The 144,179-nt window shown below is 41.5% G+C and overlaps 2 protein-coding genes and 2 pseudogenes across 5 annotated transcripts; 3 read left to right on the top strand and 1 right to left on the bottom strand.

The window, feature by feature from the left end:
- The first annotated feature begins 23,631 nt into the window (after positions 1-23,631).
- Positions 23,632-24,913, top strand: LOC123786152 (non-histone chromosomal protein HMG-14 pseudogene; annotated as a pseudogene).
- A 9,768-nt stretch (positions 24,914-34,681) lies between these two features.
- Positions 34,682-36,526, top strand: LOC123786151 (small ribosomal subunit protein uS14 pseudogene; annotated as a pseudogene).
- Positions 36,527-79,827: 43,301 nt separating this feature from the next.
- RAB1A (RAB1A, member RAS oncogene family) lies at positions 79,828-109,803 on the top strand. The gene is made up of 6 exons (XM_045788120.2): positions 79,828-80,062; positions 96,304-96,376; positions 101,746-101,841; positions 105,823-105,918; positions 107,607-107,738; positions 107,967-109,803. Exons 1-6 carry the CDS (start codon positions 80,040-80,042, stop codon positions 108,162-108,164), a joined length of 618 nt encoding a protein of 205 aa, XP_045644076.1. The 5' UTR covers positions 79,828-80,039; the 3' UTR covers positions 108,165-109,803.
- On the bottom strand, positions 99,992-135,302 carry CEP68 (centrosomal protein 68). Of its 4 annotated transcripts, XM_045788116.2 has the most exons (7): positions 135,149-135,302; positions 124,597-124,983; positions 121,422-122,939; positions 119,927-120,049; positions 117,457-117,553; positions 114,024-114,196; positions 99,992-113,058 (listed from the first exon to the last, which is right to left on the bottom strand). In XM_045788116.2, exons 2-7 carry the CDS (start codon positions 124,939-124,941, stop codon positions 113,035-113,037), a joined length of 2,280 nt encoding a protein of 759 aa, XP_045644072.1. In that variant the 5' UTR covers positions 124,942-124,983; positions 135,149-135,302; the 3' UTR covers positions 99,992-113,034. The 4 variants fall into 4 exon arrangements, with proteins under 4 accessions (XP_045644072.1, XP_087719588.1, XP_087719587.1 ...); XM_087863462.1 differs by lacking the exon at positions 114,024-114,196; XM_087863461.1 differs by lacking the exon at positions 99,992-113,058 and having other exon boundaries at positions 114,059-114,196; positions 117,380-117,553.
- Positions 135,303-144,179: the final 8,877 nt, after the last annotated feature.

The raw sequence follows: 144,179 nt of genomic DNA, 5'->3' as shown, positions 1-144,179 counted from the left end.
AATGATATGGACGGAACTAGAGGGTATTATGCTAAGTGAACAAATCAATCAGAGAAAGATAATTATGATATCACTCATATGTGGAATTTAAGAAACAAAACAGAGGATCATAGGGGAAGAGAGGAAAAGATAAAGATGAAATCAGAGAGAGAGACAAACCATAAGACCTTTAATCATAGGAAACAAACTGAGGGTTGCTGATGGGGAGATAGGGTAACTGGGTGATGGACATTAAGGAGGATACATGATGTAATGAGCACTGGGTATTATATAAGACTGATGAATCACTGCCCTCTACCTCTGAAATGAATAATACATTATTAATTGAATTGAATTTTTAAAAAGGAAAGAAATTATTGATACACAAAACAAGAACTTGAATTGATCTCAAGGAAATTACGCTGCATGGAAAAAAATATCTTAAAAGGGCTACATACTATTTAATGCCATTTATATAACATTCTAGAAATGACAAAATTATAGAGATGGAGAACAGATGAGTGGTTGCCAGGTGTTTGGGGTGGAGTCTGGGGAGCATATTGGGTATGACTTTAAAGGGGTAGCATGAGAGATCTTTGGGTGATGGAGCAAGTCTCTAACTCGATTGTGGTGGTGGTTACATGAATTTTCATACGTGATAAAATTGCACAGACGTGTACACAAACACACACACACACACACACACACACGAGTGAGTATGTGGTGATATCTGAATAAAGTTGTGGATTGTATCAATGTCAATTTCCTGTTTTGATACAATGAGTTATCATGGGCAGAAACTGGAGCACAAGTACATGGGACCTTTCTATATTATTTTTTTACAACTCCCTGTTGAATCGATAATTATTTAAAATTTAAAAAATCAAGTTCATTGCATACATATATGTTCCTGTATAAAATTTCTAGTATTGACTTTTGCATATATGTGGTTTTTTCCCATAAATACTATCATCCTGAAGTGCCATTCTGCAAACTAGATTTCTCACTCAATATTCTAGGTTTTTTTTTTAAAGATTTTATTTATTTATTTACTTAGAGTATGCACACGAGAGAGAGTGGGGGGAGGGGCAAAGGCAGAGGGTGAACAAATCTCAAGCCAACTCCGTGCTAGAGCAAGACACATGGCTCCATCCCACGATCCTGAGATCATGACCTGAGCCAAAATCATGAGTCGGATGCTTAATGGACTGATCCACCCAGGCGCCCCTCAACATTCTGTTTTGGAGTCCATCCAAAATTAATACATAGAGACTTAGGTATTACAACTACTGGATAGGATTCTAATATATGAATGTAATATTTTATTTATCCCTCCCCAATTTATGAACATTTAGATTTTTTTTCAATTTTTGCCTATTAAAAAGCTTGGTGTAATGAATATTCTTGTATGTGACCTGTTGTGCACATGGACAAGAGTTTTTCTAGTGTAGTATTTCCTGTACTTAGAGGTAATCACTAACTGTCAATATTTATTGAGGACTGGCTATAATATTGTTATGATTGACGAGGGAATGGAGAAGTTAACTCACCAAAAGTCCCGCAGTCAGTAAGTGTGGAGCCAGAATTCAAACCCATCCTGTCCAATTCCAAAACCCATATTCTTGGGGCGCCTGGGTGACTCAGTTGTTAAGCGTCTGCCTTCGGCTCAGGGCGTGATCCTGGAGTTCTGGGATCGAGCCCCACGTTGGGCTCTTCCACTGGGAGCCTGCTTCTTCCTCTCCCACTCCCCCTGCTTGTGTTCCCTCTCCTGCTGGCTGTCTCTCTCTGTCAAATGAATAAATAAAATCTTTAAAAAAAAAGAATATGGATTTTTTAAAAGATTTTATTTATTCATTTGACAGAGAGAGAGCACAAACAGGCAGAGCAGCAGGCAGAGGGAGAAGCAGGCTCACCGCTGAGGTGAGATCACAGGACTCAAAGATCACAACCTGAGCGGAAGGCAGACACCTAACTGACTGAGCCACCCAGGCGCCCCCAGGACTCAGAGATCACAACCTGAGCGGAAGGCAGACACCTAACTGACTGAGCCACCCAGGCGCCCCCAAAACCCATATTTTTAACCACCGCGGTGTGCTGCTGCCTCCAGCAGTGTTCAGTGAAAATCTTCTGGGTGTCTTCTCTGAATGTTGATCCAGGTGTCCTCAATCTGTACTCTGCAGTTTAATCTTTCAACCTAAAATGGTGTCTTTTTATTTTTTCTGGTTAATTAAATCATCTTGATTTGAGACCATAATATTTCAGCATGTTGAGATAAATATTTACTTCAAACACAACGGTTTTTAGAGCATTGCCTGTAAAGTATTCCTGCCAAAAATGTTGAACTTGAATCTCATCAGGCTTCTAGTGTCACCTTCCATTTAGAGGAAATAAAAAGAATAGAGGAATAGTTTAGTAATACCACAGGGAAGCAACTCATATATCCATAATGTAGAATATTCTATAGGGCAATTAACATAGTTTTTGTGACAAATCAATGCCATGAAAAATATATATGTATATATTTGTGGGGGAAAAGTTCTCTAAATTAAAAGGAACTTAGGAGACTTGGTAACCAATTATAATAGAGATCTTATTTGTACTTTCATTTAAATAAAAACAGGGATTTTCTGTTACTAGATGATATAAAAGGATACCAAGAAATTATTGTTAATTTTGATACAGTCTTTAAAGGCATTGTGGTTATGTAAGAAGATGTCCACTTTATTTTTCTTATTTTTATTCTTTTTAAATATTTTATTTATTTGACAGAGAGAGAGAGAGAGAGCACAAGCAGGGGGAGCAGCAGAGGCAGAGAGAGAAGCAGGCTCCCCGCTGAGAAAGGAGACCGATGTGGGACTCCATCCCAGTACCCTGAGATCATGACCTGAGCTGAAGGCAGACGCTCAAACGACCGAGCCACCCAGGTGCCTAGATGTCCACTTTAAAGAAGAGATTCTTACCAAAGTATCTGCAGGTGAAATGATACAATGTTTGGAATTTGCTGTAAAATACTCTGGGGGAAAAAAAAGAAGGATAGATACAGCAAATGGGCAAAATCTTGACCATTCCTGAATTTGGAAGATTCTTCTATCTGTTTTTTACTATTTTACCAAATTTTACTCTTCTATCTACTTTTTACTATTTTACCAAATTTTATAATAAAATTTAAAGTGTTTTTAATTATAAAGTAAAAGAAAACATGGCAGGGTGAAGATAAAGGTTAGAAAAGGAAAAGAAAAAATAGAGCTCATAATCCACTACCCAGAGACAACCACCATTGAAACTAGGTGCATTTTCTTCTAGTACTTTTCTATGCATCTTTTGATTAGATTTTCATAATGAAGGTAAAAATCTTGATATAGGGACACCTGGGTAGCTCAGTTGGTTAAGCGACTGCCTTCAGCTCAGGTCATGGTCCTGGAGTCCCAGGATCAAGTCCCACATCAGGCTCCCTGCTCAGTGGGGAGTTTGCTGCTCCCTCTGACCCCTCCCCCCTCATGCTCTCTCTCTCTCAAATAAAATCTTTAAAAAAATAAATAAAGTGTTTTTAATTATAAAGTAAAAGAAAACATGGCAGGGTGAAGATAAAGGTTAGAAAAGGAAAAGAAAAGAAAAAATAGAGCTCATAATCCTCTACCCAGAGACAACCACCATTAAAACTTAGGCGCATTTTCTTCTAGTACCTTTCTATGCATCTTTTGATTAGATTTTCATAATGAAGGTAAAAATTTTGATATAGGGAAGACTGAGTGGCTCAGTTGGTTAAGCATCCAACTCTTGATCTCAGCTCAGAGCTTGATCTCGGGGTCATGAGTTCAAGCCCTGCATTGGGCTCTACACTGGGCATGGAGCCTACTTAAAGAATCTTGATATAATTTTGTGTCCCACTTTCCTTCTTTACATATATAAGCATTTTTAATATTGTCATGAATTCTCTTAAGCATCATATTTAATGATGGCATAATAGTTCATTGAATAGTTATATCCAGGTTGCTTTTGATACCTCTCCTCTGCACTTACATATCATCCTATTAAAATTTCTAATAAAATATTTATTCTGTATCACATTTTTTGTGTGGGGGAAGGTGCAATCTCTTCCTATATACTAACACAGTGCTTGATACATAGAAAATACTTAACAAAAGTTTATATAAATTAAATGAAAAAATGGAGACTTTTTTGGATTGTTCCATTAGCTCTGTATAATAGCCCATGTTACTTTATTTTGACAATCAAAATGTCATGAAAGTCCATGTTGGATTCATTATTTGAATAACATCTTCCTGCATATCTCTGGTCTTTCAGTCTATCAACCCAATCAAAAATTAAAAGGACTTTGGTTAATAAAGCTTCCTTTGTTCTTATTGCTCACCACCTGATCCTTAGACGAACTGATGAAGCATTCACATAGTAATCTACAAAAATTATACTGGGTGGCAACACCAAAATTTGTCTGGCGGCAAATTAGTTTTCCATGAATCTTACATAAGAATGTTGCAAAATTTCAACTGATGTAAAAAATTAATATTTTCCATAACTGAGTATATACATGACCATAGTGATGTCTGCCATGACCTGGAGCAAAGTAGGTGATGTGATATAGCACAAAGCAGCATACGATCTGCTTTGAGGTAATTGCCTTAAAATGTGACAAAAAGCAGGCACTAAAGAAAGATCGTTTGTATCCTAGAACATGAATAAATCAGCTTTGGAAGAAGAAGATTGTCAAGGAAAAATCAAAAAACAATCTAGTGAATCAATTATTAGCATGCTATTTATTTGCGTGTAAGAGGGATAACTGACAGATTGATTCTATATAATGAAAACAAGAATGAGACTTATATAACAAGGAAAATGGGAAAGAGGTGGGGAAAAATAAACACTGGGAACAATGACCTTTGTTTTCCTTTTCTTAGGTAAGTGCTGCATAGAAGTGGTTAGCAACAATTTGGCGTATTTATGGATTCCCAGAAAGATTAGCTGTGGAACATGCATGATGAGCTATCTTTGTGTGATGTTTGCCTCTGTCCTTTGTTAGCATCTTTTGTTCATCTTAAGTAGGCCAGGTATGCACATCAAAATTTCTCCAGTGCTTGCAAGTCAGAAAAGTAAACAGTTCTATTCAAATTAAATCGTAGACTATCCAACTTACAATGGTTCGACTTAGGATTTTTTGACTTTACCGTGGTACAAAAGTGATATGCATTCAGCAGAAACTGTACTTCGATTTTTGAGTTTTGATCTTTTCCCAAGCTAGCGATGCATGGTACGTTACTCTTCGGTGACTCTGGGCAGCAACAGCGAGCTGCAGCTCCTAGACAGCCACGCGATCACGAGAGTAAACAACCGACCCACTTAGAGCCACTCTATACCCACAAAACCATTCTGCTTTTCACTTTCAGTACAGTATTCAATAAGTTACATGAGATATTCAATACTTTATTATAAAACAGGCTTTGGGTTAGATGATTTTTGCCCAGCTGTAGGCTCATGTAAATGTCCTCAGCATGTTTAAGATAGGGTAGGCTAAACTATGATGTTCAGTCTGTTAGGTGTATTCCATCTATTTTCACCTTATAATGGATTTATTGGGATGTCCAGGAAGATCTGTAGTTGACTTGTAACTGAAACGTGTAGGGGGAGACTTCAGGCATAGTGTGATCCGGGACTCAAATAATGACATTGGGACTCAATTTCTCTTTCTCTATCTCTTGGTTACCTATCTATTGTGTTGGCTTTATCTTAGGCAGGCTTTTACCATGAAGTGGTAACATGATGTCAGCAGTTCTGCATCCTATATCATTCTGGGTTCAAAGTTAGTTGAAAAGAAGTCTTTCCCCATGACTCATTATGATTAGGTGAATTTGGTCAAATGCCCTCCCCTGAACCAATCCTTGTAATCAGGGGAAAGGAATTCCAATACTTGGCTGGTCCTGGTCACATGCTGAAGCCTCAATGGAGGGAAGGTTCCTACTTGCTGCACAAGGACTAAGAACAGGAAGAATCCCTAAGAAGAAACTGATTGTGGTTACCAAAGAAGGGGAAATGGTTGTGTGCTGGACAACCAAAATGCCATAAGAGGCCACCATAGTACCACATTTATTTGTATCAGTTAGGATTTTTTCAGATACAAGTAACAACAACACAAAATCTAATTCTAATTGCCTTTAACAAAATAAGAAAGAGATTCATTGACTCCTGTTCAAAAATGTATCCAAGATTTGTTTTAATCAGGTAAGGTAAGACATAAGACATAGAAATGATTGTCGTGTAGAAAGAAGTTTATACTCACAGACCCCTAGAAACAGGAGGCATAGCGTGCCACACAGGGTCAGGTGGGGAAGGATTAGGATTGGTCAGGAGAAAGAAAGGTGTGAATAGGGAGATCATGGCCCAGAGTCTTTATTGGGGTTTTTGTGAGAAGAAATGGGTAAAGCAGGGTAGGTACAATGAGTTAGTTTAAGACTGGATAGTTTGGGGGCACCTGGGTGGCTCAGTCATTAAGCGTCTGCCTTCAGCTCAGGGTACAATCCTGGCTGTTCTGGGATCAAGCCCCACATCAGGCTCTTCTGCTGGGAGCCTGCTTCTTCCTCTCCCACCCCCCCTGCTTGTGTTCCCTCTCTCGCTGGCTGTCTCTCTCTATCAAATAAATAAATAAAATCTTAAAAAAAAAAAGACTGGATAGTTTGATTGATTTCGGTAGGCTCTGGGTTATCGGGATGATCTCCAATTTTCTGATACCTGGCCTTGGGGGTGAATTAACTAGTCCCAGGAGCGGCAATCTCTCCGGATCAAAGCCTCAAATGCCAGAGTGTCAAAAATACAGAAAATCAGAAAGTATGTCAACACAGCTCCTATAACTGAAAAGTCCAGGGAAATTAATTTTCTGGCATAGCTGGATATTACACATATGATATTACCTAAGCATCATGCTCAGGCTCCACCTGGTGGTTCCTAGCAGTTCTAGACTCCACTATTCCCTTTTCCACCCATACTCCATGATGCCTAAATGACTGCAGCAGTTCTTCTCTGCATCCTTTTTGCTTCAAAACCAGAAGGAAAAAAAGAGCTTCTTTTTTCCAACAGCCAAACAAAACTCCTGGTCCTCATTATCTTGGCCAGATTTGGACCAATCAGTGAAGCCAATGGGATGGGAATTGCTTATTGACTTAGGAGGCACTGCTAGTCCTGCAACTGAGAAACAGAGTAGAGGTGGCTCTTTGGGTGTTCTGGCATGCTATTTTTCTAGAAGAATGGAAAATGGAGGCTAGGGAACCAAAAAACCCAGCTGTCCCCTACATAATGGATGTCAGACATATTTATCCTGGGGTAGCTCTTACCTTGTAATTATTGCTGACTTGTTTTATGTAACTTTGACTCTTCCAATTCAGTCACAAGTACAATGAAGAACTGTAGTATTTTGACTTCCAGAGAAGATGGAAGAGTAAGAGGCCCTTAAATTCACCTTGTCTCATGGATACAACCATGAGTAAATAACCCAGTGCAAATAACCCAGAAAACAACTCAGAGACTGGTAGAACAGACTCTCCATAGCTAAATGTAGAGAAAAGGCCACATTGAAGAGGGTAGGAAGGCCAGAGATGCAGTTGGGTGCTAAAAGAACCCACAGGACTATTTGCAGGAGGGAAGGGATGCTGTGGGAATGGAGAGGTGAGAGAAACAGACCCTCATACCAGGCATCCCAGGCACAGGGAACCTGAATGGGAAGATGAATCCCCATAACATTTGGCTTGGAAAACCAGAGGGACCGAATTCAGTGAGTTCTTATAATCAGCAGGGCTCAACACTTGGAACTTAAAAAATCTGCAGGCTTGGCTCTGGCTCCCTCCTATCAGGAGGGTGATAGGAAACTGGGTCTCTGCTATTAAAGAGATATGCAGAGACAGAGCACAGAAAGAGTAGTTTGAAAATTTCCTGGGGTATATGGGAGGGAGATTTGTTCACTAACTTCAGAGCATGGCTGGAAAACTTCTCCAGGAACAAAGGAGTGGGCAGGTGCAATTGCCAGCCTCCCCGCCAAGCCTGGATACATGGACATCTGCAGGAATTAGCACAGTGCTAATATTTGCTACCTAATTTGCTAAAAACACTCCCTGCCCAATGTTCTCCTGCAGACATGCCCCTTCCAGTCAGGCCTTAGCTCCAGGTCCCCGACCACAGCAGACCTGGACAAACCTTGCTAATACTGAGCATCCTGCCCCAGCACATTTCTGCACAAGATACTCACTGTTCTTGAGAAATGGGTGGAGGACCTCAGTGAGACCCTTAACAAAGCGATAGAAAACATAAAAATGAACGAATCAGAGATGAAGAATTCAATAACTGAAATTAGAAATGTACTAGAGGGAATAAATAGTAGATTAGAGGAAGCAGAAGAACGGATCAGTGACATGGAGGACAGAGTAATGGAAAGCAATCAAGCTGAACAGTAGAGAGAAAAAAATAACAAAAAATAGACTTAAGCAAATAAGTGACACCATCAAGCATAATAACATTCACATTACAGAGATCCCAGAAGGAAGAGAGAAGAGGGGGTAGTAAATTTATTTGAAGAAATAATAGCTTAGAACTCCCCAAATCTGGGGAAAGAAACAGACTTCCAGATCCAGGAGGCACAGAGAGCCCCCAGCAAAATCAACCCAAGGAGATCCACACCAAGATATGTAGTAATTAAAATGGCAAAAATTAGAGATAGAGAATTTTAAAAACAGCAAAAGAAAAAAGTTACATATAAGGGAGACCCCATAAAGCTATCAGCTAATTTTTAGTAGAAACTTTGCAGGTCAGAGGGGAGTGGATGATATATTCAAAGTGCTGAAAGAAAAAAAAAAGCTGCAGGGAAGAATACTCTATCCAGCAAGGCTATCCTTCAGAATAAAAGGAGAGATAAAAAGTTTCTCAAACAAAAGTTAAAGGAATTCATGACCACTAAACCAACCCCACAAGAAATGTTAAAGAGGACTATTTGAGTGGAAAGGAAAGACCATAAGCAGGAGTAAGAAAATTAGGAAGCACAAAAGCAGTAAAATTAAGTATATCTACAAAAATCAGTCAAGGTACTCATAAAATAAAAGGATGTGAAGTATGACGCTATATACCTAAAACATGGGGTGGGGGGAATAAAGAACGGGTTCAAACTTAAGGGACCATCAACTTCACATAGAGTGCTATACACATAAGATATTAGATACAAATCTAATGGTAACCACAAACCAAAAACTGGTAATAAATAGGCAAAAAATAAAGAGAAAGGAATCCAAGTATATCACTTTGTAAAGCCAGCAAACTGTGAGAGAATAGAGCAAAAGAAAGGAACAGAGGAAAAATTACAAAAACAACCATAAAATAAGCAACAAAATGGTAATAAGTACATACCGATCAATAATTGCTTTGAATGTAAAAGGACTAAATGCTCCAATCTATACATGGGGCGATGGAATGAATAAAAAAGCAAGATACATTTATACACTGCCTATAACAGACTCATTTCAGACCTAAAGACACATGCATATTGAAGGTGAGGGGATGGAAAAGCATTTATCATGCAAATGGAAATGAAAAGAAAGCTGGGGTAGCAATACTTACATCAGACAAAATAGAGTTTAAAAACAAAGACTGTAACAAGAGACAAAGAAGGACACTATATAATCATAAAGGGAATAATTCAACAAGAAGATATAACAGTTGTAAATATTTTTTTATTAAAGATTTTTATTTATTTATTCGACAGAGATAGAGATAGCCAGTGAGAGAGGGAACACAAGCAGGGGGAGTGGGAGAGGAAGAAGCAGGCTCATAGCGGAGGAGCCTGATGTGGGGCTCGATCGCATAATGCCGGGATCACGCCCTGAGCCGAAGGCAGACGCTTAACCGCTGTGCCACCCAGGTGCCCCAACAGTTGTAAATATTTATGCACCCAACATGGGAACACCCAAGTACATAAACAGCTAGTATCAAACATAGAGGAAGTAATTGATAGTAATACAATAATAGTAGGGGACTTTAACACACCACTACATCAATGGATAGATCATCCAGACAGAAATCAACAAGGAAACAGTGGCTTAAATGACATATTGGACCAGATAGATCTAACAGATATATTCAGAGCATTCCATCCTAAAACAGCAGAATACACATTCTTTCCAAGTACACATGGAACATTCTCCAGAATAGATCACATATTAGGCCACAAAATAAATCTCAACAAATTCAAAAAGACCAAAGTCATATCATGCGCCTTTTCCAACCACAATGCTATAATACTAGAAATCAACCACAAGAAAAAATCTGGAAAGAACACAAATACATGGAGGTTAAATAACATGCTACTAAACAATGAATGGGTCAACCAAGAATTCAAAGAGGATATAAAAAAAAATACATGAAGACAAACAAAAATGAAAACACAATGGTCCCAAATCTTTGGGATTCAGCAAAAGCTGCACTAAGAGGAAAGTTTGTAATAATACAGGCCAAACCCAAGAAGCAAGAAAAATCTCAAATAAACAACCTAACTTTATACCTAAAGGAGCAAGAAAAGGAAGAAAAAACAAAATCCAAAACCAGAAAAAGGAAGGAAATAATAAAGATTAGAGTAGAAATCAGCACAATAGGCACTAAAAATACAATAGAACAGATCAATGAAAACAGGAGCTGGTTCTTTGAAAAGATCAGCAAAATTGATAAACATTTAGCCAGATTCATAACAACAACAACAACAACAACAACAACAACAAAAGGCTCAAATAAACAAAATCAGAAATGAAAGAGGAGAAATAACACCTAATACCGCAGAAATACAAAGGATGATAAGATTATGAAAAATTACATGCCAACAAATTGGATAACCCAGAAGAAATGGATAAATCCCTAGAAACATATAACCTCCCAAAACTGAATCAGGAAGAAACAGAACATTTGAACAGACTGATTACCAGCAATGAAATTGTATCAGTAATCAAAAAACTCCCAACAAACCAAAGTCCAGGACCAGAAGGCCTCACACGTGAATTCTACCAAATATTTAAAGAAGAAGTAATACCTATTCTTCTCAAACTATTTCAAAAAATAGAAGAAGAAGGAAAGCTTCCAAATTCATTTTATGAGGCCAGCATTACTCTGATACTGACACCAAAGACACTACAAAAAAAGAGACCTACACAATAGCCCTGGTGAAAACAGAGGTAAAAATCCTCCACAAATATTGGCAAACTGAATCCAATGACACATTAAAAAAATAATTTACCACCATCACGTGGAATTTATCCCCAGGATGCAAGGGTGGTTCAATATTCATAAATCAATTATCGTGATAGATCACATCAATGAGAGAAAAGATAAAAACCACATGATCATTTCAATAGATAAAGAAAAGGCATTTGACAAAGTATAACATCTATTCATGATAAAAGCCCTCAACAAAGTATATTTAGGGGGGAACACACTCAACATAATAAAGGGCATACATGAAAAACCCAAATACTCAATGGTGAAAAACTGGGAGCATTTCCCCTAAGATCAGGAACAAGACAAGGATGTCCACTTTCACCAACTTTATTCAACATAGTACTGGAAGTCTTAGACACAGCAATCAGATAAGAAAAAGAAATAAAAGGCATGCTAATTGGAGGAAAAAGTAAAACATCACTATTTGCAGATGACATGATACTACCTATATATAGAAAACCATAGAGACTCCACCAAAAAACTACTGGAACTGATAAATGAATTTAATAAAGCTGGAGGATACAAAACAATATACAGAAACCCGTTGCATTTCTATACACTAATAATGAAGTAGCAGGAAGAGAAATTAAGAAAACAATCCTACTTACACCAAAAATAATAAAACTCCTAGGAGGTGAAAGACCTGTACTCTGAAAACTATAAAACACTGATGAAAGAAACTGAAGATACATAAACAAATGGAAAATTATTACATGCTCATGGAATAAGGACAACAAATATTGTTAAAATGTCTATATTATTTAAAACAATCTATAGATTTAATGCAATCCCTGTCCAAATACCAAAAGCATTCTCCACATAACTAGAACAAATAATCCTAAAATTTGTATGGAACCAAAAAAGACCCTGAATAGCCATGCAATCTTGAAAAAGAACAAAATTGGAAGTACCACAATCTCAGATTTCAAGACACACTACAAAGCTGCAGTATATCACAACACTATGGTACTGACACAAAAATAGACACATAGGTCAATAGAACAGAATAGAGATCCCCAAAATAAACTCACAATTATATGGTCAATTAATCTTTGACAAAGGAGCCAAGAATATGCAATGGGAAAAAGAGAGTCTCTTCAACAAATGGTGTTAGGAAAACTGGACAGCTATATGCAGAAGAATGAAACTGGACCACTTTCTTACATCAGACACAAAAATAAACTCAAAATGTGTTAAGGGCCTAAATGTGAGAACTGAAACTATTAAATCCTAGAAGAGAGCAAAGGCAGTAATTTCTCTGACATTGGCTATAAGCAATATTTTCCTAGATATGTCTCCTGAGGCAAAGGAAACAGAAGCAAAATTAAACTATCAGGATTACATCAAAATAAAAAGCTTCTGCATGGCAAGGGAAACAATCAATAAAACTACAAGGCAACCTATTGAATGGGGGAGAAGATATCTGCAAATGACATATCCAATAAAGGGTTAGTATTTAAAATATGGAACTTACATAGCTCAACACACAAAAAACAAATAATCAAATTTAAAAATGGACAGAAGACATGAATAGACATTTCTCTAGGGAAGACATTCAGATGCCCGTCAGATACATGAAAAGATGCTCAACATCACTCATCATCAAGGAAATGCGAATCAAAAGCACAATGAGAGATCACCTCATATCTGTCAGAATGGCTAAAATCAAAGCAAGAAACAGCAAGTGTTGATGAGGATTTGAAGAAAAAGGAACCCTTGTGCACAACTGGTGGGAATGTAAACTGGTGCAGCCATTGTGGAAGACAGAATGGCAGTTCCTCAAAAAATTAAAAAATAGAATTATCATATAATCCAGTAATTCCACTACTGGGTATTTACCCAAAGAATACGAAAACACTAATTTGAAAAGATATATACACTCCTATGTTTATTGCAGCATTATTTATAAAAGCCAAATTATGAAAGCAAACCAAATGTCCATCAATAGATGAATGGATAAACAAGGTGTGGTATGTATATATAGAATGGATTACTCAGCCATAAAAAAAGAATGAAATCTTGCCATTTGCAATAACATGGGTGGATCTAGAGAGTATAATACTAAGTGAAATAAGTCAAAGAAAGCCAAATACCATATAATTTCACTCATATGTGATATTTAAGAAACAAAACAAATGAACAAAGATTAAAAAAAAAGGGGGGGTGCTTGGTTGGTTCAGTCAACAGAGCATGTGACCCTTGGCCTTGGGCATGGGTCATTACAAACTGGCAGCTAGGGATAAGGATAAAATCATTTGAACCACAGTATTACTAAACACACATAATAAAAAGATATTTCATATGAGAAAAGAACTGTAGAATTTTAAAATGTCTCACAAATACCAAAAAAATTAGTCATATAGTTAAAGTTGACAGAGTTGGTTTCCTCAGCATCCCTCCCTCACACCTTTAATACTATTGACACATGTCCAGTCTTTGGATATTTCATCTGTTCAAGATTCTCAAATCACGGTTAGCAGTGCTGTGATCATGTCTGCAAAGTCTTTTATTCCAATGCAGTGCAATTTCCCTTAACTTTTGAATTCAGCTATCAGAGGCTTCAATTTCATTTTTAACATAGTCATTTAACCAACATCCACCCACCCCTTGCTGATAATGTACCAGCTGTGAGACTCAAAGGATATATGGATGGATTGTCACAGAGAGGGCTCTGATGGGTTTAATTCAATCAGGCTAATTCTACCTCCCTTGCAGCAGTCATTGGTTTAGGCAATCTAAATAGAAGCCAGTTGCATGGGATCAGCTGAACACTGGAATTGGGTCTGGTTTGGCCCAATAAGGGAAAAAAAATTTGTTTGAAGATTTAAAAAGTCTATTTCTTTTTTTTTATTTGGATTGTGTTAGGTCTCAACTTTCATTGAATTTACAGTGTAGTTTAGAGATGAGATATAAATATGAAAATTTAAGTAATTTCCCCTAATATCCCCCTCTGAAGGATTCTTGTCCTCCTCTGATTAAGCTGCCTGCCCTGCTTCCATGTAAACTTAAATGGGGTCATGGAGGAAGCCTCCAATATCTACAGGACATTATAATTTCTTCTCAATTCCAATACTAATATATACGAGCAATACACTGATGATCCCATCTTCAGGAGTTTATACAGCACTGTGTGTGTGTGTATCTATATAGACACAAGTTTTAGTCATTTTAGTACCGTGGATCTAAGAAAGACCGTAATGACTTATTTTCATTAGCAAGGCTGGAGATTTTTACTCTGTGGATAGCACTTTTGCAAATAATAAATATGTGCAAAGATTTAGCTGCTAAAGATGCTCTTTAAAGTGTTTTCAGAAACATTTTATAAAAGGGGCACGTGGGTGGCTCAGTTCGTAAAGCGTCTGACTCTTGGCTTTGGCTCAGGTCATGATCTCAGGGTCGTGGGATCAAGCCCCTGGTGGGTTCCATGAGTGTAGAGGCTGCTCCAGATTCTCTCTCTGCCCCTCCTCCCCCTCTGTCCCATCCCTTGCTCGCTCGCTCTCTTCTCTCTCTCTCTCCCCCCCCACGCACGCACGCACACATAAATAAATAAATAAATAAATAAATAAATAAATAAATAAATAAATAAATAAAATCTTTAGAAACATTTTATAAATGTTTTATAACAATGTTGCAATAAGCATCTTTGGCATTTAATCTTTGTATACATAAGTATTTCGTTAGGATGTAAATTTCCAAAAGCAGAATTACTTGGTAGATACCTCTTGCAAGCCTTTGCTTGGGACTACCCACACCTTGGCTTTATAACTCATTTTCCTGCCTCTGCTTTCTCACTCCCTACATTCCATCTTTCGTTGGTGCGTTTATCTTCCTAAAACACTGGGCTCAGCATGTTACTTCCCTGCTGAAAATCCTTCCTTTCCCCTTGCTGGGGCTCAGTTCCTTACTCTGATATCTGAGGACTTTTACAACCTGACTCTGCCCCAGATTTCCAGTCTTTTCTGCCACCACTCCCCTGTATGAATCTTTCATTTAACTAAATTCATCCACTCCCTGGGCAACTGGGTGGCTCAGTCAGATAAGCTTCTGCCTTCAGCTCAGGTCATGATCCCAGGGTCCTGGGACCGAGCCACGCATTGGGCTCCCTGTTCAGCGTGGAGCCTGCTTCTCCCTCTCCTGCTCCCCCTGCTTGTGCTGTCTCTCTCTGTCAAAATAAATAAATAAAATCTTAAAAAAAGAAATAAATTCATCTACTCCCCATCTCCCACTATTCTTTGTAATTTCCTGTCTTTGCACTTTTGTTCGTGCTGTTCCTACCCCCATAACAAAGACGAAAATTGAATAATAAAGGAAATATTAGAATTAGGAATGAGTACTTCAGTTTGTCACAGCCTTCTATAAAGTTTTTCTCCACCTGTTTTTCTCCACTTCACCCAAACTGTTGAATTGTCTTGCCTTCAGTGCTAAAAGTATCCAAATGTATACGCCACTCCTCACTCCCTTCCCATTCACCACCCCTCACCTTCCCCAAAGCTGAAGGCTGTTCCACCTGCTGCTTGTGTTCCGATCCCTTTTCTCTCTCCCATCAGTGGCCAGGCTCAGCCTCCTCTGGGCTGCCCTCTCTTGTGGACTGCCATGTCCACCAGATTCATTGCTCCTCGGTTCTCCATCTGTAGCCCCCTGGGTTCTACTCTTTGCTGGCCATCTCTGATCCTCTCTGTGTCTGCTCTCTACCACTCTCTCCTTTGCTGGTCTGCTTTTCTTCTTTTATTATGATTCTTATCTCTTAGTTCCTAAAAGAAGAGACAGGACTTCACAGTGCTCAGAGCATGCCTTTCTGTCATTTTCGATAAATGTATTCTCCGATCCCATCAAGCAGAACATGCTTTTCCATCCTTCTAGACTCTTATCATCATGCTTTCCTTCTTCTCTATCCCTTCCTTACCAATTCTACAGCTGTTCTCGATGCTCAGGTGCTCCAGCCTCAAAATAACAGAGAAATAAACCTCAGTGAAAGAGTCCTCATCCAAGGGAATAAGGAAGATGAAATATAAAAACTACAACAGTTTTATAGAGAGAAAAAACGTTATTTGGCTCATAAGGTTTTCTCAGTCTCAGTTTTGCTTTCTAGAGCACAATATAAAAGAAAGGCTGCATACATTCTCGAGTGTTATTAGACCCAGGGGGAATGATCTAAATAAGCTTAAAATAAAAAAAAAAAAAAAACAAAGCACATCCAAATTGTTAACAACTCTGGAATTGTGACAATTGCTAATGATACAGAAAAAGCCATAATTTGGTTAGAGAATTTAGATCTAGTCAATGGAGACAAATACATACTTCTCAGACAGAACAAATAGGTTGTTAGAAACAAAATTTTGGGGCACCTTGCTGGCTCAGTCAGTTAAGCGTCCAACTCTTGATTTTGGTTCAAGGTCATGAGATCAATCCCCATGGGCTCTGCCCTCAGCAGGGGGTCCCTGTCCCTCTGCCCCTCCCCTGCCTCTCAAAACTAAATAAATACATCTTAAAAAAAGCCAAATTTCCTTAACTTCATTTGACTGGCTGGGATTCTTATTTCCATGAAGAAACCAATCTAAAGATGAAACAAGTGAGAAAAATTAGACTTTTTTATACATAATAGATTTTTGAGGGTAGATTCAAATGATAGAGACCTATTATAGTTCTGTTGCTTAGAATCATTTTTCATAGTATATCAATGTGTAATAATTTAAACTTACATATGTAGAATAAAATAATTCTCTTCAGTGGTTTCTCTATCCTCTGTTCATGGAGTTCTATTTGAAGTGAAATAGACTTTGAAATCAATACAGTATAAGACAAAGACTTAACAATGTGATTTGGTGAGTGAAAGAAAAAGGGAGGAGAGAAAATCATCAAGTGAAAAAATATCATAATCAATATTTTTAATATCCTCATTGTTCAAACATCTTACAGGATTAAATAATAATTTTTCAAATCCTCCCATAATCTTTTAAGGTTATCTGAAAGCACTATTTTCTTTATTATTTTGAATTATCATTTCATCAACATCCTTTTGGAAATGTGTTACTCATTTGCTTTTTAAAAAATAACTTTATTGAGATATAATTTGCATACTATACAATTCATCCATTTAAAGTGTACGATTCAGAGGTGCTGGGGTGGCTCAGTTAGTTAAGGGTCAGACTCCTGACTTCGGCTCAGGTCATCATCTGAGTCGTGGGATCAAACCCTGCATCGGGCTCCACACTCAGCTGGGAGTCTGCCTGACATTCTCTCTCTCCCTCTCCCTCTGACCCTCCCCCTGCTTGTGCATTCTCTCTTTAAAATAATAAATAATCTTAAAAAAATAGAGTGTACAATTCAATGGCTTTTAGTATATTCACAGAGTTGTGCAACCATCATCACAGATTTAGAATATTTTATTACTCCCAAAAGAAACCCTGTACCCCTTAGCTGCCATCCCCAATTTCCCCACTTACCCTCAGACCCAGGCAACCACTAATATATTTTCTATCTCTATGGATTTACCTCTTTGGAGCATTGTATATAAATAGAATCATACATTGTATGACCCTTTGTGACTGGCTTCATTATCGTAGCATAATATTCTCAAGGTTCATCCATGTCATAGTATGTATCAGTCCTTCGTTTATTGCTGAATAATATTCTATTGTATGGGTCAACCACATTTTGTTTATCCATTCTTCAGCTGAGGGACATTTGTGTCATTTTTTTTTAAGATTTTATTTATTTATTTATTTGACAGAGAGAGACAGCGAGAGAGGGAACACAAGCAAGGGGAGTGTGAGAGGGAGAAGCATGCTTCCTGCCGAGCAGGGAACCCAATGTGGGGCTCCATCCCAGGGCCCTGGGATCATGACCTGAGCCGAAGGCAGATGCTTAAAAAATTGAGCCACCCAGGTGCCCCTGGGTCATTTTGACTTTTTGACTCTCAGGGACAATGTTGCTATGAACATTCATGTGCAAATTATGCAAACATATGTTTCTATTTATCATTTCTCTTAGGTAAATATTTAGGAGTAGAATGGCCCATCACATAGTAACTCTACATCTAACACTTTGAGGAACTGCCAGGCTGTTGTTCAAAGGAGTTGTGTCCTTTCACATTTCCACCAGCAACATATGAGTGCTCCAATTTCTCTACTTCCTTGTCAACAGTTACTATTATCTGCCATTTTGATTACAGCCATCCTAGTGAGCGTGAGGTGGTCTCTCACTGTGTCTTCCATTTGCCTTTACCTGTTAGCTAATGATGTTGAACATCTTTTCATGTGTTCATTGGCCATTTGTGTATTTTCTTTGGAGAACTGTCTATTTAGGTCTTTTGCTCATTCTTAATTGGGTTGTCTTTTGGTTAGTAGGTTGTAATCGTTCTTTTTTTGTTGTTATTGAAGATTTTATCTGTTTGACAGAGAGAGACACAGTGAGAGAGGGAACACAAGCAGGGGGAGTAGGAGAGGGAGAAGCAGGCTTCCCACCAAGCAGGGAGCCCGATGCGGGACTCGATCCCAGAACCCTGGGATCATGATCCGAGCCGAATGCAGACACTTAACAACTGAGCCACTCAGGTGCCCAGTTGTAATCATTCTTGATGTATACTGTTGGCTGTGAGTTCAAAGTTAACGAATCAACAATATATATTAAATCAGGTGTCTCTAAATAGAAACACATATAAAAACAAGGGTATGCATTGGTCAGTTGATGAAATGTGACTGGAGACTTGTAGGAACCTAACCTTATACTTTCCCTAGAAATGGTTCAGTATACACTAATTCAGTGTTTATGGTGACTTATAGAATATAGTAAGAATTAACTATATTTTATTTGTTTGATGCTATTGCAGATGTTTCTTCATTTCATTTTTGGTTTGCTCATTGCTAAAGTACAGAAATAGAATTGATTTTGTATATTGATTTTGTATCATGCAACCTTGCTGAATTTCTTTATTGTTCTAAAGGTTTTTTAGTGGATTTCTTAGGATTTTTTAAAAAAGATTTATGTATTTATTTTTGAGAGAGAGAGAGCGAGAGAGTGCAAGTGCACGTGATGGGGGGGGCAGAGGGAGAGGGAGAGAAATCCAAGCAGACTCTGCACTGAAAGAGGAACCCACCGTGGGGAATCAATCTCATGACTCCAAGATCAGACCTGAGCTGAAACCAAGAGTTCGATGCTTAACCAATTGCACCACCCAGGCACCCCTCCTTAGGATTTTCTATACAGAAGATTATATTATCTACAAATAGAGATAGTTTTGCTTTTTCCTTTCCAATTTAGATGCTTTTATTTTATTTAATTTTAATTTTATTTTATTGTCTAATTTCCTTGACTATAACCTCCAGTAAAATGTTGAATAGAAGTGGTGAGAACAGACATCATTGTCTTGTCCCCGATCTTAGAGGAAAGCATTCAGTTTTCACCATTAAGTATGATGTTACCTGTGGGTTTTTCATAGATGTCAGGCTGAAAAGATTCCATTCCATTCCTAGTTTGTTGAGTGTTTTAAAATGAATAGGTTTTTAGTTTTGTGAAATGCTTTTTCTGTATCTGTTGAGATGTTCATATGGTTTTTGTCCTTTATTCTATTGATAGGTTATATTATATTAATGGATTTTCAGATGTCAAATTGACCTTGTATTCTTAGGATAAATCCCCTTTAGTCCTAGTATATGATGCTTTGCATGTATCACTGATTTTGGTTTGCTAGTATTTTAAGATTTTTGCATATATATTCCGAAGAGATATAGGTCTGTACTTTTCTTTCTTGAGATGTCTTTCATTTTTATACCAAGGTAAGATTGGTTTCAGAAGATAAACTGGTAAGTATTTCCTCTTCTTGCACTTTTTTGAAGAATTTTTGAAGAATTCGTATTAATTATTTTAGAAAATTTTGGCAGAAATAGCCAGTGAAGCCATCAAGGCCTTGGATTGTTGTCTCTGTGGGTAGTTTTTGGTTACTTATTTAATCTCTTTACTTTTAAGTCTATTTTCCATTTTTTCTTCAATTCCAGTTATTTGTGTTTTTCTAGAAATCTGTTGATTTCATTTATCTAATTTATTGGCATACAGTTCACAGTATTCCCTTGTAAATTCTTTTTATTTCTTTAAGATGGGTAGTAATGTCCCTTCTTTCATCTCTAATTTTAGCAATTTAAATCTTCTCTCTTTTTTCTTGGTCAGTCTAGCTAATGGGTTGTGAATTTTGTTGACTTGGGGGAAGAACCAACCTTTGGTTTTGTTGATTTTTTTCTATTGTTTTTATAGTCTCTATTTCATGAATGTCCACTCTAATTTTTAGTATTTCCTTCTTTCATTTTGCTCTTGGTTTCGTTTTCTCTTCTTTTTCCAGTGCCTTAAGGTGGAGGTTTAGATGATTTGAAGCCTCTCTTCTTTTTTAATAAAGGGTGTTTATAACTATAAATTCCTTCTAAGCACTGCTTTAGCTGAATTTCATGCATTTTGGTATATTCTATGTTCCCTTTCATTTTTCCTAAATATTTTCTAATTTCCTTTGTGATTTCTTCTTTGACTACTTGGTTATTCAGGAATGTGCGGCTTAATTTCTGGATATTTGTGAGTTTCCCCAATTTTTTTCTATTGTTCATTTCTAATTTCATTTCCTTGTGATCAGAGAATGTACTTCATATTATTTTTTTTAAAGATTTATTTATTTTAGAGAGAGAGAGAGCACAAGTGGGAGGGGGAGAGGGAGAGACAATCTCAAGCAGACTCCACACTGAGCATGGAGTCCAATGCAGGGCTTGATCCCAGGACCCTGAGATCACGACCTGAGCCAAAACTAAGACGCTTAACCGATTGCACCACCCACGCGCCTCTGTATTATTTTTATCCTTTTAAATGTACTGAGATTTATTTTATAGCCTAGTACATGGTCTATACTAGAGAATTTTCTATGTGAACTTGAGAAGAATTATATTCTGCTGTTTTGGGATGGAGTGTTCATAAATGACTCTTACATCTTTGGCTTATAAAAACAACTTCTCGGGGCCCCTGGGTGGCTCAGTCAGTTAAGCATCTGCCTTTGGCTCGGGTCATGATCTCAGGGTCCTGGGATTGAGCCCTGTATCAGGCTCTCTGCTCAGCAGGGAGCCTCCTTCTCCTTCTCCCTCCACTGCTACCCCTGCTTGTTTTCTCTCTCTCTCTCCCGCTCTGTCAAATAAATAAATAAATAAATAAATAAATAAATAAATAAATACATAAATAAAATCTTTTTTAAAATTAAAAAAAAAATAAAAACAAGTTCTCTATTTCCTCGTTGATCTGCCTCATTACTCTTCCCATTATTGAAAGCGAGGTTTTGAAGTGTCTAATCATTATTGTTGGATGAACTATTTCTTCTTTCACTTCTGTCAGTTTTGCTTCATGTTTTTTTGAGTTCTGTTATTAGGTGCATATGTTTATAATTATTATATTTTTCCTGATGGATTGATACTTTTTTCATTATAAGTATTCCTACTTATCTCACTTTTTCTAACTTCTTTTTGTTTTAAAGTCTATTTTGTCTAGTAGTAGTATAGCCACTCCAGGTTCTTATTCTTATCTTTGAATCTAAAAGTTGGATAGCGTTAGATCCAATTGGAGAGTTACTGATTCATTTAAAATTTAAATTATCGATACAGTTAAATATACACCTGCCATTTTGCTTTTTGTTTTCTACATGTCTCGTGTCTTTTCATTCTTCTACTGTTCCTGTATTGCTTTCTTTTGCATTAAGTGGATATTTTCTAGTGTAATATTTAAATTCCTTTATTTCTTTAATATATTTTTGAGTTATTTTCTTAATGATAGCTCTAGGGCTTACTGTATACATCTTAACTTACCAAAATTGACTTCAGATTTATATCAACTCAATTTCAGTGAGATATAGAAACATTATTCCTATACATATCTCCATCATCTCTTCCTCCTTTTTGTACTTTTATTGTTATGCATATTATGTCTAGTTATGATACAACTCAAAATTCATTATTATAGCTATTACTTTATATAATTTCATGTCTACTAAGGAAGCCAAAAGAAGGAATAAAGCAAGTATATATTTATGGAGCTTGTTATATTAACCTTTTTTTTTTTAGAGAGAGAAATGTAGTTTTTTTTATTATATTAACCTTCTTATTTACCATTCCCAATCTCTTTATTTATTCCTGTGGATCCGAATTACCATGTAGTGTACTTTCCTTACTCCATTAAGTTTTGCTCCCAACATCTTTGTGTTGCTATTGCCAAATATAATACATTTCTACATATTACAGGATGAACAATACAATTATACACACATTGCTTTGTACAATTGCTTTAAAATAACTTGAGAAGGGGAAAATATTCTTTTATTGTTTTCTTATATTACATAATTGGATAATTACCTTCATCAGTATTTTTTTTTTAATGTGGATTTCAATTACTGGCTGAAGTCACTTGCTTTCAGACTAAAGAATTTAATATTTCTTGCAAGGCAAGTCTGCTAACAATGAATCTGCTCAGTTTTTGTTGATCTGGGAATGTTTTTATTTTGCCTTCATTTTTGAAATACAGTTTTTCTGGGTATAAAATTCTTGGTTGACGCTTAAAACACTTTGAATATGCCATTCCAATAACTTCTGGCCTCCATTGTTTCAGGTAAGAAGTCAGCTATTAATCAATCTGGCTTTTTTTGCTCATGACTAGTTGTTTTTCTTTTGCTTTCAAATTTTTCTCTTTGTCTTTGTTCTTAGCATTTTTACTATGATGTATCTATACATGGATCTCTTTGAGTTTATCCTCCTTGGAGTTTATTGAGTTTCCTGGATGTATAGATTAATTTTTAGATTATAGATTATTTTTCATCAAATTTAGGATGTTTTCAGCCATTATTTCTTTGACTATATTTTCTGGTTCTTTCCTCTTTTTCGGCTACTCTCATTACACATTATGTCAATGTGCTTACTGGTATCCCACTTCTCTGCGGCTTTGTTAATTTTTCTTCATCATTTCTTTTCTCTTTTCTTTGGATTATATAATCTTATTTGATCTACCTTCAAGTTTGTTGATTCTTTCTTATGCCAGTTGAAATAAAGTCAGTTCCTTTAGAAAGCATTTTGAACTCTCTGCTCTAATGGCAAGATCTCTGAGCCACTCCTCTGGAGCTGAGGGTAGAAGTGACCTTTAAGTGCTTTACAAACAGGTGGCTAGATAGGGATGGTAGCCCCTGGCATTCTTGTCTTGCCTCTCCTTGTGTGGAACCTCTACCCTCCAAGTGCGCTGGCAAGGCCGTTGGGGCCCCAGTATTCTCCGTTTGCAGTGCGTGGGGGGAGAGCCTCCATCATATGAGTAAAAGCTGCATGGAGGAAAGGAGTCTTTAATTTTTTGGCTATGCTCATCAGGAATATAGCTTCTGTGAATCAGAGATGGAGGAGATAAGGGATGCTAGTGGCACCTCCTGCTAAGATACCTTATCCCTTGATTGGAAACTCAAGAGAAAGAGAGCCCTTCCTTCTTGGTCAAATCAGCCTGAAGCAGGACTTCCCTAAAGCTGAGCTGGAGAAGGGGAAGGAAGGAGAGCTTGTGGCTCCAGCACTACAGACCTTTGCTGCTAGCACTGACACTTGGTAGATTTCCTTGAATAAATGTTTCTTCATTTGCTGTATAACCTAAGGATAATTTTCAGAGACTTTAAGTGGGTGGGTTTTTTTATAATTTTCTTCAGTTACGGTTACTTTAGTGGGGAGAAGATTTGTGTAGTACCTCAAGCTGCTATTCTGGAAGTAGAATCCCTTGCATTTTAGTTTTCACAAGTAATCTTAGAATATTTAAAGTAACAAGTTATTTGGGGAAAGCAGTTCTTATTTTTAAATGAATAACTCTATTACATATTCATTTCTTCTGCAATTTCTTTTAATATTTCTTGCAAGGCAGGTCTGCTAACAATGAATTTGCTCCTCTTGGTGAGATTAACAAGCATTATCATGAAAACAATATGTTCCTCTTAAAGCCATAGTTCTGGGGCACCTGGGTGGCTCAGTTGGTTAAGCCTCTGCCTTCCACTCGGGTCATGATCCTGGGTTCCTGGGATGGAGCCCTGCATTGGGCTCCCTGCTCAGTGGGGAGCCTACTTCTCCCTCTCACACTCCCCCTGCTTGTGCTCTGTCTCTGTCTCTCTCTCTCTGTGTCAAATAAAAAATAAATAAAAAACCATAGCTCTTTGTGTTTATATTTATAAATTCCATAGGCAAACACATATTTCTCCTTTATTAGGTGGACTTCAACAGATATGTAAACATTAGGGTAGGGTTGCAGCAGATTGGGCAGCGGGAGCAGTGGCAGCGGCCAGGCAGCCCAGCTTTGAGAAGGCTCTGGGTGGCCTGTAGACACACATCACACACCTGCCCCACCACCAAGGTACCCAAGAAGAAGGTCAGCCCCACCAAAGGGGGCCGGGAAGGAGGAGCCCAAGACGAGGTTGGAGAGGTTGTCAGCCAAACCTGCTTCTGCAAAAGTGGAAACAAAGTCAAACGAGGCAATAGGAAAGGATAAATCTTCAGACAAAAAAGTGCAGACAAAGAGGAAAAAGGGAGCAAAGGGAAACCAGGCTGAAATGGCTAACCAGGAGACAAAATAAGACTTACCAGTAGATATCAGAGAAAATGAAAATGAGGAGAGTCTAGCCTCTGATGAATCAGGAGAGAAAGAAGCCAAATCTGATTAATATCATATATCGGGTCTTATCATGGTCCCCGTCTCCCTGCTTATACAATCTAGAGAAACATTTTTATCAACTATTTGGTAAATGCAAATTTTTTAGTAGCTCTAGAAAATTTTAAAGAGGGGTCCGACCTCATCCCATTTTTTAAGTGTAATGCTTTTTTTTAAGAGGTGAAATCATTTGCTGGTTTTTTTTTTTTTTTTTTTTTTGGTACAACCAGAAAATCGTGGGATATTGAATATCGGAGGTTTCAGTTGTCCTGTGTGTCAGCCTAACATTCCATGGATGGGGTAGTTTTTATAGCCTGTAATACCAGGCATACTGAATGGCAATTTGGAGTCAGTCGTGCATTTAATATGACTTGAATATTTTAAATTCTATTCCCATGTTGTTTTTGGTAGAATTGTTTCCTAAAGAAAACCACTCCTTGATCTTGGCTCCTCCTATCAGAATTTTGTACACCCTGTAACATCATGGTGATGGTAGTCCAGTTTTCCTAGTAACTTTTTAAATGTGCTATGCAAGACTGAAAATCTGAGTATGTACTGTATATGATATTGAATTGTCAATTAATGGGATTTAACAATGTAACAACATTTGAAGAAATAGGTACTTGATATACTGTTAAGGAATCTTTGCCTCCAAATTTTAAGCTGGAAGTTCACTGGACTTTTAGAAAAGAATCACAACTCAATGATTTTTTTTTAGATTTTTAGTATGTACATTAAGAATTGTGTACAAATTGGAGTGCCTGGGTGGCTCAGTTGTTTAAGTGTCCAACTCTTGATCTCAGCTCAGGTCTTGATCTCAGGGTTGTGAGTTCAAGCCCTGTGTGAAGTCTACTTAAAAAAAAATTGTGTACAAATTGAAATGTCTCTACTGATCCTCAGAACAACCAATAAAAACTCAATTATGAGAGAAAAAATAAACATAAAGGCAGCAATGGTACTAAAATACAATAAAACTCTAAGTTAAGGCTTTATATTTGTTTTAAAATCCATATTCATATGTAATTATGTCCAAATCAAACTTCCATCTTCTGAGTTCATTTCCCCAGGATGTATGTTATTTATCCTGAACCAACAATTCCTTTGTATTGGATTGTATGAGATACGAATTAGTAGCAACCACAATCATTTTACTTTAATGAATTATTAGTTCCTTCCTTAGGTTTTGGTCTCTGTTCAGATGATTTAGCCTTTAGTAGCACAAGCATATGCAAAAGAAGAGACAGAGCATTTCTTTGCAGAACAGAGCAAACCGTACTCATTCTTATCTTCTTGAAAGCTGGCCAACAATTAATAATTCAGGACATCCTAAGTACAGAAAACACCAAAAACATACTTGACCACTCCCCGCCCCCCTTTTAAAACATAGACCATGTTAAGGTAGGGAAGGCAGGATCCGTTGATGGATAGACTATGGGCTGTGAGAAGACACAAGGATGACTTGATGGCTTTGGGCTGAAGCAACTGGAGGGATGGAGTTGCCATTAAATGAAGCAGGCAGTTCTGCAAGGAGAGCAAGTTTTGGGGCATGGGGTTTGTCAGGGGTATTTTAGTAAATAAAATATTTAGGCTAGTGTCTGAATCACAACTTCACACTTTCGTCTAATTTGAACCTTCTCTCAGCTCTGTCTTGCTTTAGTCTGGAAGGGCAACTGTGGGGGAGAGGGTTTGGTCAGCTTCTGTATCTATTTTCCAACTGTGGCTCTCTTCCTCTTTCCTGGCCCTCACCCAGCTCTTTTTTCAGGTCAGGAAGGGACAGAAAGATCTCACGGACAGGCACCTCACAAAAGTGACCCCTGGGAAGGCAGATCCTTGCCTCTCATGGGGCCCTTCCTTGAGTCCATCAGAGATGTTGTGCTGGGCTCTTTGATGACAACTCCCTGGACCCTGGCAATGCCCCTCCTCTGCCTTTCTAGATCTCTCTCTTTCGTCTTTCAGGCCACCTCTTTGTTGGAAACTGTTGACTTCCCCAGGACAGGATACGAGAGGGACCTAAGACCTGCATGTGGTCCATGAGAACCACCCAGGCCTTGCCCTGCCCTCAGAGTTAGTGCAACTGCATTTACCGCCCCGCATTTAGTACAACTGTCTCTACTCTGCTACCACTTGCTGCTTTAGCCTGGAGAATTTTTTCAGAACTAGGTTTGGCACTTGCCTCTGTGCCACAGAAACTCCAAGAGAAACAAGTCAAACTCTCCAAGGGGTTCTCTTGAAGTCCTCTCTAATAGGCGGCTAACATGAGAGGACATACACACTGGAATACAAAACAAGAGCAAACAAAGACCCAACAATACCAAGTGTTAGCAAAAAAATGTGCAACGGTTGGAATTATCCTATACTGGTGGTGGGAATGCTTCTTTGGAAAACCTTTGACGGCAACTACTTAGAGTGATCCGGCAATTCTAAATCTAGTTAGATATCTACTATATACATACATACATACATACATACATACATACATACATACTATCGACAGAAGACATATAGAGTAACGGTCATAAACTGGAAACAACCCAAGAGCTCATCAGCAAGAGAATGAATAAATAATGGTAGTATATTTTCTAAATGGATTTTAAATTTTTTTATTTTTATTATGTTCAATTAGTTGACATATAATACATCATTAGTTTTTGATGTAGTGTTCGACGATTCATTAGTTGCGTATAACATCCAGTGCCCATCACCACACAGGTCCTCCTTAATACTCATCACCCTGTTGCCCCAATCCCCTACCCCCTCCCTTCTGTAACCTTCAGTTTGTTTCCCAGAGTCCAGAGTCTTTCATAGTTTGTCTCCCTCTCTGATCTCTTCCCAGTTTTCATTTCCTTCCCTTGTGGTCCTCTGTGCTATTTCTTATGTTCCACATATGAGTGAAACCATACGATAATTGTCTTTCTCGGCTTGACTTATTTCACACTTAGCATAATCCCCTCCAGTTCCATCCATGTCAATACAAATGGTGGGTAATCATCCTTTCTGATGGCTGAGTAATATTCCATTGTATATATGGACAACACCTTCTTTATCCATTCATCTGTTGAAGGCCATCTCGGCTCCTTCCACAGTTTGGCTATTGTGGACACTGCTGCTATGAACATTGGGGGTATATGTGCCCCTTCTTTTCACTACATCTGTATCTTTGGGGTAAATACCTAGTAGTGAAATTGCTGGGTTGTAGGGTAGCTCTATTTTTAATGTCTTGAGGAACCTCCATACTGTTTTCCATGGAAGAGTGGCTGTACCAGCTTGCATTCCCACCAACAGTGTAAGAGGGTTCCCCTTTCTCCACATCCCCTAAATGGATTTTTTTTTTTAAAAAAGGAATGAGCTACTGTTATATGCAATATGGGTAAATTTCACAGATATACATTAAGTTGAAGAAGCAAAGTACGAGAGTATATACTGTTTGATTCCATTTATATGATGTTGAAGAACAGAGAAAACTAATCTATATTGCCAGAAGTCAGGAGGATATAGGAAGTAGTGACTAGGGGAGGGCAAGAGAGAAATTTCTGGGTTACCTGAATATTCAGTATTTAATATGGGTGATGGTTACATTTGTAATGTGATGGGTTTATACATTTCCAAAATTTAATCTAGCCATACGGTTACAACTTGTGCATTTTGTAACATGTATATTACACTAAGAAAGAAAGTAAAAACAAAATTTATGGAGAAATTCATGTTCTCCCAACTATTCACGCATTGCATTTTCATTACTTGATAACGTGAGCCTGGAATTATCTAGAAGAGGTGTTTTAGGTGTGAGGACATTCTGAGTCAAATACCCCTGGAAGAGACATTTCAAAAAGCGAAAATGTTATGTCTAAGTAAAAACAGCGCTCTTCCTTTGCTGCCTGTGGCTGCCATTTTCCCTGAGCTTCCGTGGGTTCCACAGAAGCTGGGGCTTCTTACCAGCATTTACCAGTAGGGGTCAGTCCTGTGCAAAACCCCTGTGCAAGCCCTCTGTGAGTTGGAACTTTTTCCCCCAGTTCAGTCAACTCATCCTGGCCTTTTAGTTCTCTGACTTCACGTCTCTAGCTACACTTTACCCTGTCACCACCACTCGTTCCCATGATCATAACATGGACCAGAAACTTCACTGTCTTCTTCGCTCATTCAGACACACTCTTTTCTCCTTCCACTTTCTCAAGTAACCACCAGCAACACTCCTTGCATGCCATCAAACCCTTCAGTCCCACGACCTTCCGTTCTCTCTCCATCCAGCAGTCCCCTTCTCTCTTCACTGACCCCTTATCCAGCCCTGACATCGTGGCTGATCAGTGCAATTACTTTGGCAAACACCTTCAACTCTTTGACCACCAGACCCCAGCTCTTAACCCATTAATGATTTCTCATTGCACTTAGCTTGAAATACAAAACCACTACTGTGCCCACAAGGTTCCGGCCTCGCCCTGTGCTCGTCGGCGCCTCTTCTACAGTGACTCAGACACCACATGCCTCACTCCACACTTTCCGTTCTTCCCTGCACCAGTGTAAAAGTCATTTCTCCCCAGTCCATTCTCTTTCCTGATGGTGAGGTGTTTATTTCCTTCAGGACACAATTTAAAATTATACCCATATTTGTGTACCTGTGCACTTAATGTGTGTCCGTAGCTTGAGACTGCACGCAACAAAGGCAGTGGCCATGTCTGGTTTGCTCATCTTCCATACAAGTAGCGCCAAGCACTTGCTGGGTGCACGGTAAATGCTCAATAAGTGTTTGTTGAATGACGATATCAGTCTAGACCTCCACCCCACAAAGACAGGGGACAGATGTGAGACCCTCTATTGTTTTTTTTTTAAAAAAAACAGCATTTTGTATGATATTTGTTCCTGCAGAACACTTTCACATCCATTATCATAGTAATTCCATAATTAGCTAGATAAGCATTGGAATTCCCATTTGACAGATGAAGAAAATGAGGCACAAAGAGAGTTGACTAAAATGTCAGAGTAAGGACTAAAGACACAATCTCTTAACTTACCCACCTGTGTATCTTAAGTAGTATACGTAAATGTTTGGTCTCTTGATCAAACTTGCATGGGGAAGATAGCTTAATAGTTAAGTGTTCCGGCTCTAGGGATAGAGCTAAGGTTCCTAACCAGATCCAACACTCAACTTGCTGTGTGACTTTGAGCAAGTTACTTAACTTCCCTGAGCTTCAGTTTCTCCATCTCTAAAGTGGAAATAACAATATGTATCTGAGGAGGCTATAGTGAGGCTTTGAAGATAGATAGATAGATAGATACCATGATATGCACATGAAACACACACATACAGTGCTGAGCATGGTCCATGAGAAGCACTCAGTCAAAGTTAGTCTTTATTTGTGGAAGTCTTTTGAGAATAATGATTATATTTCCTCCTCTCTAGTAACTCTAACAGTACAGGGCTTTTCATAGTGATGTTTAACACAAATGCTTGACACAACCTTCTGGCAACATTGGGATTTTTGTTTTCTTGAATTTATTCTTATCTGTGAACACTGTTGCCTTTGAGGAATGAAAAAAAAAAGTGTAATATGTACCCTCCGTGTGACCACTCCCACGTGTATATGCTTTAAGACCTGATAATTAGGAGTAGACTTCCAGACGCCTGTTTTCTCCTAGTTCACTCATTTTAGAGTCCATTTTCCTGTCTCTCTTTGGAAGAATGTAATTGATATAACTTGCATCCTCAGACTCCCTTTATTCTGGGCTGGCTATATATACTATAGCCATGGCAGTTCCTGTGGATTGACCTAATAAGGCATTGAGTTAATGGGGTAATCTTTACCCCCATAGGATAGGATAGGAAATTATAGAGTAGCATGCAAAGGAGGAAGATTAGTTCTCTTAATGATGGAATTTTAAAGAAGTTTATTAGGATGGAAAAATCACATGCCCTTTGAAAAATTGCTTTATGCAGGATAAAGTGATAATTTAAAATAAGCCTACAAAAGAGAAGTAAAGGTCATGACATTTTATCTAATTTGGTTGGTCCTTTTAAAAATATGTCATGCTGTAATTTTTTGTCTCCTACAGTCATGAATATAAACATATAGGAATAATGGTCCCTCGTGAAACTTGTAAAACATATGAGTGCAAATTTAAATGGAGGTTTCCTTGGAAAGCTAGCACAAATGACTAATGGGTTGCAGTCTGTTAGAACAGACAAAAATGCTTTGTTTAACTATGTATGGTGATGCCTCTTCCCTCTTTGTGATCATTTATTAACATTTTTATGTAGCTACCTGAGGTATGAATCTACGAGTAAGAACTTGTTAAAAACACAGTAAAAGCATTTTTACCTATTCTGTTTCTTTTACAGATTCAGTAAACTATTAAAAGCATAGAATAGAATAGTATCCATCTTAATGTTCAGCGACCCTTTCAATTTTCATTGAAATATTACAAATTAATCAGCTTTAATAGATTCTCTTTTACTGACAGTGCATTTTTCAGAAATAAAGAATTGGTTCTCTAGCATTCTCCAAAGATGGCCAATGAGATTTTTTTAATGATTAATTTGAACTATTTATCCATACTTAATGGGTTTTAAATCATTACAGCTATCATTCTTATTGCTGCTCAAATTGTTCCATGTTGGGTCAGTAGGAACGTCTTCAAGTTTGCTTCTGAGTCATTTTGACATGATCCTATTAATTTTTGATAGCTTCTTTGCTTTACGGTAGGATAAAATGGTCCAAGTCTCAATGTGTATATATTCTACTTCAGACCTGGAGTTAGCCATTTCTTTAAGAAGTGTGGTTCCTTTTAGTAGGAAACTGTATTTAGAAACCACAATCTAATTGCCCAAGGTGTTTGTTACTGAGTTAGTCATTATTTGTAGGCTTTTCCAGAAAGCTACTTTTAACAAAAATTCTTATTGATTCATTTGATGTATGTTATATCTTATTCTATCACCTCACTTTATATTTTTTCAAAGATTTTATTTATTTTTTTTATTTGAGAGAGGGAGAGAGAGAGCACAAGCAGGGGGAGTGGGAGAGGGAGAAGCAGGCTCCCTGCTGAACGGGGAGCCTGATGTGGGGCTTGATCCCAAGGCCCTGGGATCATGATCTTAGTGGAAAGCAGATGCTTAACTGACTGAGCCGCCCGGGGCGTCCTATCACTTCACTTTAAAATGTCTTGCTTTCCCCAATTTCTTTGTGATTCTTCTTCTTTTTTTTTTTAAAGATTTTATTTATTTATTTGACAGAGATAGAGACAGCCAGCGAGAGAGGAAACACAAGCAGGGGGAGTGGGAGAGGAAGAAGCAGGCTCCCAGTGGATGAGCCCAATGTGGGAGTCGATCCCAGAATGCCAGGATCATGCCCTGAGCCAAAGGCAGACGCTTAACGACTGAGCCACCCAGGCACCCCTCTTTGTGACTCTTCTTATGGTCTTAAACACTCATTTTTCTACCTGGTTTTTTAGAAAGTATCCTTTTCTTCCTCTGAATAAAATGTTTTGATTGTTGGAAATCAATAGACTTTGAACACACATGATTTCTTCAAGGAGTTTGTATGGCATAATTCTAAGGGAGCAGGCACTGGTGTCAGATTACCTGGGGTTATATCCATCATGTGGGAAATTAATTTGATGCAATGGCGGTTTCCTAGACCAGGTCATGGGGCAGAAAAGCTCACAGATCAAAAAGAAATTACAGTGTTTAAATCACCTTAAAACACAGAGCTAGAAGTAAGGGGTAAGGATAGATTGAGACATGGATGAATGGGTCCAAGCCACGTGGAGGACCACACTATCTGAATCCCACGTTCTACAACGTCCAGATGGATGTTCTCGTTCTCTTTCTCTCTCTCTCTCTCTGCCACATCAGTCTTCCCTGCTGATAGTGTGATTACAAAGACCAAAGTCAAGATTGAACAAGGTGCTTAGCAAGAAGGTGACTGAAGCAGACATATTCTTAGTTTTTTGGGGAGCAGCTCGGTCGAGTACTTCTGGCCAAAAGCTGTAGCTTGCCAATTAGCCTGCTTAGCAGCTCTGGATTTATCTGCATCTCTTGGATTGAGCACATGTGGAGCCAGAATGGGACATAAGGAGTATCACTAATGGGTACCTGATTTTGGAGATAATACCAAGATATGAAAAAGATATTGTGGTTATATTTAGAAAAAACATTCTTTTAAAGATTTATTTATTTTATAGAGAGAAAAAGAGAGTGGGGGGAGGGGCAGAAGGCGAGGGAGAGCATCTCAAGCAGACTCCCCGCTGAACATGTTGCTCAATCTCACGACCCTGAAATCATGAGCCGAAATCAAGAGTCAGGCACCCAACCAAATGAGCCACCCAGACACCCCTGTTTAGAAAAAAAATTTAGGGGTGCCTGGGTGACTCAGTCATTAAGCGTCTGCCTTCGGCTCAGGGCGTGATCTTGGCATTCTGGGATCGAGCCCCACGTCAGGCTCTTCTGCTGGGAGCCTGCTTCTTCCTCTCCCACTCCCCCTGCTTGTGTTCCCTCTCTTGCTGGCTGTCTCTCTCTCTGTCGAATGAATAAATAAAATCTTTAAAAAAAAAGAAAAAAGAAAAAAGAAAAAAATTTTAAAGAGATATGGGTTTAAAACAAAGCTGGAGAGTTTGATATTATTATTTTAGCTCATTGGGTTGGTAAAGCAGTTGCCTTATATTTCTGTTTCTTAGTTCTAAATCCACACAAACAATTCAGAAAGGTCATGTACAGGGGGTGCTCTTCAGAACTAGGCTTCTTGGGATTTTCCTAGTATTCCACGGGCTGAGGGAGGTTAGAGGAAGATAGAGAGTGGGAGGTAGGTATACAGGGGTGTGGGAGAAACAACACATTCACCACTACAATGATTTGATAGTTTCATGGGAAAATATGCTTTAAAAAGTAGGAGTTGACCCAGCTTAAACTTGATCCCTAATTACATGAAAAGTTTATGGTACTGAGGACAATCTTATGAAACTATAACCCTGATTATCAATAAGTTCTATCTCCTTTACAAAGCATTGTTTTTAACAAGCATTGATTCTTTTGAAAATACCAATGTAAGTGGGGCGCCTGGGTGGCTCAGTCGGTTAAGCATCTGCTTTCGGCTCAGGTATTCCTCTTCCTCTGCCTCTGCTTATGCCCTCTCTCTCTCTCAAATAAATGAATAAAAATCTTAAAAAAAAAAAAAAGGAAAGAAAATCCCAATGTAGGGGGAAAAATGTAGAGGAAAAGTTACAATTAATACCGCAGAAATAAAAAGGATTCATCATAATTATATGCCAACAAAATAGACAATCAAGAAGAGATGGATAAATTCCTAGAAACACATGGGATCCCAACACTAAATCATGAAGAAATAGAAAATCTGAATAGATTGATTACTAGTAAGGAGATTGACTCAGTAATAAAAACTTCCCAACAACCAAAAGTCTAGGACCGGGCAGCTTCACTGGTGAATTCTACCAAACATTTAAAGATTTTATACATGTCCTTATCAAACCATTCCAAAACAACTGAAGAGAATGAAATGCTTCCAAACTCATTTTGTGAGGCCACTTACCAAAACCAGACAAGGACACCACATACAAAAAAAGAAAAGTACAGGCTAACATCCTTAATGAACATCGATGCAAAAATACTGAAAAATATTAGTGAGCTGAATCCAACAACATGTTTAGAGAATCATACACCATGATCAAGTTGGATTTATTCCAGGGATGCAAGGGTGGTTCGATATCTGCACATCAATCAGCAGGATACACTACATTAACAAGGCGAAGTAGTCAAATCATACGATCATCGCAATAGATGCAAAAGGAGCACTTTGACAAAATTCAAGATCCATTTTCAATAAAAACTCTCGAAGTGGGTATAAAGGAAGCATACCTCAACATAAAGACTATGTACGCCAAACACAGCTGGCATCATACTCAATGCTGAGAGGTCGACAACTTTTCCTCTAAGATCAGGAACAAGACAACAATCCTAGTCTTGCCACTTTTAATCAACACAATATTGGAAGGCCTAGCCACAGAAATTAGGCAAGAGAAAGAAATAAAAATCATCTACACTGGAAAGGAATAAATAAAGCGGTTATTATTTGTAGATAACATGATACTTAATACAGAAAACTCTAAAGACTCCACCAAAAATCTGTTAGAATAAATGAATTCAGTAAAGCTGCAGGATAGAAAATTAACTTACAGAAATCAGTGGCATTTCTATACACTAATGACAAATTACCAGAAAGAGAAATTAAGAAAATACAATCCCATTTACAACTGCATCAAAAAGAATAAAATACCTCAGAATAAATTAAACCAAGGAGGTAAGAGAGCTATACACTGAAAAGTATGAGACACTGATGGAGACTGAAGATGACACAAATAAATGGAAAGATATTCTGTGCTCATGTATTGGAAGAATTAATATTGTTAAAATGCCCATACTTCAATTCAATGTGACTCCTATCAAAATTCCAATGGCATTTTTCACAGAACTAGAACAAATAATTCCAAAATGTGTATGAAACCACAAAAGATCCAAGCAGCCAAAGCCGTTTTGTTCTTGAGAAAGAACAAAGCTGGAGGTATCCCGTTCTCTGAAGTCAAACTATATTACAAAGCTATAAAAACAGGCACACAGATCAATGAAACAGAACTGAGAGCCCAGAAATAAAACCATGCATATATAGACAATTAATTTACAATAAAGGAACCAAGAATACACCATGGAAAAAAAGATAGTCTTTTCAATAAAAGGTGCTGGGAAAATAGGACAGTCACATGCAATCTAATGAAACTACACCACTATCTTACACTATACACAAAAATGATCTCAAAATGGATAAAAGACTTAAATGTAAGACTTGAAAACATATAATTCCTAAAAGGAAACATTGATGGCAAGTTCCTTGACATCAGTCTTATGATATTTCTATGGATATGACCCCAAAAGCGAAGGAAAACAAGCAAAAATAAATACATGGGACTACATTAAACTAAAAAGCTTCTGCACAGTAAAGAGAACCATCATCAAAACAAAAAGGCAACCTCCTGAATGAGACAAGATATTGGCAAATTATGTATCCAATAAGGGATTAATATCCAAACTATATAAAGAACTCATACAACTTCACAAAAAAACCAAACAACCCAATTTAAAAATGGGCAGAGGATCTAAATAGACATTTTGGAGATGAACACTCTGTAATACCAATTTAACCTCAATAAAAAAAAATTTTTTTTCACCTTTTCCGAATGTGACCTCAAAAGAAAATTAAACAACAATGTATCCTCCCCAAGCCCTCATGACATTATAAACAAAAAGAGAGTTTTACTGTATGTAAATTATTCCTCACTGTAAAAGAAAAAAAAATCCAAGACATTTGGATATAATTACCTTTCCTTTTTAAAAAAGGCATTTATATTTTCTGATTGTAAAAGTAGACAATAGGCACCTTTTGCCTCGTTGCATCTGGAGAGCAAGATGCAACAGCTCTCCTGGAGCCATCGGAGGAAATTTGGTCAGGGTTCTCGTTCTTGCCGCATTTGCTCAAACCAGCACGGTCTGATTTGGAAATATGGCCTCAATATGTGCCGCCAGGGTTTCCGTCAGTACGCCGAGGATATAGGCTTCATTAAGTTGGATTAAATGAACTTCCTTGAATGGGTCATCCAAGATACCTCCCTTAACAGCAGATATCCAAGACACCTGTCTTAATGTTAACTCATTGTACATAAAATAAAAAGACTCCAATTATGAGTGCTTTAATGTGAGAAAAAAAGACTATAGGCAAATTGTAGACATTTTGGGAAAATGTACAAAGAATATACATTCCATCACTTGCAGGAAATATTTCCTTGCTATCATCTTTGTAGACCCAAAATACACACACAAACTGGGACCATGCTGTACACATTTGCTTTCTGAAATATATTAAGCACATTTTTCCACGTCATTAAGTAACTTTCAAAACCATGAAAAAAATGCCCTCAGATCTGAGCTCCAATCTGACCTAAACATTGCCCACATGCTATCTTGTCTCTTTGAGTCACTTTTTTCTTTTTTCCTTTCAGGGTTATCAGAAAAATCATGGTGCTACCAGAAAGGGAAGGTCTTTATTGCTCCTTGCAGCAATGTGACCCTAATAAATGCATGGGTTCTAGAGAGTCTAGTGACACAACATTAAGCTCTGTCATCGGCCTACAAGAGCTGACTCGTTTGCAAAAATACAACAAGATGAAGCGTCGCCGTGGCATATGACTTTTAGCCCAGTTAGAGAAATCATTAACTCAGGCACTCTCTGGTACAGGATATTTGACTAACCTTGTAAACCACGCCAGGGAGCAAAAGTAGAGTCTGGGGCAGCCTTCCTCTCTGAAGGAACGAAGGAAGAAAAACAATTTAGGGAGGAGTTCCAGGCACCACGTGCCCCGGTCCAGCTGTTGGTTCTCTCGCTCAATGTGCCTTCTCTCTGATCTGTAAGGGGAAAAACCATCTTTAGGGAAGGACTTGAAATGACTGTAAAGAAAAGCCCAACCAAAATATCCCTTTTCCCTCTTTAATGAACTCGTGAGAAACTTTCAAGGGGAGTTGAGTGGGCGGTTGATTTACCTACTACACAATGTCAATAAATGATCTAAGGAAAGAGTAAATGTTTTATCTTTTCCAAAAATGAGCTTTCCCTACTCGCGGCCCGCAGCGGCTTCTGGGTCACGGCGTGCGTGCTGGGGCGGCTGCCGTGAGTCCTACGGCTGTTCGGGCATGTGAGCTTACTCAGCCAGAAGGGGGCGAGCAGAAACAGTTCCCGAGGGTTCCAATTAAGTCAGGTGTCTTGTGTTCACCGCCTATTTGTGGCTGCCGAAGGGAGCCTGGGTGAAAATGCCTCAAAAACTTCGAGCGGCTCTCCACAGCGGAACAAATTAGGCACGGACTCGGTGTTGTTCCAGGCTGGCTTCGGCTGAGCGCTCCAGTGCAAGCAGATGGCGTGCCGTGGTTCTGGTTGCGGAAGTGCAGAGGCAGACCGGTAGATTGCAAGGTCCGGGTAGTGAGGGCGGTGACTGTAGCAACCACGCGTCCTCCAACCAGCTTTGCTGTAGCTCTTGAGGGAGACCCCACTAGAAGAAAGCCGAGAGAGCGAAGACGGGTAAAGCAAGATCAAACCCCCAACATGGCTTTCTCTGGATTCAAATTTAGGCAATTATTTTCAGCTATCCTCAACCCTCCTCCCTGGATCTTGTTATTACCTGGAAAAAAACTAGAATACTTTCAGGACTAGCACATTTTTTCAACTACCACCAGATAAAAGTCAAAGGTTAAAAATCCTCATCTGATTTCACTTCACCAAATGGTTAATATTTTTCTACTTCTTGTTAAGAAAATGTCAAATGCTAGGCTAGCTGCTGACTAATCGTCTTTAGTGGTATATACATTTCTTTTTCATCAGCTATAGAGGAAATGTTTGAGGACAAAAGTGGCTCCAAGTTAGCTTTCTGACCTGCATGAGAAACTCCCAGCCCAATCCAGGGTATTCGTCCATGTCCCATGCAGTGTCTGGAATATGGTGCTTTGCAAATAAATCTAAATATGAAAACTAAAGTAGGGCACCTGGGTGGCCCAGTGGGTTAAGCGTCTGCCTTCAGCTCAGGTCATGATCCTGGGGTCCTGGGATCGAGTTCCACGTTGGGCTCCCTGTTCAGTGGGGAGTCTGCTTCTCACTCTCTGCCCTTCCCCCGGGCTCGTGATCTCTCTCTCTCTCTCTGTCACTCTCTCAAATAAATAAAATCTTTAAAAAAAAAAGAAAAGAAAAGAAAAAGAAAGTAATAAAACATTAGAAGAAAACATGAGAGAATATTTGTATGACCTTGAGGGTGCGGCAGTCTTAAGACGAGAAACACAGAAAAATTAAAGGGAAAAAATAGCCATGTTTGACTACATAAAAATTAATATTTTTTTTTGCAAGGCAAGGGAAACCACGACCAAAGTGAAAAGAAAAGGGGAGGAAAAATGTTTGCAATAACAATGACAGAAAATGATATCTTAATAAACTAAGGCTTCAACAAATTAATTAACAAGAGACAATACAATAAAAAAAGAGCAAGTGTTATGAAAAGGCAATTCATAAGAGAGGAAATAGAAGGTGCTCCATTTCACTGGGAGTCAGGGAAATGTAGGAACATAAATGCATGCATAAAAAGATATAAAAATACCCACTCTGTGAGGGGTTGCCTCAGGGTCCAGGGACCAAGGGGTGGGAAATAAGCCTGGGATTGGAAGTCAAAAGGGCTTTCAACTGTAACTGTGATGCTTTATTTCTTCTATTAAGATATATTAAGATTTAAGGGGAATGTGATAAAATGGTAACTGTTATCCAAATTGAGTTGTATCTTTTGGTTAACATCTATGTGCATTTCTGTTGGGTATATGCCTAGGAGTAGAATTAGAAGGTCATAGATATCTGTAGGTCTAAAAATGTTCTGTTTCTTAATCTGGGTGTTGGTCACTGGGGTGTGTTCAGTTTATGAAAATTCACTGAGATATATACTTTTGATAGGTGTATTTCAATAAAAAGTTAAATAATAACAAAATAAAAAGTATAGGGCAATACCACTTCACAGCCACCAGCATGACTAAACTAAAACAGCAGAAAATACCAAGTGTTGGTAAGAATATACAGCAACTGGGTTACTCATGTATTACTAGTGGAAATAGACTTCCATACAATCCCTTTGGAAAACTGACATTATCTATGAACAGTGAAAATATATGTACTCCGTGATCTGACAATTCCTCTCATAGGTAGGCACACCGGCAGAAATTTGTCTATATGTTTACCAAAAGACATGCATGAGTTTTATGAGATACCATTTTTTTCAATATATTTTTAACAACTTTATTTGAGAGGTCTTTGGCATATAAAATTTACATATATTTAAGGTGTGCAACTTGGTATTTTGATATATTACGATACCATTCTTAAACCATCAAATTGGGAAGAAAAGAAATTATGGTACATCCAAGATATGAACTTTATACAAATTTATATATATCGAGTTGGTGGGATATCCCTGAGAAATTAAATGAAAAAAACAAGTTGTGTATAAATTGTCCTTATTTCTTTAAAGATAAAAAACAAAGACAAAAACCCTTTTATGTGCAGGTAGGTATGTAAGATCAAGAAAGAAAGACTCCGAGTAAGTTAATCAAACTTTTAATATAGGTGGGTAAGGTTAAATGGGGAATGAGGAGAGAGGTGATTAGTTTTTTCTTTAGTTAGCTCTGTATTGTCTGACTTGCTAAAACTAGAACTGTTTTTGAGGTATTTCATATACAATAAAATTAACCATTTTAAAGTATATAATTCAGTGATTTTTAGTATGTTCACCAAGTTGCACAAGCTTTGCCACTAAGAACATTTTAATAACGCCCCTCTATACCCCCCAAAAAACACATACCCATTAGCACTCACTCCCTATTCATCCCAGCCTCTGGCAACCACTAGTCTACTTTCTGTCTCTATAGATTGCTTATTATGCACATTTCATATAAATAGAATCATGTAATATGTATGTGACTTTTTGTGTCTGCTTTCTTTCCCTTGGCATGTTTCTGAGGTTCAAGCATATTATAGCATATATCAAGAGTTAATTCCTTTTTATGGCTTAGTAATATTCCATTGAGTGGATATAGTATCTTTTATTTATCCATTCAACCTGCTGAATTCAACACCTAATACCATTTGGATACTCCAGAATAATCTTATTTTAAGGTCATTTGAATAGCAAACTTAAATCTCTTTTACCTTCTAAAACTAATATAGCCACTGGTTCTGAAGATTAGGATGTGGACATCTTTTCCCTGAGTTGGGGGGAGCATTTTTCTGTCTACCAAGTTCCTCATCACAAACTTTGGATCAGGGGAACCCTCTTACACCGTTGGTGGGAATGCAAACTGGTGCGGCCACTCTGGAAAACCAGATGGAGTTTCCTCAAAAGGTTAAAAGTAGAACTAACCTATGACCCGGCAATTGCACTACTAGGTATTTGTCCAAAGGATACAAAATAGTGATTTGAAGGGGCACATGCACCCCAATGTCTATAGCAGCATTATCTACAATTGCCAAATTATGGAAAGAGCCCAAATGTTTGTCGACTGATGAATGGATAAAGATGTGTAGACACACACACACACACACACACACACACACACACACACAGGAATATTACTCAGTCATCAAAAAGAATGAAATCTTGTCATTTGCAATGATGTGGATGGAACTAGAGTGTATTATGCTAAGTGAAATAAGTCAAAGAAAGACAAATACCATAGGATTTCACTCAAATGTGGAATTTAAAAAACAAAACTTGAACATAGGGGAAAGGAAGGAAAAATAAAATAAAAGCAGAGAGGAAGGCAAACCATAAAATACTCTTAACTATAGAGAATGAACTGAGGGTCGCTGGAGGGGAGGCAGGTGGGGGGATGGGGTAACCGGGCGATGGACATTAAGGAGGGCACTTGTTGGGATGAGCACTGGGTGTTACATGTAAGTGATGAATCACTTCTACATCTGAAACCAATACTACACTATGTGTTAACTAACTTGAATTTAAATAAAAACTTGGAAGAAAAAAACAAAAACCCCCAAAACCAAAAACTTTGGATCGGAACACAAATATTTTGTAATAGTTTACACTGATGTTGGTTGAATGAGTTGCTTTAAGATCATACAGCAAGTAAGTAACAGGGCTAGGCAGAAGACACAGCTGTTTAAATTCACTGTGTGGTGATCCACTTGCCTCATTTTTCTTTCAAGAAGCACATATCGAAGGGCACCCGGTGGCTCAGTCGGTTAAGCAGCTGACTCTTGATTTTGGCTCAGGTCATGATCTCATGGTCCTGGGATGGAGCCCTGGGTTGGGCTCCACACTCGACGCTGAGTCTTCTTGAGGATTTCTCTACCTCTCTCTCGGCCCTTCCCCCTGCTTGCACTCTCTCTCTCTCTCTCTCAAATAAATAAATATATCTTTTAAAAAAAGTATATATTGAGCATTTAGATGATGTGGATATAACATCATGCTGTTTTAATACTGGCATTTCAGAACTAACCAGCTTATTCAAGATCTCCAAAATTCCAAACTCTTAAGTAATTCTAAAAGAAAGTGTAAAGATAGCTGATTACTTACACAGAACTGACAGTGCAAAGCTTACTAATGGAGGGATGTCAAAAGGCATTCAATGACCCAGGCTGTGATGGCACGGCAGGAAATGCTGGTTGGCATGAGGGCTGGTGGGAACGGAGCAGGGGAAGTGAAGCAGGATCGTTTTAGATCACCAGCAGGCCTTGCAGGCACGCTCACCGAATGGGCAGGGGGCTGCTACAAGAAACCGATGTTTTGACATCTACGCCAGCGTCTAGATTCTATGTCAAAACAGAGGGAAATGTATCCATGCAATAGCAACCAGGGAAGCTTAAGTATGTGGCTGAAACAGGAAAAAACTAGCAATTTGTAGAAGAGCATGTATTTCAGCGTTAGTTCATTGTGTATTCAGTCACTGAACCAGCATCAACTCCAGGCGTTGGGCTAGGGGTCAGGAACAGGGCTCTGAACGCGGCGTGCACCGCCTACTGCAAGCCCCCTCCCCGCCAGGTCCTCCCTGCTTGAGTGCTGCCACTCAGGGAAAAGGTGGGGCTGAGAAGCCTGTGCCCCCTCCCGCCCCTCCCCCTCCGAGCCCCACTCACTGCACCTCTCCCCCCCCCCCCCCGTCCCCTTCAGTGCTCATTGTCTCCCCCTCCCCCACCGTCCTTCCGCAGAGGTTGGCTTCTCCCCTCCTCCCATCTCCCCTCCCCCAGCTAGCAAGACAATGCTCGAGCTCTGCTAAGCCCAAGCAGTCCACTTCCCTGGTTGGGTTTTTCCAGGAACGCTATGGGGCGAGGCAGGAGTGGTGTGCCGGCCTGGAAGAAGGCAGGACAGGAGGTGCACAGGGCAGGGTAGGAAGGAGGAGCACGAACCCTCCAGGCCCCCTTGTTCATAGCGCAGGGTAGTGAAGTGGTTGGAATCCTGGTGTCTGAAGGTCCAGGTGGCCTGGGTTCAAGCGCGTTTTTTCCCCTTGCCGCCAGAACCACCTTCGACACCGCCCCTTAACGTCTGTCTTCCGGTTTCCCCCACCCGCAACACGGTAAGAACAGTGATTTGGAAGGTTCTATTTCATAAGGTTGTGTTCTCCTGTGGACAGAGCGCGCAGAGCCCCGCCTCAGGCATCGTGAACGCTCTGAGTGTTAGCAAAAGCGTGCTGTGGGGAACCCCGTGCGACGGTGACACCGAGGCAGGCCAGCCGGCTTCTCTCAGTTCCCCTCTGCAGCTCCAGGCTTAGTGGCCTGTGGGCAGTTCTTAGGCAAAACTCAGCATACGCAATGTCCCAAGACCAACCGCAAGTCCTAGGCGCAGCGGCCTAAATTCATTTTCAGTGGAAAAAGGTTTGTGGCAAAGGGACAAATCTGCAAAGGTTTCCACGGCCCCTTGTAGATGACCTCCGAGGTTATTGTGCAGAGCGATTTCATTCCTCCTCCCTCAACTGCCCGCTTCTAGTCTTGGCTGGGGCGGGGGGGGGGGGGCGCTCCTTCTGCCTAACGAAGCCCATTTCAGTGCCTTTCCAACAAGAAACATCCCTTGGCAACCCTCCTAGAATGTGCAAGCAGCTCATTTTAAAATAGAATCCTTTTTTTCTTTGGTCCTTCTACATTTAGTATACAGCGTACTAAGTGGAAAACAGTCATCACAGTCCTTCTTCCCGTTTTCTGCCCTTCTCTCTGCCCCACTCTTCTCTTCTGGGTCTCTTTCCTTCCCCTTTTATTGTCTTGGTTCTCTGTTTCCTCCAATTTCTCTTTATGGCTCCGGACTGAGCTGCTGTTGGTACTGTTCTGAGCCAGATAGCTGCAAGTACAGAAAATAGCTTCTCTTTTCTGAACTCAGTGCTTGGCTGAAAAGGGAGAGTGGAGAGTTTCTTGGGTGAAGACCCGAAGGTGGAGAAAGAAGCAACCGGGTCCAGCGCAGGGACATCCCTGAGCTGACTCGTGCATTTCCGGAGCAGGCTCTCCCCAGCTTCCCTGGAGTGGCCAGACCTACTTTGTCTTAGACTCAGAATAAAATGCATGATGTTGAACCCAAGCATTCCCTGCTCTCCATCCAGTGTCTTTTATCTCTGGGTTCCAGGCTGTAGATGACATCAACTATTTTTATTTATTATAAAGTGTCTTTTTAATCTTGAATCCACATCTGATTTATTTTGTTGCTTGTTATTTCCTGAGTCATGAAGGGAGAGGTTCCAGTGTTCAGGAAGTGCAAGAATGGACGAGATTTGCCTGATCGCTTAGCAACCTCTCTCTGAAAATGAAGTTTTCCAGAGCTCTGCCCAGGGACCAGGTACGGGGAGGGAGTTTGCTGTTCACCTACAGATACCCTATTTGTCTCAGCTGTTGTTTGACTATGTACAATATTTCAAGGGAAAGAAAATATTTTTTTAAAAAAGAGCTCCAGGGGCGCCTGGGTGGCACAGCGGTTAAGCGTCTGCCTTCAGCTCAGGGCATGATCCTGGCGTTATGGGATCGAGCCCCACATCAGGCTCCTCTGCTATGAGCCTGCTTCTTCCTCTCCCACTGCCCCTGCTTGTGTTCCCTCTCTCGCTGGCTGTCTCTATCTCTGTCAAATAAATAAATAAAATCTTAAAAAAATAAAAAAATAAAAAAAAAATAAAAAAGAGCTCCGATTAGAACAAAAAATCAAGTTGTCATTCAACCTTTTTTTCTAAATTAGTCTCTGAATTTGATTGATCGGTTTGTCTTAGTTTTATGAAAATGGATTTATTATTATTATTATTATTATTATTATTATTATTTACCAATTCAGACAGCAATGCTGAGACTTGGTTTCTCTATCACATAGAGAAGAAAAAATAAATTTTCTTTTACTATTCTGAGTTCGTGGCTGAGACCGCTATGATAAAAGACAGGTTAATGTAATGAGAGAAAAACAAACAGACGTTGATTAACGTGTATACCTCATGTATATGTGGGAGACACACAGGGGTGTGGCTTAGAGGTGGCTTAGAATTCAGGATTACCTGCCATCTTAATAAGGAAAGGGGAGGAAGAATGTAGGTCTTTTAGGAGAGAGTAAATGATTTTTAGGAAAGATGAATGGGCCCTGAGAAGAACAGATGGGAGGTATGATAACGTGTGACAAAGTTTGTCTGGGGGTGCTGTGGACTTCTAGTTTCCTCACCTGTGATAAAAGCCAACCTTCCCAGGTTAATGAAATTCCCCGGGAGAGGATTTTTGACCACTGAGTTCTTTCTGGAAGATCTGTCTTTGGGCAGATGAGGGGAGTTCAGAGAAAGACTCTCCCTGCATTATTTTTTTTTAAATCAGTTTTCCAAGCACCTTCAGCTCAAAATAATCAAGAAACTAAAGTGGCATCTTTTGGGGTGACATATTCTGCTACCTTTCAATCCTTTGTGGAGTCTATGACCTGGGGTTTATTAGGTTGCTTATTTAAAAACAATCCAAAAGAGTTACTGGATTCCTTTCACAATTACTGCCGTCTTAAGTAGACAATGAAAAAATAAATTGTCAGTTCCACAAGTGTGAAGGAGAAATGCCAAAGTTGTAAGGACAAATCCCATGAATGGTTTTTGTATCCGCCTCTTTACATTTTGGTACATGTAAGCAGTCAGGAGAGGGTTCCACCACCAGCACTAGACTCCTCTGTTGCTGTCTATCTCCCTCCGTGGTTGCTCCTTCTAGGTTCTTCCTCTTCTCCCAGAACGCTTACCCTTGGTATGCCCCAGGGCTCCTTCCTGGGCTCCATCACTATCTGCATTCATCCCCCTGTTATCTCATCCAGTCTTGTGACTTTATATTCCTGTTAGGAATGCAGGAGTGTTTGGGAGTGAAGCAACCAGATGCCTCCAACTCTCAAATGGCTTGTTTAAGCAAATAAAATAAGAGCTTATATAAACAGAGAAACAGAGAGTTAAAATGGTAAAGTGTTGATAATTATTGAAGGGTGGTAGAAGATATAGGTACTAAATATATGTACATTTCTATACATGTTAAAAGAATAGAAATAAGTAAGTTATCATCTGTGTACTAACTGCCAAATTATGTCTCCCACCCAGACCTCTCTACTGAACTCCAGACTCTGTATAGCCAATTGCCCTCTGGCTTCCCCATTTGGATGTCAAAGTAATAGCCCCAAACTGAGCTCCTGATCTGCCCTCCTCCCTGAGGGCAGATCATCAGTTGATGACATGTCATCAGTTGATGACAACTCCATTTTTTCTAGTTGTTCAAGCCAAAAAACTTTGGAGATAGGTTGACTCTTGTCTTTCTCTCCCAGCCCACATCCGGTCCCTTAGGAAATCCTGTTGGCTCTGTCTGCAGAACACGCCCAGAAACTGACCACTTTCGCCACTACCACTCTATGCCCTGGTCTAAACCACTTCCAGCCCTTCCTTGGACTCTTGAAGTAGTCCCCCAATTGATCTCCCTATTTCTGCCCTATCCTCCTCAGTCTGTTCTCAACTAAAAAGCCAGAGAGACTCTTTTAGAATGAATTCACATTGTGTTCCTTCTCTCCTCCAGGGCAGAGTCTCATCCAGAGTAGACAAGGAAGGAGTGGAAGCTGAAATCCTTCAACAACCCCGGGGCCTTCTGTAGTTTCCTTCTACTTCCCTCCTGGCCCACATGCCCCAGTCCCTCTGGCCTCCTCACTGTTTCTGGAATAAGCCAAGATGCCCCTGCCTTCCTAGGACTCTGTACAGGCTGTTACCTCTTCCTGGAAGTCTTGTCCCCCAATTTTTGCGCCTTTTCCAAGTCTTTGCTTGTCGTTACTTCTTAACAAAGCCTACTCTTACAAACGCAACCTGTTCCTCCACTCATGCTAGATCCATCTAACCTTGCTCTTATGTCCCTGTAGCTCTCAGCACTGTCTACTACATGACCTAATGTACTTACATAATATATTTACCATCTGTCTTTCCCACTTGAAGATCGGCTCAGTGAGAATAGGGGCATTTTGCTTGTCAAATGCCCTGTTTCTGGAACGCTGTCTGGCCAAATATGGGCCAATACAATACTTTGATTGTATTGCTTGAACAAAGAACCTATAATGTGAGTTTTATTGGGCCATAAAATAAACTTAAGTCAAAACTCTCTTAAATCCAGAATCCTGAGCTACACTCTCACTCCAGCTTGGTCTTTATTTTCTTCCTATGTGGCATAAAGCTGTCTGTGAATGAGTTCTGGTATGAATGATTTCATTGATCTTTTTATTCTGTATGTTGCAATTCTTGGAACGCCTGTCAATTCAGCTGTTTCATTGATTTCACTTAGTCCTTCCTTAAAATGAAAGGACACTACTTAATATGTGAGAATCAGTGTGAATTAAAGTCAGAATGAGAATAATTCCCTGTTGAACTGGCAGAATTCCCACAAGTGTCCCATGGGATCTGAAGATGCGCCTTTGCTCTCCATTCTCCCTAAAACTCACCCCCCCCCCCACACTCAGTAACAAGCTGTGTTCCTCCTAAATGTTAGTAGTCCCTTGGGCCAGTATAAAACATTTCTTTTGGTAACATAATAGATTTCTCCCAACCTTTCTTGGCTGATTCCTTATATAGCAGAAGCAGAGTTATCATTATACTCCCAGGAAGAGCTATTTATATAATGCAACACCCTTCTTTTCTACAGTAATTCTGCTACTATAAACAGTCTATTCTAGAAGGTTGCCCCATTTTTTTCTAGTTTGACCATATTCATAGACATGCTAAATGCCTTTCTTGGTTTCTCAAACTAAATCTCATGGTTTTAAATAAAGGAAAACCCAATGGTTAGGGAGTAGAATAAGCCCATCTTATCCTTTGTACTCTGTCTCTTCCCTTTCAATTAGAACATGAAATTTGGTGGATTCAGAGGAAAACAGAGCTAAAATAAAGCACTAGGGGTGCCTGGGTTCCTCAGTCAGTTAAGTGTCTGCCTTAGTCTTGGGTCATGATCTCAGGGTCCTGGGATCGAGTCCCATATCAGGCTTCCTGCTCAGCAGGGGGTCTGCTTCTCCCTCTCCCTGTCCCCCTCCCCACCACTCGTGCCCTCACTCTCTTCCTCTCTCAAATAAATAAATAAATAAAATCTTCTTAAAAAATAAAATAAAGCACCAAATGGAAATGAATTGTATAGAAGTAAGTTAAACAGGGGTTTAGAAAAAGGTCTGGCTCCTGAAAGAGGATGGTAAAGCTAATGTGTCAACTGTGATTTGGCCACCTCTCTTGTTTTCTGCCTGGGCACTTGCTAATAGTGTACTGCTAGGGACGAGGCATACAGCAGGCAATTCATAACTACTCTTTGGGGCAGCCAGATATTATGTCTTCTGATGTAATACAAAGAAGTACCACTATCACCTATGACAGTCTAGCCAAAAATGTTTAATTGGAACACGTTAAGTTTTGGATCCACTTTACAGTTCTTGGGAAATACAAGGGATAGATGATCAAGCTAATATACACAAGCAAGCAATCAGATGAAACCAGAAAGCAGGACAACTGGCCAAGTCTCTTCACTAAGTTGGTGTCATGCCTCAACAGCCTGGGCTACATTAAAAGAGATTTAAAGGACAGAATAACCAGATGCAAAGGAAATGGGCTGAATTTTTTTTTTAAAGATTTTATTTATTTATTTGAGAGAGAGAAAGGGAGGGAGGGAGGGAGGGAGGGAGGGAGGGAGGGAGGGAGGGAGGGAGCATAAGCAGGGGGAGGGGCAGAGGGAAAAGTGTCAGCCAGATGTGGGGCTTGATCCTGGGACTCTGGGATCATGACCTGAGCTGAGGACAGATGCCCAACTGACTGAGCCACCCAGGCTCCCCAGAAATGGGCTGAATTTTCTTGAAGAAACCAAATGATAAAGACAGTTTGGGATCTGGGAGTTAACTGAGATAAAATTTACTAAAAGGACAGATAGAGAATGCTGACCAGAAAAAAAAAAAAAAAAGCAGGTTACAAAACAGTATGCACAACATAATCTAATTATAGTTAATAATTAGAAAGATAAGGATTTAGAATATGCACTAATGTGATGAGCTCTGGTATTTATTTTTGCTTATTTGCATTTCAGTTTTTTCGCTGCATATATACTATATCTGTAACAATAAGAGTTCATTTTAAAAATGTTGGAAAGTACTTTTTTACTTCAATAGGCTAGACTTGGCTCTATTTCATCTTGCTATGATTTCTTATTTCTTATAGTTTCTTATAGTTTATGCACTATATGGAAAAAAAGACTACCATTCAAAAAGACAGTGTTCAAGTGGTTTAATTGAGAGAGGAATTCAAGGTCATATATTACATTCCTAAGCTAGTTATTCACTGATACTAAGGAATGTTGCACAAAATTATGCTTAATGGTGTGCAGACAGCTTATACACAGCAATTCTGTGCTTCACTCTATATTCCTATGGCTTTATGCCTTGTTATGTATTTTGTATTCAATAAGCATGTGATGATGATTATATGTAGGAAAAGTTAAATTAGAACATTTGATCTTTCGTTCCCATAAGCACAATAGTTTGGAGACAAAGTTATGTGTTTCTGTCCTCATTTTCATTTTATTCTGGGTACAAGAGGATGACCTAGTTACTGTTTCCCGATGTTAAAGTAATTATATGCGGGCATTGGTGCTCCTGCTTCCTACTTCTAATAGTTCCACAGAGCAGAAGTGGCAGTGGCCTTGGAGCTAGCAAACTTGAATTCCAGTCCCAAGTCAGTAACTAACCAGGTTAGTTTTTCACATACTTGAGGTGAAAAAGCAAGGGTAGAAGAAATCTAGGGTTCCTCCTAGCTCCAAAATTCCATAATCCTAAAACATTGCTTTCTTATATTTTTTTCCAAAATGAGATTCTCCATGCCCAAACAAACAAACGAACAACAAAACCCCATATATAGTGTGAGGCTTTAGCCTGTAGCCATTTGTATGAATGGCATCCCGTAATTTGCACATGATGATTTCATAAAGAGATTGAAACCAGAAATTATTGCTATTTTTTATATATATATTCCATTATATCCTATGGAAAATAGATGCTCTATTATCCATCACAAGGAAATACAAGTTCATAATTCAGCTTAGATAATGTTTACAAATCTAAGATACATTTTATTCCATGGGCTGTGGGGTTGGGCTAACTTGGGTTTAAACAACAGTTTTGACACTTTCTGCTTGTTTTCCAAACCTTTTTTTTTTTTAAGATGTATTTATTTATTTGAGAGAGAGAGAAAGTATGCATGCATAAGTGTGCAGGGGAGGGGAAGAGAGAATCCCCAAGCTGACTCCCCGCTGAGCACAAAGTCCAATGCAGGGCTCGATCCCAGGACCCTGAGATCACAACCTGAGCCAAAATCAAGAGTCAGAAGCTTAACCAGCTGAGCCACCCAGGTGTGCCCCTCCAAACCTTCTATTGAGTTCCTCATTTTCACTTTTTTATTTTTAATTTCTAGGACCATTCTCTGAATGTTTTTTTTCCCCCCAGTAACATCCTGTTCTTGTTTCATGGTTACCGATTGCCTTCTCCCTGCATTATCCCTGTTTCCTACCAGTTTCTTTATTTCTGTTTGTGTGTCCTGCTCCACATTTTGACATTAGAAGCTTCCTTCTAATCTCTGTTAGTCCTCAGGTGTCTGCTTTTCTTCAATTGGGATGTCTTTGATGTTGAGTGGTAACTGTATTTTAGAACATTCCTGCACCCTTATAAGATATATGATATGCAAATATTTTCTCCCATTCTGTAGATTGTCTGTCCACTTTCTTGGTCGTGTTCTTCAATACACAAAAGTTTTACATTTTGACAAAGTCCAATTTAGCTTTTTTTTTTTTTTTTAATATTTTATTTATTTATTTGACAGAGAGAGAGCAGGAGAGCACAAGCAGGGAAAGCAGCAGAGGGAGAGGGAGAAGCAGGCTCCCCCGTTGAGCAGGGAGCCTGACGCAGGGCTCAATCCCATGACCTGAGCCGAAGGCAGTCGCTCAACCAACTGAGACACCCAGGAGCCCACTTTTTTTTTTTTAATAGTTTACATTTCTGGAGTTATAGGTAAGAAAGCATTGCCTATTCCAAGATCGTGCGGATTTTCCTGTTTTCTGTTTTCACCTAAGAGTTTCATACTTTCAGCAGTTATATTTAGGTCTTTGATCAATTTTGAGTTAATTTTTGTATGTGGTGTCAGGTGAGTCTAATTGATTTCTTTTACATGTGCATATCCAGTTGTCTCAGCACTATTTTTTGAAGGGATTATCCTTTCTCCCATTGAATGGTCTGTGGTACCTTTTTTGAAAATCAATTACCGATCAATGTATGGATTTATTTCTGGACTTCAGTTCTCTTCCATTGATCTATATGTCTATCTGTATACAAATACACACTGCCTTGATTACTGTAGATTTGTAGAAAGTTTGAGAATCAGTATGTGTGAGTCTTCCAACTTTTCTTTTTTTCAAGATTGTTTTGACTTATTTGAGGTCTCTTAACAATCCCATATGAATTTCTGCAGAAAAGGTTATTGAGATTTTTAAAGAGATTTTATTTATTTATTTGAGAGAGAGAGAGAGAGAGCTTAAGTTGGGGGGAGAGAGAAGCAGAGGGACAGAACCTCAAGCAGACCGTGCTGATTGTGGAGCTGGATGCAGGACTCAATCCCACAACCCTGCGATCTTGATGTGAGCTGAAATCAAGAGTCAGATGCTGAACCCACTTAGTCACCCAGGCACCCCAAGGCTTTTGAGATTTTGGTGGAGATTGTGGTGAATCTGTAGATCACTTTGGGTAGTATTGCCATGTTAACAATATTAAGTTGTCGGGGCACCTGGGTGGCACAGCGGTTAAGCGTCTGCCTTCGGCTTAGGGCGTGATCCCGGCGTTCTGGGATCGAGCCCCATATCGGGCTCCTCTGCTATGAGCCTGCTTCTTCCTCTCCCACTCCCCCTGCTTGTGTTCCCTCTCTCACTGGCTGTCTCTATCTCTGTCGAATAAATAAATAAAATCTTTAAAAAAACAAAAAAACAATATTAAGTTGTCCAGTCCATAAACATAGGATGTCTTTCTATTTACTTAGGTCTTCTTTAATTTTTTTCAGCTATGTTTTTTAGTTTCAGAGTACAAATCTGCACTTTCTTGATAGCTTTCATTCCTAAGTATTTTATTATTTCTATTATAAGTAGAGTTGTTTTCTTAATTTCATTTTGGGATTGTTCATTGCTGGTGTATGGAAAGACAACTAGTTTTTGTGGGTTGATCTTCTGTCTTGTAACTTTGGTGCATTCGTTTATTAGCCCTAATAGTTTTTCTGTGGATTCCTTAAGATTTTCTATATATAGGGTCATGTCATCTGCAAAGAAAGATAATTTTATTTCTTCCTTTCCAATTTGAGTGATATATATATTTTTTAAAGATTTTTTTATATATACATATATACATGCATACACACACACACACACACACACACACACACACACACATATATATATATATATTCATTTATACCTAATTACTCTGGCTAAAATTTCCAGTACAATATTGAATAGAATTGGTGAAAGTGGATGCTCTTGTCTTGTTCCCAATCTTATTTGAAAGAGAGCATGGGGAGACTGAAAATCTAATTTGAAGCTTTGGTGCATGCCTGGACCTTACTGACTGAAATTCTCTGTGGCTGATCTGGCTGGGCCAGTTGGTTGGGAAACCTTTGATGTCATTACCTTTAGGTTTCTCTCTTCTGCTAAATTCCTTGCCTCCCCGCTTTCCAGTTTCCAAAATTGTGTTGCTGTTGTCTCTTCTCTCTCTTTCTTCCTGTCCTTTTTTAAAAATCCATTTACATTATATTACTGTTTTCCTGGGAGAAAAGTATTTACCACCTTTCCTCAAAACTCCAGGACTGAAATTAATGGGTGTTGTGCCAGTTCTCGTGTGTCCTTCCTCGCTGAAGCACTGGGGCCTAATTCAGTCCCATAAATAAAACATGCTTTTCACTTCTCAGTAGATTTTTAGAATTTTGAATGGATTGAACTTTCTCTTTAGACCTTTTATGATTTTTATTTTTATTTGTTTATTTGAGAGAGAGAGAGAGAGATTGAGAGAATAGTGGGAGGAGGGCAGAGGGAGCCTGAAGTGGGGCTCAATCCCAGGACCCTGGGATCATGCCTGAGCCAAAGGCAGATGCTTATCCGACAAAGCCACTCAGGTGTCCCTCTTTAGACCTATTAATGGCCCGGAGATACCACTGACATAACCTGCTGGCCCTGACGAGTGCTGTGGTAAACTCCCTTTGGAGCACCAGAGTTCTCCAGCAAGGCGGAAGGAGTGAGTCACCAGCTAATGGGAGCCGCCGGTGTGGTTCCTATCCAGCTCACTATTTTTGTGGACTTTTTGCTTATTTGTGTCACCAAACAAACCCTAATTACTTGGGTGCCTGGGTGGCTCAGTCGGTTAAGTGTCCGACTCTTGATATCAGCTCAGGTCAGGATCTCAGGGTCATAAAACCAAGCTCAGTGTTGGGCTTTGCGCTCAGTGGAGAGTCTAACTTCTCCCTCTCCCTCTGCCCTTCCCTGTGCTCGCATGCGCACACTCTCTCGCAAATAAATAAATAAATAAATAAATCTTTTTTAAAAAACCCTCTAATTACAGAAACTACCTGTGAATTGGCCTTGTATCACATCAGGAAAATGTCCTTCTATTAATCTAGCTCGTCAGAAAATGGCACCAAGAAGTCAGTAAGAGGCCTTCAGTAGAGCCACATTTAGATTCTTGTACCCTGCTTGGGTCTGGAAATCATTGGTTTCACTGATTTTAGGGCACAGACTCTGAACCCTGAGTACACATGAGAATTATTTACAGAACTTGAAAAAGGAGGAGGAGGGGGAAGGGAAAGAGGAAGAAGAAAAGCTTGTCTTCAGTCTTCACTCCAGACTAATTAATTGAGAATATTTGGGGTTGGAGTACAGACAGTGGTATTTTCTAAAGCTTCCCTGATGATTCTAAGTGCAGCAGGGTCAAGAGCCTTGACTTAAGGGACCTACTGGAAGGAAGTGCTTGGCTAAATCTTCTGGGGCTTCTCCAGAGCTTGCGAGAATAGTTCCTCCTCCAGGGAGGCCCAAGCCGAAGGAACCCAGGCCACCTTGCTTCAACCCTGAGAGTCTGAAACTGAAGCAACAAAATCTTTTGAGTTTTCCTTTTGAAGACATTGTTTAAAATATGAAGGTTTTGTAAGAACTTAACCCTTGAGTGTGGCAAGGAGTGCTTAAGAATTATACAGCAGTCCTGACCTCATGCTTATGCTCTTCTTCTTCTTCTTTTTTTTCAATAGGCTACCCACGCGGCATGGAGCCCAGTGCAGGGCCTGAACTCATGACCCTGGGATCAAGACCCTGAGGTCAAGACCCAAGCTGAGATGAAGAGCCCAACGCTCAACCAACTGAGTTACGTGGTGACCTGGGAGCTTATGCTCTTAAGCAGGTGGTGTAATGTCTCTTATCCTCAGTTTCCTTGTGTATAAAAAAGAGGATAAAAATCTCATAGAGCTCAATAAATAGCAGCTCTTCTATTGTTTGGAAAATAAAAAAAAAATAAGAGGCAAAATAAGAGCTTAAAAATGGTACCACTGAGGTAAAAGATGCTACAAAAATGCGGTGCTGGGTATCACGTATATGGTTAGCACTGTGTCCGACAGGGAGCTGCAAGAATGGTCTTCTGCCACAATGCTTTGCAAACACTAATGTTCCTACACATCACTTGGGGATCTAGGTAGAATGCAGATTCTGATTCAGTAGATTTGGTGTAGGCCTGAGAATCTGCATTTCTAACAAGCTGTAGGTGATGCTAACGTTGCCAAGCCAGGGACTACACTTAATTTTTTAAATTATTTTTTTAAAGTTTTATTTATTTAAGAGAGAGAGAGAGAGTGTGAGAGCATGGGAAAGGGCAGAGGGAGAGGGAGAGAAGCAGACTCCACTAAGCGTGGAGCCTGACGTGGGCCCCGATCTCATGACCCTGAAATCATGACCCGAGCCGAAGTCAAGAGTCGGACACTCAGCCGACTGATCCACCCAGGCGCCCCAGGGACCACACTTTAAAGAGTAAAGTAGAGGGTGTATCAGCCATGGTGTCCGCTGAAACTGACTTCCTCCTCCATAGTCCAGACTGCACCCGTGCTGGACCTCTGACCCAAGGAGTAATCCATAGGCTGGGCTTCAAAATACAAGATAATGGAGTGTAAGGGGGCCATGGTCATTCCTGGGCCACTCAGGCTAGAAATTTTCACCAAAGCACAGATCAGGCCCCACAGGCAGTGCCCGTAGCTCTCAAGGGGCCAGATAATCTCTACAGTTCCACTCCATTTGTATCTAAAACACCCCATCTCTTTTCCTTCACATAGTCTGGATGCATTCATTTGTCTTCATTCAGTCAGTATGTATCTAGCGCCTCCTTGACTCTAGGCATGATTCTGGGCTGTGGAGAGACAGCAGAGAGCACAATAAGGCCCCTGTTCTCAGACAGTTAACACTCTAGGGGAGGACTTCTTCAAACCAAATAGGTAAGCTACATGAAAGAGGGACCCTACCAAAGAGACTCCAGGGTCACTCTGCTGTGCTCTGTTAAATACTTGGAATGTGTTTAACTCAGATAAAGGAACTTGTTACGGAAGAGACTGTAAGCCAAGAAATGCGAACACATTTCGGAAGGATCAAACAAAATGATATATGATGCAGTCATAAATATCGGCGTATGAAGTATATATGCATTCAGGTTACAAAGAAAGTAGGAGGTGCATGGAGGCATTTTTTGATTTTTCAGAATTGTACGTTACAGGACATTTGTCTTTTCTATTGTTTTTTTTTTTTTTTGAAGTATAGTTGACACACAACGTTACATTAGTTTCAGGCGCACGACACAGTGATTCAACAAGTCTGTATGTCATGCTGCGCTCACCACAGTGTAGCTACCATCTGTCACCACCCAGGGCTATAATAATACCACTGACTACATTCCCTATGCCATACCTTTCGCCCCCACGTAAAGGGCATTTGTCTTTAAACAACCTTATCGTAAAACGATTTGGGATAGGCTATTGACTCCCGCTTTTATGTGCAGCATTTTTCAAGTATTGTAGAAGGATATAAAAAACAATCACTAAGAATTTGTGAACTCATAAGAAACACTGTCTTTTTCAATATCATTTAGTAGCAAAATGCATATATAAGACCTGCAGTAGGGGCAGCTGGCTGGCTCAGTCGGTTGAGTGTCCAACTCCTGGTTTCAGCGTAGGTCCTGATCTCAGGGTCAGGAGAGTGAGCCCCGGCGGTGGGCTCTGGGCTCAGTGGGGAGTCCGCTTGAGGATACTCTCTCTCCCTCTGCCCCTCTCTTCCCTCTAAAATCAATCAATCTTTAGGGGGGAAAAAAAGCCCACAGCATTCTTAACAATGTTTTATGAAGTAATAGAGAATAAAAGAGAGCAACTAGCAACATTCAGAATTCTGATGTTCCTTACCTGTCCTTGTTTTCTACACAGTGGTTAAGGACATAGGATTTAGAGTCAAACACACTTGGGTTCGATCCCAGCTCTGCCTCTTGAGAGTCATGTGGCTTCAGGAAAGGTACTTAATCTCTCTGACTCTCAGTTTCCTCATCTGTAAAATGGGAATAATAATAATGCCACCCTCACAGGATTTATTATGGGGGCTAAATAAAAACAATTTACATGTAATTCAGTATCTATTGACTTTTATGAATCACTCTACTCCTAAAAAGATACTCCCATCTCCTTTCCCCCATAGGGACCCAGCACTACTATTGGAAACAAATAGAAGGGTGCTTCAATACTGCCCCTCATGACATCTTTCCTCATCTTCTTCCTCATCTTGTCCACTGCTGCTGTCTGTAGCCTCATGGTGGCACCCCCTGTTTCACACCCCCCAGCTGTGGTCTCTGGATGCTCCCAACCTTTCCAGTTCTTAGAACTCAAGAACAGTGCTGGAGCAACTAGAAATGGGAGGAAGGGGCATCTTCCTCTTCCTTCCCTGGTTTTGACAGGTCTCTCAAAGCCTCTTTTGAAGAGTTCCATCAACTTCTGCCTCTAACTCTCTCCCAGTAGTGAGCTCAAAAGCAGTCCGTGGAACTAGGTGGATGCCGGAAGCCGTCTATCTTCTTCCATTCTCCAGTTCCTTCGCTTCAGCTTCTCCCGCTCCCCACACTTCCTCTTCATATTCTCTGTTACGAAATAAAAGCTCCTTCCACATGCACACGTATATGCTAGCTCATTCTGACCTAGATGTAGGATCAGTGATGGAAGTAGGGTGTCTACACTGGCAGTAACCGGACAATAAATGCCCCTTTTTATACATAAGTGTTTGGATATTGATTGTACTTCATTCCACATTTATAATTCTCTTTACAACTTTAAATTTAATGGTGTAGTATAGAGTATAATTTTGTACATGATGTACCCTAGTAGAGGTAGACACTCAATATTTTCTGTTACTGAAAAAACAAATCAATTCCACAGACACAGTGTCAAGTATTTATTAATAGGATTTGGTGCAATGAAAAGAAATGGGGTGCTGCTTCTACCTTGTTTTTCCAGGGGATGGGAGAAAGAATGTCAACTCTCAACTCTTAATTATCTGCAGAGCTTTTGAGGCTAATGAATGGAGTTCAAGTTTGGGACTCTGAGAAAAAACAAAACAAAACAAAACAAAGCGAGTTCTTTCTTTTGAATTGTCCAAACTAGTTCAGTGAGTTCCTATGGGATTGACTTGCCTCAGCAACTGGATTTTAGGGATGACTAAAATGGTTGGTTTGGTCGTAAATGCAGCCCAGCTGGACATCTGGAAACACATTTGATCAGATTCCAAGGAACAGTGGGTGTGCCCATGGATATTACATTGATGTCATGCCCTTTACCCCAGAGAAGAGGATTTTTTGTGAATGAGGTATTATGGTTGCATAATTTTTATGTATATAGAGTATTTTCATATTGATGAACATTCTGATTTGATTTTTTTATTATGGCAAAATACACATATAAAATGTACCATTTTATCACTTTTTAAAAGATTTCATTTATTTATTTGAAAAAGACCGAGAGAAACAATGGGGTGGAGGAGCAGAGGGAGAGGGAGAATCTGATTCCCCACTGAGCAGGGAGCCCGATCCCAGGACCCTGGGATCATGACCTGAGCCGAAGGCAGATGCCTCATCAACTGAGCCACCCGGGCACCCCACCATGTTTATCATCTTAAATATACAGTTTAACGGTATTAGTACATTGCTGTGCAAACCATCACCACTATCCCTCTCCAGAACTTTTTTACCATTCCAAACAGAAACTCTGTACCTATTGAAGAAAAGCTCCCAATTCCCCGCTCCCTCCAGCCCTGCTTTATGTCTCTATGAATTTGAAATCACCATCCTGCTTTATGTCTCTATGAATTTGAAATCACCATCCTACTTTATGTCTCTATGAATTTGAAATCACCATCCTACTTTATGTCTCTATGAATTTGACTATTCCAGGTACTTCACAGAAGTGGAATTGTCTTTTGCGCCTGGCTTATTTCACTCAGCATAATGTCCTCAGGTTCATCCACGTTGTGGCACGTGTCAATATTTCTTTCATTTTGAAGGTTGAATAACATTCCCTTGTATGTATACACCACATTTCGTTTGTCCATTTTGTCCATCTGCTGATGGGCATTTAGGATGACCCTGCCATTTGACTCCTATGGATATAGCACGTAACACACGGCCATGAAGGTCCGTGGAGGGCAAGCTGAAAGGTTTGTTTCTAACTCACAGAGCACTTTTCAGTTATCTCAAAGTCCTTTGAAAATAACTTTTGCATGAGGAAATTAAAAAGAATTTAAGTAAATTCCTCCGATAATGTGGAGTTATTGAGCTGAAGAAAAAAATGAGAGGCAATAGGCTGTAAATCTAAAACAAATATAAGAAATTATTGGAAATATTAGAAAAATATCAAATGCCATTCTATGTTTCATAATGGGTAGAAGAATGAAACCTGTTGTTAGGTCTATGAACCATACAGTTCGAAGACAGGTGGCTGCTCTTGGTTGCCTAATTGAATAATTCCATTTGCATTCAAAATTCAGTCAGAGGATGGGGGGGGGGGACATTTTTTATCAAATTGCAGAGCTCCCTTAATGAAAGAATCTTGTATTTTCTTTTTTATATAAATTCCAGGTCTTGGTTGCAACTTTTGACCTTCAGGTGTAAAATGAATTGAGTTTGAGAATATCTTTAGAATCAACACACTAAACCGGGCTTCAACTGGAGGACTTGTCTGAGACACTTGGCAAAGTCTGAAGACGGTTTTGGTTGTCACAACTAGGACGGAGCTACTGGCAGCCAGCAGGTGGAGGCCAGGATGCTTCTAAACATCCGACAATGCACAGCACAGCCCCCGCAGGAAAGTCCCGAGGCCCATAGTATCAGGTGTCATTAGTGCCACTGTTGAGAAAGCCAGCACTAAACAGGGTGTCTTGAACACTGTCAATCAGCTAGGACAAAATTTTGAAAACACTTGATCACAATGAGGCTATATTTCTTTCCAGTTCTCCTAAAAAATACTATTTTCTTCCTTCCTGCCTTCCCTCTTTTCCTTCTCCTTTCCTTTCTTGTAAGGATGTGAAAGAAGCTTATCTACCATTGTATCTACTCATTGTGGAGTTTCAATATTATTTTAAAGTGGTTAGAAATATGAATGGAGGATTCAGGTTGGAAGTCAGACAGCTTAGAAGCAATTCCTACTACCCTGAAATAGAAAATATGGACTCGTGACCCCAGGCATAGTTTTCCTAACCATCCATGTCCTCCTCTCATAAACAGGCAGGGCCAATTTGCTTCGTGGGCTCTCCTCCAGCTGTCCCGGGAGTTCCCTGCTGGTGTCACTTCTGATTGGTTCATGCCTCATTTGGACTGGTTGGTGCCCAAGCCAAATATTGTTTTATTGCCGCACAAAGTGGATATAATAACTACACTGCCCACTCGAAAAGTCTTGGAAGGATCTTGTAAGACAACTCAAAATACTTACAAAGAATAACAACCACGTACATGTAAAGTCTTAGGGAGTAAAAGGACATAAAAATACCAAGGATGACAAACCAAGGATCAAAACGAGCACGGCCCCATCTGGGGGTTCAGGGAGAGGTTATTCTTAATTTGTTTTGCTTTTTAAGCTAAGTCTTTGTTTCTGCTACCATTTAATTTGGGGAAAACAAAGGCCATTATGGCCTTGAATTTTATCTCAGAGTAGTTCAAATCCTTTTGTGGTCACAGGAGAGCAAATTATGACAGAAAAGAAAAAAAATTTTCTAAATAATTGGGTCATCATGGCATGGATCCATGTGAGCTCTTCTGGGACAAGATTTAATCACTTCACAAATTGCGTATGTTGATTGTGTTATAAATAATAATCCTGTGTGCCTCATTAAGCCCCAAATGCATGTCCTTGCATGAAACTCATTCTTTTCTTGCCAGCCTGACTAGATGCATTGTCTTTGGAGTTGTCTTGGAAAACAGGTGCACCTGGCTCTGTTAGGCAGGTGCAAGATGTCTCAAGAGCAGTGAGATTTTTTTTTTTTTTAAAGATTTTATTTATTTGACAGAGATAGAGACAGCCAGCGAGAGAGGGAACACAAGCAGGGGGAGTGGGAGAGGAAGAAGCAGGCTCATAGTGGAGGAGCCTGATGTGGGGCTCGATCCCAGAACGCCGGGATCACGCCCTGAGCCGAAGGCAGATGCTTAACCGCTGTGCCACCCAGGCGCCCCAAGAGCAGTGAGATTTTATGCACAACAATTTTGACGACACATGCTCTAGATTAACTGGCAGGGCTTCTCTCCTTTTGTTTTCTTTGTAAATTAACTGGTGGATCAATTAATAAAAATTGCCAGATAGCAATTGTTGGAGAGGATGTGGAGAAAGGGGATCCCTCCTACATTGTTGGTGGGAATGCAAGTTGGTACAGCCACTCTGGAAAACAGTGTGGAGGTCCCTTAAAAAGTTAAAAATTGAGCTACCCTATGATCCAGCCATTGCACTACTGGGTATTTACTCCAAAGATACAGACGTAGTGAAGAGAAGGGCCATATGCACCCCAATGTTCATAGCAGCAATGTCCACAATAGCTAAATCGTGGAAGGAGCCGAGATGCCCTTCAACAGATGACTGGATTAAGAAGTTGTGGTCCATATATACAATGGAATATTACTCAGCTATCAGAAAGAACGAGTTCTCAACATTTGCTGCAACATGGACGGCACTGGAGGAGATAATGCTAAGTGAAATAAGTCAAGCAGAGAAAGACAACTATCATATGATTTCTCTCATCTATGGAACATAAGAACTAGGATGATCGGTAGGGGAAGAAAGGGATAAAGAAAGGGGGGGTAATCAGAAGGGGGAATGAAACATGAGAGACTATGGACTATGAGAAACAAACTGAGGACTTCAGAGGGGAGGGGGGTGGGGGAATGGGATAGACCGGTGATGGGTAGTAAGGAGGGCACGTATTGCATGGTGCACTGGGTGTTATACACAACTAATGAATCATCGAGCCTTACATCGGAAACCGGGGATGTACTGTATGGTGACTAACATAATATAATAAAAAATCATTTAAAAAAAAAATTGCCAGATAGGAAAAGTAGATGACTCTTGAGACTCTAATCTGTCATAGTCTATATTTAAGCCTTGAGTTTTACAAAATGGGAGCCTGTCCTAATTTCTTCCACGAACACCATTTAGAATATATTTACTTAGAATGAACCAACTTCCTGGAAAGATATATTATAGAAGTTGAACAGATTTTACCTAAATGTTAAAGAGTGTAACAAGAAATTCCCGCCTTTCTATGGTGTTTCATTTATGAGAGACCTATTTCTTGTGAAATTGGGCCAATTGTAGTGCCACTCAGGTGATATCCACTGGCTGGGACCATCAGCAGACTCTTCCTGGTCCGCACACAACAACACAAGCACAGAAATCAAGAGTAAGCACTTAGGAAGTTTTATAGCCATCTAAGCATAATTATCTTTCTAGTACTTTATTTTCATTTCATTTAGCAAAAATGTCAGTTCGTGTTGGATTGAAATGAAAAACTCTGGTCCTTCATGGCAGATAGTCTGAGAAGTGCTGTCCCGGGGGATTCTTTCGGCCCTATACTATCTTCTCCAAGGATGACTGTCTTTGTAAATTTTTCTTAAGCAACAGAATAATACTGTTCTATCCTTTTTAGCTGCTCTGCTTCGAGTATGAAGACACATAATAGCCAGCGTTTTTACCTGCCAATACCAGTGCTTTGACGGAGAATCAATTTCCATTCCTTCTGCCCTTCTACTCTTCTGAGTCCTTTCCCAACAGGACCCACTTCCCCCTAGATCCTGTGCAGTATCAAAAGTGTGCCCTTGTAAGGTGTTCATGGTACTTTGGCGGGGTTCCTCTGTTTAGAGGGGTGCTAAAGAAAATCTTGCTCTGGTGCCTGCACAATTCCTCACTGCCATTCCAGAAGGAGTTGGGTCACTACCATTCTTGCATCAGAAAAAGGGTTAGGTTAGCTGAGATGTGAGGCAACTCATGGTAGGCACGGAATTCCTTCTTCATAGTCGGCCCTAGATTGTAAAGGAAGTGGAGCTGACTGAGGCACCACCCGCCCCCGCCAAGCTTTTTTATTCTCCAGGAGGCAAGCACATTCAGGAGTCTCTCAAGGCTCCCGGCCTCCTCTGGCAGGCAATACAGCACTGACAGGTTTAGAGTCCATTTTGTATACCTGTATCTCCTTTTTTGGAGGTATATGTGTGTCCTGCGGGCAGGGGGACCAGACAGACACATTTTTTTATTAAAAACTTTCGAACCAAGAATTAACAAGTGCCAATTTCATTGTCTTTTGTATTTAATTTTCGTTTGTATTTAAAGAACTAACATATTAACTCCTGTCCGGTCTCAAACTTCTTCCCTCCCTTCCCCGAGGCATTTACTATCATGAGGTTGGCAGGTATGTTACCTGTCTCTGTTTTTATACTTTTACTATTTTATTTATTTTAATAAACGCTTACATAACACTATACAGTTATCTATTACTGCACTACAAGTCACCCTAAAACTTACTAGCTCAAAGTAACATCAGCAATTGTATCATTATCTCTCATGGTTCTGTGGGTTGACTGGGCTCAGCTAGGTGGATCTCTCCTAAGGTTGCAGTCAAATGGCAGCTGGGGCTGGAATCATCTTGAAGAGTTCCTCGTTCACTGACCTGGAGGCTGCTGCTGGCTGCTGGCCGAGACCTGGGGCCATCAGCTGGAACACCTGCATCTGATTCTTCATGCAGCTTGGGCTTCTTTACAGCACGGTGGTTGGATTCCAGGAGGGACTCTTCCAAGAAGACCAAGTGGAAGTTGTATCACCTTTTATGATCTACCTTCAGAAGTCACATGGCGTTATTTTCGCAATGCCATAGGCCCACCCAGATCCAAGAAGAGGGAATGTAGACCCCACTACTTCTTGATGGGAGAAATGTAAACGTCACATTGTAGGAAGATCATGCAGGGTGAGAAATCTTGTTCTGGCCATCTCGGAAAACACAACCAGCCACAAGCACTTATTATGTGCCAGGTACTATTATTCTAAGTGTTTTCCAAATGGTACCTATCCATGATCAAGATGTGATACTATCATATGTGTTTTTAATCTTTTTATAAATGGTAGCATTATTTTGCAACATTTTCATTGAGCTTTATAGTTTTGAGATTACGTAGCTGATACATGAGCTAATTTTTTGTGTGTGTGTGAATAAAGTGATAGAAGTTTGTTGAGTGAAGATATAGAAAAAGTTCTCAAGAGTGAGAGGGGCCCTGACAGGGTTGCCCTCTTCTTTTTAATTGGTATTTGTACTGCATTGTAGGAATGTGTCACAAGTTGTCCATCCCTGTGTCCATATATCTTCATTTTAAAATATAAATCATATAATACATATTACTTTGTGACATCCTTTTTTTTTGAAAGATTTTGTTTATTTATTTGAGAGAGAGAGGGAGAGTGAGAGTGAGAGTGAGAAGAAGCAGACTCCCCGCTCAGAGAGATCGATGTGGGACTCTATCCCAGGACCCTGAGATCATGACCTGAGCTGAAGGCAGACCCTTAACTGACTGAGCCTCCCAGGAGCCCACTTTGTGACATCCTTTAAAAAACTACGCTAAATGGCCAGTACTTTCCCATCCCACCATACTCTCCCAACACAAAAATTTTAGTGGCTTCATTCTATCCATCCATCATGTCAATGGAACATAATCTTTAACTGAACCCTTAGAGTTGAGCCAATTACGTTGTTTGTAATTGTTTTCACCATTAACAAGAAACCACCACAACCATTCATATGTATTTCTGCATAAATCTTTTATTATTTCCTTAGGAAAATTCTTGACAAGAGGAATGAGCAGATGAAGGGTATAAACAATTTTGAGGCTTTTAACACATATTGCCAATCTTGGATCCACTTTTGTTTATTTTTACAGTGTGATCAATACCAAAAACACTTAGGAGTCCCCCACCCAACTTAAGAAGCAAAGCAATGCCAATAGCTGAATTATCCTGTTCACTCTTCCCATTTCATCTGCCTTCCTCTTTCCAAAGGGCCCTGCTATGCCAAATTTGGTATTTATTATTCTCAGGTATTTTTATGCTTATATTAATAAAATCAAACTACATATGTAGAGATGCTTTCCATGTATTTATATATTTATATAAATGAAATCATACTATATGTATCATTCTGCAACTTTGATGAACATTATATTTGTGACATTGATCTGTATTGATACACATAACTCTAGTTCATTCATTCACTGCAGTGTAGTATTCCATTGAATGGATATACCCTTTGATTTGTTCACCCGTAGTGGTTTGCCACACACGGTACTGTCAGATTTGCCAGTTTGATGGCTGTGAAGTGGCATCTCATTGGGGGTATCACATTTTTAAAAGCCTCTGAAAATTGGTCTTAAATCCAGTAAGGAGTGCCCAGGCTGATGACAGTTTGCAAACAGATCACATTAAGAAATAACAGAAGAAAATGAAGCTGTGTAGTCAGAAAAATAGGAAGACCAGTAAGGGTTATACTGACAGTCCTTAAATACAGGAAAAGCAGTCATTTGGAAGGGACTTGATTCATTATTTGTCACTCCAGAGAACAGATATACCTAGTGACTCCATTTCTCAGACATGGTCAAGCAGAAGTGAAAGACTTGCTTTCAGGAACACAGTGGAGCACTGGAAACCTTGGTGGGGTAGATTCAAGGATGGGCTTAAGAGTCCAGTGATCTTCCTAGAGATGTTTGCAAGCTGCTGGTAAAAGTGCTGATTCTTTGGGAACAGAGTTCTTGGCTTTTTGTCCCAAAGGGATATGACCTAGATGGGATAGGCTGGACTAGGATCCTCTCCAGGGTCTAGCTAACCAGCTTTGGGGTTTTGTTTTACTAGTAGGAGATGCTGAGTACTTATTGATGGGACTAATAGAGGGGATGGAGGGTAGGGTAAGGGACAGATTGTGGAAAGAGATTATGTACTGGTCAGTTGAGGTAGGAGCGGTTTGGGAGAAAGAACAAAGATGTCTAATAGGAACTTCTGGTTGTTTGCCTTAGTCTGCCCATGAAAATGTCAGGGAATGGCATTTTGGGAACAATTTTTTCGGTGTATGTGTAAGGAAATAAATTCTTTGCCTGGTCTCAAGACGGGGCAAAGGGCCAGAGTGAGGCCTACCCAATAGGCACTTTCGGGTTGCACATGCATACATACGATAAGAATGTTTCCACTTTGGGGGCTTCTGGACGGCTCAGTTGGTTGGACATCTGACTCTTGATTTTGGCTCAGGTTGTGATCTCAGGGTTGTGAGATCGAGCCCTGCATCAGACTCCATGCTGAGCTCTGTCTCTTTCTCCCTCTCTCTCTGTCTCTCAAAAACAACAACAACAACAACAGAGAATGTTTGTACTTTGTATGGGAGGTTGCAGTATTTGGCCTCCAAGCATTCTTAACTACCCATCGCAATAAGATGGTACTGGTTCTCCCAGAAATGATTGCACTTTAAAAGAAAATCTGCAGAAAGTAAGCAATGTAAAACCCCAAGGAATGCCTCATTAATCTTGGAATTTCAATCATGGGCTAGGACAGGTAGATGATTAATGTTAGGAACACCCTGGTTCCTCTCAAATTGTACCACTATAGAAAACAGCTTAGAATCATAGAATTTGGAGGGCTAAACTTCTTCATTGCAAAGATTCAAAACAGAAACATGGAATCCCCTTCCTCATGAATATGGGCTAGAATTAATGAATGACTCCCAATAAACAGAGTATGGGAAAAAAGTAATAATTTTATAATGGAGAAATCTGGCAGATACCACCTTAACCAACTGATCAAATGAACAACACCAGTAATAAGTCATGGTGATACCATGTGCTCCCTGACATGAGGAGAAGGACACATCATTTCTATACTCCTTTTCCCCCCAAATCCATAGCTGTAGCCTAATCATGAGAAAATATCAGACACCCCAAAGTGAAGGGAAATTCTACAAAATACTTCACCAGTACTTTTCAAAAGTGTCAAGTTCATGAAAAACAGGAAGAGAGTAAGAGCTGTCAAGACTGGAGGAAACATGATGAGTAAATGCAATGTGGCATCCTGATTTAGATCCTAGAACAGAAAATGGATGTTAGTAGAAGAACTGGTAAAATCCAAATAAAACCTGTAGTTTAGTATTGTACCAATGTTAATTCCTGAGTTTTGATGAATGTGCCATGATTATGTACAATGTTAATATTAACAGGGAAAGGTAAATGGAAACTCTTTATACTATCTTTGGATTTTCTACAAATTTAAAATTATTTCAAAGTAAAAGTTAAAAAAATACAATTTCAGTGAAAAAGTACTGAAGCACAAAGGAGTTAATTGATATTCAATATCACACAACAGGTAAGTGGTTTACCTGAAATTAGAATGCAGGTATCTAGACCCAGACACAGAATTATTTATCCTAAAAGCAGTCTCCAATAGGCCACCCTAACCCTGGGGTCCATCATTCTCATGTTCATCTTGGAGGATATATTTATGAATTCAACTTCTCCGGACTTTCTGGGTGGGGACTAAATAAGATTCTTCCAACTACGGTCTTTCCTGCAACACTGCAAACCCACCCTCCCATTGTCAGAAGCAACCATTTCAAAATTTTTCCACTCCTCATTCTTCCAACCCAATCACCTTTTGCCTCACTCCCTCAGATGCCAGATCTACTTCACAGCAGGCACAGAAGCCCTCAGTGAACTTCTTCAAGTTCTGATGACCCAACCTACAAACCCACCTGCTTCCACACCCACCTGCCTTTCTCCATCGCCTGCCATTTCACCAAAAGAGACGTTCGCCATACTATCTCCAACTGTACCCCTCACCCGTGCCTGGGATTTCTCTCCTGCTCCTGCCTCAGGGACCTCTACCTATCAATGAACCTCCCTCCTAGCAAACTTCTCCCTCTCTACTGGCATCTTGAGATATCTTTTCTTATCTTCAATCTAAAAACCATATTTCCTCAATACTACAGGCCCTTGGGTATCTACCTTGCCCTTCACAGTGAAACATCCTGAGAAAGTCATCTAACTCATTTCTTTCTTCACCTCCCACTGCACTATTCTTTTTCCATTTGATGTCTCTGAGCATTTAACACTATGAACCATACCACATTCTTCTTTCTTTTTTTTGGTTCACCCATTTAAAGTGTACGATTCAATGGTGTTTAGTACATGCACAATTTTAAGACATTTTCATCACCTCACAAAAACCTTGTACCCCTTAGCTGTCACTCCCCTTTCACCTCATTGTCCCCTACCATCCCTAAGCAACCATTAATCTACCTTCTGTCTCTATGGATTTGCCTGTTCTAGACTTTCATATGAATAAAATCACGTAAAATGTGGATTTTTGTGATTGGCTCCCTTCACTTAGCATAATGTTTTCAAGGTTCATCCAAGTTACACATGTATTGGTACTTCATTCCTTTTTATGTATGAATAACTTCCCATTGTATGGATATACCACAGTTTGTTTATCCATTCATCAGTTGATAAGCATTTGGGTTGTGTCTACCTTTTTTCACCATGATTAAAAAAAAAAAAGATCTGTTTATTTATTTTAGAGAGAGAGGGAGAGAGAAAGCGAGAGCGAGTGTGGGGGAGGGGCAGAGGGTGAGAGAATCTCAAACAGACTCCCCACTGAGAGTGGAACTCTATCCTAGGACCCTGAGATCATGACCTGAGCTGTAACCAAGCAGTCACCCTCTTTGCCTTATTTCCAAGTTTTGGGCAATTTTTTTAAAAAGATTTTATTTATATATTTATTTATTTATTTAGAGAGAGCACAGGCTCACAAGCAGGGGAAGAGGCAGGGGGAGAGAGAGAGAGAATCTCAAGCAGACTCCCCACTGAGTGCAGAGCTGGATGTGGGGCTTGATCTCATGACCCTGAGATCATGACCTGAGCCAAAATCAAGAGTTGGACGCTTAACTGACTGAGCCACACAGGTGCCCCTGGACAATTTTTCTTAATACTAATTGTCCTCTCTAGCTCCTCCTTTTCAATCTTCTTTGTAGACTTCTTTTCCTTTACCTTCCCTTGAATAATGGTGTTCTCCAAGGTTTTACCATCAGGGCTTGTTCCAGTGTCTCTCCCTTTTCACTCCTCCCCATATTTTTCCTTTACTGCCTGATTAACTACTATTCATCCTTCAACCCGTCTCTCAGATAAGCGTTCCCAGACTCCCCGAGTAATGTCAGCTTTTCCTCTTTCAGAGCACTCACCACCATTCTAATAAACAACTCATTGTGTAGTTGTTTAACGTTTACCTCTTCCACTAGACCATAAGCTCCATGACAGCAGGGAACATGACTGTCTTTCTCATTTCTATAATTCTCAGGCCTAAATAATTATTTGTTGAATAAATGAATGCGTGAGTACATGAATGGAAAAGTGCGCAGATGGTTACATGATCTCATCAGCCGTTTCCGCGGTCTCGGTTTTCAGCGTATTTGTGAGCGAAAAATTGTATATTACCAATTCTCTTTCTCTTTTGAAACTCAATAGGAAAATGGTATTCAGGGGAAGTCTCTGGTTATATTCTAAACAAGTGCCAGAACATCAGAATTCCATGTAGATGTTTTGAAAATGCCAAATGTCAACAACTGGAACATACAATTCAGCTATTGCTCGATCTTGGATGTAGCCTTTACTGCCCACGAAGTGTTGGGTGACGATCCTCCATGTGTCTCTCGTGTTTCTTCAGGTCTTGTGAGCAGAGGCACCAACCGTCTTTTGTTCTGTACTATCTTTTCAGGACAGTATAGCCTGGGAAGATGGAGACAGTGTTTTTCTCCAGAGCAGAAGGTAGGTTTGTTTGCTATGCAGCGCAATAAAGATAATGTCTCCCTCTGGAGCAAAGGTTGAGCCATGGGTTTGCTTCCCGTCCATTATACAAAACTGAAGTTTCCTAATCTTGGGGTTCCTCTCCTGGAATCAATTAGCTGGCACCACCTGGCGCTCATTCAGTCACCTGTAGAAACTGGAGTCAGGGAACTAATGCAAGAAAATACTAGTTCTCTGGCTACTGCTATTGCTGTGAGTAATAAACTGTTCTTTGTCACCAACCCAGATTTGTCTTTGGTCAGCATCCACAAAACTGTGGCAGACTAACCTGTTAGCTTGCAAGTGGGGGAAAGATGTCAAATCCTTCATGGTTCTTGACACGAAGCAGTGACTTATACACATTCATATTCATTGGTTGGTGATCAGGTCACAAATGTTTTAAGCATTTTACAACCCAATATAGCTGATTATCACTTATATATAGGTGCTTTACAGTGTTTTAGTTAGGACTTAGAAACTTGATTGGGAGTCTGGGGTTGATATGTAACTGGTTATACTTTTCTCCCTTTAAATTACACAAAATAAGCTCCCAGTTTGGGTTTTCACATTCAGAAGAGCTTTTTTGATATTGCGTGGGAGGTGCCTGTGCATTTGTCCTTACTTACTGGTATGTGGTTTTGGAAGTGCCTTCACATATTCTCTCACGTGTGAGTTTAGCATTGCCACGTACAAACTCAAAGACAAGAGTCATGCTTGTTACCCTTTTGTATCCTTCTCATCCTTGTAAGCCTTGGTACAAGTTTCTGGTCCAAATATTCTCACTATTCCAATATGATCGATGATATTTTCCAAACATTGCTGTGATATCTCCCCCCCCTCCCGCATTGCTCTTGTGCAAGGTTAACTTGTCACTCCCTCATCAAGAGGTGGCGTCTATTTTTGCATCCCCTTAAATCTGGGAAGGCCCTGTGACTGCTCTGACTAGTAGAATGTGGCAGAAGGAGCACAGGGGAAGTCCTAGCTTCGTCCTCTACTGGCCCAGCAGCTTCTGCTCCTGCTTCTTGGAATACCTGGACTTCGGCTGCTTCCTGTCATAACTCGGCCTTCATGTTGAGAGAAGCAGGGGCCACGTGGAGAAACCACATGCAGGTGTGCTGTGTGACAGCCTCAGCTGTGCTCCTGACCAATATTTAGCATCAACTGCCAGCCAGGTAAGCGAGCCATCTTGGATGTCTCTCCCCTCATTGAGCCTTCAGATGACGACAGTCCCAGGTAACTTCTGACTGCAATTGCATGAGACACATCAAGCAAAAACTGCTGAGTTGAACACAGTCAAGCCATGGCGGGTAACAGCAAATTGTTGTACGCAGCCATAGAGAACCAGAGCAAAGTGGCCCTGAATAAAGAATTTCATTTGGTCATGTGGTTCTAAACCCATCCCCAACTGCTTAGAATCCTAAAAACCAGAAAGCAAGTTCCACTCAAGATTTAGTGTAGCGGCTTGTACCGCATAGACATTATTGAAGTATTCCTATGAATTAATGAAGGATTGTATATAAAACAAAAATCACTATAAAGCAGAAGTCTTAATCCCAGGGCTTTTTTTTTTTTTTTAACATTGATTTACTCACTTATAAATTAAATACTTGGAAAAAACTCTTCTTCCTTAATTTAAATTTATCTGACCTCCTGGGCATGGCCAAATCTCCAGACCAGAATCAAGATAACCTGTTTGATCACAAGTCTGAGCCCAAGTAGGAGGATTATTTTAGAACTGGTTTTGCTGTTGTTGGGCAACAATTTGACTCTGACGTTGTTGTGGTAGACTACCATGGAGGCTCATTCATCACTCTTCTTAAAACTTTGAGAATGTTAGATTTTGATTCTGGGGATGTTGTCTTCAGATCTCAGAGCATTAAGTGTTTTTTTGTCTCAAAAATAAAAAGTCACTCTGAAGCATAGCAGTGGACAGCAATCTCTTGCCCACTCCCAGCCAATTGGCCTACTCTGTGTGCCTCTTTCCTCTCATTCCTGTGTTCCAGCCTTGCTAATCTTTCATACTGCCTATTCCTTCCCGCCACTGGACCTTTGCACAAGCTATCTTGTCCCCCTACCCCCTCCTCTACACTTCTTCATCTTGCTGAATTCATCATTTTGCCCCAGTTCAAGCACAAGTTTCTCAAAGATGCTTTTTCTGACCTCTGCAGAGTAGGTGAGGTATCCCGGTTATATGCTCCCATAATACCCTGTATTTATCCATCAGAGCACATTTTGCAATTATAATTACGTATTTTTAGTTGTGTAATTACTTTATTTCTTTGAAGGGGCATGTTTTTCACATGTCGATGGCACCATCTAAGTAGCTTAGTCTCTACATCAACATGACTTTGCCATTCCAGGCAACTCTTTACCAGGAAGATAAAAGTTACAAGTGACTTTATTGTTGATTCCAGGACCTGCTTGAAAGACACATCTACTCTTCAAAACAAAGCATCAAATGATAATTTTTATTTCAAGACTCTCTGAGTCCCTCGCCTTGATTGCTGTGTCTATCAACCCTAAACTATTATATCGTGACCCTTATCCAATGCTAACCGAGACTTCCCTCTCCCCCCAATGAAATACCCACCTTAAACCAGACTTTTGAGTTGGTCCTTGGGAATATGTAGGATTCTGAGAGGAGAATATGTAGAAGATATCACTAGCTTCTGGCAACTTTCAGAGAGCACTGTTGGGAGTACCAGAGAGTAACTATTGAGCGGAGTAGAGTCTTATTTCGGTTTTCATTCATCTGTTGTGTTAAAAAGATGGTTGGATTTGATGAGGCAATTCTCTCTCTTTAGTGCTCTGTGACACTTCCTCTCCAGTGGTCTGAGCAAATAATCTTAAGGGCAATGGAAAGAGCACTAAACTGGGAGTCGGGAGACATGGGTTCTATTCCTGCTGTGTCATTAACTCACACACTGGCTGAGTTGGTTTGTTGTTGTTGTTGTTGTTATTGTTTTGTTTTGTCTAAAAAAGATCAAGGGTTCTTTAGTATGTTCCAAGTTTCTGTCCTGTCCCAGCGTTCTCCAAGGATGGTGCAGTCCAATGTCACCCAACTTAAAATCTTGCCCAGGGTAGAGAATGGAGTCGTGGCAGGTGGGGTGTGGGAGGTATAGGGAGGCAAGAGTCTACATCTTCTACACCCTCCTGTTTTGGAGGAAGAAAGAGGTGAAGGAGTGGAAACCTCCCCTCTAAAGTATCTCTCACCCCTAAGGCAATAGCGGTCTTCCATAGGTTGGGAAAGGTGGGAAAAGCTGGAATCGAAGAAGGGAACACCTTAAACTGAAGTGGGGATGAGTTTAACGCGTATTGGGAGTATATATTTGAGGTAAGGTTGGGTATGGGGAGGGGGCGTCTGGAGGGAAAGGGTGGTGATAACTGGCAAGTACAAGTCCTGGAAACATTTTCCAACTTGACAATTTCCCTTAAGATTTTTCGCCATTCCTGCCTACCATTCCCACAGATCAAATGTGGTACTTTAGAGTCATTGACATAAAGGGCTATTTCTTACACAATCACTGGACATCTTAAATTCAGGGCTCTGTCTTGATGAAGACTCTCTTTGACCAAACTCTAGGCAGCCTCCTTTGAGGCCTCTTCTCAAGCAGGCCTCAACCTTGGCTTATAAATCTACAGACTCTCAGCATTAATGATTTTGTCCATCCACATACACTAAGAGATTTGAATAGACACCAGTATAGTTTCTAACCACTCAAGGCCTCATCCTTGGGACAACCCAGGCCCCCCTTCATGCCTGCCTGAGAAACCCCCTTCAGTGCTGCCTAGAGAATGTATTGTTTGTTCTAGCCAAAATATGGTGGCAGGCAGAGAGATCCCCAAACCCCCTCTTAGGTAGTCACTTTAGAAAGCTTGCAATTGTAAATCCTTCCCGGCTTCCTCTCTCCTTGAAATGCAAACATTCGAGGAGTTAACTCTCATTCCCAGCCCAGTGGCACTGGGCACCTTGCTCTGATTTGCACTGCTGCTTCCTATCATAAAGATGCAAAAAGTCTGTTTTCTAGATAAGTGTCAGTGAACAAACCCAGATGGCCTAGACACGTGGACCAACGTGGTTAACACCTCTAAATGCCTTTTCCTCAGCGCATGCCAGTTTTAAAAAGTCTATCTTTCATTTCAGTGATGGTGAGTTCAGTTCACTCTGGGCCTTCCTCTCTATTGCCATGGTGGTTACTGAGTGAAGTCTATTCTTCTTACCACTTTAACTAGTGTCTGGTTTTGTCATTTCTTTTTTTTTTAAAGATTTTATTTATTTATTCGACAGAGATAGAGACAGCCAGTGAGAGAGGGAACACAAGCAGGGGGAGTGGGAGAGGAAGAAGCAGTCTCATAGCGGAGGAGCCTGATGTGGGGCTCGATCCCATAATGCCGGGATCACGCCCTGAGCCGAAGGCAGACGCTTAACCGCTGTGCCACCCAGGCGCCCCTGGTTTTGTCATTTCTTTTTTAAGTCTATACATTACTCCATGCTCATGATGATAAGTGTACTCTTTAATCCTTATCACCTATTTCACCTATCCCCTCACCTGCCTCCCCTCTGGTAGCCATCTGTTTGTTCTCTAGATTTAAGAGTCTGTTTCTTGGTTTCAATCTCTGTCTCTTCCCTTTGCTCATTTGTTTTGTTTCTTAAATTTCATATATGAGGGAAATCATATGGTATCTGTCTTTCTCTGACTGACTGGCTTTGCTTAGCATTATACTTTCTAGCTCCATCCATGTTGCGAATGGCAAGATTTCATTCTTTTTCATGGCTGAATAATATTCCATTGTATATTTATTCCACCTCTTCTTTATTCATCTATCAATGAACCACTTGGGTTGCTTCCATAGTTTGACTATTGTAAATGATGCTGCAATAAACATGGGGTGCATGTATCCCTTTGAATTAGTGTTTTTGTATTTTGGGGGTAAATACCCAGTAGTGGGATTACTGGATCATATGGTAGTTCTATTTTTACTTGTTTGAGGAACCTCCATACTGTTTTCCACAGTGACTACACCAGTTTGCTGTCCCACCAACAGTGTAAGAGGGTTCCTTTTTCTCCACATCCTTGCCAATACTTACTGTTTTTTGTGTTTTTGATTTTAGCCATTCTGACAGGTGTGAGGTGATATCTCATTGTGGTTTTGATTTGCACTTCCCTGATGCTGAGTGATGTTGAGCATCTTTTCATGTGTCTGTTGGCCATCTGGATGTCTTTCTGGAGAAACGTCTATTCATGTCTTCTATCCGTTTTTTAATTGGATTATTTGTTCTTTTGGGTGTTGAGTTGTATCAGTTCTTTATATATTTTGGATACTAACACTTTATAGGATATATCATTTGCAAATATCTTCTCCCATTCCGTAGGTTGTCTATTAGTTTTGTTGAGTGCTTCCCTTGCTGTGAAGAAGCTTTTTATTTTGATGTAGTCCCAAAAGTTTATTTTTGCTTTTGTTTCCCTTGCCTCAGGAGATCTATCTAGAAAAATGTTGCTTACAGCCAATGTCAGAGAAATTACTGCCTGTGCTCTCTTCTAAGATTTTTATAGTTTCAGTTCTCATTTAGGTCCTTAATCCGTTTTGAGTTTATTTTTGTGTATGGTGAAAGAGAGTGGTCCAGTTCCATTTTGTTTGCATGTAGCTGTCCAGTTTTCCCAACACCATTTTTGAAGAGACTGTCTTTTTCCCATTGTATATTCATCCCTCCTTTGTTGAAGATTAATTGACCATATAACTGTGGGTTTATTTCTGGATTTTCTATTCTTTTCCATTGATCTATGTGTTTCTGTTTATGCCAGAGCCATACTGTTTTAATTACTACCACTTTGCGGGGTACCTTGCTGGCTCAGTCAGAACAGTATGCAACTGTCGATCTCAGAGTTGTATGTTTGAGCCCTACATTGAGTATAAAGATTAGTTAAGGGGCACCCGGGTGGCACAGCGGTTAAGCGTCTGCCTTCGGCTCAGGGCGTGATCCCAGCGTTATGGGATTGAGCCCCACATCAGGCTCCTCCGCTATGAGCCTGCTTCTTCCTCTCCCACTCCCCCTGCTTGTGTTCCCTCTCTCGCTGGCTGTCTCTATCTCTGTCAAATAAATAAATAAAATCTTTAAAAAAAAAGATTACTTAAAAATAAAGTCTTTAAAAAATTTACTACAGCTTTGTAATATAACTTGAAGTCTGAAATTTTTGTGATACCTCCAGCTTTGTCTTTCTTTTTCAAGATTGCTTTGGCTATTCGGGGTCTTCTGTGGTTTCATACAAATTTAGGACTGTTTTAGTTATGTGAAAAATGCTGTTGATATTTTAATAGGGATTGTATTAAATCCGAAGATAGCTTTGGTTAGTATAGACATTTTAACGATATTTGTTCTTCCAACCCACGAACATGGAATGTCTTTACCTTTCTTTGTGTCATCTTGAATTTCATTCATCAGTGTTTTATGGTTTTCAGAATATAGATCTTTCACCTCTTTGGTTAAGTTTATTCCTAGATATTTTACTGTTTTTGTTGCAATTGTAAAAGGGATTCTTTTCTTAATTTCACTTTCTGCTGCTTCATCATTGGTGTATAGGAATGCAACAGATTTCTGTAGGTTGATTTTGGGACCTGCCACTTCGCTGAATTCATTTCTTAGCTCTAGTAGTTTTTTGGTGGTCTTTGGTGTTTTCTGGATTTGTCTTTGACAATCTTCTGTGTGTGTGTGTGTATGTGTGTGTGTGTGTGTGTGTGTGTGTGTGCCTGATTCAGAAAGGGGACAATTTCTGGTTGTTCTAGTACGTGCACACTAGGGCAACTTTAACTCTGCCCTCAGACTGCACGGTCTTCCACCTGTACCCCTCTCCAAGGCCTTTCTCCTCTGTTCTTTAACTTTAATTGGGGACTTGGTTTCCATGCTGGCAGGTAAACTGGATGTCTGTGGGTCACTTTCAGTTCCTTCCCCACCACAACCACCCTCCACACCTTCTGCTTCCACATCCTACTCTCTGGAATCTCCCCTCCTTTCCATTCTGGATGCAACTACCCTACATCAGGACATATTGTCTCCTGCCTAAGTGAATCTAATTACCTTTTAACTAATCTCCCTACCTCCAGTCTCCATAGAACTCCAAAGTGCTTCTTTTAAAACACTGACATGACATAAATTAAACACTGAGCTGATCACCTCACTTTCCTTCTCAGAACTTTTCTTGGCTCTCTCCATGACCTACTGAGCAAAGCTGAAACTCCTTAGAAGGCATTTGGGGCCCCCCTTACCTTACCTTAACCTAAGCATCTCCTACCTCATCTACCATGGAAACTGTGATCTCTGTTCCTTAAATATATGTGTATCCACAGTTCTAGGGTTATGCTCACATTATTTTGTCATTCTGGGATATAAGTCTCCCTTTTCCCCATTTCTGTCAATGACCAATATTTTATTTTTTTTAAGGCCTAATTCAAATATTGCCTCCTTCATGACAGCATTCCTAATAGTTTGAATTAGAATTGTTTCCTTCCTCTGTATCAGCTCATATGATTTTTTGAAAGTCAGTTTCATAACTGAGGTATAATTTATACACAGCAAAATTCACCCCTTTCAGGTGGATAGTTCTGTGAGTTTTGACAAGCAAAATTATAGTTGAGTAACTAACCATCAGCACAATGAAGTTATAGAATATTTTAGTGAAACCAAAAAGTTCCCTTGTGTCTCTTTGTAGACAATTCCCTCCTCCCATTCCTAGTTCCTGGCAATCACCGATCTGATTTTTGTCCCTGTATACCTGCTATCATTTAAATGTATTTTTGCATTTTCCCCTACAGGGTTTGCAGACAGAGAGCTGTAATCACTCACCTTTGTATTGCTCATGGTTCCAAGCCCAAATTCCAAACACGCTTATTATGTACCAGGTCATAAATATTTGATAAACGAAAAAAGGAAGAAAAGGAAGAAAGGCAGACCAAAAGAAAGGAAAGAAGGAAAGAAAAAAGAAAGGAAGAAAAGAATGAGCCAAAGAATAACTGGACAAATAACCTGAGGAGAATTCTGATTTGGCAATGGGGCAGCTGAAGGAATGCATGCTAGTTTAATGAATTATTCTGAGTTAGTAGTCTGAACTACAAAAGCAGTTACTCTTAAACACCTAAACATAAAACATATTGAAGTTTCAATCAGCAAAACTGACACTCAAAGTTTGGGAAGGAAATCTTAATGTAAATGACATAAGTTGTACTAGCAGGTAGGAAAGGACCACTCACCACTCCCAGGCTAAGCTGCTTCTCATCTCCTCACATATCACACCACCATAACTAAGATATGAAATGTTCTGTTCTCGGTATATAGCTCATGCACGTAAAAGTCCCAGGGGAGTTAAGGGAAGGAGAAAGGTAATGTTAAGTGCCCCAAAGTCATGTTATATGCTTTGCACCGTTTTAATTCTTTTTTTTTTTTTTAAAGATTTTATTTATTTATTCGACAGAGATAGAGACAGCCAGCGAGAGAGGGAACACAAGCAGGGGGAGTGGGAGAGGAAGAAGCAGTCTCATAGCGGAGGAGCCTGATGTGGGGCTCGATCCCAGAACGCTGGGATCACGCCCTGAGCCGAAGGCAGACGCTTAACCGCTGTGCCACCCAGGCGCCCCCGTTTTATTTAATTCTTAACCACTACTCTCTCACTGAAGTTAAAAGTAATTAGGAGGTAACTCTTTGTTGGGAAAGGAAATAGATAATTAAAGGAAGTTTAGGGGTGTACTTCCTAAGGGGAGAGACAAGTTACAAACTATATTTTTTAGTTCTTTGGAGATTTTGAGTTTTTCTTCTGTGAAATCACAGTAAGCAAGAAGGGACAAGAGTCCAGAGTAATAAACTTGTTTTTTTTTTTTTGGATGTCCATCATTGATCCATTCAGGGTACTTCTGGTGTGGTGACTGTGTTCATTTCAGAAGCCAATTGGATGTGAAGGAACTCTAGTGTGCTGTTTGATGAGGTTGTCAGCAAAGGCACATGGCACAATTTGGGGGTTAAGGAGTGTAGTTAGTAAGTGGGTAATAATAACTGCCCTCTTTCTATATTATGGTGTCATGGGAATTTAAAGTGATTTTGCAATCGCTCTTGGAAGATAATTTTCTTGGTTCTTAGAACAAGCTGGAAGATAAACTTTGGACAATGTATTATACTATGCCCTTTGCAATTAAATAACGCAAGATAATGTGTTAAAGTTTAGTGGAGATTTAAATTCCTGAGCTGATTAAAGAGAGTTAAGACTATTAGGTTTTAGAAATGTTGTTAATACTACTCCTGGAGTTTCTAGGCACTGTGTAGTGATGAATTGCATGTTTCCCTTATTATTTTTCGATCTTGCGGAAGAGCTCAGCGTTCAATAACGAAAATTGCAGTTCAACTTGAAGCCTGGGACCAGGGCAGGAAGACTTTGAATTTCTGGCTGACTTTGGGCTGCGTCGCGTCCACGAAAAGTGGAGCCATTGAAAACTGTGGGTTCATGATGGAAGTGCTTTTTCAGGAAGATAAATCTGGCTATGTGTGCAAATGGTCTGGGGCAGAGAAGAGAGAGGCAGCCTCCTTTCGGAGGCTCCCGTAATATCCAGGCTGAGGTGATCGGAGCCGAGCTCCGGAAAGGAAATGGTAAAAAATGGAAAAAAAAAAAAAGGTAGTGTCTGCGGCCAACACTGGACGATGACCAGATCCAGTGGAGTTGGATGAGTACGGAAGAGAACTGAAACAACGGGTTCTTGCTCTCCAGAGACCCGAAGTTCTCAACAGAGGCCCCTTGACTCCCCTTCCGTCCTTAGTGCGGACATCCTGGGATCAGCTGGAAAGCTCAAGCCTCAGACTGGTCAGGCCAGCAAAGAGCTTACAGGCGGAAGGACCGGCCAGGCGTATACTCCCGCCTGCCTTCCTTCCCCGCCTCCGCTCTCAGGCAGTCCCTCTAATTCCTACCCCTCTCTCCTCACCGGTCGGAGTCTCCAGATCACTTCCCCCCCGCCCCCAGCCATTCTCAGTCCGCGGCCGACACCGCCCTCTGTCCCTCCCCTCCCCCTCCCCCTTGGGGCACTGACTCGCCCGGCTGCCACGTCTCACTGATGACATCACCAGGGCCGCTCGGTTTTAGCCAATCCGCTAGGGGGAGTCCGAGCGAAGTCCTAGCCAGCGAGTCAGCGGGGCGGGGAGCAGGGAGGGACAAGAGGGGGAGGTGAGAGAGTGGGGAATGGGGCGGGCGACAAGCTCTCAAATACGCATGCGCCAGAGGCGCGGGGCTTGGCGGGAAGCTGAGTCCTGGCTGCCGCGCCGCACCGTAGGTCTTCAGCGCCCACTGCGGTGTTCGAACTCTCTTTCCCGGCGTGCCGCGCGGTGCGGCCGCCCTCTGGGCTGTGTAAAGACCCCTCGGTCTAAGGCTTTCCTATTTCCTGGTTCGCCGGCGGCCATTTTGGGTGGAAGCGATAGCTGAGTGGCGGCGGCTGCTGATTGTGTTCTAAGGGGACGGAGTGGGGGAAGACGTTTGCTCTGCCGGAACAGCCTGTCTCATTCCTCTCCCTCGATTACCCGTGGCGTGAAGAGTTTGGGCGGCGGCTGCAGCAGCAAGGGCGGCGGTGGCGGCGGCGGCAGCTGCAGTGACATGTCCAGCATGAATCCCGAATAGTGAGTGCAGGAGAGCACCGGTCGGCTGGGTCCGTGGGCCAGCTTGGAAAAGCTTAAGGGGGGCGAGGAGGGCTGGGGCAGGGGTGGGGGGCTCGGCCGCGGTGAGGTGAGGGTGGTGGGGCAGGAGATGCTGGCGGCCGGGAGTCGGGCCCCATTGTCTGACGGAGGAGGGGCGGCCGGGGGGAGGGGTCGGGCCGGAGGGGTGAGCCGCCCGGGCCTGGACAGGTCAGGGTAGAGGCCTTGCGTGCCGGGCCGGTGCGGAGAAACAGTCTTTTGAGGGGGTTGGGGCGTTTGGGAGTCGGTGGTGGGGCGGTGGGAAGGGGTAGCTTCACGCGGAGGCAGTGACTTTTGAAGGAAGACTTGTTTTTAAGGGGAGAGGCTAGGGTGGGAGAGCTGTCCTAGAGGGCACTGTCAGACCCTGCGCCCGCACTCTGCGGAGCTGTCAGAATCATCAGGGTGGAAATCAAGCTTTACTTGTGAATCTTGAGCTTGTTGGCTCTATTCTTTCACCCTCCCGGCTAGGTTGCAGGTAATATGGATGCTTTTCAGGACTACGTGGAATTGAGGGGAATGAGTAGATGGTGAGAAGAGATTTTAAATTTTTAGTGTTTTTTAAGTTATTTCCTGGAGTTCTTCAAGAACTCAGGGGGCCCATTGCCTTCCTGAAAACCTGGGCATTTGTGAGAATTGTTTTTGGAGGACACTAAAGTCATTTTGTCTCCTGTAGGTCGAGAAAAAAAAATAAACAGAACTAAGACGTAGGAACATTTTTCTGATATTATCAAATTAAAGGAAGACTGCTGTCAAGTTGAAAGAGAAGCGAATGGGCTCTATGATCTGTAGGTTTTGGGTTACCTGCTTGAATGCTCGAAGATAGGGATTGAGGTTCCATGACGTGTCATGAAAAGTTAATGCATTTCTTTTTCTTGCTTACTCAAGAAGTCACCACAGCATATGTGACACACCTGACACCTTTCCTGGGAACTGGTGTTCACTTTCTTTGGAAGACTTCGTTGGGCTCTCCTTAATGACCCTTTAAAATCCTCCTTGAGTTTACGTATATAAATTAATGAATAATTGGAGGAGATTTAATTGGTGTTCCTCTTCAGAAGGCTTTGGGGGAGAGAGGGAATTGTGTGTGTGTGTGGTTTTTTGTTTGTTTGTTTTTTAAGCAAAAGTCAGTATTTTAAAAGCTGAGTATATTTTAAAAGCTGAGTATATTTGTTGCTTTGGTCAATTACTGCTAACCATTTCCCCTAAAAGGTCCACCCATCAGTTTAGCTGACTGTCATGTGTGTGTCACATGGCTCTTGCAAAATGCATTCTGACTTCAAGTTTTGTAATACGGTGGTTTGATGCTGAAATGTCCCCTTTTGCACTGAACAGAAGCCACTGTATTTCATTAAAATTTTATATACTTTAAGAAGTTGAGAATAGTGTTCTCATAGTGCCATATTTGCTATGTTGGCATTTTAAATTTCTTTATCAAGGACTCCGGGGACAAAGTTGGTTTTGCATAGTTAGGGAGAGTTGAACTCGAGGTTCCTAATATGGTGGTTTTCCTGGCAACAGTGAAGTCCATGAATTTGCCACTTATGGAGACCTGTAAACCTCCTCTTTTCAGGGAGTTTCTTATATTTGCTACATGTATTTAGTACTATAAATAGATCTTTACCATTAGTTGAACAGAACCATGACAAATTATTTAGCTTCTGAATTTGTTTCTCCTTTTGTAAAATAGTATCGTAGGAATCATTATTTCTATCAGAGTAGTTGTGAGATTCCAGTGTATGTAAAAGAAAACAGAAGAGCACTCTAGGTGGTGTATGTCATTATCATGTATGACATTCTAATGGTGCTAGGATTTGGAAATATGACCCTTACCCTCAAGTTTATAATGGGATATAGAAAATAGATTGTTGTATATGTCAAATACCAGTAGATCTAATTTGTTCCACATGTGCAGGATGGATAAGAGCAACAAGATTCCAAAGGAGCGAGGAGGACTGTGGTTGGCTAGTTGGGTTCAGGAAAAATTTATAGAAAAGAAACTTCTAAGGGAATTATTAGCAGTAGATTTAGAGAAGTAGTAGGGAATGAGGACGATTTTTCAAGGGGGAAGAAGGAAGAATGGTTAGTAAATGGCAGTGATAGCAATTCTTAAGTAAATACAATGCCAAACCCTCAGATTAATGACCTTAGAATCAAACCCAGAAATCATTTTTATACTTTTCCTGCCATCGACTATGCCAGTACCAAGTCTACTATATTTATATTCTAGACCGTGTCTATAAAATAGGAGTTTGGGAAAACCTTTGGAAGAGGGTCACTGAAAATTACTTGGAGAGGAGGTGATGGATGTTTTATTAGGGAAGATCACAAGGGCAGACAGCAGGCAGATTTTTAACAATGTGACCAGCAGTTTTTTCGTTTTGTCTTTAATGAAGTTTGTTACCAAATTGGAAAATAGAGAAAAGAAGGGAAGAAATTCTTAGGGTTTTATTACCGAATACTTTGTTCTACTTTAATACCTTGTTCTAAGCTTTAAAATCTTACATTTTTTCTAAAATTAAAACTTTTAATGAGTGAGTGCCTTTCATGATTCCATGATGTTTCTTAATAGCATTTATAGCTGTGTGTGTGTGTGTGTGTGTGTGTGTGTGTTAGGTATATTATACATTATAATACATGTGTATTACAGCATACTCATGCTGATGTGAAAGGGGGGTAGTAGTATACTAGATAATGTTTAAAAGTGCAGTCTAAATGTTCCTTGATTTTGGTTTATCATCTACTAATTTATCTTTTTTTAGAAACATTTAAAACTGCTTAATGGATGCCACTGAATTTGGTAATGAAAATGGGCTCTTGACAAAAGAGGTCTGGTCCTCTCAGAAGGAACAGGATTTTAGATTATTGGTTGACGTAGGATTACCGTAGCTTTTATATTGAATGCTTTTACTTTATTATCTTTAAATTGTAAGTTTGGTTTGGGAGTGAGGAGAATAAGAAATGTATCAGTCAAAGGTTAAATTTAAATTGTAAGCTGTCCCTTTGACTACTTTCTTTCTTACTTGGCTAATATGGGAGAAATGACAACCCTGGGTTATCTCTATGGTAGAAATTAAGGGTAATGACTGAGTTTTCTGAATTTCAAGTACAAACAAAAGGAAAAAACAACTGGAAGTGGAATCTGGATAGTGGAAAATGTAGATGGAAAAGATCAGAGCTTTCTTTTTTCTGGAGATCTGAAGAAAGATTTTGATTTTCTGAGCTAGGTAGTGAAGCAGGCAGTGATTATTTCAGCACACTGGTTAAGAAATGCTTAACATTATTCTCATACCAGAAACATTTTTTTCTAATCCATTAGCTTTTAGTGGATTTTTTAGTGTCAAGGAAATCATTTTGGCTACTTCATCTATAAGGAATGTGTTAATAAAGTATGTGTACCTATTATGGATATACTAGTTAACTGTAATAGGAAGGATTATAGTCTACTTGGATCAACTGTAGTTCTTCAATGCAGAAAAATTTTATAGTAAATGCCTGTTTTTGTTTTGTTTTGTTTTTTAATATGCCTCCGGAGTGATGTTTAAGATTATGGTTTAAGATTTAATCCGTCTTTTAAACTTTGCTCTTCTGTCACAGTAGACTTAAGGAACATTCGACTTTTTTTTTTTTTTGCCAGCACTGTGCTTTGAATTAATCTGTCTTTTAATATAAGGGTTTGAATGTAAAAGCAACTTAGTCATTTTGTTATCTCTGTCAGTATAATTTCATTAATAAGTGTCATAATTGGCTTTCATATAATTTTTATTTAGAATTTTTTTTATTAGAAGAGAAGCATAAATCAACTAAGAGTAAGTTGCCTTTTTGTTGTCTTGATGACTTTTTGGTGGTGTTGGTAGTGGTTTGAAAAATTCAGAAAATTTTAAAGCAGAGTAATAACCAGTATTCTCACCATTGGGTGTATGATTTCTTAATGTCTGTAGAGAATCAGCAGATGAGATTCTGTACCCAGTGTAAGTTTCTAGGAGCTGTATAGAATCTCCGCAGAATGAATGGTAAGAGTTTTGTGTGAATAGACGATCTTGTAAGATCATTTGAAGATAACTGAAATTTTGCATTTAAAATTTCTTTTTCATAATTAAGTTAAAACGAGAGTCATTGACAGTTTCTTATGTATTCCAAATAAAATTTTTAAAGTTTAAAAAATAGTGTTAAAGATGGAAGAGCTTCAGAATCAAATGTTCTCTTGACAACTCTTTAATTGACTTTTGAAGAGAATTTTGCTTTATAAGTAATTTTATTTCTTGGATAGTTCAGTCTTTTTTATTCTGGAAACAATCTTAGTAATTTGTGGTCTAACATTTTGTTATATTCACATCCTATTAGCAATCCCTTGTGTACATGTGTTTTCTTGGCCACTTTTGACTATACGTTTATGATAGTTTTACTATTCGCGGTTGTAGTAGTTTCGTTTTTAGTAATTAAGAATAGATTCCTTTTGCTAATGTTATCTACTTTTGTCTCTTCCTAATATATGAAAATATTTAAGGTTGAGTAAAATCCTTTTTAAAGTTTTTGAGATTTTTTTTAAGGTTTTCTAAAAAAATACTTTGATTAAGGTGAAAATAAACCAAAAATGGGTACAGGATGCCAGGGCATGAGATATTTTAGATATGTCACTTATCGGCATTTTTTTTTAAATTTTTTATTATGTTATATTAGCACGTATCAGTTTTTTATCACTGAACTCAATTTTGGAATTTTAGTAAAAGAGTTAGGCAAAATGCCTTTTTTTGTTTTTTAATCTTAACAGGGAGAAGGGAGTGGTCAGACTATTCCACTGTTTTCCTGTAGAAGGTGGAGCTGATACAGCTCCTTTGATGTCTAGAATAGAATTCAGGGAAGAACACCTAGGTCTTGGCTTTTCTTTGGAACTGCTGTGTGAGTGTTTCAGATTATAAAAGGGTAATGGTGGGGTGATATTTGAAAAAAAAAATAGTCTTGAACAAGAGAACAAGTGTTGGTTTGTTGACTGACTTTAATAATTAAAGAAACGGGGTACAAAAGAGAAGTAGGAAGCGAAGCTTTCCTTGGTAGTTTTGTGGCTGGTTGGCTCAGGTGGCCAGAACACTCAGCTTTGTTAAATCCAAGGTTGTGATAGGTCCTGATTAAGTTTACTCTGTTCCCTGTTTGTAGATTCCTAATTCTGACAAGTAGTGTTACATGTAAGTGCGTTTGCTCACAAGAGGGACCATTCTTTGGAAACCTCATTTTTTAATAGTAGCTAGTATTTAATGAGTGCTTAGTCTGTGCTAGCTGCTTGGCATAAGGTCTTTACACAGGGCATTTTATCCAGTCTGCCCTTCAAACTAGTGAGCTTTACAAATGAAGTTGAATAAATTATGTAATTGAAGTTTCCCAAGAACAGTGATGGATTCAACTTGTCTGAATGTATTTCCTTTGAATAATAATAGTACCTAAATGGAATTATTCTTTGTCTTTTCCACTGTGCCTATAGATATTTTCCAACAACTTGATTGAGGGCAATTACTCTTTTTTTTTTTTTTTTAAAGATTTTATTTATTTATTTGACAGAGACAGCCAGCGAGAGAGGGAACACAAGCAGGGGGAGTGGGAGAGGAAGAAGCAGGCTCCCAGCGGAGGAGCCCGACGTGGGGCTCAATCCCAGAACACTGGGATCACGCCCTGAGCCTAAGGCAGCCGCTACCGACTGAGCCACCCAGGCGCCCCTCTTTTTTTTTTTTTTAAGTTTTTATTTTAATTCCGGTTAACAGTGTTATATTAGTTTCAGGTGTACAGTATGGTAATTCAGCACTTCCACACATCACCTGGTGCTCATTACAACAAATTCACTCCTTAATCCCCATCACCTGTCTCACCATTCCCCCACTCCCCTCCCCTCCCCTCCCCTCCCCTCCCTTCCCCTCCCCTCCCCTCCCCTCCCCTCCCCTCCCCTCTCCTCCCCTCCCCTCCGGTAACCATCAGTTTGTTTTCTATATTTAAAAACCCATTTCTTGATTTGTCTTTCTTATTTTTTCCCCTTTGCTTGTTTGTTTTGTTTCTTACATTCCACATATGAGTGAAATCATATGGTATTTGTCTTTCTCTGATTGACTTATTTTGCTTAGCATTATACTCTAGCTCTATCCATGTTGTTGCAAATGGCAAGGTTTCATTCTTTTTTATGGCTGAATAATATTCCATCATATAAAAATATATATTATTTACATCTTTTGTCCATTCATCAATCGATGGACACTTGGGCTGCTTCCATAACTTGGCTGTTGTAAATAATGCTGCTATAAGCATAGGGGTGCGTGTATCCCTTTGAATTAGTGTTCTTGTATTCTTTGGGTATATAGGGCAGTTATTCTTAACCCATTTATGGTCATGTACCCCTAGGAACATTTGATGAACTCTGTGGACCTGCTTCTTTTGTGCATACATGCTCATAACATTTTGTATAAAAGTGCATGCTTTTATACGACTTGAGCCTATTCATGAACTTTAAGAATGCCTGATATAGGAGATTGAAAACAGAAAAGAGAATGTTTACTACCATTCTTTCAAAATGTGAAAACCTGAAAATGACAGTTTAATTTAATATCTGGTATCCTGAACTAATTAGTTTTAAAATGTGAGATGTGTTTGGGTATGCTTTATTTTCATGACCTGTTATCTTTCTTTTTTTAAAATGCTACCTTTCTGTTTCTCATTAAGTTTTTAATATATGAATTGTTTCCAAGAGCCTTGGAACAGGCATACTAAATTCACAGAACATTAGCGTTCCCATTAAGAGCGATAGGTCATCTCTGTAGTATCTTTACTACCTCAGAATCCATATGGATGTAGTTAGGATAAATGTCTAGCCAAGTTTAATATAGTCTTAAGAGTTTGGTGATACTTATAAAAATAGTTGAATAGCTAGGTTTACAAAAGGACATTGAAGCAGCTTTGTGAAATACACACTGTGGATAATTAGTGCTTTATTTGTAGATGGGTAACGAGCACCTGTCTTCTAAAGAGCAGTTGGGTTCATCACTTATTAAAAGCTAATGAAGTCTGAACTCTAAATGGTTTACCATGCTTTTTGACCTGAGCTAACTTATTCTTTACTAATGCAGACGTTCTAAGTTAATTTAAATAGTGAATCAGACTTTTCTTTATATTTGGTCAGGTCCTGTGTGCTACTTCATAGATGGTTTGATTCATTCTGATAGGTTTTATAAGGTTTTATGTGGATGACTTAAATTACTGATCTTTTTTTTTTTTTTTTTTTTTAAAGATTTTTATTTATTTATTCGACAGAGATAGAGACAGCCAGCGAGAGAGGGAACACAAGCAGGGGAGTGGGAGAGGAAGAAGCAGGCTCATAGCGGAGGAGCCTGATGTGGGGCTCGATCCCGTAACACCGGGATCACGCCCTGAGCCGAAGGCAGACGCTTTAACCGCTGTGCCACCCAGGCGCCCCAAATTACTGATCTTTTTATCACGAGTATATAAAATATTATCATTGAAGGAATGTGGTGTGATAAAAAACAGCATTTGGGAGTTAACAAACCCTAGGTTTAAGTTTAGACTGCCACTTACCTCTGCAAGTTATTTATGAGTTTTGAGCCTGTTTCTGTATTCATAAAATTGATTAGTACCATCTCAGTTCTGAGTCTTCAGAGTAAACTGTACCATACTATGCAGATGTTATTTGACAGGTATGTTCTGGATGTTAGAATATATGTAAATGGTGAGTCCTTTCAATTTTAAAGCTTTTCTTACCCATGATTAATCATCACACAATTATATCTGTTTTTGTCTGCATTAACAATTTTTTAAATGCAGATTTTTAAAAAAATCTTCCAGTAAATGCATACATACATGTGTATGTGTACACATGCATGCACATGCACACACTCAGAGTTAATTTAACCTTAGAAGAAAGCTTGGTAAAGAAAACAGCCAGCCCTTTCTCTGTCACCAGTAAAGATTATGGTAGGGGTTGGGGAGGGGTTGTTGTTGTTGTTGTTGTTGTTTATTATGAAACATGGACTCTGCTCCCAGGTCCTTACCAGTTAGTTAAAGAAATGACTCATCCTCAAACAAGTGTAGTCAGTATCATAGTATTAGCAAAGATTAAATCTTGTGATACTTTCAAAGAGTAGAATGGCAAAATCGCACAAAAGATTTAGAGAAAAGGCCTGTGGTTTCTATCATTAAAAGAAAGTTACTTATGTTTGGTTTAGCTGGAGAGTAGCAGCACTGAGGAGGACTTTTCAGAATGCATGGTGTTAGTAGTGGGATGTGGTCAACAACTAACAGTTTGAGTTGTTACCACCAGCCAGAGATTTTGTGTATGTATGTTCTTTCTCTGAATTCTGTGAAGAAATAGTGTCTTAGTTTTACAGATGGGGAAACAGAGGCAGAGAAAAGTTTAGGCTTGCCTAAGAGAGTTCAGAGTAAGTAGCAGAATTGGATTTTTTTTTTTAAATATTTTATTTATTTATTCGACAGAGATAGAGACAGCCAGCGAGAGAGGGAACACAAGCAGGGGGAGTGGGAGAGGAAGAAGCAGGCTCATAGCGGAGGAGCCTGATGTGGGGCTCGATCTCATAACGCCGGGATCATGCCCTGAGCCGAAGGCAGACGCTTAACCTAACCGCTGTGCAGAATTGGAATTTTAACTCAAGGGCCTGTGATTTCACAGTCCTAGTATGCCATTTCTAATTTACTGTGTCTGGTTAACTCTAGGAATTTAAAATTTGAGCCAGTTAATTAAGTGACTAACATTTCTGTGATCAGTTTGTTTTAAAATTCATGTTTAGAGGGGTCTTTTTAGAAATGTTAAGGGTTTGTGAAGTGCATGTTATGAGGTACATATTATGGTCTTTGACTTTCTCCTTCACATCTTGTGTTGGGTTGATATTTAAAGCTTCTTTAGGCTTAAAGTTAATTATTGCATCCATTCTCAGTTTTTCTACCCTCCTGACTATTCTTGAATATTTATACTTGGGGCCTTAGGAGGTCATGAGAACTGTCTTTCTTTTGCTGGAGAGGGCACAGTTGCTGCAGACCATGTTACTGTTTTGTGTTACTAGGCTTTAGGAGTTGTGACTAGTGTGATCATACTTACATATGTGTGAAAATACTTAAAACTGTTAGTTGGGTAATTTTTAAACTTTTGCTTTAGATTACAATATAATAGTAAACTCCTGTGATATTTTGTCAGCTATCTTGAGCAGAAGCTTTGGATAAAGAGCTTCAAAGTTTTTGTCAAAGCTCTTGAAGGTCTTCATCAAGTTACAGTTTGGAGAGAGGAAGGAAGAATAATAGTAATAGCCACTTCTTGTGCTCCTGTCATGTGCCAGATACTGTGCTACAGGTTGTAGAGGCATTATTTCTAATCCTGACAAGAATCTTAATTGGGTGATAGAGGGTGCTAATGGAATCTCTTACAGATGAGGAAATTGAGGCTCATGGTGGTGAGTGAGTACCTTGCCTCAAGATCTGACAGCTAGTATGTGATGGAGTCTGGATTACGATACAGGTCTTTCCAGCTCAAAAACCCATACAAGGCTTTGAAAGGTAGAAGAGGTAGAGGGTAGGGGCACCTGGGTGGCTCAGTCGTTGAGCGTCTGCCTTCAGCTCAAGTCGTGATCCCGGCGTTCTAGGATCAAGCCCTGCATATGGCTCCCTGCTCAGCAGGAAGCCCGCTTCTCCCTCTCCCACTCCCCCGCCTTGTGTTCCCTCTTTCGCTGCCTCTCTGTCAAATTAAAAAAAAAAAAAATCTAAAAAAAAAAAGAAGAGGTAGAGGGTAACAAACCTTCTCCCTGGCGTAGTTTTCAGCAAATGCTTGTTATGTAGGTTGTGAGACCATCTATGTACTTTCTTGTCCTTTTGTATGACTTACCACTTCCTTTAGCACTACCAGACTTTCCTTCATTTTCAGAATTCCTGCTTTGAATTTTTGGAGCACTGTTCTAAACAAAGCTAAAATGGAACCTGAAAAAGTAATTAATTGTCTCTGAATATCAAAGAAAAATGTGTAGCCTTAGGAGTAGATTATGGGGACAGTTTTTAAAAAATTGCTTGGCTATTTCCTTAAATTGGGAGGAATGACTCCCGTAATCTCAGATTCTTGATAATTGATTATTTTGACTTAACAGGCTGCTTTTGTCCATAGCCGAAGGTTTATTTTGTTTTTTATTTAGTTTAACCCTCAAAGTAATATGTGCTTTATAAAATTCAAACAATGTAGAAACGTGTGAAGGAACTAGAAGTTCTTACCTCTTTTCTCCAGCCCGATGGTCAATTTTGAATTGTTTTCTGTGGAGCATACTTAAAATGAGTGAAGAAAAGTTGGTGTCAGACACAATTAACTGCAGCCCAGATTTGAATTAATCATTCCATACCCCCAAGTCTAGTAGTGTATAATTTAATAGTGAATTAAACTTTGTTTGGCCAGTATGTCATGATATCATAGCCATAATTTTGTTTTAAATGTTACATGTGAGCTTAGTTTTAAGCTATTTTCAAGTATTGACATTTATAAAAAGGTAAAGTAACATGATTCCTATCATGCAAGTGAATTTGTTCCAGATGAAAAACAAATTTACTTTCCACTGAACTTTTTAAAATAGTAGGCCTTCTAAGGTATATTTATATTGTAGGTGACATTATGAAATTTGTATTTTGGGGGTACTGTGTAGATAAAAACTTTGTTATAGTCCTCCATTGTTTTACTTTTGTCTTTTCTTCCTTCCAAAGGGTGGGATGTTGAAAGTTTTGTTAATGTCAACTTTCCCTTAAAATATTCACTGACATGTGAACTGTATCTGATAATTTAAATTTTATTTCATAAGGAAAAATATTTATTTTCATTTAATCCAAAAATTTGACTTCATATACTTGTGGCTATACTGGGAATGTGCCAATGCTACCTGCTGATAACCTCAATCCTACTCTACCTACTTAGAAATCATTTATGTTATGACAGTTATGCTGAACAAATTTGCAACAGTGTTAAGTCTTTGAAAAAAACCCTCTGATTAATACTTTTTCCTCCTCAACATTTTTTTTTTGGTTATAAGAGTAATATGAGCTTACTGCAGACTTTGAAAAAAGTATAAAGAAGAAAATACCAGTTGTAATCCCCAAATTTAGAAGTGTCCATTTTCCCCCATATTTTTTATGTATGTGAAAAATTTTTAAAAATAAACATGTGAAATGGGTTATACTAAACAAAATGTAATCTTTTCACATAAGAGTGTTTCATATAAACAGTCTTTTAAGAGATTTTAGAATTCCCAGTAGCATTTTAGATTCCGACATAAGCAGATTTCTCTTTTACTATATATTTTATGTATGTAGTTTCGTAACTTCATGAGAAGGAAACCATTTTACCTAAGTAGAATTTTGAACCAAAGTTTATTTTAGTAACTTTCTAAAAGTATAATGCTTCATACTCTGATAATAGTGTCTTTTTTAAAGGTACAGAAAATTTTCTGTTAGTGCTTGCATGCAAAAATGGTAGAGGTATCAGGATTATGTTCAGATCTTAAATGGAAATAAAGAATCTCCAGTATTGCTAAAGTAGCCCATGAATTGACTTACGGGAGACACTGATAGCAAAAAATTTTTCACTTGCTATTATCTTTGATGCCCCACTATCTAGTTGTTAAAGGCTGTTAATTTCCCCAAATCTACCCCTTTTTTGTCTAGCTTTAATCTGTGTCAGCCTTACCTTAACTTTCTTAGCTTTCTCACTGAATTATCACCTCTTTAAATTAAAATGTAATATCTGCTTGTGTTGTTATAAGTTCAAGCAGTTCAAAAGAATTTTCCCTGATAATAAAAATACTTGTGCCTCAAAAGCAGCTATTAAATTTTTATTTTATAGATTCCAGAATGATTTATGATTTGTTGATTTAACTTGAGAAAACACAAAATATGTCTCTCAGAATGTTTAAAAAATATCAGGAGATAGCTTTTCAAAAAGATTTTGTTTTGTATCCATTTCACTAATGTTCTCATACTTTGTTTTTTTAAACCTTTTTATTTTGAAATAAATTTAGATTTATAGAAGAGTTGTAATAATAGTACAGAGAATTCCTGTATTCCCTTCACCTGGCTTCCTCTAATATTAACATCTTTCATACCAAGGTACATTTATCAAAATTAAGAAATTAACATTGGGGGGCGCCTGGGTGGCACAGCGGTTAAGCGTCTGCCTTCGGCTCAGGGCGTGATCCCGGCGTTATGGGATCGAGCCCCACATCAGGCTCTTCCGCTATGAGCCTGCTTCTTCCTCTCCCACTCCCCCTGCTTGTGTTCCCTCTCTCGCTGGCTGTCTCTATCTCTGTTGAATAAATAAATAAATAAATCTTTAAAAAAAATAAATAAAAATAAACTATAAAAAAAAAAGAAATTAACATTGGTACATTATTAACTAAATGATAGACTTTTTTTTTTTTTTTTTTTACAGTTTCTTCAGTTTTTCTGTTAATGTCTGTTTTCTTTTGCAGAGTCTAGTCCAGGATACCATGTTGTATTTAGTTGTTCTATGTTCTAGCCTCCTTCAGTCTTTGAGTTTCTCAGTCTCCTGTTTTTCATGATCTTGACACGTCTGAAGAGTACTATTAGGTATTTTGTAGAATGTCCTTCAATTTGGATTTTTCTGATGTTTTCTCATAATTGGACTGGGGTTATGGACTTTGGGGAAGATATTGTAAAGGTGAAGCGCTCTACTCTCCACATCATATCAGAGAGTACATGATATCAACATGACTTATTCCTGGTGATACCTTAATCACGCAGTTAAGGTGGTGTCTGTCAGGTTTTTCCATTGTAAAGGTACTATATTTCCCTTTCCATACTCTTAGAAAGCAGTCATTAAAAGCCCACACTCTACAAAGCAGAATTAAGTCCATCTCCTAGAGGAGGAGTATTCAGAGAATTTGTGGACATATGTTAAAGTCACCACAGTGATAAATATTTGGCTGGGGGGGGGCATACTTTGAGGCCATGTAAATATCCCGTTTTTCTTTAAAGTTTCATTCACAAATTTTAGCATTAACCGGTGGATTTTGCCTGTGGCAGTTCTTAACTGTGGTGATCTCTTGATGAGTTTCTATTTCTCTAATTCCTTCTACACATATTAGACTCCTGCAAGGAAGATTCGTCTCTTCTCCCGTTTATTTATTTAATAATTGTTACCAGTATGAACTCATGGATGTTTATTTTATTCTTTGGCTTATAACCCAGTATATGGTTGTTTATTCTGTGGCTCAAGGTACTCTGCCTTGACCAGTGACAGAACTTTCAGGTTGGCTCCTGTGTCCTTTTGACATGCCATGTCCCCATCCATTTTTTCCCCTAGTTTTTGCCCAGAATGTTAATCAAGGATGGCTGTAGGTCTTCTTTAGATGTATCTCACAATGAAAGAGACCTGATAAAAAATGCAAAATTAAAATATCCTGTGATCTTTTAGCACGTGCTTTGTAAAAGGCACAATGCTAGATTTTGGAAGAATAAGTCGGTTTATCTTCACGCTCACAGGCAGATACATCAGACATAAGAGTGGGGAAAAATAGATTCCAGACTACTTAGGGGGAGAAAATATTCAGTGTCATAGTAAATTAGACATGAAAAAAGACTAGAGGAGGTTCTGATTTGAGAACAGTGAATAGGATTTACTAGAAAATCTAAAGTAGAAGAGTGTTTATTACAGTTGTAACTATAGATTTCCGAACTAGAATAAACCAGTTCTTTCACTTAAGTCAAATTATATTGCAGACTGATCCAAGTTCTTGAGGAATAGAGGAAAAATACATTTAAAGTCTCACCATTTGCTAAATTATTCTTGACTCTATACCAGAATTCTCACCTTGTGCTCTCTAATAAGGTTTGCGTATTTCTGTCAACATTTTTGCTGTGTTGTTTTATAAATTATAGAGAAATATCTTTAAGCAGTCTCAAATCTCTGAATTCTCTTGAACATTTGGAATATTAATTTAGAAATAAGCTACTACAGTAGTGGGTAATTTTATTTTTATTATTATTTTTTTAGTGGTAGGTAATTTTAAATGTCCCAATGCAAGTAACATGCTGTTGATCACACTCTCCAGGTATGTGTATTCAACAAGAGGAAGAAGTTTGTGAGATTAATTTTGTTTGCCATTCTCCTCCATGTTTCTTGTCATGTTAGTAATGCTGATGGTTTGGGAGAGAACAAAGTAGTCTTTAGCAATGATGATCTCATTGCAGAGAAGAGTGCTTAACTGTTCATATTATTTGTAATAGCTGTGAACCTTAAATTATCAGAAACTCATAAATTAAGTGTTTTAAAATAACACTGGAAAAGTTTAAAAGAATGATAATTTAAAAAATTGATTTTTAGATAATTGACTATTGATTTCATTTAACCGTAATGTAATTTGTAACACACTTATTAGGAAGCATTCCTGGTTGTTTGTTTTTTTTTTTTTCCAGCCTTGTGGTTACTCTGAAATAGAGAAGTTGATCTTTAAGGTAATGAATGATACCTGAGGCACATTTGTGAGTTACAGTACAGCCAATTCAGGGGGTGTTTATTGAGTGTTTACTGGATGCTTGGCACAGTGCTCTGGGAGATTGGTAAATTCAGGGCATTTGCTGTGTCTGATTTGCTGTTAAAAGCGAAGTACCTGTAGTAGTATTAATGGTGAGATGATTCTTGCTAACTGTAATGTAAGTTGTTAACATGCACCATGTACTCATTGCCGGTGTTCAGTGTTCATCATTTTTAAGAATTTATTTAGTCTAAGGAGGGTGTCAGTAGTACTAAAGTCAGTTAGCAGCTTTACTGGCTAATAAAAGTCGTTTGGTATTAGGTATTATTAAGGGTAAGTTTTACAATTATTATCCCCTTCCCCTCCTTTTTTCTTTAGGATCTCAAACTGGAAAGGATGTTGGTTATTTAGTTCATCCTGTGCTTCAGTCTCCTTCCTAATGACTTGTTCAAAAGCTTCTTATTTCCTTCTGTGATTTTTATTTTGTTGCTGACAAGGGCATTTTGGATTTTTTAATTCTTTTTTTTTTTCAGATATAATTAGAACAATAAGTGTATTATGATAACTTGGTAAAACTAGAAAAAAATTTTAAGTAATCTCTATCACTGTGTAAACCTTGGTAGCAGTTGATGAATATCCACAGAGATAATCACTTCTGAAAGTTTCATGTCTTGCTTACGTTTAAGTAATGATAATTGTCATCTAAATTTGAATTGTGAGTGATTTTTGGGTTTCATCTTAAGTTCAAGTATCATTTTTTTTTAATCACAAAGGACAAAACTGAAAATCATGAATAGGTTTCCTTTAAAAATCTGTAAATTCTGGATTTTTGGGTCCTTTTGAAATTACTTAAAAGAATACATAGCTGTGGTCCAAGTTGAAATGGATCTGTGAGGGACTCCTTGGGAGGCCGTGGGCAGTATGTTGTCTTCAGGTCCAGGAAGGAATCCTGCTCCTGGAAGGAATCCCTGGGGATGGTTTTTGAGTTAGGCCTGGCAGGTTAATGTACGTAAATAGAGCCTAGCTTTCAGTGTTTTCTGAAGAAAGCTATAATACAAACTTAAAAAGTTGGTAAAGTTGTATGTTTATGTAAACAGCATTTGATTTGACCACATCTGTAGTCTAAAATATTTTTAATACAGGTATTCAGAAGTTAAATGATCTTTTTTTTTTTTTTTTTTTTTTAATAGGGAGAATTCCAGGTAGATGCTAGGAAAGGATCGTAAAAGCCCCTTCATTGGAGGATTGCTATGAAATAATGGTCTGGTCTTGGAATTTGAAGGAGAGATTTTTGTTTCATTGGCAAGAACAATGGAAAGTTAACCCCCTGTATTCTAATACTGCAGAGGAGTGGACTTTATCTAGCATAAGTCTCTTGGGCTCACCAAGAGTACACATTACTTATATTTTCTTTCATTCTTTCCTTGGAAGTAGAAGTTCATTAATCTCCAGAGATCATGGGTGGCATTGCTTATCTTACTTTTACTTAATTCTGTCATGTTCAATGATTTCATGAAAAGGGCTTCTGCTGTTGGTTGCAGTTTTGGCTTCTGAAGCCATTCATGGGCCTTTTAGAAGTCCTCAAGTGAACTGTTATTGGCTATATTTTTGTTGTAGAACTTAAAATGCAGTTTGCTTTTTATTAATGTGATCTTCTTTTTCTTTTTGCAGTGATTATTTATTCAAGTTGCTTCTGATTGGCGACTCTGGGGTTGGAAAATCTTGCCTCCTTCTTAGGTTTGCAGTAAGTTGAAATTGAAATGCCTTTAAAGAAATTAATGCTGTGTGTGTTAAGTAGGTAGACAAAGGATTAAATGATATTATTCAGAATAAAGTAGTTCTTCCAGAATTTATATATTTAAAAGCCTCCAGGTGTACATTCCCAGTGAGATCTTGGACTCTTAAGTAGAAGAAATGCTATTGCTTATTAAAACAGATTCAGCAAAGCATGATAATAAAGTTAGAATGTCTGATACTCTTGGTAGAGTTCAAATAGTTGGCCTGTGTTTAAATGACTTGATGAGGGGCGCCTGGGTGGCACAGCGGTTAAGCGTCTGCCTTCGGCTCAGGGCGTGATCCCGGCGTTATGGGATCGAGCCCCACATCAGGCTCCTCTGCTATGAGCCTGCTTCTTCCTCTCCCACTCCCCCTGCTTGTGTTCCCTCTCTCGCTGGCTGTCTCTATCTCTGTCAAATAAATAAATAAAATCTTTAAAAAAAAAAAAATAAAAATAAATGACTTGATGAAAAATGAATCTTCAAGTAAAATTTTAGTAGAAGAAAAAGCAGGGCCTGGTACAAACTTTTTTTTTTGGACAATGGCATAGCATTTTATATGCTGCACTTCATGAACACGTATATAACTTTAAACCTACTGAATAGAATCCACAGTCTCCTTCATAGTCTTTATCTGCCTTCAAATTTAGCATGTTTTCCTTCTCACTGTCTAGGTCATTGGTTCTCAGAGTATGGACCAAAGACCCTTGGGGATCATCAAGACTTTCTCAGAGGGTCCATGAGATTAAAACTTTTATCCTAGTAATACTAAGCCATTAGTATTTACTAAGTAAGTACTTACTTAGTACTAAGAAGACAAAAGACATTTGCCTTTTTCACTGTGTTGACATCTGCTTGGTGATGCACGTGCAGTGGTGGGTAAAACTGCTGGTGCCTCACACCGCTTACGGCAGTGCTAAGTGCCGCCCTGTACTCGTAGTCATGGTATTTACCTGTGTGGATTCCCGGGGCGGGGGGAGTTTTCACTTAAGAATGTCTGATGAGAACAGTAAAAATGATTAATTTTTAAAAATCTTGATCCTTGAGTATTCTTTTTTAAGTGTTCTGTGTGAAAAAAAATGAGGAGTACACATAAAGCACTTGTACTGCAGACTGAAGTATGTTGATTGTCTTGAGGTAGATAAAAGCACTTATATAGTTGTTTGAGTTGTGAGCTGACCTAGCTGCTTTTTTCATTTTTTAAATTTGCTTCTTTTTCTTTTTCCTTGAAAGAACAACTGACAAACGGTAGTATGTAGAATTTGGTGGTATTGGGCAGACATTTTCTCAAATGAATTGAGACTGTCATTTCAAGGAAAATATCTGATAGCATTTGCTGTCTGTAATAAAATTCAAGCTTTCAAGGGAAAATTAGAAGTTTAGAAAACTTAAAATTCACCACTGTGAGCTTGATAGCATGTCGGATACTTACTATGACTTTCTGATGAGTGACCATATTAATATCATTTAAAAAATATATAATTTTTTCTTTTTTTTTTAAAGATTTTATTTATTTGACAGAGCACAAGCAGGGAGAGCAGCAGAGCGAGAGGAACAGGCTGTCATCTTTTTTTTTTTTCTTTTTAAAGATTTTATCTTTTATTCGACAGAGAGAGACAGCCAGCGAGAGAGGGAACACAAGCAGGGGGAGTGGGAGAGGAAGAAGCAGGCTTCCAGCGGAGGAGCCTGATGTGGGGCTCGATCCCATAACGCCGGGATCATGCCCTGAGCCGAAGGCAGACGCTTAACCGCTGTGCCACCCAGGCGCCCCTGGACAGGCTGTCATCTGAGCAGGGGGCCTGATGCAGGCTCGATCCCAGGACCATGGGATCATGACCTGAGCTGAAGGCAGACACTGAACTGGCTGAGCCACCCAGGCGCCCCTAAAAGATATATAACTTTATTATATGTAACAGCTAGCGAAAATAAAGGAGCTACTAGAATAAAACATAGGTGGCTCTTTAATCTTGTATGAAAATATTTTCTAACATGGAAACATACCAGGAAAGAAAGGAATGTTAAATTTGATTGCATTAACATTAACATCAAGTGCGTGAAAATGTTAGAAAACACAATACTAGCACAAAATAAATAGATATGAGGAAGGGATATTATCAGTATATAAAGCACACTACATACTAAGTAAGAAAAGGATGTTTGTCCTAATGGAAATATGGGCAAATACACGAACCGGCAGTTCACAAAAGAAAAAATACAAATGGACAATAAATATGAAAAGTTCAATTTTATTTGTAATTAAAGGACTTTAAAACTAGGTAGTACTTAATTTTTATTAAATTGGCAGATACTAAAATCAAGAATCATCCGTATATTAAATTAGCAATGCTAAGAATGTGGGAAGAATGTGGCTTCTCTTGATGAAAATGGTTATAGCCTGAGGTGTCTGTGTTTCAAAGAAAATCCTCCTTGGGATGCTTGTTGATCGAAGTCACAGGTTTTCAGTACTGCCTACCTACTCAGGAGAATTGCTGAGGAAGCATTTAAAAAATACTGATTCCCGGGCCCCTAGAATAGAGATGAGCTGCACAAGGTGTAATAAAGAAGTGTGAAAGCGTTGGGAGCACAGAGGGAAGAATCTCTAACTGTTGGCCAAGGAATTAAAGAATGTTTGGATAGTCAGTATTGCCTGAGCTCAGAATCCAAGAATGAATAAAAATTGTGACCTAGGGACCGAGGATTAGGAGGTATGCAGAAAGAAATGTTGAAAATTTGGACAGAAGGAAGAGAATGTGCAATGGCTCAGAGGCATGCAAGTAAGGCGTATTTAGGAACTTATAAGAATTCTGGCAAAGCATTTATAGTATTTCCAACAAAGTACCTGTCATGTGGGAGTGCTAAGTAAATGTTTATTGCACTCATTTTGCTCTCCCATCCACTTTCTGTCATGCCTGTTACTTATTAGGCACTCATTTATAAATAAATAAATAAATAAATAAATAATAAATAAGATTTAAAAAAAATAAATGCCTAGTAATGGTGACCAGCATTTTGTCAAATTGCATGTAAAGCATTCGGTGCTTTAAAAAAATCCTTTTACCTAGTGATTCTGCATGTGCATAAATGTTAATATATGAGGAAGTCAACATGGCTACCTCTAGCCACTTGGAACTCTTTGACACATTTTACAATTTTCTTAGGAGATCTTTTTTGTTTTAATTCCATGTACACATTACATTCACATTATGGAGACTTGCCCACACTGTTTCATTTCTTCCCTTTCTCTTTTTTGGAGTGTGGTAATGTGAAACCCACATGTGTCATTTCACTCCCGTATATACTTCAGTGTGCATTTCTAAAAACGGGACATTTTGGGGGCGCCTGGCTGGCTCAGTTGGTGGAACACGTGACTCTTGATCTCTGGGTTGTGAGTTCAGGCCTCAAGCTGCCTGTGATTACTTAAAATCTTTAAAAAAATAAATAAAAACTGAACTTTTTCTAATAAAATAACAGTGCCATTGTCAGCTTACAAAATAAATTTTGCTGATTGTCTCAAGTGTGGTATCATGGTTGGAATCAGGATTCACACATGGTCTATACATTCCATTTGGTTGTTTGCTGCTTAATTTCTTTTTTTTTTTTTTAAAGATTTTATTTATTTATTCGACAGAGATAGAGACAGCCAGTGAGAGAGGGAACACAAGCAGGGGGAGTGGGAGAGGAAGAAGCAGGCTCATAGCTGAAGAGCCTGATGTGGGGCTCGATCCCACAATGCCGGGATCACGCCCTGAGCCGAAGGCAGACGCCCAACCGCTGTGCCACCCAGGCGCCCCTGCTGCTTAATTTCTTAATCTAGAGTTTTTCCAACTTCCTTTTTTATTTATCTATTTTTCATGTCTTTTACTTTTTGCAGAATCTGGGCAGTTGTCATATAGATCCAACATTTTAGATTTGTCACTTTGCTTCTTTGTGGTGACTTTAAACTTGTTCTTTTATCCTTTCTGTTACTGTAATTGGAAGCCCCAAAACTGTGCTGTTCTTAGGGTAGCTACTAGCCAGCCCCACATGGCTATTTAAATTTAAATTAATTAAATTTGAATAAAATTTAAAATTCAGTTCCTTATTTTCACTAGCTAGTGGTTACTGTATTGACTAGCACAGTTTATAGAACCTTTCCATCATCAAAGAAAGTTCTGTTTGATAGTTAATAGATTTAGGCCCATCTTTGTTGGCAGAGTACTTGCTAGGTGTTGCTTTGTGCTGGCTAAGATTATTCAGTGGGTTTAGGTGATGATAACCTGATCTCTCCATTTACATATCTTTTCTCAAACATTTTCACTTAAAAAAAAAGTTGTTTCCATTCTGAATGTCATAACAGATATTTTCACTTAAAAAAAGTTGTTTCCATTCTGAATGTCATAACAGATACTTGAGGAAAACAAGTGTAATTTTAAAAGTTTATCATTGAGTTAAACATTGTTCACACAAAAACTTGTGCACAGATGTTCATGGCAGCATTATTCATAGCCAAAAAGTGAAAGCAACCCAATTGTCCATCAGCTGATGGATAACAAAATGTGGTCTATCCACACAATGAACTGTTATTCAGCCATAGGAAGGAACGAAGTACTGGTACGTGCTATAACATGAATGAGCCTTGAAAACTTTATGCTGAGTGAAAGAAGCCAGATGCAAAAGTCCACATCCATTCACATGTAATGCCCAGAATATGCAAAACCCTAGGGACAGAAATTGCATTAGTAGTGGTTTCTGGGGTCAAAGGGGAGATGAGGAAATGGAGAGTGACTGCTACTGGGAACCCCGTTTCCTTTCGGGGTGATAACAGTGTTCTGCAATTAAATAATGGTGATGGTTGCACAACCTTGGGAATATACTAAAAACTACTGAGTTGTGCACTTTAAAAAACTGAATTTGATGGTATGTGTATTATATCTCAATTTTTAAAAGTCATAGCTAGGAGGTAAAATTGATTTCTAAAAAACTGGAAGAGAATGACATGAGCATTCCTTTGCGGTGAATACATTGGATGGAGGGGTCAGGGGAGCAAGAGTTTTGCTGATTAGCAATTAGAAAAATCATTTGTAATCATTGAAAATATGAAGCCTTTTTCGATATGATGTACGTAAAGAATTTGCCTAGAGATATTCGGTAAAATTAAAGAACAGCTATTGAGAAAATCCTAAGAAGAAACTGCTATGAGCGTATTGTAATCAGAACATGAACTGAGTACTGGAGTGGGATGAAGTAGCTGTTCTCAACATGTTATGGCTTACAAACTTTATCAACTTTGTAGATAAAAGTTGACATTATTTTTTCTGTTGAACATTAATTTTATTTGTTGCCTTTTTTTCCCCTTCAGGATGACACATATACAGAAAGCTACATCAGCACAATTGGTGTGGATTTCAAAATAAGAACTATAGAGTTAGATGGGAAAACAATCAAGCTTCAAATAGTAAGTCATTTTTAGACTAGAATTTATTTTGGTAATTACTTTGGTAAATTTAAAATGTATTGTTACTTTTTAACATGCTAAAATTTAAAGGATCTTAAGAATCATGTACCTCTGATAGAATGGTAGAATAAGAATTGTTTAGATTAAAAGTGATTTCTCTAAGATGATCTTCCTCGTTGAATTTTCTGTTCATAAAGAAAGATATATTGTAAGTCATATTTGGTCCTAGTTCTTTTTCTTGTGCTTTTATCAGTGGTGGGGGGGGAGGTCTCACTTGAAGTTTACCTTGTCTTAATAGTGAAAGTAGATTGAGCATTTCCTGATGTCTTTTACTGTGCTGAATACTGTGGAACATTAAAAGGAACATTAGGAGAGGGTTTTCATATGTGGTTAGTTGAAGAGTTTCATTTAGTTCTTTTGTATTTATTTGATTCTGTGTACCAACTCTGTAGAAACAGAATTTTATTGGAAAGGAACTTAGCTTCTCTAACATGTTTTACAGCTCAGAAAACTAATGCCAAGAGATTTAATGACTTGCCCACAGTTACTGGCAGAACCAAGTGACTTACAGCTTGCTTTCTTCAGTATTTTTGTGTCCCTGTGCCATCCTAGCCCTCTTATCCATTCCTTCCCTCCCCAACCCTGAATTAGAAACAGGCAATTGTAGTAGTTCAGTTGTATCACCTTTATGTGGGTTTGGGCATTACGAGTGCGTACGTATCATTGGTCTTTAAAAACATTAACTTCTGGGTATCTTTTGGTATTGACTCTTCATACAAGGTAACAGAAAACCAGCGACTGCTAGGAGTTCTGGACTTGGAGTCAGAAAATTTGGATTTGTTATCTTCACTCTAGTATTTACTAGTTAGAGAGTCATGTGTTTGACTTACTTGAGCCTTTTTCCTGGGACTCCATTTCTTATCTCTAAAATGACTGTGATGATACTTGATTTACTAACTTACAAGGTAGTTGTGAGAACCAAGCCAGTAGCTCTGTGTATGTGGATACGATGATGTATGTGAAAGCCTGTTGTAAATTTTTGGGCATTGTATAAATGTTCCTGGTGATGTGACATACCCAAATAAATGGATGTTTTGACAGTTTTTTGTTTTTTTAGTTGCTCCCTTTTCTCACCTGTCATTGATAAGAAAAAAGAAGGTACATTACACAAGAACTGTGGATTTCAATACAAGTGAACATACTTGACACTACAAGTTAGGACTTGCAGGGATATAGTTATCAGAGATAGCTTACTACTTTCATCCAGTGAACAGATTACTTTCCATATTGATTTTTCCCATTATATGTAGAGTGTCAACTTTATATTTGGTACCACAAAGAATATTGCAAAAAAAGGTGTACCCAACTGTCTAACGTAATTACTGATGTGAAATGATTATATTATGTGTGATCATTGAGCTCATAAGATTTGAGTGTATATTTGTGAAACATCCATTTATTGTTACTTTCTTGTGGCTGGAAGGCATCTTACAGGTTAGTCACTCAGTCTTCCTTTCATCTTCAGTAGGAATTTCCTTTTGCTATCTGGTGCCCTTTTTTTTGAACACTTCTGGGAAGTTCATCATTTTTCAAAGCAGCTAATTCCATTTATAAATAACTTCTGATTGTTAATTCTTTATATTGAGCTGAAGCCAGTTTCCTTTAATTTCTCTTATTCCTCTCCTTTTCGGAGCCGCCTAAACACAATTAATTCATTTCAATTGGCAGCCTGCCCTTTAGATTGATCTTATCACAACCTTCTACCTCTGAAGTCAGTCATTCCTTTCTGGAAGCATGTTTCCAGAACCTTTTACAATTTGGGTCACTCTTGCACATTGTAGGAGTGCCTTTTATTAAAATGTGATTCCTAAAATCAAATACGAGATAGAGTCCAGCCAGTGCGGACTACATGGGGTAAATTTTCTCTTGATTTGGACTTTGAATTTTTTTTTCCTCCCCTGTACGTCAGGATTCATGCCCTTTTCTCATAATTAATCCATTCAAAGATAGATACGTTATAGAGATGAAGGAAAGAGAGCCCCCATAGGAAGAGAGTCCATTTCAGTGGGAGAGATGAAGATGGAAAAATCAGTTACCCTGTGATTACGAGGGGTAGTGAGAATTAGATACAAAGGGTGATCAGTTAGAGAGGAAAGTACTGTTAGGATGAAAAGTCACAGGAGTTTTCAGAGTGGCAAGGAGACTTCAGAGATTTTACTCTTTGGATGCCTTTGCTTAGTCGTCTACAATTATTTGTTAGCGTTTATTCAGAAACAGTTTCTTCCTTTTCTTTGTGAAAGGGGTTGGTGGGTGGAGCGGCTTCTATAATCAGGGTAGGCATTTTACAAACATGAGTTCATTTAAACCCCTTTAGCAGTTCTGTAAGGGGAGTGATACCTCGATCTATAGTTGAGGAAACTGTTAGGTACTCTGCCTAGTGTTAAATAACCAGGAATGTAGGTTTGATGTTTTGAAGTCAGGTTGCTTCTCCACTGATAACCTGGAAGACTTTGAGGCTCCTCACTTTTATATACAGTAGATCTAAATTGTCCTCTGCACTAACAGGTAGTGAAGCTTAGTGACTTGGTTGTTTGTTTGCTTTAGATTAACAATTGTTAACATTTTACCTTATTTGCTTCATTCTGTTTTTTCCTGCAGCATGCTAAATTACAGACATTATATTTTACTCCCAGAATACTTTAGCGTGCGGCTCTATTTTACTGTGTAACCACCATTTTCACATCTAACAAAATTGACACTAATGCCATAATATTCTCTTAATATCCAGTCTGTATTCAGATTTCCCCCAAATTGCAACTTGTGTTTAACACCCCTTTGTGGGCTGGGTCTTTAAAAAAAAAAAAAAAGGGGGGAGTGGCTTCACTGGGTGTTCCTGAACCTTGAGTTTTGCCCTTTCAGGTGTTAGTGGGGATCAATGTCAAATTGATGGATATATTCCAAAACTTTACAATTCCTCTCTTTAAAGGCTGTTGGGATTGTTGGCTGGCTGGGTCCATGGACTCTTGGTCTCAGCATTGTGAGTTTGAGCCCTACGTTGGGTGTGGAGATCACTTGAAAATAAAATCTTTAATTTAAAAAAGGCTGTTGCTCTTTAATCTCTGTTTGTCTTAGGCATGGAGTCCATGCTTTGTTTTTTTAATGGTAACCATTAAGTAACTATTGTGCTATTTCCCCATCAGTGTTATGCTTTACCAGTCTCTTTTAGTGGGGTAGGTAGCTATTCTAATTACACAAATATTTTTAAGAAGTCATTGACTAGGAGTAATTTAAACAAAATTCTCATTCTCCTTAAAACCAAGGCTTTTTAAATCTAACAATTGAGTTTGCCTCTTGATGTTTTTAACAATATTTTTTTAAAAACCCATAATTTTAATGTAACAACATAAGCATTTGTTTTCATTGCTAGAGCCTGTATGGTTGAAGTCTGGTAAATGGCTCTTAAAATGAGTTTTATAAAAGTATATGGAATCATCTTTACATTTTTTTCCCTAGGACTGAGATAGTATCTCTTACTGAGATGGTTAAAGTGCTATCTTGACTAGTAGTTCTCTGAATTAGGTCCTTTCAGTGCCTGTGCTAGCAAGTGATTCTGTCTTAGTTGTCAAAGTACAGCAGCTTTCCTGGTCAAGTCAGCCTGTCTCTTCTGCGTTCATGCTGAATGCCTTGCACAATGCTAAGGGCTGTAGGGAATATGAAAAAGTATGATATAGTTTCTGACTCAAAGAGCTTATTGGGAGCATCACAGCAAGCTAAATTGTAGGCAGTACCTTCTCTGAATCTTCAGGAATTTGGCATTTATCATGCAATTTAGGAGTGTGAGCATTGAGGGTTAGTGTTTCCATGTCAAATCTTGTTAATCTCCAAAACTATATAAATTTTAAACTGTTCTCCTTTGTCCTGCCCTTTCCTCCAACTCTTATTTAATGGAATTGTTTGGGTTTCTTGATTGTTTTATAACAGTGGGACACAGCAGGCCAAGAAAGATTTCGAACAATCACCTCCAGTTATTACAGAGGAGCCCATGGCATCATAGTTGTGTATGATGTGACAGATCAGGTAAGTTCCAGGAGGAAATTGTGCTACTGTGACAAAGTAGGAAGTTAGTATTTGGTAAATATCAGATTCTTTGACTTTGCATATATGGCATCAGTATGGCAGAATACTTTGTCCCCTCCCAAATATAAATGAGTCACGTTAAAAAACATTTAAAGCAGTACTCTTTTTAAAACCAGGTACGTTGATATTTTTCTTCCCTCCATCATTTGGATATCTAATAAATTGGCCAACCAAAATGTTAAATTATTTTCCTTTAGTAAATAGGAAATTTAGTAATTGGTTTTACATTTGCTTTCAAGAGACTCTGCTTATATTTATTGTCAGCCAAACTTTTTATCATTTTGGGAAGAGTTCTTAGGGAGCTGTGGATTGTTTAGTGTGTATACTGTGTTCTTGGTGGGAAGTATTAGCAGGAATTTGTTAGTAATTAGACCTCTTAGTTCCCAAAAGTGAGATTAGAGGTCTCTGCCTATGGAGGATGTGGTTCAGAGATAGGATGAGCTGTAGGAAGATTTTTAAGAGGACAATGAGGGGGCATCTGGGTGGCTCAGTCTGTTGAGTGACCGACTCTTGGTTTCGGCTCAGGCTCAGGTTGTGATGTTGGCATCCTGGGATCAAGCCCCCAAATGGGGCTCCATGCTCACCAGGGAGTCTGTGTCCTCTCCCCCTGTCCCTCCTCCCGCGTGAGCCCGCTTTCTCTAAAAAAATCTTAAAAAAAAAAAAAAGACACTGAGTATCTTAAGATTAGCTGTTGAAAGAATGTAGGTGGAGTATAGAAATAGCGTGAAGATGGTGGTCCAGGGGCCATGAATGTTCTTTTGAGCAGAAGGAAAATTTCAGGGTCCTTTTTTTTCTATCAAAGAATGAAAGATAAACTTTGAATATTGGAATTTATTTTTCTTGTGGCAAATGTTAAATCTCACCTCAACTATGAAATCAAAGCCAATTAGGAGATGACTAGAATCATAGACTGTAGTCAGTGCCATTAGAAGTATTGGGTGAGTGATGTCGACAGGAGGAAAAAATGATGCTAATTTTAAAAATCTCAGGTCATTACCATGAGAATGACCTTAAGTATGAAAATTTTCCTTCCCTAAATATATGTGTAGAAAAGGAAACAAGCATCTTTAACTTAATAATTTAATAATATCTTGTGATATCTCTAGTATTATAACATTTAGGTAGGCACTTTTGTTCATAAACCAACATTTTATCCGGTTTCAAAAACCAGGTTTTTAGAGGTGTGTTTAAATTGCATATTCCAGGGGCACCTGGGTGGCTCAGTCAGTGTGTCTTCAGCTCAGGTCATGGTCCTGGGGTCCTAGGGTCCTGGGATTGAGTCCTGCATCAGGCTCCCTGCTCAGCAGGGAGTCTCCTCCCTCGCCCTGCTGCTCTCCCTGCTTGTGCTCGCTCTTTCAAATAAATAAAATCTTTAATTTGAGCTGTAGTTTAATGATGAACTGTATTTCCTTCCCTTAAGCCTTCAAATTCTAATCTCTTTTCATGTAGGTATGGATAGTCATTTTAATACATCACTTCACTTCCTTCCCAGCACTGTAGTTACTATTTTGTAGCTAGAGTTGTCTCACTGGTTCTTCTTAGGCTAAGACAGACCTTTGGTTTTTACTTGCTTCTTTAGAGCAGTTGTGTCCAGAACTATATGATCATTCTTAAAAATGTCTTCTTAGGAGTCCTTCAATAACGTTAAACAGTGGCTGCAAGAAATAGACCGTTACGCCAGTGAAAACGTCAACAAGTTGTTGGTAGGGAACAAATGTGATCTGACCACAAAGAAAGTAGTAGACTACACAACAGCAAAGGTACGTTTCAAGTTTGATTTTCAAACTGAATGTGAAGGTGTTCGGTTTGGATGATGTGTGGGTATGGAGTCACCCAACAGCCCCAACTAGCTTACAGCCTTTACAGTCCGTGCTGTGTCTGTTCGGATTCAGTAAACTCAGTCCGTCCTCACTCTCCATTTCAGATGATAGAAATGCACTAAGTGGGAAAAAATTTTCAGTGTTAATTAAGCCTTACTGTTCTCTTAGGAATTTGCTGATTCCCTTGGAATTCCATTTTTGGAAACCAGTGCTAAGAACGCAACGAATGTAGAACAGTCTTTCATGACGATGGCAGCTGAGATTAAAAAGCGAATGGGTCCTGGAGCAACAGCGGGTGGTGCAGAGAAGTCCAATGTGAAAATTCAGAGCACTCCAGTCAAGCAGTCAGGTGGAGGTTGCTGCTAAAATTTGCCTCCGTCCTTCTCTCACAGCAATGAATTTGCAATCTGAACCCAAGTGAAAAAACAAAATTGCCTGAATTGTACTGTATGTAGCTGCACTACAACAGATTCTTACCGTCTCCACAAAGGTCAGAGATTGTAAATGGTCAATACTGACTTTTTTTTTATTCCCTTGACTCAAGACAGCTAACTTCATTTTCAGAACTGTTTTAAACCTTTGTGTGCTGGTTTATAAAATAATGTGTGTAATCCTTGTTGCTTTCCTGATACCAGACTGTTTCCCGTGGTTGGTTAGAATATATTTTGTTTTGATGTTTATATTGGCATGTTTAGATGTCAGGTTTAGTCTTCTGAAGATGAAGTTCAGCCATTTTGTATCAAACAGCACAACCAGTGTCTGTCACTTTCCATGCATAAAGTTTAGTGAGATGTTATATGTAAGATCTGATTTGCTAGTTCTTCCTTGTAGAGTTATAAACGGAAAGATTACACTATCTGATTAATAGTTTCTTCATACTCTGCATATAATTTGTGGCTGCAGAATATTGTAATTTGTTGCACACTATGTAACAAAACAACTGAAGATATGTTTAATAAATATTGTACTTATTGGAAGTAATATCAAACTGTATGGTGATAAGTATTGTTTTAATTCTTATGGTTAAAGGGAAATAGAGCCTTGCATTATACTCAAAACAGCCATTTGTGTGTGCAACCAGGGCACTGTAGACCTATCTTAGAGCAGCATCCAATATGCTTTCCAGATAATATACCCAGTAAATGACCTAGGGAGGCTTCTGTGCTGTATAGGGATTTAACCAAGCTTAGTGGTTCAGGGAGACTAAGTTGTACGGAAAACAAGTTTAGATTGTATGCTATTTAGTCTATTATCTCTGGTCCTTCTCTAAAACCATTTGAAATGGCTTCATCAATCAACATTTTGTTAATTCTTCTGTGGTAGAGGTGGAAAGCAGCACCCCTTTCCTAACTGGCAAGTGATCAGACTAATGCGTGTGCTGATATTGTTTCTTCCATGCTCTGAGTCACATGTCAACTGTTTTATCCTCCACCATTGTATAATTTAGGTTGGAGGAGAGTTAAAGCATTAAAGTAGAAGGCAGGAAATTTACTATTGATTCCCCTAATTTTAGGAATTATATCCCTAAAAATTAACTGAAAACACAAATGCTAGGTGGGAATGATAAATGAGAAAAATGTATTTATTTCAGTGGAATTTTGCACATGTGAAAATTTTGTTAAATAGGACCTTAAAGAGCCTAAGGTTTGTTTTTATTGTGGGAAACAAAAATCTTTTGCTAACGATGACATTTTGAGGTGATAGAAGTCAGAGATTGTTTCCTTGGGGTTGAAATGGCAGCCAAAACATTCTCTACTTGGGCACTTGGGATGTGGCTGTTGGCAGCACGTTTTATGGTGGGATCTTTAATCCAGTGATAAAATTTAAACTAAAAACAAGCCAAAAATGATAGGTTTCTTTATTTTCACTAAACAGGCAATTGAAATACATGGTACAAAAATAAGTGGTAAGATTATTGTAAAATGAAATGGACAGAATAAATACTCAATTTAATTTTCCATCTATGAGAATTTCACAATAAAATCATAGTTTACTTTGTATTATAGATGTGCTTGTTGGATCTATTCATCCTCACATAAGGCAACTGAAAAACCCCTCAAGTTACCAAGAGTTATTTGCGTGAAGATTTTTTTTTTTTGATGCTTCAAAGGTTTGGTTTTTGCCTACAGTATATAGGGGGAAAGAATTAGAAACTATTTTGTGAAGTAGATGAATGCTACAGATACTAGCGTGATGCTGTGCACTTGGTTTTATACAGCAAGTTGTTCAACGGGCAGCTTATTGGTGAGTTAACAAGAACGAACATTACATGAATTTAAGATGTAAGCATATTTACACACTTAGTTTTGAAAATCTAGTGTTCTTTCCCCCATGGCAGTCAAGACTGGGGCTTACCACAGAATGTTTCAGCATGCTTCCCTATTTGCTTTTTTGCATATGACAATAAATGCAGTTTTGAAAAAAATAAAATATATTCCCATTTCTACCCCCATTTTCAAGTACAAACACTTCAAGCTACTATGGGCTTTAATTTGTTCACTTAATAAGGGGAATTCCCACGTCATATTTTAATGTCTGTGGCTGCCATAAATTAGCTTACGTAAGTGAAGTGTTCTGAGCCTGGGTGGTCGCAGTCTCTGGGAAATCCTAGTAGAATGATAGCCACTCTGATCTGAGCAGGAACTTCCTGTTCTTTGACTTCTGAAATTTCCTTTAGCATACATGTTGTCATTGCAGCATATTTGACATCATCCCTTCTTCATGTTCCCTTTGAAGCCTCAAAACAGCCCTGTTTTGATACTGTCCCCTATTTGCAGATGAGCCTAGCCGTGGAGCTGCAACTTGAACCCAGGTCTTAGTACTACTACTTCCCTGTGGACTTCGATTCTATTTATTTACAGGGACTACTAGGAAATTTTACTACAGGTAAACTTGGGATCTCATAACTACTGTTATATCCATGTAAGCCACTGCTGTCCTTAAGGTGAATGTGCACCAGCTATGGTGCAGGGGCCCGCCGGGTTGTCTGCCTGTAACCTGGCTGTTCTGCTCATGGACACGCTGCTGGCAGCATTTTCCTAGGCTGAAACCATTTCAGCTGGTTTTAAGGGTGGTCTTGAACTCCTTACAGCACTACTAAAGATAGAATTAACTGTTGTGTTGAAAACCCAGTGGCATTCACAGCTAGGTCCAGAGTACCCTCAGTCACACCTCATTTCAAAGGAGATAAACAAAAATACCTTAGATCATCTCTGAGTAAAGTAATACCTTCTTGGGAAACAAGGTACTCCGAAATAAAATACTCTGAAAATCCTGTCCATTGAAGCTGGTAATTATCAGGCTGGATGGGAACAGAATGGCATATTCAGCATTCACTTGCTGTCACATTGGCCAAGTTTGTTTCCGTAGGGTTGCCGTCTTCGGGTTTTTTGTGAATAGAAACAGATCTATCAAATACTAGCAAATAAATGGGTTTAACGCCTCAAGGCTATCCTGTAACAGTAGAAAGGCATGTACCAATTTATAGCCACATCAAAGAGAAGGTGAAATAGATCAATTTAAGAACAGAGGCCATTAGACATTTTTAAAGCATTTGTAGGTTTTTAAGAATATTTTACGTACGTAATTACTTGCTCTGGAGGTGTTTTGTTTTGTCCTTTCTAAATCTCACAATGGAACCACGATTAATACGGAGATGGCAGAATCAAAATACATAGTTGAATTCTGATCATGCCCTTGCTTGTTGGTACATCATACCATAGCAGTAAGCACTTGAAAGAATGTATTTTATATAGTTTACTTTTGTAGTTAATCTTTAAATATTTGAATTTAACAGCTTCTTTTCCCAGTGATGATAAAGTCAGATTTTAAAGCAGAAAAGTCACATTTAATAATAGGACTTCAAGTTCATATGGAGGTAAATGAGATGGTGTTATGATTATGTGGCCCCAAAACTAAAGTCCTAAACTTCTTTTAAAGAAGGTAATTTTGTATTAAATGTTTTATTCTGAGGGGATGTCAGAAGTCTGCTCATGAGAATAATTGTTCCCAGTGTCACCTCCTTTAGGTTCAAGATGACTTGTTCATTTCTCTTTATAAACATGAGATCTTCCTTTCTTAAAAACTCTCCTCAAATGAGAATCTGGAAGGAGTTTGAAAAAAGATCTCTTAAGTGCTTATCTCACATATATTTAAGTGTGAAGAATCCTTTTCTGAAGTCTTATTAGCCCACTGTAATACTAGAAACACATGCTTTCCTCCTTCCATGTTCACTCATGACACAAGAGATTTTTTAAAGGTCTTTTAAAGGTTTTGCTTTTTTGCAGAATCTGTGGTTCTCAGCAATAGCTAATAACATTTTGCTTTAGAAAGATCCACAGGCTCTGTTTTTTTTTTTTTTTTTTTCCTATCAAGGTATATGTGACTCCCAAGCAATGAAGAATTTCCCTTTCTTTTCTTCACTACTGACAGCCTTAGTTTCTGGAGTTAACCAGGCTGCATAACCCCATCAATGCCCTTCTCTTCCCTGATCTTGGACTAATCTTCCAAGGGAGAGTAGGAATGGACGAATGCGTCCTCCTAGAGGTCCCCTTAAGGTGTGGATAATCAGGCCATAGTCCTACGGAAGCTCAGTGGCAGTTCCCTTAGTCCCTAACACATTTTCCTTTACTGTATTACTTAGGCAGGCAGAGGGAGCCCTACTAAACCCTGAAGATAACTTAAAAGGTTCCTAACAGCCAAAAATAATTTGTTCAGAACTCTCTGTTAATTTGGAGATTTAAAGACTCTAAAATCTTCAAGAGGGATTTATAAACCTAAGCTTAATTTTATAAAAAGACCCAAGTTCCTGGCCAATGATTCATGTTTTCAGTCTCTTGGGTCTTCCGGTATGCCTTAGAATGCCAAGTTTCTGGTACCTTCTCTCTCATGTGAACCTTCTTCAAAGTATCTCAGCAGGTAGACTATTTTAGGAGCTCTGTTCTTAACCGGATTTTGGGGTGTGTGTGTATGTAAAAGACCTGTAAGCCTTATTAGCATTATTTTATCAGAAACTGCAAAGCTATATGCTTTTGTAGAGAAGCACCAAAAGGAAAACCTCAGTTTGGAAGGATTCATTTTAAATAACGATAGTAACTCAACAGCCCTTACTTCAGGGAAGAGAAAGGCATTTTAAAGCTAATACATTACGGTTAAGTTTCCCCCTTGATTTCAGTGTTAAGTGGCTCTTAAAAGGGCTTCCTGAAAGTTTCCCACCAGCCAGGTTTTAGTCGACAGATTACATATCTGCTTGAGAAGATGCCTGAAAGAGAGAGAGAAACCTTTTTTTTACAGGCAGAAGGCTGCGGAGGAAGAAATGACAACAATCACTGTATTCATTTTAGAACTAAAACAACTATTGCTCAGATTTCTTTGAGGCAAGTACGGGGACTTCCTCCTCTTGACATACCTTGATTTCATTCTTTACATTCTCTTGGCTACAGTGAATTGTCACCTAGAACGTTTGTGAATTAAGCACCGCATTTTGGTTGTGGGAGAGGAAGTTTCAGAGAAAGTATGGTCCAGTTGTGGAATTGTACAGAATGTTGGGCAGTGGTGATCCCCCCATTGGGCACCATACCTCTGCTCTCTTAGCTCCTCTTCCCAATCATTCCCTGTTCGACTTTCCCAAAGATCAAAAGAAAGTTGTACTGTTAATTCTCTAAGGCATGTTACCCCCAAATATCCCCCTAGCCCTTTTTGGAAGGGAGTTTGCAGAGATCGTTGTTGGGAAGGCAGGGGTGGGGACCCATCAGTAACTGAGTCTCTGTGGGCACTTGGTGCTGTCGAGTTGCTTGAAGATGGAGCACCAAGGGAGCTGAGCAAGAAGAGCCTACAGAATAGGCAGCCTGACAGTGGCCCTATACTGGAGAAGCTTCCACTAGAGGAGTTTGGAGTTTTGCCACTTGTCTTGAAGGGGTGGAGGTGGAGGGACTGCCACAGAAGTGCGAGCACAGGGCACCCTAGTCCTTAAGCAGGCAGCAAGGGTGAAAGGAAGTCCTGGAAAGCACCGAAGCGAGCCAGCTCACCACAGGAAGACCCCCAACCTTCTTCCTGGCAATCGTAGCATGTTTTTCAGCATGTCTTCTCCTAGCATTTCATTTGTTCCAGTAACTGTTGGTTCAACAAGCATCTAAGTAGCAGCCAACTGTTAGAGCAGGAGCTCTGTACCCTAATCTGGCACTGGGGTCCAAGGACAGATTTTCTTCTCATGGGCTGCCTACTTACCAGGCTTATCCCTTTCACATCAGTGCTCTTGTGTGCCACTGGTGTGTTGTCAGGGATGAGGGTGCAGCCAGCCAGCATGTCCAGAGAAGCCAAGATAGCGTCATACAGGCGATCTGCATGGCTCTCCAGCTCACTGGGCTGCTTCGAGATCCTCCCGAGGACATCCTTTAACACTAACAAATGAGGTTCAAAGCAATTAGGCCAAAAAAAAACCCCCAAGACAAAAACACAACATGTACTTCTATTTTCTAAAGAATCATAGAAGGGTGTAGCGTTTTATACAAAATAGTAACATGGCATTAGTTTAAGGATGTCCACGCTTTTTAACAGTGACTCTCCAGGGACTGGAGGATCTCTTATTAACTTCTGACTAGAGCTGAAAGAATTTCACTGGCTCCACTTCGGATTTACATAATTCATAACGAGGCGCAGAAGCATGGTGCTCTGGTGACTGGTGTTACCTGGCTTTTAGAGTTAAGACAGCAGGCACACCCAGATCCTACGGGGCAGGCCTAGATGAAACAAAACAATATGCCAAGATTAGGACATGAGGTCCTGCTGTCAGGTCCCAACAGCTTGTTGGCTGGGGAGCTGGTACTCAGCGTGTGTACAGGTAGCCTGGTAATGTATTCGGGAATGCTTTGAACCCTTTTTGTGGGTCCTCAAGGAACAGACTTCAAAAGAAAATGATCTGAAAGTAGGCTAAGATGAGCTTAGGCCAGGATTTCCTCCCGCAGGCCAAGTGGTCATTTGAGGAAGGGAAGGACTAGGTTCAGAGTGCATCACACACAGCAGGCTTGTTTTTCTCTTAAAAACCTTATTTCCTTTGTTAAACACAAAGGCTGTGTTAGCTTCCTGAGCCTCTATCAGCTGTGTTAACACTCCCTCCAGTTTCCTGCTACAGCTGCAACGCTGCCAGCGCAGAAGGGAAAGGGGAAGCTGCCTATCTGCAGAGGATGCGGATGGCGGGGCGGCTGCAGGGCGATCAGCTCTAGGGAGGCCGCAGCAGCGCGGTGCCATGTGGCCAGAGCCCCGCGGTACAGCGGGGTGCGCGGGCAGTGCCCGGATTCTCCCCTCCGCGTTCACCGGCCCCGGCTCAGTCCTGTGTGTTTGTCAATGGAATTCGGGGGACCTTTATTTTTTGTTTCTGAACTTCTATTTTAGGATGTTAGAATATTTAGTTGGGGCCAAGTAAAAGGAAAGCTGGGCGTGAGAAAGAAATCTTTCCCAGCCAGACTTTCACATTGTCCTTGAATACTACATACATACAGGAGCCTGGTTCAGCTTCATGCCAATAGGCTCCAGCCGTGTGATCCAGCTGAATTCGGAGTTTGGGTACGGGAGAGGACTGGCAACACGTGCACCAGAGCAGCTGGGCCAGCACCCAGTGAGAAAGCCAGCCCTCCACAGGGAGGCCTCTGGCAGGAGGCGGAGACAGAGACATTTTGGAGGGGGAATGACTTCGGTTCTTGTCCCTATGGTTCTGCTTACGACTGGGGAAGAAAGCGGGCTGCGAAGCTGGGTAGGGGTGTGTGCGCTCAGGCTCTAGCCACGCTGGCAGTGGGCCCTGGAGAGAGCTGAGACACTCGTGCATCTAGCTGGAGAAACCCTGTGAAGGTCAAGGGGAACGTGTCATCTTCACATAACACAGAGGAGGGGCAGAGGGTGGGAGGGGCAATGTGTCAGTCTCAAAGGGCCTGGGTACATACCTGAAAATCACGGGAACCCCATGTGCCTCATTTTGAGACAAGGGTAAAGGGGGATGTTCCTATTCCAGATTAAGCACTGAGAAATATTATTGGGTTGGTTGTTGAATAAGGGTCAAAGAACCTGTAGTTTTTAAGAGGCCCATTGTTACAAGTGGTCTCTGGGCAGAGTTTCCTGGTATGGAGCTCCTCCTTCCCTTCCTGTTCAGGCCCCTGCACCTCCAGACACAGCAGCAGGGCCATCAGCAGCAAGGGGCTGGACAGGCTGCCACCGCTTGTGTGGTCTAAGGCAAATTCACAACTCTGGGGGAAGAGTAATAATAGCATCCATCTCAAGACTGATTAAACGGGAGAAAAAATCCTGTATGTTAACTGCTGCTTGCAGTGCCTGGCTCACGGTGTTCAGTGTAACACGGATGTAATTCAAGTAGCAGAGGAGCTTGACGTACTGAATTTCTGCCCCAATAAAACCCAAAAAACCCTAGTGCAAGCCCCAAAACAAAGGCCTCCTGAGGGCAGGGGATTGCCAAGGGCTCCCATAATTCGCACTGGATAATCACTGCCCTGCTAAAAGCCTTCAGTGGCTGGCTCCCTGTCCCATTGAAATCCCTCTGCCTGTTCACAGTTCTCAACCCTGGTTGTTTTTCATCCCAGGGGATATCTGGCAACGTCTGGAGAGATCTTGGGTTGTCACTACTGGAGAGGAGGTGAAGGTGCTACTGGCCTCTAATGGGTGAAGGCCAGGGGTGTTGCTCAACATCCTGCACCGCGTACGACAGCCCTCCTCACAGAGCGCTATGTGGCCCACAGTGTGGCGACTGCCCAGGCCGAGCAGCTCTGCTCTAAGCCACCTCGCTCGCTCGCACGCAGCACTTCTGGTCGCGACAGCGCCGCCTCACTGCCTCTCAAGCCCAGGGGTCCTGCCCAGCTTTGCTTCTGTGGTTTGTTTCCAGCAGAAGCCCCACCTCACTCCAAAACTGAGGCAGAACATAGACGGGATCTTCTAGCTCTTGCTTGTCTAGTCTTACAGGAAACCAGGAGCTGCTCTTGGCGATCCATCAGTTCTTTGCTTCAACCTAGCACCCTCCGAGCTCATCCTCCATTTCCCGTCTGCCCACAGCAAGGACAGCTCCGATCGTAAATCCCTGCACTCTGCATGCTTAGGTGTACTCTCGAAGTCTGTGATTTTCCATTTTCCTAAGTTGGGAACCCATCCTGCAAAATGAACTCGAGCCTTTCCCCTCTCATCAGCGCGCTTCTTCCTTCAGTCCATTCCCTGAGAATGGACTGCTCTCAAATACCCAAACGGATACTTCCTCAGAGCAGAACACCAAGCAGATAACCAGAGACGGGTTCAGCCTGTTCAGCTGGGAAAGGAGGGGAACCCCTGAGGGCTCCCTACTGTGAATATCCTATCAGAGAGCCAAGGACGACTGGATGAAAACCAGCATTCCTGCGCAGGTCAGTACCGGGGGAAGGCCAAAGAGTGTCCTCCTTGCAGGCTCGACTCTGCTTACCTTTCGGTGAGCAGCTCGCTGTGTGGCTGCAGGGGCAGGGACGAGGTGAGGGCTGGCGAGCAGCCATCAGAATCTAGGGCAGTGGGTGAGGCCGGGGGATGGGGGGGAGGCTCTTGCTCTACTGGATCCTTACCGGTGACCCTGTGGCCCCTGGACCTGCTGCTGAGAGGGACTGCGTGCCGGCTCGTTTCAAAACTTCAAGCATCTCACCTGGGGTGTTATCCAACAGGCACTGAAGAAGAATCTCCCCTTTCTGTAAGACGCTCTCCGTCAGGGACTGGTGTTCATCTATATCTTTCTTAAATTGCTTAAAGCATATCAGAAAAGAGAGAAAAAAGCTTTGTTACTATTGTTTTGTAAAACTTAAAATGATCCTTTGTGGAGTAGCTCAATTGCTCTGTAACCTGGAAGACAAAACCCACCCAATCTTCAGAATTCCCCAAGTAAGCAATACATTAGTTTAACTTTACTTAGTTTGAGCCCAAAGTAAATACAGACTCAATCCTTTTGTTTACAATTGGACAAAAGAAGAGTTTTCTTTTCCCTGGCAGAGCCTGGTTCATGAACAGCTTGGAGTCAGGGTTTCTTTCTGCCATACCTCACAGGGCTTTCTTTAAACCCACAAGGCTATCGGATTCTCAGAACACAGTCTTCTATTCTAACAAACCTGTTAAGAACCGCAAGAAAGGGGCCCCCACCCACTTCTTCCCTCAGTGTCCTGCTCTGTGCAGACCTTGGGCCTTGGGAAGGCATCAGGGAAGCTGAGTCTCCTAAGTAGCGGATCTGGTTTCCCCTCGTGGGTGCCAAGCCTTGCAGTTGTTTTTGATGTTCCTTTAGCTGCTAAGATGTGTCAAGTCAAATTCATGATGGCCTTTAGTACAGGGTACAGAACTTGGTGGTTCACATTCTGGAGTCAGAATTTTACTCTTGGATTGAACTATATTCCTGTCTTTAGTTTTCCTTTGCCCTAATACCTGTACTTATTATTTTATTCTTTAGTATTTTCTGTAGCTCGTACGCTGCCGTAAACCCAGTGTTAAGACAAAATATGAGACAGAGTCACAGTTGACAATATGTGAACACACATACACACACACGCTTGTATGAGCTATCATCTAAGCAGGAGTCAAGGTAGCTCACACGTACGCATGAGGCATGTACCAGTCTGTCTGGGAAAGGGGCTGACAGCGGTCCCACTTCATGACACAACTGTGTGGGTGACACAAGAGGGCTAGTCTTCACTGACTTGCGAGGGTAACTCCCAGCCCAGATCTCAGTTCTACCCACAAAGCAAGAAAGCTGCTCTGACTAGCCTGCAACTTGAGGCAGAGAAGGACAGAGTGAGGGATAAAATGGAGGGAATGGACTTGTTCTATTTGGCACTTGCTTTGATGGGGATGAGGCTGAGGCACTCTGGAGACATCACCCAGATATTCTGAAGGAACTTCCAGATTATTTCCCCTCCCCACAGTGGTACTGCCCCTGAGCCCCCAAGGGGTGCTCAGCTCTGCACACGCACTCGGAAGCTACAGAGAGGACCCTGTCACACTCAGCCTTCTCCTCCCTCAAGCACATTCTGGGTGAGGCCCTCAGGGCAGCCTCTCTACACACAGCAGGGAACAGCACTCCCACTAAGGTCCAACAGCTGGCCCAGCCAGGCGAGGCCCTGCCCCTAAACTGTAGCTGGTGCCGTGCTGGAAAACAGGCCCTCTCCTGCCAGGGTGCGGGAGGCGCTGGGGGCGGGGGGTGCTCCAGCTTAGGCACAGGTAAATCCTAGCCTCCTCTAAAGACACTTGGCTAGGTTACAGAAATTCAAAGAACTGTCTCAGAAAACCCTTTCTAGACTAGCCTCACAGGCTCAGACCCCACAGACTACCTCTGCTCCTTCAAAAGAGGTTAGGAATGCTTGGCCAACCAGACATGCCAGAGGCCTGTGGGTAGTGCGGTCAAGGTTAATGTTAGACTTAGGGTAACCGTATAATTTATCATCCGGCTCAGAACACTTCTGAGGATGGAGGGGGACGTACTGATAACTATACCAGATCAGCAGGCACAGACTATCACTCCAAATACGCCTGATAGAAAGTCCAGTTAGCCAGAACTTGTAATTAAAGAGATCTTAAAAATAACAAAGCCTTAATAAAAAAGAGGCAAAAAAACAACAAACAAAACAAAAAACCAAACACACCAAGAAGCAAATTCCAGTCAGTACTATCCAACAACTTTCTGTGCTGATGGAAATGTTCTCTCTGCACTGTTCAATATGGCAGCCGCTAGACAAATGTGATGCTGGGACACTTGGAATGTAGCTGGTGCAACTGGAAAATATGAACCTTTAACTGTACTTAATTTAAATAGCCGTATGTGACTAGTGACTCGTAATAGTGCTGTTCTGCACCTAACCCGAGACATCTGCAAAACTGCACTGCAAATTCCCTTAAGAATATCTGATTAAAGGTAAATCTTTTTTCTCCAAACTCTGCTTGGCCTGGGAAATAACTCCTACATTTTAGTTTTTCAGCATTAAGAATTTGAAAAGGGCCTCTGATTAGATTTCAGGTAAAATAGTCAATTGCGCCATAACATACCGAGTATCGGTTATTTGAGCTTTTACTTTGTAACCAAGTACTTAGCCACCACTCTGGTGGGTGAACAGCCAGAAGCCAGGACCACATATTACCCGGTAAAGCTGCAGGGAAGACTTGAGACCTGTAAGATTGGACTTGGACGGAATCAGGTGGTCGGTAGTGTCTGCTACGTTATGCAGCCAGCGAATTAGCTCTTCCAGCTGACAGCAGAACGTCTGTGTAGACAAAAGAACACACGGTGTTACTGACCGAACTGCGGTTGACATTTTCAATCCAGGGGATTCCGGGACACAGACTCTGCACCTTTTCCAAGCGTTCCCTCACTTGAGGGGGTCAGTCTCTTCCCTCCTCCCCTGCCTGTCCCCACCCCATGACTCCAGACCTCCGCGAGGGCAATATGATTTCGGTCGCCCCTCAGCCTTTGTGACACCAAAAATGACAGGCCGAGAGAAGTCCGCCCTGCATGTGGGGAGAGCGGCTGACGGGAGGACAGGGACCAGCCCGGAGGACGCCCGCCTACCATGGAAACCGATTCTTGGGTGAGCACCACTGCTAACTTTCTGTCCCCGAGGAAAACAAAATAAAGGCCTATAATGGTGACTAACTTTAACCTATGGCAGGAAACAACTGACTTAAAACTGCGTGTCCCCGTTCTGCATTTGCCTCCCAGGTATCTCGGTCTTTATCACAAAAGAGGCACATGCTAACAGCTGTCCTACCTGCTTCACCCGACAAAGAAAGTCATACACGGGACGTCCCGGGGCTGACTGAGGCCCTCAGATGCTAGGGAACACATGGCACCCCGGCTCACGGTCTCTCGCCCCCTGGCCGGCTGCTGCGCGTGCAGCGTCCGTACACTCACCCAGGACACGAGGCCACGCGCGGACTCTGTGCGCGTGCAGAGCCATGAACATCCTTGCGTCGGGGACTGCAGAGCCCTCGGCACGAATTATCTCATGTCATCCGTACAACACCCCGAGGAGGCAAGGCTCCACGTTTTACAAATGCGCAAACTCGAAAGACTGAGCCGCAGTTCCAAGTGCGGCAGTGCTGGGGTTCAAACTCAGATCTGCCTGATGCTGGCCACGCTGCCCCGCGGTGTTAATCCTACCTCCAGACAGTCACGCGTCTACAAGAGGTCTGGTGACCCAGACGGCCAGGACACAGCATCTAAGGACTCCAACCCTAGCGCTCCACCACTTCGTCAACCTGAAACTCTCAGAAGTCTTACAGTCCAGAAAACCATTCACCTCCGTGCAGTGCACTATTCCCCAAAGGCGGTGAGCGCGCACGCGGCTTGTGCAGGACGCCTCTCCCTCCTCGAGGTCGAGAGCCCTCGTGGCAGCCTGGAGTGGTGGTGAAGCTCAGGCCCCAGGCTCGGGCGGGCAGCTTCCCCAGCCCCCCACTGCCTCTTTCCAACCGTGAACTGCCCACGGGAGTCCTTACCGGGCAGAGCCGTGAGACTCAAGTACGAGAAGGCACAGCGCAGTGCCCGGCACATACAAAGCGCTCAAGGCCACTACGTTGGAGTCCACGCACGCGCAGAAGACACACCTCTAGGCGAAGGCCCTCGAACGCAGAGCTTACCTTCACACACTGCACAAGCGATTCTTTTCCCTGCTCTCCCTTCCCGGGAGGCTGCCCTGTAGCGTCTGGGTCCAAGCACGCGCGCCGGTCCCACACGGCTGGCAAGGAAGAGCGTGCTCTCAGCGGTCCGGAGACCCCCAGGGCCTGGCTGCTCCCCAGACTGCCGTCCCCCGTAGAGCCCCTTGCCTGGACGAAGGAGTGCAGCAAACGGTGGTTCTGGCCCTTGGGGCCCCTGGGCGCTCTAAAGGCAGCCCCAGAAGGAAGCTGGCTTTGGCTCGAGTCCGACGGGAGGGAAGCTGGCCCGTCACTGTCTGACACGTCCAGGGAGGTCTGCCCCTCGGCAGCCCCGGTGGGCAGGGTCACCAAGGTGGGAATGGAACCTAGATATGAAACCAAACTAGAAACCTGCGTCAGCCGAGTGGGCAGGGTGAGATACTCGTCATCACTTTCTACCTCCTCTTCTGACTTCCATCCAGACTCTGTGCAGGCAGCGTGCCAGACACCCTGGCTGGCCCCCTTCTCTCTCTCTGCCCTGGGCAAGGGCCACCCTCTGTCCCATGTCCTCGGCTGGGGAGAACCCACCTCAAGGTGCGTGCCCACGGGGAACCAGTCCTTCACACCCCTCAGGGCTGGCTCTCTGCTCTCCCAAGGACCATCCCTACTGCCTGGGGCTCTGGGGGTAGATGCGAGCTGGTTACAAGATGTCAACCCCACGCTGCCCTGCTTCTGGGGTACTCCAGAGGGCCACCGCATAAGACTTGGCTCTCTGGGCCTAGCGAATGGCAGGGCAGAGGCCTCTGCTGATGGGCAATTCTGGGAGCCATTAGTGGGTGACTTCAGGGTACTTGCTGGGGAAACAGAAAAACTATCCAGGTCTACGCCCGAGTCCTGCAGGACAGGGTCAGCCAGTATGTGGCTGTCAAGGTGCTTTGGGAATTGAGGCTTGGGCCTAAGCGGATAAGTATAGTCCAGCAGATCTTCATACTCCTTATTCGGGTTCCAGAGCGGGGAGTGGCGGTCGGGGGAAGGAGGTAGGGAGTCTGGCAGCACACAGGCCCAGTACTCGGCCTGGAAGGAGAGGCGCCTCCCGCCCAGCCCAGGAGCATCAACCCCGGAGGACACAGGCCGGGGTGACCACTGGAGTCCCGGCCCCACCACAGAGGGGGCCGACTGGGGGCCAACCAGCTCCAGGGAGGAGGAGACCTTGGCTATGGAGCAACCTGGAGGCGCCGCCCTCTCTCGGCAACCCTGGAGACTGCTGCCCAGGGAGGAGGCAGAGATGCTGCGGCTGGAGAGCCGAGGAGCAGCGGTAGCTTGGCTCCCCAGCGGCCTCCACCTCGGCGGGAAAGGGAAACCTGAGTTGTGGGGCTGCTGGCTGAGGTCTAGCGCCCGCGGCGACTCAACCGGGGACGGGTCATCTTCGCTATCGGCATCGTGTCCCGAGCAAAGGCCTGTGGCTCTGGGAACGTTAAGAGTCTGAGGTAGATCTTCTGAGGCAGAAAGCCTGGTCTCCTCCATCTGCAATGAGAAGAGGGAAGAAAAAGCACTCGGGTGAAAATAAGCAAACCAAATTTCTTTCCTGGAGGACAACTATGGAATTTTCCCTGGGGACCCAGATGATATTCCGAAGAGCTCTTGCAGTGAGAGTCTGCATCTGATGCACGAACTAGGCAGCATGGCGGGTGGCCGGCATGGAAGCTCCGCGCGCTGCGGGAAGCAGACCATCTTTCCCAAACCGTTCCCACGCTCCAGTCTTTGTGCAAGCAGACAGAGGGTGCAGCTCGCGCGGCTCTGTCATGCCGAGGCTGGAGCACACCACCTAACCTCGGAGAAGCACGTCCTGGGCAGAAGAAACCCCTGCCCCGAAACCCATCCCCACCCAAGAGGCAGGTGACCCATCGGGCCCGACCCGTTCAGCTCAGACCGGCTGTGAATGAACGAAGCAAGTCCCTCATCTCAGCCTCTTCACACTGAGTTTTCAATCTGTTCGATGAAGAACTTGCCCCCGAGGAAGGTAGGATCAGACGCAATGGTTAAGGGCATGGGGTTTGGAACCACACAGACTTGATGCCAACCCAACTGCCACCTTCCAGATGGATGACTCTGGGCCTCCCTTCCCTCATCTGTAAAATGGGGATAGTAATAGTACCACTTCCTAGGGACATGAGGATTAAAGGAAACTCAGGCGTGAGAAGCACAGGGTGAGAGCTAAACGCACAACAGGTACCGCAGTACTAAGCTCATTTATAGTAAGCTCATGAAACAGCCTATTTCTGTGTTTGCTTATCTGCTTCCTGCTTCACTAAATCCCTGACTCACAGGTGCCCTGGGCTTCCCACCACCCCTGGCTCCCAGGCGGATGGGCCCAGCTGCTGTTTTCTCCCAGACAGTCATGCTCGGAGCATCCTCACAGGACAAAACTGCACGGGGGCAGCACGCAGCAGCCAAGGCCACAGTGGTACTGAAGACATCAAAGCCATTCCCATGGAAGGCCTTGGCAAGCAGAACATAAGAGGATGTCAGAGCCAGGCAGGACAGATCATTCAGGTCACCTTCCCAGTTATACTGAGGACCTGAAAGACTTGGTGGTATGCTTGAGGTCACAGAGCCAAGCAGGACTGCTTGCTCCCTGTGACTTGACTAGGCAAGGCTCTCCTGCAGTCAGGGAGGCCCAAGAAAGTCTTCTTGCCCAGGGACAGTGCTCACCACAGAGGCTCCAAGGCTCTGCCAGGTTCCCTGGGTCCCCAGGGGATACAGACTCAGAGCCTGAAGGAATGCACAGCCCTGGACCCTCCCTCCCCAAGTCTCTTCAGGCCCCCCCCCCCGCCCCAAAGAGTTCAGATCACCAAGTCAGAAAAAGGACACGGCTCCCCCTGTCACAGCTCCCCCAGCCAGCCCTCTGGGCAACAGGTCTTGGCCACAGCATCCCTAGTCTTCAGAAGATCACCAATCATACTCGAGGACCAGGAGATGCTGTGGACAGAGTCCCCAATGGCCCCAAGGCCCAACACTCCAGGTGAGCCTGTAAAACAGAAATCATCACACCCAGACTCCCCCCAATTCCCCACCTTGTACAGGAGCTGAGAAAGCAGGTAAGATAGTAAGAAAATGGTAGAACATACTCCCAAAGGATCACATGAGTTAAATCTACAGTCCCATTGGCCTTATTACCTACCTGGCTTCCCACAGAGTGCAAAAGGTCTCTAGTCCCGGTGCCAGCAGGAGGAAGCAGGCAACCAAGAGCAAGTTTAGATCTACCAGCTACTGGCTCCCTGCTGGTGGTGCTGGCCTGTGGCTGGTAGGCTCCAGAGGGGCTGGGGCCAGGGGCACACAGCCCCTCTGTTCCCCACACAGGGGAGACAGGCCCTCTCTCAGCTTCCAGGCACGGTGGCTGCTCCTGCTCCCCACTCGCGAGCCCCGGGGTGTCCACCTCCTGCTCCCTGCAGGTCCACTGCCCATAGGACAGGGTCTTTGTGTCCGCGGGTGCCTCCACCTCTGCCTTTTCTTCTCCCAAGGCCATTGAGATGTTCCCAGGTCAGGGTTCCCTGAAGCCTTCAGCTCTCTACAAAATGGGAAAGGAAAAGAAAAAAAGATATATTCTCTGCATCTGTGTCCAGGAGAACTTACTTTTTAATGATGAAGACAGACATCTGCAATGAAGGAAACCACCAACAAAAAGGTAACCTACTGAATGGGAGAAGATCCTTGCAAATCATATATCCAATAAGGGTTTAATACCCAAATATATAAAGAATTCATACAACTCCACGCCAAAAAAACAAATAATCTGATTTTTAAAAATGGGCAGAGGACCTGAATAGACATTTTCCCAAAGAAGTCAGAGAGATGGTCAGCAGACACATGAACAGATGCTCAACATCACTCATCAGCAGGGAAATGCAAATCAAAGGCACAAAGAGAGATCACCTGACATCTGTCAGATGGCCAAAATCAAAAAGACAAGAAATAGGAAGTGTTGGCAAAAAGGTGAAGAAAAGGGAACCCCTTGTGCAGTGCTGGTGAATTACTGAAACTGGTGCAGCCACCGTGGAACACAGCACGGAGGCTCCCCCAACACCGAAAACGACAAGTACCACACGGTCCAGCTCTTCCACTTACGGACAGTTACCGGAGGAAAATGAAAACGTTCCTTTGAACAGATCTACGCAGCCTTACTGCAGCATTACTGACCACGGCCAAGATATGAAAACAACTTAAGATTATGGAAACAAAGAACGAAATCTTGCCATTTCTGACAATATGCATGGACCTAGAGGGTATTATGCTAAATGAAATAAGTCAGAGAAAGACAAATACCAGATGTTTTCATTTATAGTTGGAGTCTAAAAACCAAAACAAAGAACAACAAGAAGAAACAGACTCAGAGAGAACAAAGCGGTGGTTGCCGGAGGGGAGGGGGCTGGGGGGAGGGGGCAACAGGTGACGGGGACTCAGAGGTATAAACTTCCAGTTATACAGTCAGGCAGTCACAGGGTGTACGGAGTAGGCCAGTGCAGTACGGGGAATACAACCTATAACGTTGTAGTGACGCCGTATGGGGACAGACGCTGTTGGCTAGCACTCTGTGATGCACACAATTGTGGAACCACTATGTCGTACATATGAAACTAACAAAAATAGGCCAACGATACTTCAAAAAAAAAAGGACCACCTTTTTTTTTGGTCAAAGAAAAGAAAGAACGAATGGTGTCTATCTCTGCAGAGGAAAACACAGGTCTGGCTTTTCCCTGGCCCCGGAGTTTTCTGAAGCGGACGGAGTTGTAGACCACTTTGTTCTCTGCTTTTATGTGGCCAGTCCCAGCCCCAGCAGCTGGTGCCCAGGCAGGTGAATGCAGGTCCAAATCAGAGGCAAGGCTTAAAGCCACACTTTTGTCCTGGCCCCACTGGGTAAGGAGCCTGGTCGGGGCCCCCCCTGCACCAGCCCGGCCACAGTTCTTTTGCTGCAGTGCTCCCATTGGCAGGTGGCTCTGGCCTGGCTCTGACGGCTGTGCTCTAGGGAACAGCAAGTCAGGGCATGCTCAGGCCTTGGCTGAGCCCAGTGTTCCCCCAGTGCCCACTTTGCCTGGTGGAGGAGGCAGGATCCTTTCAAAACACAGAAACCCCACCTTGGGCTATGGACCAGGTGGCGCCTTCTCATTCCAAGGATGGCCGGCAACCAGAGACGGGGCGAGCAGCAACTCTTCTCCCACTAGCTTGCAACTGAGGGAAGCCGTGGAATTCTAGGCAGGTAACAATGTAATGGCCACATCGCATGCATGCCCGTGACAGGGAGAGAGCGTGAGCATGTGTGCTGGGTGCGTGGACAGGCAAGGGAGAAGCAGGGAGGGAAGAAAGAACAATGTAGGGGCTGGACCTGAAAATACAACCGTTCCTTTAAGAGTTTCAGGGGTAACAGAGAACCCTCCCCTCAGCCTAAGAGTACAGGCAACAAGTACTGGGAGCACTGGTGCTGGGAGCACTGATGCGTGGGAAAGGGGCTGGGGCTGAAAAGCTGGCAGAGGGGAACCACTCCCAGAGGTCTGGGAAGGGGAACAAGGGAAGCTTAAGGGCCTAGGATTTCGGAGGCCACCTGGAATGCACTGAGCCAACCTCAAAGCTAGAACCTGGACAAGAATAGCCTTGCTTCCACAGAGACCAGGAGCTGAAGTGATAGCAAGAGGAGGTGCTGGGGACAACGGGAAAGCCTGAGAGAGAGGGGCTGGTTGTGGAGAGGGGCTCATCCGGCTCAGCTCGCACACTGGGAAACAACTGGGTGTGCACAGATACACCCTGAGAGCGCCCGTCCTGGAAAGGGGTCCTGCTCTGTCTGCCCAGGCACACGAGGCTCCAGGCCCACTGGGAGGCGACCCCAGAAGAGCACACACACTTCACACGTACTCTCTTCTCGCAACCACCACACGGGGCAGAACAATAATTTTTTTGGACAGGTAACATGTGGTTGAAATACAAAAGGTGCTGCAGAGAGAAGTTTCCCTCCGCCCTCGTCTCCATCCCTCATGCAAACCAGCTACAGCACGCAGGGCTTGGACAGTGCCCGGAACACGGTGCCCACGGTCAGCAGACGCTGGGGCGTCGGGGGCACAGAACCAGTGTAACAAGCCACCTTGCAAGCCACAAAGGAACCCAACAGAGGGAGAAAAAGCAGCCAATGTTTCAGAGAACAAAGGCAAAATATTTACTGTTAGTTCCATAAAAATAGGTAAACAGTCTCAGTAATTTGTGTATGTCTCTGACCTCTTGATGCATATGCAAACACAAAAATCTCTTTCATCCTTCTCCCTCTTTACGTAAAAGAGGCACACTGTACAGGACACCCTGTTCAGAAGGTTTTCTTTCCTTTAAAAAAAAAAAAGTATCTCGGAGACCTTTCCTCAGCAACACGCAGAGCGAGAGCGGGCTTCCCTTCTTTCCTATCACTGCCCAGCACTGCACTCCGCTGGAGGGGTGCCTTCGGGTTTATTTCTCTGGTCCCTTAAGGGCGGATGCTGGGGTTATTTCCAATCTTTCCTTATTTACAAGCAACGCAGCGAGGAGCCACCACCAACCAGCAGCAGAAGCACGCAGGCGCACAGCCCTCGCGCACCTGCTAGCACGTGCGCAGCGTCCCCACCCAGGACTGCGGCGGAGGGCAAGGCACCTGCACAGCCGCCTCTGCTGCCAAGTGGCCTTGAAGGGTGGCAGTGACTTACACCCCCACGAGCAGTCCGCGAGAGTGGGGTTCCCACGGGAGCAGGTCGCCTTGTCGCCCTTCGCAGGGGGAAACCAAGGCTGAGAGAGTCAAATCCAGGACGGTGTGACTCCAGAACCCAAGCTCTTTAGGCACTATCAAGGGAACAAGGTATAAAGCGGACGAGCACGTGAAGGAGAAGAGGGAAGAGAGTGACAGGACAGCGAGATGAGTGCTGCTGTCCTGCGGGGACAGGTTTCTATGGAGCCACAGCCTCACCTTGTGGCTGTTTAAAAAGCTACACACGAAGATGTTTTTAGCTGAGCCCATGAGCTGGAAAGTGTAGCCTGCAGCCCCCAACATCTACTTCTTGTTCCATTCCTAGAACTCTCTCAATGGCTAGAGTCAGACCATGATGGGTGGCTAAGTCCCCTTTTACCGGCTTTCCCGTTCCACTAAAGGGTGTGGTCTTGCGACAGGGGCAGGAATAAGATGATGCCGGGACAAGAAAACGGTGCAAACAAATGATCTCTCCGTTTTGATGACGTAATTTTTATGTCTTGTCTGGACTCATTATTCAAAAAAGAAGGTATCCATTTATCCTGGGGGGTGGGGAGTGGTGAGCTAGAACTTTAAGCTAGTTAGGAGACACCTCTAGGTCATTTTCAAGTGTGCATACAAACCTGAACTAGGTTAATACTGTCGCCAGAGGCCCTTCAGCAACCAGGTAAGATGGTCTGCAATAACGATTTTCATGGAAACAGTGCTTCGGAAAAGGCAGGTTTATTTTCTCAGTACGGATAAACAGTCTCTTTGCAATCTTACCTATTAATCTGCCTGACAAATCACGCCCCTCTCCAACTACACCAGTTATGAGAAGACAGACACATGTGAAAGAAAAGAATTAAAAGAAGTCCACGAGAACTAATTCCAAGTTGTATATAAGATGCTACGGAACACAAAGGGAGAAATCAACTGGGATAGAAATAATCAGGGAGAACTCCTTGAAGTAATGACTGTTGAAGGCAAAAGCATTTTTAAAAACATCAATCTTGATGAAGTGGCCTAGCAAATGCACAAGCTTTAAATTTCTGGGGTTCAATCCTGTCTGCACTTGCCAGGCGGGCATCTGCATGAAGGTCCAGCCCTCATTTCCATAGATTCTAGATTTTACACATCACTCCTTCTAACCTTCTGCGGTGAGGGTGGAGGTAGGGATTCTGCTTGGACATTTCCAATGAGAAGCAGCTTATTCCTTTTCCAATGGACTGCTCTGGATGATGAAAATGACTTGTGGTATTGGACCAACACTGCCTCCCAGGTCAGTAGCTTTACGGAACCTATTACTGTATGTGGGGCTTCCTGCTCAGAGATCACGTATCTTACAATGTTCCTACAGGCTAGCAGCTCTGGGATGGGCAGAGGCCTCAACCGGCCTCCTCCCCAACAGGGAAGTACCACAGGGTTGGAGTGAGGGTCTGGAGGTCTCGGAGCACACACAATGAACAGTGAATTCAACCCTCCATCTGGGAAAGGTCTATACACACCAGAACTGCTCTGTCCTTGGCCAAACCAAGAGACGAGCCACATAAGCTTCAGGATATACTAGCGACCACCTGGACTTTGCTACTAAATTCTCCATTAGTCCCCCACAGAGGCCAGATGACCTATCAGATATATATAATTAGGAGTGATGTAGGCTTGGCATCCACTTGCCCTACAGTAAAAATATGCTCACACGTCACGTATGTGGCAACACTAACTCTGTAAGCCTGGACACCTGACCCTTCTTGGTGTGTGCTACACCCCCCTCGTCCAGCCCCGTCACAGCTGCCAGCGCTTCCTCCCACGTGCTCCTATCCAGGATGGGGGGGGGGAGGGCTGTATTAGGAGAGACGGAGGATACTCCTCTCCTAAACTAAACCATTCAGATAGAGGAATGATCAACCAGGGAGCAATCCTCCTCTGATCAAAAAAGGACTATCTCCAGGATTCACTGAATCACAACCTCCCTATGAAATAATTGGATTTATACCAACCTTGCCAGGGAAGCTGTGTTGGGGCAAGGCCCATCTCTGTCTGCAAGCACGTGGCCAGCCACCTGTACCGGCTGCACAGGCCAGGTACTACTTCACAGAGCAAGCCCGACCAGCTCAGGGGCCAAATGCTTCAAACTCCCTGTGTTTTCACAGGAGGCCACAGGTATAGGTGGTGAACGCACACATAGTGGCAGAATCTGACCAGAGAACCAGACAAAGCAGCTCTCAGTGCTGCTCCTTCTCTAAAAACATGAAACTGCCCACAAAGAAAGGGGGAGGGAGTGGGGTAGGACCCAACATTGTCAGGTTGTTGGAAAAGTTTCTGGGGGGAACTAGATTTATGGGAAAGAAGCTTAAAGGCAGAAGCCAATCCAGGCGTGGGAGGCAGCAATGATAGGGGGAAATACATATGCGGGGGAGGCCAACAAAAGGGCCAGTCACAAGAGGCCAGGGCCTGCCTCAGAGTGGGGTGGGTGCCAGGAATGCTATGGCTGGAGGTTTGAGACCAGGAGGTCAACAGCCAAGTGCAATCGCCGTTCTACCTGCCCCCTCCCTGGCTGTTGAAGCCCCCAAGTCCCTTAGTTTTCCCCACTGGTCCTGTCTTTCCCTGTGGGGCAGGTCACCCTGAGCGCTATTGTCCACCTTTTTTTTTCTTTTTTTTTTTTTTAAGGTCAAAGCCAAATAAAAGGAGCCAAGTAAAAAGGAAGAAGGGGTTCAAAGCTATGGAGGGTAGACATGTTTCTCCCGGCTTGGTAATGGGCCGATGCCATCCTCAGACTCCTCCAGCACCAGCAGCCCCTTTCCTTCTCCTCCTAGGGCTACTTCCCTATGTTTTGCTTAGAGTCGGAGGGAATCCTCCAGCACCCGAGGAGGAGCCACTGGCTCCCTCTAAATCAATACGGTGGGAAGGCTGCTTCTCTAGCTTTCTCACTTGCTCACTCACAGGCTGGCAACTGACTGGGGCCACCAGGTAGCCTCGCAGCAAGGCCAGTCTTCTAACTCATCACGCAGGTCTAAGGAAGGCCTTTAAAGAGATGCTGCTGGGGTGCCTGGGTAGCGCAGTCGTTAAAAGCGTCTGCCTTCGGCTCAGGGCGTGATCCCGGCGTTCCGGGATCGAGTCCCACATCGGGCTCCTCCGCTGGGAGCCTGCTTCTTCCTCTCTCTCACTCCCCTGCTGTGTTCCCTCTCTCGCTGGCTGTCTCTCTGTCACATAAATAAATAAAAAATCTTTAAAAAAAAAAAAAAATAAAGAGATGCTGCTGCCGCATCTACAAGCTTGGCTGAGCTTCGAGCCCCCCGTCCACTCAACGGCGAGCTCTCTGGCCTCCTTAGCAGACCGTCCCCATCCAAAAAAACTCAAACCATGAGGGTGCTGAGGACTCAGTGTGTCTGTTCCCACCAGAAAGCAGGGCAGAAAAACAGCTTTCCTGTAACAAAAATCTCTGCTACTGTCTGAGCAAGCTGGCCCTGACCCAGGGTTGCAGTTCCACAAGCCACTGCTTATACTACTGTGCTGGGTGTCTTCTGTGAGGCAGTCAGATTACATGTATGAAGACTGATAAGACTCTTACTGATAAGAATGCTGCTCACTGTACCAAAGGATCCTCTTTTGGAGAACACACCGGAGAATTCTCTGGCCTCGGTAACAAAAACAAGTGTTTCATTCAACAGCCAGTTTGTTTTTACTTTAAAGGTATTGGCAAAACTGATAGAATTTTACTCTTTGCTTTGACTACTAAGAAGCTCAGCAACAAATGTGCAATCCTACCCAAGCTTAGCACAGAAAGACAGTCACCTTTTGTACTAATCTTACCCTTGACTTCATCTTACTTTTCCTTCAACCTATCTGCCTCAGTTACTTCTACTAAAAATCTTGTTATATGGGAAGTATCTTGGAATGATTTCTCAAATCATTTTTTGGAACAAAATATAAGAATTGTTAAAAATAGAATAACACGATGAATAGAAAAAAAGATCATAAATCTAAGACTTTATCCAAAAACCGTAAGGAAACGAAACCTATTTTTAGCAATACTTCTAAAAACCAAATTCAGGGACGCCTGGGTGGCTCAGTCAGTTAAGCGTCTACCTTCGGTTCAGGCCATGATCCCAGGGCCTGGGATCCAGCCCCACGTCAGGCTCTCTGATCAGAAGGGAGCCTGATTCTCCCCCTCCCTGCCGCCCTCCCTGCTTGCTTGCTCTCTCTCTCAAATAAAATCTTAAAACAAAACAAAACAAATGCAGATACTTATGTTAGTACCTTTCTACTCAAAGTGTGGTCTGAAGCCCAGGAGCACCGGCAGCACCTCAGAGCCTGTTGGGAATGTAGGTTCGCAGGCCCCACTGGAGTCTGGAATCAGAATTTGCGTTTGAGCAAGATCTCCAAGTGACTCGTAATGTTTCAGAAGCACCAGGTTAGTCAGTAAGCCTGTTTCAGCATACTGGAAAGAATTACTACGATGGCTTTACAACCATTCACTGAGTACCTTTTTTAAAACAGATTTTATCTTAAAAAAGTAATCCCTACAGCCAACGTGGGACTCAAACTTACAACCCCAAGATCAAGAGTTGCAGACTGTACAGACTGAACCAACGAGGCACTCCACTGAGTGCCTATCCCATGCCAGGCACACTTGACAAGGAAATTTATGGAGCTTGTCCTTAAAGTCTTTGCAACAGGACACCAGAGAAAGTTCACACCTTACAGCAGGTTTTTAATACCTAATTATAGTATGCCACATTGGGAAAGGAGTTCCCAGAAAGAACCATATTCCCTAGAAAGGATTCAGGATTCATTATGGCTACATCAAAAACAGAACCAGAGACCAGAATTCTCCTGTGATAGCTACAAGTGAAAAGGAGAAGGTATTTGTTTTGGAGACTCCAAATAATTTAAGAAAAACTGACATATTAAGGGGACCTACAGCTGGAAGGAAATGTACAATTTAGCCTGCTTCCTGCCCCCAGAAAGTGGTACAGGAAAACCGGGAAGTGAGGCAACATCCCCCAGGGGTTCTATCTGCCACCTGTAGATCTGGCCAATAACAGGTCTAAAGCCAACGAGAAGACGTTTTCCACTTTTCACAATGTTTGTGAGTACCTTCAAAGACAGGAGACAGTTTCTTCATGAGAACAGAGCTAAGTTATAAGGAAAAAAGCTACTCCAAGTCCATCTCCACAAGCTCTGCCTCTCCGTCCGAACCAATCATCCTACAGATTTGTCAGCCACAACGGGCCCCATCTGCTCCTCTGCTCTGACAGGACGATTCTGAGTATCAGACCACATTAAGAGCGTATCAACCACACTACCTGTAATACTTGGCCAAGTTATTACCTGATGCTTAATCAATCAGTCTCTAGTGGGTGGTGAGACTCTAAATGAATAACAGATAATCTGTGGAATAGTTTCACTGTGGGGGAAAGTCATGAAAGGCTTAAGGACTTTAAAGTCCAGCAACAGATAAGGACTAAAAGGCAGAGAGACCCTGAAGGGTCAAGTACTACACAGATACTTAATATTAGTAAATCTACTCAAGTATCTGTTTATTTTTATCCTAATAACTGCTAACGACTCCTGAACATTTTCTTTGAGCCACGAACTATGCTAAGCACTTTATATCAATATCTTATTTAATCCTCAGAACCCACGGAGTGGGTACTACTATAACTCCCATTTTACAGGTAAGGAAACTGAGGCACAGAGAAGTTAAATAACTTATCCAGAGTTAGTAACATGACAGATAAAAGCCTGATTTAGCTTAAGAGAGCCAGAAGTCAACTGCTTCCCTAACCTATAAAAATAACTGGTCCAACAAATTAAAGTAATGAAAATTTTTGTTTTGTCAACTTTTGGCTACACTGCTGGGTTTTTTGTTTTGTTTTGTTTTGGCTTAAGTCATTGAGTGTCTTCTACGTTCCAAGTGCTAGGAGCTGGGGAAACCACTGGTTTCAATACAATGTGATGTGTTAAAGCAGAGGCAGACGAAAGTAGCCTAAAGGAAGACGTGATTAAATAGCTGTGGGGTGGGGAAGAGCTTTAAATGTTTTTCAGAAGAGGTGAAACTGAGTTCTTTGCTCTTTTTAGTACTGACTGGCCTAGAATTGATCCAGGTGAGGCAAGGAACGCAAATGAGAAGTGTTGACCTCTACTTTTAACCAAACCCTAGGCAAACTGACCTAGTCATGCATCCCTAGATCTAGGAGCTGTTAGGGTATTTATGAATACTACCTATCTTCGTGCAGGCCCCACTCCCCCACTGAATTCCCAGTGAAGTCCAATCTGCTCTGGCACTGGCAGGTTTCCGCTCATTTTTATTACAAACAATATACCGAACCCAACCAAATAATTAAAAGGACCTGGGCATGTGTCCCTAGGCTGCTGAGAACAGTTCTAGTGATGACAGCTGGAAAGGGTGGCCCTTCTAAGCAAAAAAGCAAGACATTTTGCTTTTTTCCCTCCGCAGCTGCTGCATTCACAGAACCAAGAAAGCATCATCCGTCTCCATCTTTCCCGTGGGAATGACCCTGAGCTGGTGAGAGAGGGTCTCCGCGTCAGCACGGCCCGGGAGCCAGGCGCGAGCGCCTGACTCCCGGGGCCACTTGGCCCCCAGCGAGCGCGCAGGGTAAACAGCCCACGCCCGGGGAGAGGCCGCGAGGGAAAGTGAGTTCGGCCGGGGCCGTACAGCCGCGCAGCTGCTCGGACGACAGGATACGTGGACACGCGCGCCCCCCTCGGCCCGGACTCCCCGCGCTCAGGCTCTTCCAACCCCGGCCTCCCGCCTCCGCGCCCCGCACCCGCCGTTCCGCCGGCAAAATGGAGTCGAAGGCACGAGGCGCCCCTGCCCCCAGGAGCCCTTTGTGCCCTTCCCGGCGGGGGACGCGGGGCCCGGAGACGCGCCCGGTCAGGCCTCGCAGACCCGGAAAGGCTGCTGGGCAGAGGGGCCGGACCGCGCGGGCGGCGGCTGCGGAGCCCCGACCCCCACGTCCCAGAAGCTACTTACCTCGCCTCAAGCGCTTCGGACGCCCCGACCCGGCCTGCGGCGAGAACAAGCCGACGCGGCAGCCCCTACGCGGGGGTCCCAGGTGCAGACCGCGGCGCTCACGCCCGTGTCCGCTACGCCAGGGGCGGGACCGAGCGCCGACCACGCCCTTCGGGCCCTCCCCTCCTCCGTGCGGAGGCGGCCTTTGGGGCGGCGCGACCAATCCCAGCCCTAAGTCTGGAGGCTCGACCAATATACGACCGATCCCCCCAAAAGAGCCCACCCCTTGTGCCGTCCTGGCCTATGGGAGGCCGGGCCTTCTTCGGCCATCCCTCCCTCGCCTTCCGCGCTCGCGGCTCACGTTAGTCTGTTTTGGGCGAACGGGGTCCGGCGAGGGCGTGTTGTACGGTACGGGAGCTGTACTTAAGGGCGCTCTCTCCTAGCGTGTGGGTCGCACCCTGAGTCATGCGTTCATTCATTCATTTTGCGCATGGCACGCGGTAGCGTTCGAGGAGCGCAGCCACTGGGGAGGCGGTCCCGCGGTCTTTGCGTGTTCGCGTCCGCATTCGCATCTAAACACGCAGGCGTGTGACCGAGGCGCGAACTAGTGCCACCTGGCACAAGCGTAGGCGCGGAAGGTCTGCAGGCGGAGTGGTTGGGAAAACTTAAGGGGTAAGGTGGGACTTAAGCAGAGTCTCGTAAAGGGTGGGTGGGGTGTGGATCGTTGAGCCGGAGCCGCGTAGAGGATCTGTGAGCAGTCAGGTCTCATGGGAAATCCGTGATGGAGTCCGAGGGGAAGAGGGAACCAGCCATAACCCCCGCCAGCCGTGAGACCTAGGAGTCTAATGACCCAGCTCTTTAACGTTTACTGCCCAGCGGAATCCTGGGGCATAGAGGAACTACCACCAGGCTGGGGTGGGGAAGAGGGTCACACTGTAACCTTTGTTAGACCCGTCCCTCATTTCTGATCCTTTTGCTCGGCAGCACTTTTGGTATCTGGGTTACACTGGATGCCTCACTAGTTTATAAAACGGGTCTGTCAAGGTCTGAACCCCAGCTGTGGATAGCGTACAAATTCCTTCTCTTGGAGCTCCTGGGCCGCGCAGGCAGTTCAGGACACGGAATGGGGTTTTCCTGAACCTGTCCTGATAGCTACAGGTTTTGTCTAAACCAGGAGTCACAAACTTTTGACAGCAAAAACAGAAACTAGCCCACAGGTGGTTTTGTTTGGGCATCACATTGATTTTATTTGCTTTTGTTTTTTAATAAAAATTAAATCCCATGAGCACCACTTGTGTATTAATTAACAGCCAGCCTCTTCACACATTTGTTAACTGCCTGATATCAGAAGGCATTTGCATATCTGACCCTTGGTCTTCTCTGAATACCCCCAAAGACCTCTGGGGGAGTCACCTAACCCCAGGGGCTGAGACTTGGGTCTTTTCCAGCCAAGACACCCAGCTGGACAGAGAAACTGGCCAAGTCCAAATGGGCAACCAGGTCAAATGGAGAATCAGGACACCAAATCAAAATGAAGGGAACTTGACAAAAAAAAAATTCAAGGCCCAATAAATAAGGTCTCAAAAAGCCAAGGAAGTTATGGGAGGTAGAATTTGAGTTAAGCAGACTATGAGCAAAAAAGTAATTCTGAGCTTAGCAAAAGACCAGTATAGTCCACCCACTGCGTGTCAGGTCCCTGGTTAAATCCCCCCACCTTCATCGAGCCCACCCTTATCTCAGCGGGCCTGCACTGCCCCTCCTTTGAACTCTGCAGCACTTGGCGTGTGCCTTGTTCATGGCCTTTATCATTTTCTATCCCGTATGGTTTCCTCATCAATAAGGGGATAGGATGGATGATTCCCAAGGTTCTTTTCAGCTCTGACATTCTGTAATTTTCTGTTGAGCATCTTTTGTTTCTACCTTACAAGTAATTTTTCCCTTGAGGAACTGCCTGAAATCCCCCAAAAGTTAGGAGAAAAATGGACCATCACCCACAGATGTGGACTTGGGGGCAGATAAAATAATTCATGAGATGGAGCTGTCCTCTTCTGAGGAGGGGATGAGTGCATTTTTTGTTGTAGGAGTGATGGTTGCATTGGGCAGACTGAAGGGTAGACTATCATGGCGATCCTGTTGGCTACCCAGCGACTGAATATCCTTCTAATCTGAGGGAGCCTCCCCTACTCTCAGTCTTGGAAGGAGTCTGGGCCTTTTCTCCCACACTAGAAGCCAATGGGTCCAGTAGAAGCTGCAGTAGAAACCAGAACTCTCCTTGCCTACTGGTAGCTGGAACATGGGCACATGACCTGGAGTAGAACAAGTCAGTGGTCCTGCCCAAAACTGAATCTTGAGTGAATCCTGACACAAGAATTGAAAAACAATTCATGGCGGCATTAAAAGTACACACGTGTACCCTAACCAGAGCGCTGGAGCGGCACGGCTTTGACTCCTTGCCCTCAGGTCCACATCTGCAGGTGATGGTCTAGCCTTCCTCTAATTTTCATCATCATCCTATCTCAGTGTTGTAGTATGTAGGCTACAACTTAAAAGTAACCATCACCCATATTCTTTAAATACAAAATGAAGGAAGAAGAAAGGAAAGGACCATAGCTAAAGATTTACACTTATACATGACAGAGCAAGAAAAGAAACACCAGGAGAGGCTACAATCCTCATTTTTGCAATTGGTCATGAAGCTTTATTAGCATTTGTAATTTCCCTTCTCAACTACCCATTCCAGGTTCCCCTTACCTTCTAGCTGGCCAGAATTCTTTACCCATTGAGGTGAACCAAATCGTCACACTCGAGGAGTCTGCCTTGGTGGCCCTGCCTACATATGGTGTGGTACCTTTCCATTAACTTGTGTCTCTGGCATGGTAGTGATGAGGTGCCCTAGGAGACCTCCGGGGCTCCAGTCATACTCCTCCTGCCATTCCCTCCAGTCTATCCCCTGGCTGGTCAGGGCTGGTCACCAGCCAACATGGTGGTCTCCAGTAGCATGAGAGGACCATATCAATCTCAGTTTCCAGTCAATAGGAACTGTTGGAAGCTCTGGTGTGAGTACTTCACGTAAATATCTAAACCAACTGATGTGAGGAAAGGGAAGCATACATTTTGGAGGAGACTCATTAGGTGTAATTTGAGAGGTGCCACACCTACTTTCACCAGCTGGTTCCCTGACATCTGCCTCCTGTGGAGGAAACAAGTGGCCCTTGGCTCAGAGTGTGCCCTTCACCCAGAAGGACAGTACTACAAACTCTCAGAGTACTGTCTCCCAGCTGGCACTTCAACTAATCTTTTTTTAATTACATTTTTTATGTTATTAAATACACCTTTTCAAATCACGTAGTACTGCAAGACTCATAAGACAAAGGGGTCTACTGCCCATTCAACCCCTTAATCTCCTTTTGTAGAGGCTTTCATTTTCAAATTTTTAACTTTCTCTTCTGTTATTTCCATATTTTAAAATAATGTACTTGTGCTGTTATTTTTTGCTTTATGAGACCTGATCTGCTGACTTTTTATTGTGTTAGATGAGGACTTAGCCCTATTATAGCTCCTTCTCTGTTTTCTGTCACCCACCTTATATTTGCTATTTCACAATTTTCATAATTTAAGTCAGTAGACAGTTTTTATATCATTATGACCTGGTAAATATTATTTACTGATGAGTTCTATACAATGGTATGTCTCCTTTCTCTTACAGCTTTTTGTTTTTTCCTGGGCTAAGATTTTACTCATTTATTTGAGAGAGAGAGAGAGAGAGAGAGCAAGCAAGTACAAGTGGGGTGGGGGAGGGGCAGAGGGAGAAGCAGATTCCCCGATGAGCAAGGAGAGCAATGTGGGCTCGATCCTAGGACCCTGGGATCATGATCTGAGCTGAAGGCAGACGCTTAATGGACTGAGCCACCCAGGCAGCCCAGGGCCAATGTTTTTTTACCTCCATAGATTTCATGGGATCTGCCCTTATTTTTTCCATTAAGTGCGTCATATTTCTACCAGTACTATGTTTTAAATGCTCACATTCATCTCTCATTTCCATTTTCCCCCAGAGATTTCCTTCCTAAGAAATCATCCTTCCTTGCTTCTTTCGGAGCTCCCGCTGTAACCTTGACCTATTACTTGGGCCTGCTACACTGCCATCTCCCCTCAGTAGAAACACCTGTTATTTCTGGTGTAGGAGGATCCAGGACTTTTTGGAATAAACAGAAAACAGCAACCAACATCCATATAAAAACCACAGAACAAAATGATAAATCTTTTTAGCTAATGAAAATACAACCAAAAGCAGAGGAAAAAATGCATTACAGCTCTCTCAACATGGATTAAATATCATTTAGCAAGCAACAGCAGCGATAAAGAATATAAAAAATCAGATCTTTAAAAGCTCAAAGTAGAAAGCAGCAAAATGAGGATTGACTGAATTCGGGAAAGGAAAAAACAATCTTGAGATACGAAAACTAAATTATATGGTGTCTAAGGGAAAATAGGTTAGATGAAGAACTCAATAAAGGCCATTGGGGGAAAAAAAAACATTTTCTTTTCGGAAAAAAATTTAAAACAGTCAAGAGAACCAAAAGTAAATTTGGAAAGGAAGTAAAAATATCAGAGAAAAAGTGGGAGACAGAGAAGGTAAGGAGTTAATGTATATATCACCAGAGTCCCCAGAGAAGAAAAACATACCAATAAAACAAAGCTATAATACAAGGAATTTTTTGGAAATAAAATAAGACATGAAGAAGGAGGAAGGAAGGAACCAAAGGTACCAGGGGAAAAAATAGACTCAACATCATTAGCCTGAGGGAAATACAAGACAAAACCACAATGAGGGGCGCCTGGGTGGCTCAGTCCATTAAGCGTCTGCCTTGGGCTCAGGTCATGATCCCAGGGTCCTGGGATGGAGCCCCACATCAGGCTCCCTGCTCAGTGGGAAGCCTGCTTCTCCCCCTCCCTCTGCCTGCTGCTCCCCCTGCTTGTGCTCTCTCTGTGTCAAATAAATGAATAAAATCTTAAAAAAAAAAAACCAACCAATGAGATATCATTTCACAGCCACTAGGATGGCTATAATCACAATGACAGGTGATAACAGGTGTTGGTGAGGGTGTGGACAAACTGGAGCCCTCATACATTGCTCCTAGGAAGGTAACGTGCTGCAGCCACTTTGGAAGAGTCTGGCAGCTCCTCAAAAGGTTAAACATAGGCTTACCCTATGACCCAGCAATTCTACTCCTAAGTACATCCCAAGAGAGATTAAAACACACGTTCACACATAACCATACACGAATGTTCACAGCAGCATCGTTTATAATAGCCAAAAAGTGGAAACAACTCCAATGTCCATCAGCTGATGGAAAGATACACAAAAGGTGGTGTATCCATAAAATGGCATGTTATGGGGCATTAGAAAGGAATGAAGTACTGATGTGAGCCAGCACAACGTGGATGAGCCTTGAAAACCTAATGCTAAGTGGAAGAAGCCATTCACGAAAGACCACATACTGTGTGACTGCACTTACATGTCATGACCAGAACAGGCGAATGTGTAAGAACAGAGGGCACATGAATAGTTGCCTAGGCCTGAGGGAGTTGGGGGAATGGAAAGGGACCCCTAAATGGGTAATGGGTTTTTTTGGGGGGAGGGAGGGGTGAGGAAATGTTCTAAAATGGACTTTGCTGATGGTAGCACAGCTCTGTGTATAAGCCAAAACCCACGGAACTGCATGCGCTATGAACAAGTGAACTGTATAGAAGGTGAATTATATGCCAATAAAGCTTTAAAAAAAGGGGGGGGGGGCACCTGGGTGGCACAGCGGTTAAGCGCCTGCCTTCGGCTCAGGGCATGATCCCGGCGTTATGGGATCGAGCCCCACATCAGGCTCCTCTGCTGGGAGCCTGCTCTTCCTCTCCCACTCCCCCTGCTTGTGTTCCCTCTCTCTCTGGCTGTCTCTATCTCTGTCAAATAAATAAATAAAATCTTTAAAAAAAAAAGTGTTAAAAAAAAAAGGGATACAGGAGCCAGCTTGAAAGAGTTTCTCACTGGCCAAATTTGGGACAATTTGCACATCAAAAGAATAATGCCAGTTGATTATAATATAATTTTTAAAAGCATGAACTCATCATAATTCTAGAACAAAGAAACAGAACACAAGAAAAAGAGAGAAAAAGAAAAGTTCGTCTTTGCAGAGTGACAGATGTAGAAGGAATGACAGGTTAGACATCAGCATTTGCAACCCCAAATGTAATCATTAAGCAAGTCCCGGGATTAATCCCGGTTGCTAACCTGCTGGGAGGAAGGTTGTTGGGGAACGGGATATTCACACAGACTCGCAGCATCATCCCACAGAGAACGAATGACAAGAGGGAAGTTGTGCGTTTAGTAAAGGAGAAATCGAGCAGTTCCCGAGCATCACTAATAACGGCTCTACCAGACATGTGCCTTCTAAGCAGTCTTTCCAAAATGGTTTAACCTAGCTTCCTGCTTACAAAAAACACAGTGGATATGGGGAGAAGTTAAACAGCACCACCAGGAGATCATCTCCACCATATGGGGCGTTCTAGAAAGCAATTGGCCTGGACTCTCCAACGATGTCAATAGTATGAAAACCCAGAAGAGATGGTATTGGGGAGAACTGTTCCTAATGAAAAGGGACCAAACAGATGAAACAATCAAAAACAATATTGAGACCTTGACTGGATACTGGGGCAGAAAAAAAAAGTTATAAAAAATACTTCGGGGAAAGTTGCAGGGAGGTGAGTGTGGGCCATAATAGATGATATTAAAGCCTATTGTTAGATAGTGCGACAGAGCTGTGTTATGTAGAAAAATGTCCTTATTCTCAGGAGATGCATGCTGAAGTCATTAGATGCGAAATGTCTTCACACCTGTAACTTACTTTTGATTGTTTAACCGAAAAAGTACGTGTGTACGTGTATATGTGTGTGTATATGTATACATGTGTATATACAGACCTGCATCCCTATCTACAACTGACCTTTGAACTGCACGCATCTGTTTATATGTGCAGACTTTCTTCAGTACAGGACAGTTCTGTAAATGTATTTTCTCTTCCTTTTGATTTTCTTAAATAACGTTTTCTTTTCTTTAGCTTACTTCATTATGAGAATACCATATATAACACATAGACAAAATATGTGTTAATCGACTGTTTGTGTTATCTTTTAGGCTTCCGATCAACAGTAGGATATTAGTTAAGTTTTGGGGGAGTCAAAGTTATACATGGAAGGGCACCTGGCAGGCTCAGTTGGTGGAAGAGCAACTCTTGATCTTGGGGTTATAAGTTTGAGCCCCACATTGGGTGAGATTTCTTAAAATCTTAAGAAAAAAAAGTTATACATGGATTTTTGACTACAGGGTAGGGGTGGGGGTGGGGCGTTGGCATCCCTAAGCCGTACCTTGCTCAAAGGTTGACTGTGTATCTGTATCTGTAGCTATGGCTACATCAAAGGGAGGAGCAAATGCGGCAAATGTTAACTATCAATGAATCTGTGGTTTGCAGCCTCTGACACAGCGCTGGAAGCCTCCCGCCCTTCCCTCCTCCAATTCAGACCCTTGGGTAAGCCCTTTCCCTTGAGTAGGAGCAAGACAGATTTAGGGATCAGCTCCTAGCAAATAGCATGTGGCAGAGCTGGTGGGATGTCACTTCTGTGGCTGCCATCTTGGACATTCTGTCTCCCTCGCTGGCTCAGACGGAAGCTGGCTGCTGGGAACTGCCCCGTAGAGAAGAGGCCCACATGACCAGGAGGCCTCAGGCCAAAAGCTGAAGAGGAATGGACACCCTCAGTCTAACAGCCCATGAGGAACTGAATCCTGCCAGCCACCATGGGAGTGAGCTTAGCAGCAGATGTTCCCCAAGACCTGCCCCCCTGTGAGACTGCAAGCCCATGAACCCCCGATGCAGCCTGGTGGGGGACCCAGCTGAGCAGCACCTGGGGTCCTGAACCAGCGAAGCTTCGGCACAAGTATTTGTTCCTTTAACCCGCCATGTCTTGGAGTCCTTGCTTTCAGAGCAATAGATAACTAGCTCACTAAAGAAGGGGTAGCTCCCTTGTACTTCACTGTTCCCAGAGCTCTGCAGTTTTTCTCACCACTGGGACAGTGTGGCCTATACACTCTGTTGGCTCCCCGGCCACTGCATACTCTGAATGCTGCCACTGCTGACATGGGCGCTGCTGCAATGGTCTCTCAATGAATTCTGAGCGTCGGATTCAGCAGCAAGACCTTCAGGTGCCCAGATCCCAGCTTCCAGGGCGTGGGGCAGAAAGTGCCCGACTCTCTCAGTTTCCACAGAGGATCCTGTGACCTGCCTTCGGCCAGGGCTCAGGCAATGGGGGTTCCCCTCGAACAGGGAGTTTATTCAGATTCTGGGTAGGCCAGAAAAAAGAGGGGGGAAGGGAGGGAAGGAGGAAGGGAAAGAAAAGGAGAAAGGAAAAGAAAAAAAAGATGTTAGGAAGAGAGAGAGGAGAGAGAGCAGAGCAGAGCAAACATCTCCTAAACTTTCTTTTCCGCTCCCCAGCTGTCTGGAAAGCTCACCTGCTGTAGGACAGAATAATATCCACAGAGCTCCTGATGACCTCATTTATTTATTTATTTATTTATTTATTTATTTATTTATTTATTTATTTTTTAGGGGGGTGCTGCAGAGGGAGAGGGAGAGAGAGAATCTTAAGCAGGCTCCACACTCAGTGCACAGCCCGACGTGGGGCTTGATCTCAAGACCCTAAGATCATGACCTGCGCCAAAATCAAGAGTCACATGCTTAACAAAGTGAGCCACCCAGGCGCCCGGATGGCCTAATTTAAATTCACGGGTACTCATTATGGTAACTCTACCATCTATCTCCATCTCCACTTTTACTCTCCTCCCTTACCTTTAAGGAGATTGCCTTCTCTGTCTGCGTCTCCTTAAGGCCCCAGGGAGATGACGCGATAGTTTGGCCACCATGGGACAGAGGGTGTCCTGGCTGATAAGCACTTTCACTCCAAGCAACTGAGAGGGTCTACATCGGCCACTACGTCGGATGCTCTTGTGACT

The sequence above is a fragment of the Ursus americanus genome, chromosome 7 (assembly GCF_024610735.1).
Source record: "Ursus americanus isolate L20-20 chromosome 7, mUrsAme1.1.p, whole genome shotgun sequence".
NCBI classification, from domain to species: domain Eukaryota; kingdom Metazoa; phylum Chordata; class Mammalia; order Carnivora; family Ursidae; genus Ursus; species Ursus americanus.
Note: the sequence above shows the minus strand (reverse complement) of the source record. Positions and strands in the feature narration are given on the sequence as shown.

Bases quoted from the DNA above. Each gene is read 5' to 3' on its own strand.
- CEP68 (XM_045788116.2), bottom strand. From the start codon at position 124,941: ATGGCCTTGGGAGAAGAAAAGGCAGAGGTGGAGGCACCCGCGGACACA. The intron at 120,050-121,421 runs GTAAGCTCTGCG...TTGTCTACACAG, and splicing joins CGCTTGTGCAGTGTGTGAAG to ACGTTCTGCTGTCAGCTGGA. The intron at 114,197-117,456 runs GTGAGATGCTTG...CTCATTTGTTAG, and splicing joins CCTGTTGGATAACACCCCAG to TGTTAAAGGATGTCCTCGGG.
- RAB1A (XM_045788120.2), top strand. From the start codon at position 80,040: ATGTCCAGCATGAATCCCGAATA. The intron at 80,063-96,303 runs GTGAGTGCAGGA...TTCTTTTTGCAG, and splicing joins TCCAGCATGAATCCCGAATA to TGATTATTTATTCAAGTTGC. The intron at 96,377-101,745 runs GTAAGTTGAAAT...TTTCCCCTTCAG, and splicing joins GCCTCCTTCTTAGGTTTGCA to GATGACACATATACAGAAAG.